Here is a 144179-nt window from a genome sequence, read left to right on the forward strand (position 1 = left end):
TATATTATGTTTACACTAAGTGTTTTCGCTATAACTTTACTCTAAAAATCCCTATTAATTTTTCTCAAAAATAATCTTAAGGGCAAAACTAGCAGTAAAAATTTTTGTTAGAAAATTTATCGAGCAAATTTCTTCACAGCATAATTATAGTAAGAAGAGTTTAAAAAATATTTAGGAAAAAATATATAATTTTATTCGCGTTTTCCCTAACTTCAGGGAAATTCTAGTTAAATCCCTATAGTTTAGGGAAATTAAGGTGGAACGTTGTGATTTATCTCTACTTATTCTCTATAGAAAAAAAACTAAAATATTTAAATTTTTTAAAAATTCTCTGTCTTTCGTGAATATTTTAAATGAACGGTAACATTGAAGTAAAATTCCAATTTTACCCGAGTTTTTCCTAAAAATTCCCTAATGTAAGGGAATTGGGTAAAAATTTCTGAAAAATTCAGGGAAATTCGGTAAAAATCTGTGATTTTCTTTATCCGTTTTTGAAGTAAGAATGAGAATATGCTATAAACCTCTAAAAATGTCTCTCTTTTTTCTGCTTCGGGGAATTTCCACTAATTTTTAGAGTAATTTCTTTAAATTGCCTGTCGAAATGAGAAACGATTTTACGTGAAGACTTAAATCATTTTTAATTATGCTTTTAAATTATAATAATAGAGTTTTACTTATTTCAATTTGTAAAAATACTCGAAACAACTCAGTCTCAACATCATGAATAATAAATTAAAATTTCTTTAACTAATAATGAATTTCGAGTGCCATTAAATGAAATGCGAGCGTTATTTTTACAATAATTTTCTATCGCATATAATTTATAACCTCTGTAATTAATTTCCATTTATAAACACAACAATTAAGATTTTGAAATTAATATTTATAAATTTATCTTCTTTTACAATTTATTATCGTATTTACTTATTTTAAAGAAATTCGCTTGTAAACAAATCTCTTATTAATATTTTTTCAGTTTTTCTTTCATGTGCATTTTATTAATGAAAAAAATAAGAGAGAATTTTCCTAATGCATTAGGGATATTAACTAACATTTGTGTTAATAGGAAAAATTTTAGGGAATAAAATATTGTAAAAAATTTTGTTAATAGGGAAATTCTAGGGAATATTGGAGTAAGAATTTTTGTTAGCAGGGAAATTTTAGGGAATATTCGGGTAAAGATTTGAAATTTTATCGAAATTTTTTAGGTTAAGAATTTCTATAAAGAAGTTTATGGAATTTCTCTCAGGAAAAGATTTCAGGAAAATACAGGCGAATTTTCTTGATAGAACCATATATTAGAAAAATTTTAATGAATATTCAGGTAAAAATTTATATAATTTTTCCAAAATATTTTAAAAATTATTCAAGCAAATCTATCAAAACTTCTTGCTATTTTCCCTACTATTTTCGAATTTTTCTTGAAAACTTAGGGAACTTCTTTCAATGAATTAGGAAATTTCTATTGGAGAATTCGGAGATATCCCGGAAAATACCTGAAACTTGTCAGTTCACAAATAAAATAATATACGAAAATTTATAAAAATTAGATATAACTTTTTGAAGTAAGAAATTTTAGAGGTGCAGATAGAAAATACGATGGTTAGATTTTCAGGTAGAATGAAATTAAAGGTGTTTCATTTGGGAATAAACTGGCAGATTTGAGTGAAAATAACGAATTAAAAGGTCAAATTTTCAGACGCCGTACGTCAGAAAATTTTAATTATGATATTTATCTAGGAAAAAAATAACATCTAGTGCTTGAAACCTTTATTAAAGGTAACTAAAATGAATAAAAAGAACAATTGCTGAATATTCAAATTAAAACCGAAAACTTCATATAATTAAAATCGAATTTAATGATATTAATTTTAATTTTTAACATTATTCAAAACGAATTATAAAACCGGAAATTCGTTCGTAACATAATGGGAAAATTTAAAATATTAAATTAACCAGTGAGTCGCTCATTCGTTCAGATGCAGAGAAATTACTAATTATGTAACTCAGGGTATTCAATCAGTAGGAAATAACATCGATCAGCGGAAAATGTACAAATTAATAAAGGTTACAGTATTTAAAGTAGTAAGAATTTCAGTTCAATTAAATGACATTTTACAGCAAAACTCCATGTCATTAGTCACTTCGTAGGGTGCCAGTTGGTATCATTGTATGAAAAATCAGTAGGAAATGTGCCAATTATCCGTTAGATAAGTATCAGTAGGTAACGACAGTGTGTCGTGTAAGTAGGAAGTTCACGTATAAATCGAGTAGGAAATGGCATAAATTAGCAGGAAATGACATCAAACAGTAGAAATTGGATGCAAATCTATTAAAGCAAATGGCCTCCAGTTTCCTATTAACTGCAAGGTTTTGTATTTATAACCTCAAATATCATCAATATATTCAAAGTATAGAAAGCGATTCGTAAGATGCGACCTTATTAACATCTGTCATTACTTTGTAACATGATATAATTGCATTAAACAGTACAGGAATAGTTTGAGGGAAATTTGCTTTATTAGAAAAATTTCCCTAATGGAGTTATATATTAGGGAAAATTTAAGGAATATGCACGTAAAATTTAAACTATATGTGATTAATGAAATTAAATTAAATAACAAACTATCCTGAAATTATTTCGTTTGTTGGAAATTTATGGAATTTTTAAGGAATATTTGAATTTAAAATTATTAAGGTGTTCAAAAAAAAATTAATCTAATTTATAGGAAAGTTTCTCTAATGAGCTTACCGGGAAATTTATAGGTTTATATGAATTTATAGAGAAATTTTATGGAATATTCAGAATATTCCCTACAATTTTTTCGGATTTCTCTAAAACAATTTTAAATTTCCCTAAAATAAAATTTTAAACTGCCTTAAATTAGTTAAGGTAATTTGTTAACCATTTGTTAACTAAAATACAGTACTTGTAACTGTTTAAGGTAATTTAAAACAAGAGAATTATTTTTCAGCTTCATATTCATTAATTCTAGAAGAAGCTAAAGAAAATTTCAGAAATAATTTTATAGATTTTCTTAGTAAAATATCACAGGGAAATAGAAAATGTAAATTGCAATAATGCAAAAATCAATCGATAATTTTTCAATTCAAGAATAAAACGAATGTTGGGGAGGGATGAAATATAAGTTTTATAAAGAAAATCGCAAAATAGCACCTGAACAGATCTTTTTGTCATCTTTAAAATTCCCTTGGGAACTTAAAGTAATTATTCAAACCTGCATCAATTAACCTTTAAAATTAAGAAGAAGAAGAAGAAGAAGAAGGAAAAAAGGGGGGAAAACAGAAATAACTTCAGTTAATGAAAGACCAAATGGTTAATTGAAATCCTTCAGAATTTTCACGAATTCTTTCTTACTTTAAATGAAGATTTTTAAATAAACTGCTTTTACTCAGTTAGTGAAGCAAGTTTACCTGATAAAATGAGATTTATCTTGGAATTTAATTGTACAGAAATCAAGAACAGCGACGAAGAAAGAAGAAAGAAAAAAAAAAACCTTAAAAAGAATGTTTACTTGGTAATTTTGTATAAATTATTTTGGTAGATCCACTTATATAAAATCGATAAAATTTATATTTTAAAAAAATTCGTTTATTTAATAAACTGCAATTAAGTCAAGTCTATCTAAAAATTTTAATAAAATATTTTGATTAAAAATATTTAGAAAAAAAGTAATATTTAAAGTAAGTGATACCGAAAGGACACATCCGTTAACGCTTTATAAAAACAAAAAAAAACTTAAATATATCAATTGCAACAATTAAAATAAATAATTTTAACAGATAAATTATGATGATTAGGTAATTAACATAATTTATGCTCATGTAATTAGCATATAATTATAATAAATTATGTTTTAATAATAATTTTGGAAAGTTTTCGATAAAATTTTATAAATTTTAAGCTCGAATTTAATAAATAAAGTGAACTTTAAGCTTAAAATTTTAATAACCATTTAGGAATTTAATAATAATTATATGTAACTATTACAAATTAGTTAAATGTTTAATAAATATGAATTTTCGTGTGAAATTTAAGCGAATTCCTTAATATTATAATTGGAAATTTTGTAAATATTTCCAGAAAAATAACAGTTATAATAATAATAATGATAATAATAATAATAATAATATAATAAATAAATTAATTAATTAATAAAATTTATCGTTCTAAACTAAACTCTTAAAAATAAAAATTAAATCTAAATTTAAAATTATTAAAATTTATTATTATTATTCATTTTTAAAACGATTTAACAATTAATTTTAATTATAAAATTAAATACTAAAAATTAATTTACTAGATATTTTATTAAAATTAACGATTTTCAAAAGTTTTACAGCTATTTTTTTTTAAATTAAAAATAAAAAAATTAATAATAATACAGTCGAACCTTCAACAACGGCCACCTGCCAACAACGGCCACCTCTAAATAGCGACCATTTCTCATAAACGTTTCCTTTTGAAATGCATACAAAAATAACCTTCAAATAACGGCCATTTTTTGTTCTCTTCAGTGGCCGTTGTACAGAGATTTGACTGTACTCTAATATTTCAGATAATAAGTTAATATATATTTATATTTAATATTACTAATTTAAATAAATAACGCTCTGTTGGCAGATCGCCCATGAGTTTCAGGGTCTAATATTAAAGCTTAAACCCATTATGGATTTGGCCAGATCCACCACGGAGGTGACTGATGGACTTGATAAAAAGCCCTCATAGTATACCCATGGCAGAAAGAGTATAAAAGGGTAAGCTGACGCCTTCATCACTTACTCTGCATGGCTGTTAAACTTATAATTACAATTAATTAACAATTGAATTCTAACATTATACAGAATTAGAGGGGCCCACCAGTGGCCGAGTGGATAAAACACCGAACACTGGTAGTTGATTCTTGGGTTCGCGCCTAGCCAGCGGGCCGGCCACGTGCAGTGTTCCGGGTTTTCTTTACCTAAATAGGGTCCACTTCTCCCTAAAAGACCTTCCGGGAAACGTTTTCCCTTGGCAAATCGCCCACGTGTCGCGTTGCCTTAATCAAATAAAACTAATTATACACAATTAGAAAAATTGTTAGCAATATGTTAATAATATAAAGTATTTACAATTGTTTATATCCAGTTAGAATACTTAAAATTGTATAATTGCAAATTTAATTGATGTAAAAAATTTAATATTAAAATAATTATGTTATAAATTATGTATAACAATAATACCTTTAATAAATTTGTTTCTATAATTAAAAATAAATTGTTTAAAGCCTTACACATTTAGAATTGATTTGAAAACTTTATTCTATTAAAAATCCATCAGAAGGCAATAAAAAAAAACTGTCGAAGAATGTGAATTAAATTCCAAGAAGTTCCCAATTAAAAATAAAGATAAAAATAAAAATAAAAAATGGTTGAAAACAATTTGCAACCGTCTTCGAATTTTTTTTTTAATTTATTTTATTTTTTATTTTTTTTTTATCAATTGATTTGAAGTAATATTATCAACGTTTAGAAAATTTTATCACTTTAACATATTTTCAAGTGGAGTTTCCAGAAAATTGGAATGGAGCAAATGCAAGAGATTCTCAAACTGTCATCATTGATACTGTAAAGTATAGTTGAGACAAAATAGGTGAACTTTGCCATCCAATATGCTACTTACTCCCGGGATAGACAGTGAAATAGTCATCTTTGTAAAACGTTGAAATGTCTCGTTGTCGCGGTCTTAAGTCTCTTTTGCCTTACCAAGCAAACACATTAGTGGGACAATGTGGCAGGTTGTTCTTTCAGAGATGCTGCGAATAAAGGTTTCGTCTGAAATTGCCAGTTGAAGTGTAAGAGATGCTCCCCCCTGGGACACATTAGGAGGTCTTACTGCCGACTTAACCATTTCAAACGTTTTCTTCCCTGCTTTTGGCTGTAAACCTTTCCCCTGTGACAGGGAGTAACGTGAACATCTTCAATAGAAGAAGATGAAAAAATTGTGACAGTCAGAAAGGGAAAAAAAATTATATACCTCTATGTATATATGAATATATCACTTTGAATCGAATTGTGTCAGGAAAAATGTATAAGTTAAAGAAAATGGTGAATGATAATCAGTTCGGGGGATTTAGTAGAGTTTATCTTCTATTTGTCTTTTTTCCCTGGCACAGCTAGCAATCCTTTACAAGAAAGAAAGAAAAAAAAAACTTCTACAGCACTATCTTATAAAAAATTTTAATATTAAATTGCCATTTTATTGTCGTTTACTGTATGGAAGTGTTGACAAAATTAATTACTTATATTTAAAAAGTTAATTACTTCAATTTAACTTAAACAATAATTTCGACACAATTCGAAATTACATTATAATCTGTTAGATAAATACTAAATTTTAAAAAAATTTTGTTGGCCTTTTATTTGATAAAATCTTGTTTAATTAATTGTGTACTTATAAAAATAAACGTTACAAACGTACAGACGAATATATCTAATGCATTATCGCTTATGTAGGGAGGGGGGAGAAAAGAGGAAAGGTTAATAAATAATGAAATCTCTTCTATGTTTCAAAAATAAATAATGAAGTGACATGTGCCCCACCTAATATAGGTTTTTCGGATCATATGTCATTCATGTCGACTGTAAAGGTCCGTAAGTCAATACTAATGTGAACAGAGCACAATTTGTCTTTCATAATCTGAAAAACCCTTGCTTACATTCCATATCATTGCTATCCATTCATCCGCGAATAAAAGAAAGTAATAAATTTATAATAAAGTTCGGTTAAACTACCTTTTTCTTAATCTCTAGAGATCCGAAAAAGATGATATAGATAAGTTTATAAGTCAAAAAAGGACCCTACGGATTTATTTTTAACGAAATTTTCATATGTCTCTACATATTCGCTACAAAAATTAATTTTTATGTTGAATCACGTTTAAATATCACTAACTATTCATTAGTTAAATAGCAGTTGACAACCGTTTACAGCAATAAAAATCATATTTGTTAAATAAAAATTTCAAAATTTTAAATTTGTTTCATTTATAAAAAAAAATTAAACCATTTAAATAAAAGGACGCGGGATTGATTTAAAAATTCAAAATGAAATATAACCGACAAATTGAAATTAATCAATCACATTACTTCGTATCAAAAAGCGACAACAGCGCCAAAACGATAATTTAAGAAAATATTTTATTTAAAAATTTTAAATAATATGAATAAATATTCTTTGGCAAGAAAACACACCCTAAAAAAGAAAACTAAGAAAATTTATCATAAGAAAATTCAATTATTCCAACATCAATACCTATTCATTAGTTAAATAGCGGTTAACCGCGATTACGACAATAAAAATCATATTTGTTAAATATAAATTTCAAATTGTTACATTTATCTTATTTAAAAAAAGTAAACCGTTTTAAATAAAAAATTTTTAAAAAATTTAAATATTCAAAATAAAATGTAATCAATACATAAAAATTAACCAATCAGATTTCTTCGTCTCAAAACGCGACAACAGCGCAAAAACGGTAATTTAAATACATTTCAATTTAAAAGAATCTAAATAATATGAATAAATATTCTTCGGCACAAACACACACGCACGGGGAAAAAAATAGAAGACTAAAGAAAATTTATTACGAGAAAAGTAAAATATAAATAAAAAGATTAAATTCTTTATAAAAGTAGATTGCTGCAAGCCCGTTACAATTGTGTTTATTTGCTTTCAGATTAATCGTATTAAAATCTAGAAGTAAACGAAAAATTGAAATCGTGAAAAAAAAAGAAAAAAGAAAATCAAAAATATAAATAATTTTCTTGTTTATCTGTTTAGTTGAGATATAAATAAAAGAAGATCGAATTCATTTTGTTCCTATTGACTCTAACTGTTAAAACAGTCAACATCTCTGCGTTTCAATTTTCTTCTTTTTATGGAATTTATTTTTTATTTTTTCCTTTCTTTTTAAACTTGCGAGCCGCATTTATGAATTTGGTAAAGGTTATTTATGACTTTTCTTAAAGGGAATAAGAAGTAAAGTATATATGATTTCATTTGATATATAGTCTTTTGTATCTTTTATTATTCCAGATAAAAGAAAAAGGGAAAAAATAAACACATTTTTTCCGTAGATGAATTAGTTAAAGGATCATTAAGAATTACATTTTCTGGATGAAGAACAACGATGCTAATAAGATACTTAAAATAATTAAGAAAGAAATAGTACTACTGCACCTAAGAATAATGCGATAGTTGTTGCGTTTCTTCCTAATTATCTACAGTTCTAACAGATGCAATGGGTATTATTTTCTTCTTACTGAAAGAGAATGGACAAAAATCAAAAGCAAAAATAAAAATAAAAAACAAAAAACGTATAGCCACAAACTGGAGTAGAAAGAATTTATGGAAGTGTATCGTTAATGCATCATAAAATCGAGAAGCAGACTGAAGTGAGTGTATTTCTGGGACATTGAGAAGTGGAAAGGTTTTTTTTTTCCTTCTATTGCACAATTTATTTATAAAGGTAGAGAAATTGTAATAGAATAAATACGTTTCATGGTTTTATATTTAGTAAATCCAGAAACTTGTTCTGATATTAGTAAGATTGTAGTCATTATGTACTAACGAAAACGTGATATTTTTCCTGATTTTTTAAAATTATATATGATCTAACGGCTCGATAAAATGATTCTATTCATTAAATTTAACTGAAAAATTATATTTTTCTTAATATTTTACAAAGTGTGCGTGATTTTGAGAAATTTAATCCACATACTCCACCAAATAATATAAGGTTTTCAACATATTTTTACGCATATTTTTTAACCAAATATGATTTGAAAGATCAAATATATTGTGATATTACGATAAATCTTCTAGATAATGTGCTAAAATATGAAGAACAAATCAATGCATTGTAATATTGATACATGAGTGATTAGCAGTTGGCACTAAAAGAGTTAAAGAGCTTAAACTAAGAAAAGATATTTGATAAATAAATTTAAAAAATTCATTCTTCTTAAACTAATCGACTTGAAAATAAATTTAAAGCACAAACATAAATCATGCTATCTTTTCAAAATTATAAAACCATTAAAATTAAATACATTCTACTAAAATTATATTTTTCATCATCACTTTATAGTCAAGTTAGTTTTAAAAAACAAGCTGTAAAGATCGCGTAAATGGAATTTTTCTAGAAAAAAAAATTATCAAGACGAAAATATAACCATCATTATTTTAACTACTACTAGCTTCTGAATTTATTACCTTGGTAGCAAGTTTTTCTACTAAAAAAAAAAAAAAAAAAGAAGAAGAAGAAAATCGAGTGAATTGTGGAAAGTAACTAGAAAATGGAAACATTTGTAAGTATACTTTTTATGTTTATATACTTTAATGTTTCACTGCCTCATAAACATGGTTGATATCTCAGCGAAAATAATCGTAATTCGGTAATTTGTCAGCTGGTTGATTTTAAAAGATAAAATAACAAACAATAATAATAATGCTAAAGCTTGCCAATGTTGTGTTTTCGCAGATAATAAAAAGAAAACAAATCAAAATCTTAAAAAAAATTACTTTTATTCTATTTTTATTGTAAAATAATATTCTCGATTTATTTTTGATGCTACTTTTTTAAGAGTTTAAGTAAAATTTAAACTGCTAAAAACATCTAATTATCATATATAATTTATATTGTGATATTCGAAAGAATTTAATTTTTTATTAATTTTATTTTATCGATACAGGTGTTTTTTACTTATTTAAATTTTTTTCTAAAATAATTTTATTAATTTATAAATAAGAAACTTGAATTATTTATCTAATTTTTACTCTAATTTTAATTACATAAACTTTTCCATTATGACGGTGATTTTTTTAGATATAGAAGTAGACATTTTAATTTAATAAATTGCTGTAAAAAATATCTATTTCACAATTGTATATTTCTATATTGTTCTACATTGTATGTATATTTCTACATTGTTAGAATTTCTGTAAATAAAGACATTGAAAACTTTTAAACAATTATTTTAACACGTGTTCTTGTAAATAAAGAAATTTACACTTTAAATAAATAATTGTCAATATCAGAAAAAGGAAATTAGCCCCTGAAATTCAGGCTTAACTGTAAAGTATATGTTTAAAAATTAAAATATGAGTGCAGATTGCTTTACTTGATAATAAAATAAAGATTAGGAAATTAAATAAAACAATTTTACAGGTTTAAAATTACAGTTTTTTAATGTAAATATTTGTCAATTGAGTTATCAATACCACTTTTAGCTTATTAACTTCTGAATCCATTCAATTTTGGTTGTTGAAAGAGTTACAGTACATACTGACATAGTAAAGTTGGATATAAATCGATAAAAAAAATGGACGTAAAGAAGTGGATAAAGCAATGACAAAGGTGGCTGTAAAGTGGATAAAAGTTGACTATAGAGCAACGACAAAATTGATTGTAAACGGGATAAAGCCGACTGCAGAGCATTGTTAAAATTTGGCTGAAAAATCACAACAAAGCTGATTGTATTGTGGATGAGACTATTTTGAAATAGGAAACAATGTCAGTTGCAAACAATAGTCAAGAAGAAAACAAATAAAATTGACTGTAAAATTGTAAATATGTTGTCAAGGAAATAGTTGTAAGAATTTTTGAGTTGTATTTGATAATATACAAAAATTTAGATAAATAAAGAATAACATTTGAACTGCTCCTCTCTAAAAAATAAAATGGAAAGAAAAGTTGAAAGTGCTTTTGTTTGTCTGTCAGTCTGCATGAAACTTACCGAACTTATTGAAGCTAAAAGCCTAAAATTTTTAGTGTATCACGATTTATCGCCCTTCTAAATTATCGTTCTGTTTCTTATTTGAAACGACATTGGACACTAAAACCAAATTTTTGAATGTTTCTTTATGCCATTTTAAAATAAAGTCGTGGATGTTTATCAATATCAATTTGGAACAAAATAATAGCTGTTACCTTTATTATTCTGAAACAAAATGGCAACTGTTTATAAAGCCTACCTGAAACACGATTATGGAAATTCATGCAACTTACGTCAGTATTAGTTTTTATTTTGAAATTAAACATTGTTTTAATACGCGTTGATAAATAAATAAATATATATATATATATATATATATATATATATATATAATGTTTTGAGCATGACAGGCTAAAATTTTACTTTTATACAGGTTTACAGCTTATAAATTTGTACATGCGATAGCCCTAAACTCAGTTAAAACTAAATTACTTAAATACTTAATCATATTTACAATTCATACTTGACACACACACAAAGAAAGTATGGTTGATTGAATTTTGGACCACTCTATTATGCGAATATATATAATAAAACATATAGAAATAATTATTATTTCACAGTTTTACGCTGAAACCAATCAAATTTCGATTAAATATGAATTTAGTCAATACACATTAACTATAAATAATTAGTAATTCTTATTTAAGATTTTCATATTTATCGATTAAAAAATATAAATTTAATTAAAATTTTTAATTTAAAAATATAAATAAATTCTTTTCTTAAAATATTTTTATTACTATTTAAAAAATCAGTTTCATATAATAAACGTTAATACATTGTTAAAATTTCTATAGAGAGAAAACGACAACTTTTCAACAAAATTCTTGTCAATTACTCTAACACGTGGTTTTATTAACAAAGAAATTTACATTTAAAAAAAGATAAATTGTCAATTATTATGTCGATATTACTTCTAGCAGATTGTGCCCCTGAAAAGTCGGCTTAACTGTAAATAAAACGATTTTACACACGGTAATAACGGAAAATATTACAAAAAACACGCATTTTTTAAAAAAAAATATTCGCTTCAATTCGGAAACGTTTAAAATTTTCCATTAAAATATAAATTACAAAATTTCAAAGTCACGAAACGAATTAATAAAATACCATTAAAGTTTTATAAAACGTTTTCATCAAATTTTTGGAGCCGAAGAAAAAGAAGAATATAAAAAAAATTAATTTAATAATATTTCACGAATGTAACTACTGTATTAACAGTTATAGAAATTAAATATAGCAATACGAAAGAGTTTAATTGACTGAAAGCAACAGAATACATAATAGAGATTTGTCTGTTCCGGATAGAATTAGTAGAAAATGTTGGCCTATGGCAATCAATAAACAGAATTTTGCTCAAGGCCTTGCAACTGCCAACAATCATTTTCTGTGAACAATTGTTGCTCTTACATTGTTTCCAAATTCTTAATATATTTTCGTCTGGAAGTAATTAGTTCCATTTTTTAAACGTAACAAAGAAATGTAATATTATTTTTGGTAAAGGTTAATTTTAGGAAGAAGATTTTATTTTTAATTTTTTATTTATCTATAAGATAATAAAATTATTTGAATAAATGATAAGCTAGAAAAGATTACTTTTCGTAGTTTAAAACTATAGATTTATTCTTATTTATGTTGAGAGATGGAGTAAAAATTAATAAAGTGTTGTTGGCTACTGTAGGATGTTGGAGTAAAATTGTCTGTTGTTAACGGTAGAAGGGAATTGGTTGGAAATTAAAAGAAGATGAAGAAAATTTGATAAATTTGATGAACTGTAATATATAATGATGGCTTTGAAGACAACATTATAGCTACTGTTCGTCAAATTGGTATAGTTTCGCCTGGAAAATTAAACAAGGGAGGATTCTAATAGAGTTTGATATATAGGAAGCGATTCTATGATGATCTACTAATGCCAAAATTGCTTGGTCCTTTTAATTTTCTACTCCATTCTCTATATATCTGAACTTTAAAGATATATTAATCTGTAGGATAATGAGTAAAAATGTACATGACGTGATGCAAATTAAATTGGAAGAGGAAGTTTTCTGTTAAGAAAATAAAGAATATTCCTATTAAAAATAAGGTAAATAATGTGTAAAAATATACAAAAAGTAAGGCTTAAGTTTAATTCAATTTAATTAATTAATTACTCGACTTTTCTGCATATTAATTCAGCCTAAAATGGTAAAGTTGAATTATTTGTGTTGTACTTTTAATCTAACGAAAAAATCCAGCAACGAGTTGTATAACTTTCCCGCCCAGAGTTAAAATTGCGTGGACGCCATCTATTTTACTATATTTTACTAAAACCACTATTATATTATTATAATAAACTGGCAAAAAGCTTAATTTTGTCAGTAGAGACGAGTCTGATAGAAAAATTGTAAATGGTAATAACGAGTAAAATTTTCGTTAAGTCTGACACCACTCGAGAGACGACACGTGATTCCTTCTATCTCCACACCCCCTTGATCTTTAACCGCCAAAATTTAACATCATTAATGCCACGAATACACAAAACTTCCTGCCAAATTTCATGATTTTCGGCAAAAGGCACAGGACTTATTTAGCTTTAAAATGGGTGAACAAATTTGTGTCCCCCACACTAAAATTCATATAAAATCCTGTGGGAGTCATTTTTTGACCGATGGCCGTACTTTCCCTCTGTTAACATAACGGATAAAACAAATACTTAAGAAGAACGTAAATTAATGAGAAAAAACTATAATTTTCCTGAATAATTTCTGCTTTTTAAATTGATTTTACTGTTTCACTGTAGAGATTATAAAGTAAATTAATGTAATAAAAATGTTGAGTGATGATATAATAATTAAAAAAATAAAATCGTTTAGAAAGAACGAGTACAAAGTATACAAATTTTATAATATTTAATAAATTTTATGTTATATAATTCGATAAAAATATATATTTTTTTAATCTGTACTTCTATCATACATTATACAGAGAAATTTAAGATATTAGAAGCGTAAATATGCATTAGGATATACGTAAAAATAAAGAAATAACAGGAACATTAAATATTATAGCTAAAATGTTACAATTATGTTTTAGAAAGATGAACAAAATTCTAAAATATAATAATTTTTACGGTAATATTTCTGTGTAAATTAATAAAATGTTTAAGCTTAAGAAAGAAATTAAGCAACTATAATTAAAAACTAAATGTATAGAAAATACAGAGAAAAGTAACGAATATCATTGGACAAAAAAAAAAAAAAAAAAAAAAAAAAACAGTTAATCTGCGTATTACACAGGAAAAAGTCCCGAAAAAGTGAGAAACTCCATTGTAAAACATTAAAAAACAATAATAACAAAAAGAACATGAAAAAGAAATAAATACAAGAACAAAGAAGTAGAAGAAGAACAACGACGACGACAACAACAACAAATAACAAGTAGAACAACAAAGAAGAAGAAGAACAGCAACAACAAACGACAACAATAACAACAACGAAGAATAAGTAGAACAAAAAAGAAGAAGAAGAACAAATAAAAACAAGAACAAAAATATAGGGGATAACAAAGAATAAACACAACAATAATTTTAAAAAAATAACATTAGAAGTATCATAAACTAAAATTTATCAATAAAGAAATAAAGAAAAATTGACAGTAAACTCACAAAATTAACATAAGCTTAGGAATTAGGTAAACGTGTAAAATTTAATTAACAAAACTTATATAAAATTCAGATAAAGAAACTAATTAAGGGATCAACTTTTAATTCAGGAAAATAATTTTTAAAAAATTAAAAAAAAAACTTCATAACTTAAAAGCATCTTGGATAAAGCAAAATTCGAGATAATTAATCCGAAAAATCACTTAAAAATTCGAGTAAATTAAGAGCATTGAAACGAATTAAATTAGTTTGGTAGGGGAGTAATTTTGACACGTGATTAGTTAGTTGCCCCCGTGATTTATTTTTTTATTTTAAGAAAAATGGATAAAGGTAAAAAGGTAATAAATGATTGGATATTGGAGATAATCATCTTTTCCTTATCATCTTACAATTGGTTAATCGAAACTCTTACTTTAATGGGGGGTGGAATATGACTAATGTCTGTATCTTGCCTGTGCTACTAAGGTAATAAATTTTATCTAATCACGGCAACAATAATAATATTTCGATGATAAATATGTGGTTAGTAAATTCGACGAATTATGGATATTGCTTTGTAAGCAATAAAACTTTTACTTTAGTTTTATTCATTTATTATTAAATTATAATTATTTATTCATAGATTTAAATGGGGAAAAATATCTTTAACTCTCCAGTTATAATTATTAATTAAGTAAAAAAGATAATTGTTAAAGATAAATGATTACATGAAGTTGTTAAATTATGTCGTAAATGACCTTCTATTTTATATTGATGATGATACGTTTTAAGCTACGTCACAGTACATTTTCCCTTGTTTAGGCGAGAAATTTGATGTTCTTTTACCGTTTTTAAGGTTTATTTTCGGTTATAATGTTCAAATTTAAGGAATTCAGGAAAAAACAGGAAAAAGTCATAAGAAAACAAGCAATATTTTTTTCCTGTGTAAAAATATATGTTGATTTGATTTATAAAAATTTCCCTTCTTTCTTTTCAAATTTTCACGGATTTCGGGAAAAGTAGGGAAGGAACCTTACAAAAAGCAATGATTAATCTAACCCCAATAATAAAATTAATTGATTTGATTTATAAGAATTTCCCTGTTTTTCCCCAATTTTTTCTGAATTTAGAAAGCAAATTAGGAGAGAAACCCTATCAAAAACAACAAATATCTCCCATTTTCCTATAAGAATGTTCGTTACATTAATATATAAGAATTTTCCTGTTTTTTCTCTCAATTGTTCATGAATTTAGAGAGCAAATTAGGGAAGAAAGCCAAACACAAAAAAATATATCTAATTTCCCTATAAGGATATTCGTTATAAGAATTTCCCTATTTTTCCTTCAAATTTCCTTCGAGTTTCGGGGATAAAATAGGGAAATTCTTATACATCACAGTTAAAGTAAGGGAATAACTTGTAAAAAGAAATAATGCTGCGGGAAAAAGTACAGAAAGAAATGTAGAAAATAATGTAGAAGTTGGAGGAAAATAGAAAAAATTTCTAATTAAGATATACAGGAAATTAAGAATTGCAAGAAAAAACTCTACAAATTTAAGTGAAATAAAGAAATAATTTTAACAGATGTAGAGAAAATTATAATTTAATAATAATAATAATAAAATTGTTTCAGTGAAACAAATAATATAAAGTTGCAAAAGTAGGGAATAAGTTTGAATAAAATGGGAGAAAATACTGAAAAAATATTCTTTGACACAGGAAATTGAAAGAAAAGTAAAGAAATTTATTCGAATTTCTTTAAAATTAAATAAAATTCGGATATTTTTCCGTTTTTACAAAAGTATAAGAGTATTGCAGGGAAAAAGTCATTTGTGGGGAAATTTTATTATCGGAAATTTTTATTTATTAATTAGCTCGCTCTTGTACAGGGATATTATGGCTTCGGAAGCCATATTATCCCTGTAGTTAGGGAAATTTTCAGGGAAATTTTGATAAGCTAATTAAGAATAGTAACATAGTAGATCTATATAATAACGAACGATTTCCCCCTTTGAAAACAGTGATAATTTTAAATAAATTATTTGCATAATTTTCTATAATATCATCTTCAAATGCAATTTACTTAAATATATTCTTTTCCAAATTTAGATTATGAGGATTTATCTATAGAACGCTTTATAGTATAATACACATTATCTATAATACTGTATATAAAATTCCCCACAGATGTACAGTACTGTATTATAATAGAAAATTTCCCTGGATATATATATATATAGTGATTATTTTCCGAAAAAAATAGAGTAGAATAGGGAAATAAAATGACAATTTAGGTGATTTTTATAGGGAAAATAAAAGACAGAATTTGTTGAAATGTACTGTACATCATTAAAAATTTTTTCTTGATTTACTGAAAATCTAGGGATATTTCCTGGAAAAGTAACTTAGCTGTAGGGATATCTGAACTGTTTACTTGATATCACTTACTTTTATAGTGATTTTATATAGGGATATTATGGCTTGGAAATAGAGAAATAATATATTTATTTAAGAAAGTTCTGACAAGCAAGTAGAGAATTTCCCGTTCGCAGATAAAAATTTTCCCTACAAAATTTCATAATTAAGCATAGTTTCTACTTTCTAAATACCATACAAAGTGTCACCATCATTATCTTTACCATCAGTCAGTCTCTCGTTCCCTATAATTAATTCCCTAAGCAGGGATTCCCTACAAAGACTATCATTTTAACGAAAATATAAAAGGGGAGAAGGAAGATATTTATAGAAAATAATATTTAATTAAATGGCATGATGTGAAAGTGAAAAGAACGTCTCTCCCTTAAATTTTCATTTACATAAAGGGGGAGAGATTGCATAGATTAGTAAAATTTTAATTAAATGATTAAAAGTGGCAGGAACAAACGCTATTGTGTATTATAAATCTTCATCTTATAAGATTGAATAGATAAGAGATCTACAACAGACCTATACGACAGACGGAAGCTCATTCATTATGTAACCCCTGGCACCTTGCAAAATTTAACAGAAACTGTTTCCCAGACTAATTTACCAAAGGGAGAAAATGAGAAGCTAGAAGTCTCTTCGACTGCCATATGACCTTTCAAAAATAACTTCCGTAGGGAAATGTCCCTAAATTTATCTTCAATATGCAAAGACTGTTTAAATTGCTTTCAGTAGGGACAACTCTTTAAACCACCTGCGATAGGGGAGAATCTTTTAAAATCGCCATCGATAGGGAAGATTCTTTAAATGCCTTACAATTGAAAATATTTGTAAACTCGCCCGTATTAGGGAGGGTTCTTTTCTTTAAATTATCCTCAATGGAAAATATTCTTTAAATTATTTTCGATAAAGAAAATTCTGTAAATTATCTTCACTAAGAAAAGTTTTTACATATCCTTATTTGAGACACTTATTCAGGTGTATAAGGTTACTTTTAAGGATATGTTTATATAGAATAGGGATTATTTAGGAGAAAATGTAATCCAGAAGAATTAGTGAGGGAAATAGGGAATAAAACATTTGTTAGGATGCCATATGGTCTTTTATAAAATTTCCTAAGATAGGGAAATTTCTAAAAACAATTAAACGATGTTGGCTATTCTGGGATATTAGGGATTATTAAGCAAAATAGCAGCTATACTTCACGTAAAACGTTCCTCAAAAGGGGGCTCAACAGACAACCTCACAAAATTTCACAGAATAAAAAGTATTTCTTAAAGAAATTTATCAGAAAGAAAAAAAAACAAATAAGGTTTTTCAAACACAGAATGTACTGTACAGCACTTTTGAAAAAAAAAAATACTCGAATACAGAAATATCTTTAATGAGTTACATTATAATACGTAAATGTCCCTATTTATTAGGGATTTATTTAAGTGTGGATTGAAGTTATTGTCTTTATAGAAAGACATCGAAGTTTACTTAACAGACAGACACCAGACAAATTAAAAAGTAGTGAGAAAAGCGAGTTAGAAGTCAATCAGACAGACCTACTGTGTTTTTTGTTTTAGGAATTAAAATAATAACAGAAGGAGAAATTCGTTTAAACTTACAAATTTCATCATAAATTTTCCATTTTTCCAAAGCTTATTATTGGAAATTTATCTTTATTATCAAAGAAAAAGAAGTAAAAAAAGAAAAAAAAGGGTCTTTTATCAGTTGAGTCAATCTGTTGTTTTAACGGCCACCATCTCATTTAGCGGATACGCTCCAACTTCCGGTCTTCGCCCACCCTCCCTATTGATCACAATGGAACGTATCCGGCATGGGAACTCTGCCAGCAGCGCCCTCATGCGTCCAGGTACGAGAGTTGGCAGGTGACGTCTACGACCCCAAGTTGTTTGGTGATTGTTACCTTGACTACGATCATTCGAGTTCTTGTAAAGTAGTCACTCGGTGGGGGCCTAAAAGTAATATTGTCGACGGATTTGCGTCCCCCCGATTGTGTTTAGACGTTTGTTACGTTATGTTTCTGCTCTCCCCCCACGAAAAAAACACGTCTTAATTACACTAACAAAAGCTAATTTAACTCTGTTAAAGAATCAAATTAGCATCGTTATAGTTTTAGTTATGTCAATAAAATGTTCAACACCCCTCTATAAAATTTCGGTGATGTTATCTGATAGATTTTAATGATGATTTAAGCAATTCCCCACTACATTTTCGGACTGTATTAATGTTTGTAATGTAATTTTAATGCTGTTCAAATTTAATTAGGTTATACCTGATACGCTGAACGTCACTTAAATTCAATAATTAACGGGATATGATGATCGAAATTGCTTAAGAAATTTGCTTACAAGTCGAAGATAGCGCCCGAATGAACACTATTGAACATGCTAAGTTCATTAATTCTTTCATTTAGATGTTCAAGAACTGTTAAAACATTGCTTTATCCGTTATGGCACACACGTTCGAGGTTGCATTGCCGTTAAACTGTTCAACATCGGTTTTAACAGAAATTTTTTTGTTACTAAAAAGTTTTTGTTTTAGTCAGTACTTTCGAACAGTAAACGATATCAATGTTCAACGAGTGTTTAACAGCCGTTAAACATTGATATTGTTCATAGAACAGTATTGCAGCTTCCCTATCATTCAATGTAGTTCATCATGTAATGCCAATAACACGTAACTCAACTCTAACTCCCATTGAACATCATTAATTTCAATACTATATTTCATCCATTGTTTCATATAAATAATACCGTTCACAAATTGTAACAATGGCTTAAATGTAGCATTAATCATTAACATTAATGAATTTAAACACCGTCTAACCTTTATTGATGCTTTAATTACGTTTAAACCTTCGATAAAACGCACAAAAATAAAATCTCTCTCCGTTAATCATTCACGTTAATTCGTATTTAAACAATTAATAATATATATATATATAATAATAATAATAATAATTAAAATCGAGACAACCCAACAGGTAGATCGCGACCTTCTAACGTATTATAAATCCCATTGTCGAATCGTAAAATGTAAAAGATTGAAGAAGGACGAGGAAAACGGTTATTTTCATTAAAAACTAAGCGTGAACACGTATCTTGATTAAACTAATTGTATATAATGAACTTAAATAGAAGTCATTAACTATAATTCACCCCTTGAGCCATGTGTATACTAAATATGGAACATTTTGCAAACATGATAGTAACCAATGGGTAAACATAAACCACTCGCAAGTCTTTGTATATACAGTATATATATATATATATATATTTACTTCATATATTTACTTCAGCATCATTTATGATTGGTTATCATCGTCTTTACATAACATCATTAATATCAACAACACACATACACATAATCGCATCGCTTTATCATTTTAACGTCGACAATGATTTGCTACTATCATCACTTAAATGCCACGTTATCAATTGTTACTTATTGTAGCATTTAAACCAGTATAAAACACTTAAACTACACAAAAACATTACCTTCCTCACCCTTAACAGGCGTGTGTGTACCTGTATACCTGTATATATATACCAAAACAATTAATTAATGTATATTAATTATTTAGAATTTATATAACAGTTATTAATCGCGGGAGTCATTAAAATTGAATTTTAATATCCTCAAAGATGCTTTCCTTATTATTAATGGAGGTTTATACATAATAATAACAAATCATGTATGAAGTTAAAATTATATAAATGCGCCAGTGAAGTGGTTATTTGATTAGTGTTCAAATACATAATTAATAAACATTCTGTGCTTTCGATAAAATTGATGTTTAAATATTGCTGATTGTTGTCAATATTATGTTAAAATAGAATTAAAACTTTATTATAAATATTCAATTTTAATTAAGTAGAATTTATGCTTTAAACACTTTAAAACCGATTTTAAAAAAGATTTTTTTAAAAACCAATTAGGCGAGCTTATTTCAAATTTTTGAATCTTTAACGTGCCATTGGTTCATTTTAAAAAACGTCACTATGACGTGTACGTTTCGTTTTTTAAAATTAAAAATTGGCAAGTTTAAATTAACCAACAGCATTTCGAAAACAGATGATGACCAATTAGACGACTTTATTTGAAATTTTTGAATTTTTATCGTGTCATTGGTTCATTTTAAAATACGTCACTTTGGTCTATTACGTTTCTTTTATATATATAAAAGAAACGTAATAGACCAAAGTGACGTATTTTAAAATGAACCAATTACACGATAACAATTTCAAATATTTCATATATTATTTTTAAAATTGTGATTAATGTTTAAATTAAACAGTAATAAGTTCGAAAACAGAATTCCAAATTTAATAATTAAAAATTAGTAATTTTAATTATTATAAGTTAATAATAAGTAATTAACTTATTATTGCCTTTTTTAAAATACGTCATACGTCTTTTCTTACGTAATATTTAAAAAAAAACCAATTAGATTTTAATATCCGCATTCGATTAACCAATGAGAGTGAAGAAAAACAAATTTTTGAAATTTTTCCCAATTAACTAATCACAGACGAGATATTTAAAATTTTAATTATTACGTCATCAATTATGACCAATAAGAGAGTAAATAATAGATAAGTTATTTAAAACGCAAACGTAGGCGTTACTAAAAATTTATTACGTCACTAATAATAATAACCGATAAAGATTTAATTATTCAAAACGTCATAACTCACGAGCGAAGACGTATTTTTAAAAATTAACGAATCAAACAAGGAACTTTTCAAATCATTTTTAAATTTGAAAATTCGAAAATAAAATAAGAAACTCCTTTATATATATATGAATATTTTTTTTTCATTTGTAATAAAAATGTTTTTAAAAATCCAATTTGAATTTTAATTAGAAAACATTAAATACAAACATTTTAAGTATAAAAATAACATTATAAAATTAAAATTAAGCACCATTTTTTCCGTTAATAGGCATGAATTAATGAAAAAATGGCGTCTTTTAAGCATTAAATGCTTCAAAAATATGCTATTAATGAGAAAAGATGCTTTAAAGTATGCAAAAAACGCAAAAATATGCTCAAAAATATGAAAATAATGCAAATTCGACGTTTAGAATTACAAAAATATGGATTATAGATACATTTTTTCCAGCAGTTTTAACAGGCATAAATTTGCAAGGGCGTACATATAAAGTAAGAGGTAGCCGGGCTTGTACATAAAGCGACATTTAGTACATAATTTACATAAAATGTACAGCGTAGAGAGGACATTAGAAGCGAAAATCGCGCATTAAAACCCATTTTACACGTCCTAACGTCTCAACTAATCACATCAAAGTATTAGCTAAGCTTTGACTAACATGACTTCTATATGGAGTGAGATAGGGTAAAGCCGGATAAACGTCTTTTCTATAATTTCCTTTTGAGGAAAAAAATATATATTTTAACTTACTTTCTTCTCTATATTTCTCTTTGTGTTTCTTTCAAAGCCAATTTTCTCTTCGGATCTAACTTGAGCCAATTCATTTTGAATTGCCAAATATGAGCAACGCATTTCCCATCCTCGCCTCCTTTCTTTTAGCAGAAAATTAAAAGTAAATAAATAAAATACTATAAAATAATAATGATATAATATGCCTTTGGAAATCGAAAGAGGCCTAGACCTCATGAAAGAGGCATAAGGAAAGCTACATTAAAAAGAGACTGTGAAAGAGGTTCATGAAAGGAGCCTAATGAAAGAGGCCTCACGAAAGAGATCTAATGAAAGCGACCTCGTAAAAAAGGGCTTATGGAAAAGACCTTGTGAAACAGGTTTATGAAAGAGGCCTTACAAAAGAGGTCTAATGAATGCGAGCTCATAAAAAAATGCTTATTAAAGATACCTAATGAAAGAGGCCTATAAAAGCGACCTGTTAAAAACGGCTTGAAGAAAGAGGCCTCGAGGACTTTTATGAGGCCACAGTATATTAAACAAAAAGTGTTTTTAAACGTTTATTATATATCTTAATTTAAATAAAACCTTAAAACTAACGGAGTAGTAGACATTTTTGAAACGGCAATTACGTTGTCGGGCTAATACATATCTAGGCCCTATGATAGTTTATACATACAGAATTGGCCTTAGACTAACTGTGGCTCTAGGCTATAACACATAAAAGGCCCTTCCCCTTCACCAAACAATGATACGTATAAAAAATGTCAGGCCCTAAACTAAAGCTTATGTTGCCTTGTATGTAAAGGGCAGCAGGCGTACTTCATATTTTACAATATAAAGTATTAAAAAAAATCGCTAGTGTAACGAGTCAAACCGTCCAATTTAAAGTTCCATTTTATTTATTTATTTATTATTTTTTAAAGGAAGAAAAGCGTTAATGTAACGAATCGTCTCGTCAGAAACTCAATTTCAATTATTGGATTTCGTTGCTCTCGACGATTTCTATTCAATTTCAATTATTAAAGTTTAAATCGAACAATAAAAATTTCATTAGGTTCTAAGGCTAAATTTCAACTTCAACCATGATTTTTCTTCAGTTTTTTCTTCTTCTTTATGCTGTTAAATTTCAATTTGTAGTAAATTTAATTCCCTTTCAATTGATAAAATTTCAGTTTTAAACGAAAAAACGTATATATTTCATTTAATTCTAAATAATAAAGTTCTATTGAATTTTAAATAATAATTAGATTTCACTGAAATTTCGTTGAATTTGTCGATGATTTTTAGTCTTAAATTTCGAGAATTTCGCTAAAATTTCTCCGATTTACAAATTTATTTATCGAATTTCATTCAATTTTTAATTATTAAATTGTAAAAAATACCAAATTTCACTTAATTTCAAGTGTATACTAGCATAATTTCATGCCAAAATATAGAAATTTCATTCAATTTATTGCCGAATTTTGACTTTTTAACAACGATTTCACCTAATTTTTAATTAATTAAACTTTAATTCTAGCGAAATTTCACGCCTTTCAAATTCATTTGCCAAATTTTAATTATTTCAATTAATTTCATAAATTTAAATATCGTTGAATTTAATCAATGAAATTTAAATTAATTAAATAAATAAATAAAAGAGAAATTTCAATTACTTAATTAATTATTGAAATTTCAATTTGAAAAAAAAACTAAATTAGCTTTTAAATTTAATTATTAAAAATAAAGTTTTAATTGCTAAATGTAATTAATGAAATTTGCAACAAAAAATAATCGAATGAGAAATTCAGTTGTTTATAACTTAATTACTGTAATATCAATTAAATAAATAACCGAATATGAAATTTCAAATGTTCAAATTTAATAAGAGGAAAATCAGTTTAAAAAATAACTAAAGGCGAAATTTTATTTATTAAATTTAATCAGTGAAATTTCAATTGTGAAATTTAATAATTAAAATTTAAATTATGAAATTTAATAATTAAAAATCCAAATAACCAAACCCGATTCACTTCGCGGCGATTTCACACGATTACAATTTTAAAAAAAGAAAGGAAAAAAAAAAAGAAATCGATTAATCGATTATTTCCCGAACACCAAACATCGACAATTAAAAACAACAATAATAATAACAATTGCATTTAATAATTTATAATTTAAGATCTTAAGAAATTTGATAGAAGAAGAAGAAAGAGGCCTTGAGAATAAATTTCCTGTAGCATCTGTTCATGCAAATATTTCTTTACTTTATCTTAATCTAGATGAAGGTAAAGGCAATTTCAGTTGTACGTACTTTAAAACCATTTTTGCCATGTTGCAAGGTAAAATATTCGTTTAAAGCAAAGTGTATCTTGCAAACATCATAAACAATCTTTCAGTCCTTACAGAGATGTCACTCTCGGAGTGGTTGCTTTTCCCGCAAGACATTGGACAGGTGTTTCCTTTCCGATCCAAGTACAGGTATATAACACTGCGCCTGCGTTCTACCTGTATCGTGTGTGTCTGTGTGTGTGTCTGTGTGTGGAGTAGAAACATATTTATCAGCCACATAATAACTAAGGCCGAGTTTTGCTGCTAATGTCTTCGCCTTACCTTTAACTGGAAGGGGTGGGTGGGGGTGTTTTCTTTCGAAACTTTCGTACGTCCCCCCTTTGTTAAATGTGTCCGAATTAATATAGGAAATAAACGGAGGATCTAGTGGTTTCTGTGCCCGTTTTATCGTGGGGGGGTTCGCGTGGTTGAATTGGACAGTCTCCTAGGTGTTGTGCGGGGTGGCTTTACGTAATGGATAGAAGAGGATTAATATGCGAAAAGGATTTGACCCATTTTTGGGGGTCGCGTGGTTGAATTTGCCCATTTTTCTAATCTTCTGAGTGGCTTTACGTCCGGTGTAAACGGTAGAGGGGAGGAAACCATAACTATAGTTAAATTAATATGAAAAGAGCAGAATTTGGTGGTTTCCGTGCCTTTTTTGGGGGGAGTCACGTGATTTAATTTTCCCAATCTTTTAAGCGTTGTGTATGGTGGCTTACGTCCTGTGATGGGTAGAGGGGAAGAAACCGTAAATATGGCTGAATTAATATGCGAATGGAAGAATTTTGTGGTTTCTATGCCCATTTCGGGGAGTCACGTAATTGAATTTGCCCATTTTGCTAATCTAGGTGTTATATAGGAGAGGTTACCTCTCGTGTAATGGGGTAGAGAGGAGGAACCCGTAAATACAGTTGAATTAATATGTGAATGGAAGAATATGGTGGTTTCTGTGCCCATTTTGTTAACTTTCTACGTATTAACTAGGATGATGTTACGTCCGTAGTTTGTAGTATGTTATGGGTATGATGATCCACGATATATGAAAAAAATAAGCAAGTGCAAATCACGTGACAGAACTGCTTATCATACTAACCTCCTACGTGCATTACAGGGTTAATGCTAAGCCCTCTATATTGTATAGACGTTAAGTAACACGAAATATAGCTGAATTAACGTATCAGTGAGATAAAATCGGCTGTATAAGCTCATTTAGCTAAACTTCTTTACCGTGTAGAAATAATCTGACCTCCCCCGTTATAACGCGCGGAAGGTAAACGATCCAAAAATATAATTAAATTAAATAAACGAGTGAGGTAAATCAGTTAATTTACTGGGTTTTTAAGCCATTTAACGCGTTATATAAGGGTTATTTACGGGGATAGCGTTACCTCCTATTGTTTATAGGGTATAAACAATAGGGAATATTGATAATTTTACGGTATCGGCGATAAAGAACGAAGAGCAGACAGCTAAATGAGTTAAGCGAAGGGAGTAACGAAACGTATAAAGCCCACACACACCCCCCGCGCGCTCCGTACTAAACGTTAATTTCGTTTTAAGGCTGTACATGTGTACATATGTATACACATCGCTGCCATTTCTTCACACGGAGATGATGCTGCTGCTGCTGTTGCTACTGCTGCATGTTTATTTATATTATTCCAATTGGATCATTAATAATTATGCGGTAAAGTGATATCTATCAAAGTTTTCTTTCTGTCTCTGATGTAATTGTTTCACTATCATCTCTCTTAATAATTATTTCAGAGCGGCCAACCACACTGACTTCTCACCTGAGCACTCCTCCAGTCGCGGCGATCGATGGCGCGTCACGTGACCACAGGAAGTAACGTCACAGCTAGGTGAACGGCGTGGTGAGCACACCTTGCTCTGTTCCCTCTGGTCTCTGGGCACGGGTCTATGCGCACACGTATCGTACATGTAGCCGATACGAGTTATACGTTTCTATAACCCTCACTCACTCATTCACACTCACGTTCACTCACTTATTCACAATTACAGCACGCCAATCACACTGTTTTTTGTGTACAGATTTTACCCAGCACCCTGATGTCTGTATCAGAGACTGATAGCCCACCTATTCTCAGCCACAGCCTGGACACCACGGGAGAAGATGAGGTAAGTACCCATCTTACTATACTATTGTTAATGTAGTAACATCTGTTGTACCGGTTGACCAGGTGCTATATCGATGCCCCAGGCCATCCGTGACTTCGGTCGTGACGGTTACGTTCGTCTAATTTCGTTATTTTGGGGTATAGTTACGTTTTAAACCGATCGCTGTCTCCGCCAAATTCTTCTATAACGTCACTGTTACGCTTAAATTCTCGTCTAACGTAACACCTAGCGATTATTTTAAAAAAAAAACTGTGCGCGAGTAGCATCGATATCGTTACTACTTAATGCCATTATTAGCCAACTTGGGGGATTTGTGAGCCCCAAAGAAAATAGAACCCCGTTTTGAGTCGTCCCCTCCGTGTTTCTTTATGGTATTTCATTATTTTACCACTAACTTTAAGCCCCTTTTTCACTTAATGGGGGATTACTGGGTAGTGGCATGAGAAAAAAATTAGGTCGAGTTTGTAAGTAATGCTACAAACAATGTGGATTAGGGGGGTAACATGAAGAGGATTGGATAAGAGTCCTAATCAGACAATAGGCTCCGCACGCACTCGTCTGTAATACAGGAAGTTGTGTCTGCTCGAAAGAAAAACTGTTTCCGCTTTTCTCCCCCCTCTATGTATTATTATAATTATCTTTCAACGTAACGTAACAACTTAATGCCATAATAATGCCGTATAAATGTACCATTTACTACTATAATAACAATTTTGTAACGTCTTATTATATTTGTGAAAAGTTTCACTCGTTCCTAGCAAAAGTTACGCTTGAGTTAGTAATGCTAATTGAATATGAATAAGGTTTTGTGTTTGATTTATTACACGTCTGTATGCTTGTCTGTTCATTAAGAAACCAGTTACAAGAGATATGGGGGGAATTAATTCCCACTATCTACGTAAATCCCTACAGACAGGGGGAAAGTTAACAGTGTGGCCCTGTATATAGAGAAATGTAATTGGTGTTACTACTCGATCTTTTTTCTTTTCATTATACTAGTTTATTAGTATATACATCACGTAATTTGTTGAAAAAATAATAATTTTATATAGCTATAATATCGAATTTACTTAAATTTCTGGTGTAACACCAGAAATTTAAGTAAATTCGATATTTAAGTTACGTATTGAAAAATACGATTATTAGGTGACGTTAAAGTCGCTCGAATCTCTGTAAGGTATATAAAATGAATTAATTGTAACGGTACTAATCGAGGAACTAAGTAGGAAACTGTGTACTTATTTACTGATCAGTATCAAGTAGGTAACAGGTGCTGTAGAAATTTGTTACAGGGTCAGGGTGACGAAAAACCGAGTGTATTAATTGATCAATGTCACTATCTCACTTAAGATGAGAGCTAGTTGGCTGGGAAAATAGGTGAAAAAACGATGAAAATCTTGAATAAGGTAGGAAATTTCGTTTCCGGTAATGTTACGCTCGTCACTGTTTACCGTTAGGATTACTATTGTGATAAACTAACGAGTAATAGCTATAGTTACGATAAACACTAAAGTCTTACTTAAGCTATTCGTGAAAAGCGGTTAAATTTAGTTTATGGTTACGCGTTATGCACCTTTATAAACTGGAAAACTAGAATTATAGATGTAGAAAATTTCAATTGATTCCAAATGAATTTTGATATTTGCCAACGTTACGAGCGTAACTCGAGAGATTCAAACGAAACGTTTCGTACACAAAAAGTAAATGTTACCGGTTACGGTCAAGCCGCGGGGTTGAAAAATTCGATTTATTATTGAAACTTTCCTATTGATACCTTACTTAAGTGTGAAGTATGAGGGATGGTGGAAAATTGGGTGGAAGAAACAATGAGAAAAATGATTGTTACTACAACAGTTAAATAGGAAACGAATAGATTAAGTAGAAAATGGCAAAGCGTAACACATATGAAAAGGGCGTTAAGATGAATGGGAAAAATAATATATCTGTGTTTCAATTAAGTGTATAGAAAGAAGTGTTTGCAGTGTTCTTACAGTAGCATGAGTTATAACAGAGGAAGGGAATAAACTTTGTTAAAATTGAATTTTGATTCGATAAAGTAGGAATAAAAAATAGAAATTGGTAAAGAAAATAGGGAATCCTAGTTCAACCGTCACCTCATCAATTATAAGATGTTTTCACGTCAAACGGAAGTTCCGTTGGGGGATGCACCATGTTGAGAATTGCACATCTAGTGCCGATGCAGAGGGGGAAAAATTGATACTTCTACAGGAATAAAAACGTGACTGCACTTTTATAGGCGTAAATAAGGCGATTAAGCTCCTACAGGACTATAAAAAGTAACTCACTGGCATCAGATTTCTGCAGGAATAGAAAATTCCGGCGTACTTCTACAGGAATAAAGATGATATAGGAACTTGAAAGGATCGTACTTCTGTGAGAATAATGTGATTTTATAGGAATTAAGTACGCCTGCCCACCGCTGTAGGAATATAAAAGATGATACTGCGGTAAGAATAATAAAGTAATTATGCTTTTGTAGGAATGAAAGTAGGAATTAACACTCTGCAACCCGTAAAAGAAGTATTTTATCGTACTTCTATAGATGAATACAAATTGATTGTAATTCTGCGGAAATGAAGAAAGTGATTATGCTGTTTAGGGGAATAAAAAATGTGGAGGTTTTTGTGTAGGAATATAAAAGACGACGATACTTCTATAGGAACAAAATGATCGTAATTCTATACAAATAAAGTGGTTACCTTACTCCTGTAGGAATAAAATGATAGTATTTCTACGGGAATAAAAAGATGTCCTTACTTCCATAGGAATAAAAATGATCATACCTCTGTAGGAATAAAAGTGATGACCATACTTCTACAGAAATAAAAAACGGTGATCATACCCTCATATAAAAAAACTGTAATATTTCTATGGAAATAGATAATTAAATTAATACTTCTGTAGGAATAAATCGTTATACATTTATTTGTGACGTTACCGAAATGAAATTTTATATTATTATTATTATTTTTTTAATTTCGAGCTCGCGCTTAAATAGCTAAACGTCTCTTTTATTCTTAAAGTAGCATCAGTAATGTCATTACTTGCGGTAAATTTACGTTTTGTATTTAATTAAGTGACGTAATAACGAAGCTGTCCTGGTTAAGAGATTGGAGATCGAATTTAGATTGTGCCGTGACGTACTGATACAGTAACAAATTGTGGTTATTACTCGGGTTATATATCGGTAAAAGCTTGTGTTTCCTGCAATTGTGTAAGATTTCTTGCCTTTTATTACTTTAATAGCACGCTGTATTGGCCTAGAAAATATCCTGTCCTCTACTTTTCGTGCCTGATAATAACCTTCGACGTTTATTGTTACTTTAATAGCATTTTAATTAATTCAAAAAATATTTTCTTTCCCCTGCTTCCTTGGCATCCTTTCCTTTATTATCATGGCATCCTTTCCCCTGCTACCATGGCATCCTTTATCCTGCTACCATGGCATCCTTTATCCTGCTACCATGGCATCTTTTCCTCTGCTACCATGGCATCTTTAATCCTGATACCATAGCATCCTTTATCCTGCTACCATGGCATCCTTTATCTTGCTACCATGGCATCCTTTATCCTGCTACCATGGCATTCTTTCTCCTTGCTACTACGGAAATAAGATAATGGAATGTGTTAATTTCGTGAGTTTACCTCATTTCTAATATCAAATTAACAATGTAACGCTTGGTATTGTTACTGTAACAGAATGCTAATTATGGAAGCACTGTACAACAGGAATTTTTTATTTATTTCCATTTTTGCATATTTTAGAACCAGAATCTAGAATTTACTACTACAGTAATAAACAGGCCCACCCGTAACGGGACGAAATATATATTGGAGACCCTAGAGCAAAGTACATGAAACAAATGTTGTATAGGGATCCTACAGCAGAGTAAATTAACAGAAAGTAAAGAGAAAAAAAGCCATCGTATAAGGGGGCCCAGTTTCATCGGGGACCAGAGCAGTTTGCTGCTTTGTCTCCCCTTGGGCGTCCCATAATAAAGGGTATTCTCGAATAACTACTAGGATTTTATTATTGATACAGTCACTGTTATTCCTACAATAGTCGCATAACGAGACAGCGTTACGAAAGCCAAATATTACTGCAAATGTAGTAGAGAGCAAGTAACGTATTTACCTAAAACGGCTATTTGCATATCGACCTTATGCTACTTTAATATTAATAAAATGGAGGAAATTCAAGAAACAAACGTCATAAGTGCACGGGTGTGTGTTTTTTTTCGCCTTTTATTCCCTTAGTAGCATATACATTACCCAACGAACAATCTACGGAAATGACACTAAATTATGCCCGTTTAGTACTAATAAAAACCATTTTATTGATGAAATAAAAAATCCTATAGTAGTAGTGATCTTATAAAAGATGCTATTTAGGTTAATTAACTATAGAAGAATTTTATTTCTTTACTCATTTAGAACTGAAAAAATATATAAAATAACTGCAGTGTTTTTTATTGATGCCCGAGGCATAAATCGATTTTTTTTATTCTTAGAGCTGTAGTAGCACGGATTTAAAAGTAAACGCGATCTTTCGATGAAAGAGACGGAATCATTTCATAACTGTAGTAGCATTACGTAACATACATTGTTATAGTAGCATTACGTTACTACGTATTGTTAATGAATAACTGTAGTAGCATTACGTAGCGCATGCAATGCTGCTATAAGTATAAAGTACGTATATTAGCATTGTGAAGTTGAATCTCTATGTTTAAGGATGAGTTTTGTGCATCTTATTACTATATTAGCATTATACAGCTGTACACAGTTCAGAATTATTGTGTTAAATAATAATGCTTTCCGCATTTATTACTGTAATAGCATTATTTAACCGCATAAATTTAGGCAGATTAAATCTCTATGTTATAACATTTTCTGTGTTTTATTACTGTAGTAGCAATAATTAACTGTATATAGTAAGTCAATATGCCTAAATTGTATACAGTTAATTAATTCTACTATAATAATAAAGTACAGAAACTCAATTTGACTAATGTTTACTGTTTTATTATTACAGATTACAGTAGTATTAATTTACCATGTAGGCATTTTGAGTTACGCTTCGTTACGCTATTATCTGTGTATTACTACTGTAGTAACATAATTTAACTGCGCACAAGTAAATTATGTTACTACAGTACTGAATTATTACTACGAATTATGTTACTATGAAAAACTGAATGGTTACGTACCCTTGTGCATTTTATTACTACAGTAGTAAGTACGGTTACGGCAGGACGAATCGCTGTGTTAAATGATGACAACACTTCATTTTGTGTTTCCTGTTACTACACAATTTGGTTGCGTGATCGTTTTGATTCAATGGTGACGTGAATTTGTCACGAACATAATTTGAAGTTGCTGAAACTTTGTAAAATTCTAGTTACGATGCCAAAACGCCTCAATGTCGTGTCACCCTAATTATAAAACTTCTAACGCAACAATACCTCGTGTAATTGATCAAAATAAAACTAAGTGTCGATGCTCGAACCCGGTATCAGCAGCAATAATAAAAGACTGTTATCGCTGCTTTCCATCGATTACGTTAGCCTTGCTGAACTAATAAAATTACATAAAGATGACGATTAAGATTTGTTTTATTAGTGTAGTAGGCTATTTTCTAGTTAATAAGGCACTATTATAAGGCTATATTCTAGTTAATATAGTTAATAAGACATAATTTATTTAGGCTATTTTCTAGTTAATAGGGAACCAATAAAAGGCTATATTCTAGTTAATATAGTTAATAAAATATCATTTATTTAGGCTATTTTCTAGTTAATAGGGAACCATTAAAAGGCTATTTTCTAGTTAATAAAGCACTATTAGAAGGTTATTTTTTAGTTAATATAATTAATAAGGCACCATTTATTAAGGCTATTTTGTAGTTAATAAGGCACCGATTAGCAGGCTATTTTCTAGTTAGTAAGGCACCATTTATTAAGGCTATTACGTAGCCGTTAACATTTCTTTTATTAGCGATGAGACTGTTAAGCAACTTAAGAGGCTACTTTCGAGAAAATTAAAAATATTTTGCACTTAGAGGCATTTTTTTACCCTTTTTTAATCAGCATTTTGTGCTAATTTAGAATTGAAAAGGCTCTTTTGTTTTTTTATAGTTTTGCAATTTCTAATGCTCTTTTTAGTAATAGTGATGCGAGTTTATAATTACATGGCTTATATTTTAAAGTCATTAAGGCTCTAAAGTAATATAAACCTATAATTATTAAAATGTGTAAAATAATAAGGCTAGCATTTTAAGTCTGATATAACTGTAAGCCTATAAGAAAATGACAAGTTTAATAATCCTTATAATTTGAGCCTTAATAAGCCTTCTGTTATTAATACAGTACATTTACCTGGTATTCCCCATCAAGAAGGCTGGCTAATAAGGCTCAGCTGGTGAGAATTTTGGCCTTTGTTCCATCTTTAGGATTGGTTTATTGTAGCCATTATCTGTAACTGTAAGGCTTCATTAAGGCTCCTTTTATCAGAATTGCGAGGTTAAAATTTAATGAGATCATCTAAGATACCATTTCAACTGATCCTAATCTGTTGGCCGCCATAATGAATTTTGGAAACGAAAAATAAACTAAATAAATTCTTAATGAAGCAGGTTAGACGAGGGAACGTTGAGAAACGTTGAAGGGTGAAGTGACTCATCACGATGACTATGTGACTCTCCCTAAATTGGCTATACACAGGACGAACAATAGAAGAAATAAATGAAAGAAATTAATAAAAATTTCAACGGTAGATGGCGGAAGTAGCCAGATTAAATTGAAGTTAACGCAATTTGGGCGGATTCGTTAACAGTAAATAGCGCAAAACTTCAGCACGCTCCACCCCAAAATTATAAATCACCTCTGTATAATGCCCCTTAACTAATTACAGCGCTACTGTATATATATGTATACAGTACATCTTTTGTTAAGAGCTCTGCCCAAATTCAAGAAAGTTCAAGCGTAACATGGCGTCACCCTGATAATTCCTTTTCAAAAACGAAATACACTCAAAACTCTGAAGAGTGGCCGTTGTTCGGAGGTGGTCGTTCTTTGCAGGTTACTTTGTATGCAAAGTTACTGAAATGTAAGACTTGATAATTTCTTTCAATAATCGAAATACAGTCAAACCCCTGAAAACATATTTAAAAAGGGCCGTTGTTTGAAGGTTATTTGTATGCATGTCCTATATGCCCGCTGTCTAGAGGTGATCGTTAATGAAGGTTAGAAAAATGGCTTTTTAATTACTGCCAAATTTGATAAGAATTTAGACGAAGAAGGTGAAATTGAATGTTCTGGCCAATTTTTTGAGCCATATTTTAATCCATTGTGCTCATAAAATTGAGCGGAGGCAAGACAAATTTATAAGGTCTCTCTCTCTCTCTCTCTCTCTCTCTCTCTAAATAATGTTTTGCAATGCATTCTTTCGTACTACCTCCGCCCAAAGTTACTGAAATGTAATATGACTTCAACATGGCGAAATCCTCATAATTCCTGCCGTAATTGAAATACAGTCAAACCTCCGAACAACGGCCAGTAACGGGAACATTAAAAAATGGCGGTTGTTTGGAGGTTTCGGGCATGCATTTATATTCAAAAAATTCCCGAAAATGGCCACTTAACAGAAGTGGCCGTTACTGGAGGTTCGATTATAATTACAAAAATGTTTTCAATTAAGCAAATTTTATAAGAATTGCCCATAAAATTGGGCGGAGGCAAGTTAAATTATAAGCCCCTTCCTTAAATAGCCCAAAATCTCGAAATTATTTTCGGATATCGATTATCAATAATTCAAAAAGATAGAGGGGGAAAAAAAACAAAAAGAAAATGGCGTCATTCATAGAAATGGATATTGGAATTTTTAAATTAGTTTCGAATTAGACCACAAGAGGCGCCTCTCGATTAAAATATTCATAAGAATATAGCCAAAAAATCGTATAAAAATATATATATTTAATGAGAAAATTCGCTATAAAATTTTTATTAATTTTAATGATTTCGAAAATATTCATATTAAAAAGTTAAAATAAACTGATACTTAAATATTTAGCAGAAATGATAAATAATTCAGTCAATTAAACAGTAAGTGCTCTAGTCATATTTTATAATGTAATTATCGTTTCGGTTGGCTCTTAAGAGCCATCTTACACCTTTTTATTCTTATTTTTCTTCTTTGAACATTTTATTAAACTAATCACATACAATTTACTGAATTTTAAACGGATTAAAACCTTTATTTTTCTAAGTAAAATCATTAAATTGAGCGCTATTGGGTGGAACTTAATGAGTTTTATTGGGAAGCGATGTTAAGAGCGGGAATTTCAGTAGAATATTATTATTATTTCTTTTTTCGCTTGTTTCATTAAAATATTGAAAATGTTTTGGTATAATAAAATTATTTATTGAATAAACGGAAATGAAAATGTTATATTTTATTAAAAAATTATATAATTTATCTAACTAAATTTATCTTCCCTCCATTGTAATTTGCGAGGATTTCGCAGAAAACGAATTTATTTATTATTTTTAAGAATTTATTTATTTAATTTTTCGTTCTTTAGCTTAAATTGTGTTTTGATAGTTTAATAATTTAATTCTTTTCTCGTTTCTTCAATATTATTTTAATTTTTTTCTATGGTAGGCGCGCTTTATACAAGTCTCTTGGTAGCTTGATAAAAACAGGAAATTAAACTTATCCACGATAAATTTCCTTTGTAATTTGGTCTTGTACGTGAGATTCTATATCAATTTTAAGCTAATTACGCTTCATATGTATGTATTTTTTTAATTTATAGATATTTATATATTGCTTGTACTAAAGTTTGTAAGCTTCTGTTATGCATTGCATGTTCTTCAATGATTACTTTTTCATCCTTTACGTGTTTGGAGGATCTTAATAGTTGCTCCTACAGCATATTTGTGTTTAACTCCAACTATTGGTTAACTGTTACCAGGCTTCTTGTATATACGAGAGAATTACCGCTTCTTCAACCTAATTTATTCATCTCAAGTCTTAGTAGAAAACTAAGAGTTTTATATACTATAGCTGATATTATTATTCTTTTTAAATTAAGAGGCTTTATAAGTTACTCCTACAACAAATTTATGTACAGGAATACCTCGCCTTACGTCGGTAATTGGTTCCAGGAGAGGCGACGTAAGTCGAATTTACTTGTGTAGTTACGACGTAAGTCGAAACTACGGTGGAAAACGCCAATAATGAGCACTTAAAGACCGCTTAATAAGACAACAGAAATACAGATGTTTTCATGTTTCGTTCTCTAGGATTTATGATGATTATGTTAACATTTACTGTAAATGTACATATTTTAATATGATTTTAGGTGCTTTTAACGCTTTTCTAGTGATATTGCGACTTCAATATTTGTGGCGGACAGATGTAAAGTCGAATAAAATGACTTGAACTTGATTTTTATTTTTCCATATACTTTTTTGACAAACGACGTATAATCGAGAACGACGTAACTCGAAATGACATAACTCGAGGTATACCTCTATTATAATTTGTGTTTTAGCTAGTTTTTACTGAAGCTTCTTTGTATATCGTATTTGTATTTGTATATAGAATGATGGCTCCTTCATCAACTTTTGCCCTTCGTTTCAAGTCTCAGTAAAAAGTTAGGATACATTTTGAAGTTTTATACAAAAACTAAAATTTCAAAATGTATTCAATTATTTTATGAGATTTTTACGTTTTGTAAGCTACAATTTTCATTTGTTTTCCAAATCGAAGGTGAAGTACTCAGCGACAGAGCACCTTCCTCAAGTTCCAAATATAAACTTTCACATTGAAGCATTCATTATTACCTTATAATACGCTAATGGTCCAGACTTTAAGCATAATATAAAGCAACTAAATATCGTTTTAAAGCAGTTTGAGTATATAAAATTGATTTGTCATCGAGGTTCATGTAATATTTCTCTTACTCGACTGAAAATTAATCTCGAAATATCCTCAGAAAAAAAAGGAAACAAAGTTGACAAAACATTGCAGCGGAGCTCCACCCATCCTGAGAGAATTGAGGATATTAAAGAAAACCAAGAAAAAAATAAAAGAAGAATTCAATAATTTTGCCAAAAATTTGGACACGACATCGAAAACACCAATTCCCACCGAAAGAAATTTAATATTTTACTTATTACAAAGCGTAAAACTTAGCAAATTCTTACAAGGGAAGTTCAAGAGTTTCCTTGCAAGAAACTCGTTACGTTATTGAACAAAGCTTTAAAAGTTTAAAGATGGCAACATGTACACACAAGAAAGGGGGGAGTGAAGAAAAAAGATACAACTTTCCATTCATCAAAAGTGTTTTTCTTTTTTCTTCTTCTCCTTTCTTAGTTTTCATCACCCAGTACTCAACTTTGTCCTTTTGCTAACAAAGATATCAGTGATGAGGATGATGGGAAAGTTAGGCATTGCATCTCAGCACGTGCTTCCTAATATCGTCACGTATCGGGTCACGTGATCCGGGTCGACGTCACCACTTTAACGGAGTGGTTCACAATTACGGGCACGGGGTGGCAACAAAGTGGGAAGGCAACATCATTACGGCACAGTTAGGAGAAAATGTAATGAATATTCACCCGTCGTGAAATATCGATTGAAACGAATTTCACGTAGTAAAAGGAGATTCCGCTAATTAAGAATATCTTTGGAAGTGTCAAGTGAGGGTTCACATTCTACAAGTTCAACACCCAAAAAAGTAAAATAAAGAAAAATTAAAAAATAAAAATAAAAAAAAATTACAATCGAAAACAGTAATTATAAGAATGTTGAACGGAGGGGGTAAAAATTCGCAATAATAAAATATCTTCCACCCTTTCGCGCGATAATTAAGATGCGTTTGAAATTCCTTTAAAAATAAAGTTATAATTTGATTAATTTATGAAAATTTTAATCGTTTTAAATGGAATTTTATACATTTTCTCTTTCTCTCTTCTCCCCTTCTCCCGTCTTTCTCTCTCTCTCTCGCCATTTTTTCCATACCCCCCTTCGTTCTTTCCTTTCTATCCCAGTTTAATGAAAATACTTTCGGAAATTGAGAGATTAAAGAAAGTGTTGCCGGATAAAGTTGTATGTTAGGTAATTGCTGACGTCATAAGCCTCCGCCGATATCCTGTAAGTCAGGAAATACGTTCTCTAAGGATGAAGAACGGAAGGTGTTCCTTGCAGCTTTCCTAATTCCTTAATGCATCAGGATAATCCTTTGTTTATTTTAATACTGGATTATCTTGATGATTTCGAAAAGAAGAGGAGGGAAGGTTAATTAAAAACAAAGTTTTAAGTGAAATTTCGATCACATAGGGGAAGAGCATTTCCATGATCTTACCCCTTTCTTTTAGGAATTCATCTTTGTTCCTCCTGAAGCTCACCGTGATCCTTTATGAATTTTACAAGGAACAAAAGCTGTAAAACCTTTGTTCCTTGTAGGAGTTTCTTAAGAGAAGTGGACCTCAAAAAAAGCACTTTAGTGCTATATTTTGTTACTTTATAACGCCATTTTGTTCATTGCTAAACTTTCGACAAAGTGCTTTAAGTAACTGTAAAGTGTATTATATCTTATGATCGGTTCTTGCTGCTTTTGGTCAAAGAATTTAACTTCATCAACCTGAAGCTTTTATTTGCAGTTTATTTTCTTAAAAAAAAACTTTACTAACTTAATTTTTAACTTATTTTTCACACTCTAGAAAGCCTGACTTGTAAAGTTTTACAGTGGACTTTAGTGAATTGTCAACGGCGTTTTGTCACTATAATCTTGCCAGAACGAAGAAGAAATATATTAAAAAATATATCTTTTTTTGTTTATTTTTAAATAATAAAGCAAATATTCTTGTTATATAGTAAATTTCAATATAAAATTCGTAGCAACAACAAGCAAAATTCTTCTTTGTTTTTACCTTACTCCTAAGAGATGAGGATTTGTAAGTTACGTTTTCTACAGGGATTTTAAAGAGAAATTTTAATGCTTTTACATGAATTGTAGAAAAGGTCAAGTTGTTTATAATGTAATCTTTAGCAGAAAAATAAATTAGAATACACAATTCAAATTTTTATTATTATTTTTTTAAATATTATTTTAATTATTGTAATAATTATATCTCTCTAAGCGATTTCCCCCTCATCTTACGTTCAATTTTCTCAGTAAACACTCAGAAAAAGATTATATTTTTTAAGAATCGTGTCTCATTTTATATCAATTTTATCCATTTTCAATTGCTCTTTACATAAATACACATATTTATATTTTTTTAAACGGTTAACTTCAGTGCGCGTTATACACGATCGATGAGGATGCGGTGTTAATGAAACGCTTTAAAATAAATAATATAAATAATTTATTTTCTATTTATTAAAAATGATTAAATAACGTCTTATAGATACTAAAATGATAATTTATTTAATAAAATAAAGCTTTATTTTCTGAATAAAACGAAGTTTTCACTCGATGTTCTATACGAGTTTTTTAAGCGGTTTTTTTTCATAAATAGGCCAGAATTTTTGCTTGTAATAACTAAAATAAACCAAAAATTTAAACTAGACGATGCCTGGAAGATATCTTTTAAGTAAAGATAGCAGTTTCAACAAATTAATCCACGAGAATTAAGGAATTTTCTTGTACAGATTACATCAAAACTTGTTATCCTTCTACGTCAATAAACCGCTATTGTGTTTGCTTTGTCATATGATTTATTCATAAAAATATTAAACAGCAACAAAGACAACATCCTATGGCAATGTCAAACCAATCTGACAAAATATACTTCATTAATATTGATCTCCATTCAACGCAATCTCCCTGGACTTTACACAATCTACTTGCATCTCCATCCCGTCTATCGTGTAGACTAGACTTTATTAATCTATACAATCTTTCTAGCGAAATCCTTCCTTAAAAATTCATTCAAGCTTTTCTTTTTTTAAAATAAAACTCTTCTCTGTTTATCGAATCCTTTATTTGTTTACCTGTAGAAAATAATTGAGCAGTTTGGAAAGTTTTCTCTTCTATACAAACTTAAATCCTTTGTTTAACAGTAACTACGCTTAAAGAGAGTTAATTCAGTTTTTTAAATTTCTAGTTAATTTCACATTTCTCTGTCTTTTTAGTTGTTAAGTTCGGGATTTTTTTTTTTGAAATTTTTATTTATTAATAAGATTATACTCTTACTTTTTTTTACAGTACCGGCATCCCTTTCTTTGTTTTAAATATTTTAGCATCATCTCTGATTCTTAACTACTACAGAATCTTTATAAATTATCCTGAACATTCTGAATCTATTAGAAACATTCTGAACTTATCCTGCTTCTGTTGGAAATATTCTATTCTTATTATTCACAGATAAGAATATAAGTAGATCCTTTACAGAAAAGGGCTCTAGTTGTAAATGAAGAGTAGCAAGGAGTGTTCTTATTACCTAAAATTTTGAAAAGAAAAAGAGAGAATTGTTCCTATTAATATGCGTTTTTTTCATAAATAAATGCTTTTTTTAGAAATTTCTTGTAAATCCTTTCTGATTTTTTAAGCAATTGTCATATCTTCTGACTTTTTATAGAAAAGCAAACAATACCTTTCAGATAACGCAGTTTTTTTGATAAGTTTTTAGATACAAAGAATACCCTTTTATATACATTATTTATAGAATTTCTAGATAATTATATAGCGTTATTTGAAAATTTTCGATTCTACAACCAACAATTCCTTTCGATCTCATAAATTCTAGTGATTATTATCTTGAATTTTCAGATAGGACCAACTTCATTCATGAAAATTTTTCTGATATAAAACTGATTTATTATAATTTCTAGAATAACTTTCCAGAAGAGAATAGAATAATTCTAGAATGACGTTTCAGAAAAGAATAGAATAATTTTCTAAGCGAGATTAGAATAATTTTAGAATTAATTTGCTAAAAGTGGCAATTAATTAGGAATGTCCTTATGGCGAATATCAGAAAATACATTTTTCGTGCAATTAAAATAGTCATTTTTATTAAGAAGAAACGTCAAAAATAATATTTTAACTTAAAAAATATCCAAAAAATTCCAATAGTAGATAATAATTGAGAATATAGCCTGAAGTACTTTCCAAAAATACGCTTTCTTTAGTTATGAAGTCTGGGAGCAGAGTAGAGATCTTCTATCAGAAAATTTTTTAGATCAGCTCTTTTTTGTGCAGTTTTATTATAAAAATACTAAAGAATAGCTGTTTTTTAGCTATATTTTTTGACAATATATATATATATATAATAAATGAATAAATTCTTAAAAGATAAATTCAGTTATTTATTGTAGAAGACGTATAAATTTAAGAAGGATATGTGACATTTTTAAATATGAATAAACTATTTTTAAGCTGTAAATTTTTAGTTTTAACATAAAAATATATTTATTTAAAAATATAATAAGATTTTGATCGAAAGAAAATATATTTTTTGAATTTTTAAAGCGTTTCAATTAAGTCGATAATCTTTAAATTGTATCTACTTTTCTAGCAGTAATCTTTCAAAATAGTTTTAAATTTATAAACAAAGATCAATTGGATTATCTAATAAACTTTTTAAACATTAATTTGCGTTAAAGAAACGAAATTTCTTTTAAATCCCCCACATCATTTGCAATTTTAAACGCCCAGCATCATCTCTATTTTGTAATTTCTCAACATCGTTCCAATTTGTAATTGCCCAGCATCATCTCCGATTTACAGCATTATCTCTCATAAACTACATTTTATGCATTAGTAACAATTGTTTCTGATATCTGGGAAGAAACATAATCTAGATATTTTAATTTTTTTTCTTAAATATTTGACGTATGACCTCTTCTTGACTTGAAGAAGTGGAAACAACTGAAACCACTGAATACAAATTCACTTGTATAATTTAATTTTATGTAAGATTGTTAAGATTTTTGATGTTTTTGAATGGATGTGGAGACTCTCGAGAGCTTGCCAGACATATTTTCTTCCACGAAGCAAAATTTCCATCTTGTTTTCTTACATACCAACACATAAACATAGAAGTAAACACACATATGTATGCATTATTATGTATATTTTCCAGCAAACATTAAAGTTAATTTGATAAGGAGGACGTTATGAATACAAATGTGGCTTTAAGAAAATTACAGTTTTGATATCTGCACTTAAAATATATGGAAAATATTGTAATTTATGTAAAAAATATAGTATATAGACGATTATCAAGAAGATCTTTTACAGAAACATCATTCTTTCTACAGATCAGTCTATCGATAGGGATGATTTACGTCTCATCAATTCTAGAAAAATTCTTGTATTTTTGTAGAGATTTTAAAAGTATTTTTGTGTAGAAATATTCTAAATTTTATAATAAACAAAGCTTATTTTCTGTTTAATAAAAGAAGAAATAAATAAAAAATAAATTTCATTTCTCGTTTACCGCATCTTAAATGAGAAATTCTTGGAAAATTCTTTTATCTTGTTTAAAAAATGCTTTATTCACCGTTTAATATGATAAAATATAGAAAAGTTTTCTCATTTGTTAGAAAATAATTGAAAATATACTGTTGTAAAGTTGATAAGTTAAGAAACTTCTTTTTTAACCTTCTTTCTCTTAATTTCTGTAGTTTAGTAAGTTTATTTTTTACATCATAAAGTAAGTTTAACAAATCGAAATTCTTCTTTTTTATTTTTTATAATGCTTGTAAATTATAGAGAAGGATACAAAAATGGTTTATTTCATTTAATAAACATCATACTTTTCGTAAAATATGGCATATATAACCTAACCGAGATCGTGAAAAGTTTGGTTCTTCTATCCCTAAAAACCCCTGAAATTCCTTGAAACATGGCTTTTTCATAACCCTCAGAAGTACAGTTCTTGTATACTTATTAAAAACCCTATGAGTTCTTCTCATATCATCATAGAAAGCCCTAAAATCCTGGTGTTTCTTATACCTTGAGAGAAAATTATAAAAGAATAGTGCTGATATACCTAACAATAATTCCTTTCCTTATCTCCTAATATAAACCCTAAAACGTAATGTGTATGTTATACATATCAGAAACATGGTGCTTCTTATACTCTAACAGACCTCCTAAAACACGTTGCTTCTTATACCCTAACAGAAACCCTAAAACACGTTGCTTCTTATACCCTAACAGAAACCCTAAAACACGTTGCTTCTTATACCCTAACAGAAACCCTAAAACACGTTGCTTCTTATACCCTAACAGAAACCCTAAAACACGTTGCTTCTTATATCCTAACAGAAACCCTAAAACACGTTGCTTCTTATACCCTAACAGAAACCCCAAAACACGTTGCTTCTTATACCCTGACAGAAACCCTAAAACACGTTGCTTCTTATACCCTAACAGAAACCCTAAAACACGTTGCTTCTTATACCCTAACAGAAACCCTAAAGGTGTACTTCTTACACATACGTGAAACCCTAAACTGGTTTTTTGGTATACTCTGACAGAAACCCTAAGAAGCAAGGTGCTTCTGACTCCAATAGAAACATTCGAAGTACTCGTATTATCACTATCATTTGCCTCTTACTTTATTATATTCTACTTCCTGATAAAATTCTAGAATTCTAGAATAGAAATGACTTGCGTAGATTTTTATCTAAATTTCTAAAATCTGGGATTTAGAAGAAATTCTACACCTAACTAAGTACATTTTCTTATCCATGCAAACATTCTTCTTATATCTATATAAAAAACCTGCTCTATGTTACTTATTTATATTAATAAGGTTTACCACTCATCTATGTTAACAAACGCGTTTCATCTCTTACTTGTATAAATAGGGTTTGTGGACCTAACTAAATAGGGTTATCACTTATTTATGTTAATCAATATGCTTCATTTTTAATCTGTCTTATAAATATGCTACATAATTGAGTAAATGCATGCAAAAACATCGGATTTCCTGCATAAATTATTTTTTTATTACACTTTATAGAGCATAAAAAGCGTAACATTTTTCTAACATTATATACGCTACTTCTAGAATAATAAATCTATAAATTGTATAAATCTCTATTATTAATTAGTAAATAATTCTAGAAATATCTATTAATGTAAATCAATTTGTAGAATATATATTCAAGAATTTATTCTAAAAAAGAAATTTTAAATATTTATCTATAGGCTAATAGAATATCAGGAAATATTATAGAATTTTTTATATTGTAGAAAAATAAGCACGAATAAAAAAAATCTAATATGTAAATATTCTAAAATTCTAGAATTATTTCATATTTATTATATTATTATTATTAATATTTTATATAATTTTATATGTAATGTATACTTATCACTGTGTAAAAATATTAATAAAATTCTAGAATTGTAGTGTTATTAAATCTAGATATTAAATCTAGAGTGTAAGACCTATGCGTGTTTATTTTTCAAAAGTGCAAAGATTCTACAATTTTAATATATTGTAAAATTTATATGATTTAGAATTTCAAAAATTACATAAATTTATACATATAGAATTTTCTAGAATATCTTTACGCCTCTTATCTGCGTTTGGCAATATTCAACAAATCTTTTAATTCTAATTAATTCTAGATAAAATATAGGCTATATATATATATAGCCTATATATATAGCCTATATTTTATCTAGAATTAATTAGAATTAAAAGATTTGGTATAACCTAAAATCTTTAGAAATGGAACAATTTAAAATTTCTAGAATTAAAAAACAATTTTAAAATATTGGTTAGAATTCTCTAGAATTTTTTTTAAAGTGAAGATTTCTAAAACTGATTGTTTACTTCTTAATATGGTTAAAATTCTTGAATATAGCGTAATCTTATAAAATTCTTCTCGAATTTTTTGTTTACTATGAATATACATAATATGAAACTTTTAGAGGTAGGATATTGTAGAATTATTGAATTTAGAATAATGTAGAATTCCTGGATGAGATATTATCTAAAATACCTCGGATTCGGAATTATCTAGAATCGTTGAATCCGGAATTATCTAGAATCGTTGAATCCGGAATTATCTAGAATTCTTGAATCTGGAATTATCTAGAATTCTGAAATTTAAATTACGTAGAATTCTCAAGTTTAGAACAATCTATAAACTTTGAATTTATAATTACGTAAAGTTGTATAAAGTTAAAGTTATCAAAGCTTTATCTAGAATTCTTATGCTATGAAATAAATTAATTTTTGCTTCTTACAAGAGAATAAACTTTTCTTTTTCTTTATGAAAAATCATTTGTCATAGAATTACTTAAAAGAGTTTTATTTAATTTAATAAAATACGACAAACTCCATTTATGCATATAATTTTAAGAAACAAAATTTCGTTTTATTTTTTTTAGAAAATTAACTTATGTATACATCCAGAAAAAGAAAATTAATTATTTTTGTTTCGTATGAAAGCCATTAAAATTTATTTTTAGGAATTTGTCTTTATTAAATAAGAAAAATATTCATGAGTTAATGATTATTAGGACCCTGTTATATCCTCATTTTATACAAATTATCATCATCATAAGAGCCTAAGCAGTAATTTATAAGAGGCCTTTCTTCTTCCATAAAATAATAATAAATTTAAAAGCATGAGTTCCTAAATTGTAGCTTCGTATCGTGTCAACTGTGGCCCTAAGTTTTAACATATAAGAGGCCCGTCTGCTTCTCCAATTAATCATTTAAATGCCCGAGATCCTATATTGTAGCCTCTATTATATCTCTATGAGAGTCTTGTTCAGGTATAGGGTAGTATTAGTTCTATATTTATCTATGGAAATCCCTGTATTGATACTTTTATATCTGGATTTACTCATTGAGCAGTAGCAAATGCTGTTTTACGCTTTGATATGTTAGTGTACTGTAGCAGAAAGATATAATTAACTGACTTTCACAGGGAGTAAGATGGCGAATAAATCACAGATTTCTGCACACTTTTTCCATGACAGAATGATAAGGATCATGTGATAACTAAGAATACTTTGCTCTGATATCTGTTCTTATAACAATTTACATCTTTTAGGATAAGTAATACAATTAAAATTACACCGGCCTCAATACTTAATTCTATTCGCCTCCACTTATTTCCTCGTATGCTGTAATGAAAAAACACTAAATTAGGCACATTTAGTATGGGTCCAAAGCTCTAAAACTCTAAATTAAAGCGGGTTTTTTACGTAAAGAACCATGAAAATGGTAGATTTATACGTATGGAACCACTAAAACTGTGATAGAACTTACATATGTCAGGGCTTATGTATAGAACTAAGAAACTAGTGAATAGTACCAAGCCAAAAAAAAACTCATCACCATTCAAAAGAGTAAGTTTAGAACCGGTACCAAATTCGGTAAACGAGTAAAAATTACTTTAAAAAATAAAAAAAGGGGACAAGACTCGATTTGTGTTTAAGAGTTACCCTTACAGAATTTTAAAAATGTACAAGTGTTTCGAGTAACGAAAGAAGAATAAATAACAAAATGGATAAAGAAGGGGGAGGGGAAGAGACTTTAATTGAATCACAAGTGCTTTTGAATTAGGAATGACCCCCAACATAGAAACTTCAAAAAGTATTCTCTAAATGTTGCACCATAAAGAAAAAAATCAATAGGGGGGTTCTAGCTGACACGTAATAGATGAATCCTTGGATTTGGTGCCACTCCAAAAATATCACGTCCGCTCATATGTCTTAATTAGAAATGTAGACAGAAAATTGAATTGATCCATTAAGGGGCTTTCTGAGGATATTGGGTTTTGTAGCAACCATATGAAATCTTCAACAAAATTGTCTTTCCACTCTTCTATTTAATACAATTTCTCAAGATAAAATAAATATTTTATTGTGTAAATATTCAAGGAGGAGGAAGAAGAAGAGGAAGACAAGAGAGGGGAAGGGGAGAAAATTAAAGAAGTTTCTAACCGAAGCCATACCTTATGGAAACCTCCCTTTTTTTAAGATTGAAAGTAAACCAGGAAAAAAATGGCCTCTAGCTATGTTTCATCTCTATTATTCACGATTTAGATTTCTCCTTTTGATGATGGTAAGCAGGTTCTTACCTCAAACATCTGCTTTTTTTTTTTTTCTTTTTCTTTGTGGTATACACACGAGTGGATATCTGAGGGTTGTGATATCTTTTACTTTAACTATATCAGAGTTTTCGCCTTTTTAAATTTTTACAAGAGACATTCGTGTGAAAATTTGAAGCGAATAATAAGTTTCCGTTGTTGTGGTTAGATGAATAGCGGGGACGGGGAGAAACCACCCATGAACATAACCCTGGCATTGAGAAATGCCAGTGTGCTCAGGGTTTTTTTTTCTTTCTTTCCTTACTTCTGTAAAAACTTCCGGTAGATATAGGAATAAAGATGAGGTAATTATGAGGAGATTTTTCATTTAAATATCCCTCGTGAGGTGAGGTTTTACATTAAATGCGAGGAAAGTTTCAAGTATACTACTCAAATGCTTGTAGCTTTAAAATCACGAATCATTTACATTAATGCTACTATATTAGGGATTTTATATAGAACGGTAGGAATTTTTAATAGATATTTAAGGGAATTGTTTTATTCAAATTTACCTACAAAAATATTAAAATTTCTCCAATAAGGTTAACACAAATATTCTCCTGCAAAGATATTAGTAAAATGTAACTAAAAACTTCCGAAATAACACTCGACGTCTGTGAAATTTAGGGACATTTTAGGAAAGGGAGAAAAATAATTTAAAGATGTTTTCTTATTTTAATTATGTTTTTGTTCTTTTCATTTTTAACTAAAAAACATTTTTAAAGATTATAACTTATAAAACATTGTAAAATAACACATGAAATCCCTGAACACCGGGAAATTTCCCTCAAACATATCTTGTGCAGGGAATTTTTTGTCTTCTTTATTTTTCCATTTCCAGTTTAAAAAGGTACATTTTTGAAAGTTATAACTTACAAAACATCTAAAAACAACACGCGGATATCCCTAAACACCGGGAAATTTTTCTCAAACATATCTCTCGCAGGAAATTTTTGCTAGACTATCGAATTAACTTACAAAAAGTATATCGGCTCTCAAAAAACGGACATGGAACAAGTGTACAAAGCATATAAACATTTATTTCTTTGAAGAAGAAGAAAAAAAAGAAAATCTGAATAACAACTGAATAACAGTTTACGCTTACGAAAAAGTAAAGAGCATTTAACACGTGATATATATATATATATACATGTAATTTTTTTGGAAAGAATTACAAATCAAGCAAATAAACTTTCGTAAAGTTTATACATTCCAAGAAAAGCACAGAGGGGGGAGAACATATAAAATCCTCTAAAGATAAAGTAAAGAAACGGTAATTGCCATACAAATAGGATAAAAGTGGATGGCGAATGAGAAAGAACAGATGTTTTCGGAAGATAAACGATAGATTTTAGAATATAAAATATAAACTTTTGAGATATTTTAATTTAACTGTCACTTAAATGAATATGGTATATTGGCAATTTGTTTCATTGGTTTTCCCTCCCCCTCTTGTTTTTTCCCGTGTTCTACGACACAACGGAACAGGTCGTTTCGGTAATTATGACCTCCCCACGAGCATAATTAATATCTTGTGTGATCTCTTTAATAATTATCTGTAGACTGTGGCCATTATCAATTCGAAATAAAAGGGATATAATTTTTCTAAAGAAAGATTTATGGATTGGTCTTTCGCGTTTTCTCTTTTTCGATTTCTTCTTCTTCTTTTTTTCTGTTTGTTTTATCCGCTTTCTGGTGTATTATATTGTTTCTTCTTCGTATAGTCGAGCTTCTCGTGTTTTTGTTTTCTATACTTGTGTGGTGTTCTCGTGTATTAAAATATGTATTGTTCCGTGGTGCACACGTGTTAAGAGCTCTTGTGCTGTTCTGTGTTCTATTACCATCTCGTTCTGTACAGTTGTGGGATGTCCCTATGTTCGTTTATGTATTGTTTTATAAGTATAAGCAGTTGATACTGATAACAAAGGTGTTATATTGTTTCCTCTTCTGTTTTATATTGTATTAGATAACACATCTCGTTTGATACAGTTGTAGTGTATTCCCGTGTTTGTTTCTCTAACACTTTTTAACACATAAGTACTGTTTATGTATCGTTTAATTGTTTAAGCGTTTGTATGATTAACACTTGCAAGAAATGTGTTTCTATATGACTATTTCATGAGATGTATTCTGCTCTATATGTAGAACATACACTGCCGGTTTGTTTTAATGCTACATATTAAGTTATGAGGCATTTAGAAATTGATCTTTTGTGTTTTCATATCAGTTAAACACATAAACAAGTGATTTTTGTGTGTAATAAACACAAAAAATAATTTTTTCTGTGTGCACAAAGCACGTTTATAATATTCTTGTGTGAATGACAGGTAAAAATTATGCGTTTTATTCACCATAAAGAATACAATAAGCAAAACAGGGAGTAGTAACAAGATAAATTATGTGTTTTAAATCGAGAGAGGTGTTTTATGTGGTTAGCAAACACATCAAAATCTCGTATTTTATATAAATAATAAACATACAAACTTAGTATTATCGCTCGTTCTATCGAATTACCGCGTATTAATGTACATTTTATCACCTAATTTGCATTCACTTATATTTCTATCGTGTAATCTGATCGCATTTTTCAACTCTCGACTCGTGTAACGTGTATGACGGTGTGATTTTATTATCTGCTTTGTATCCCTGTGTCAAAAACACAGCGGGATACCGTTTCTACTGGTATGTCAGAACACACAAAAAAGTTCTCTTCGTACAATAGCTATTCGACCGTGTGTTCTTGATTTGTTTCGACTTTCATATCTTACTTTTATAATACAGATGAACCCATCTGTACAGTAATTTAAGGTGAAGATGAATTTAAAAAATGTACAGTACAGTACGTAGTATTATGAATTAACACAACTGCTCTTGTAATCCGGCTTTCTCTTAATGTATACTTTAGTCCATGACTTATATTAATATTATACTGTAGTTTCAATTTTGAAATTCCTCGCTGTTACAACTCTACTGAACACTATCACAACTTAGTTTTCCGCAACTATACACTTCAGCTAGTATTAAATTATTCCTTTATTGTTATGCTGCAACTTCCCCTTTTTGCTGCTTTCCATCATTATTATTGTCCCCAATTTTGAATCATTCTCATCTTCGCTCTTGTACTGTGAAATTCCATTGTCATCTTTGCTTTAATCACTGTAATCTTTATAACTGTAGGTAGAAGCAACGTTGCTTACTTGTTTTCGACAGGACTTTACTGCTAAATCATATAGTTTTTCTCTCTTCCTCAGCATTCGACTGTTATAGTCAAATGTTATTCTTGTTTCCTCACAATGCTTCTATTACATTTCAATCAATATTCCCTCATCTCTCTTACATTTCAATCTCTCATTTGTTTCCTCGGTACTCTAATATTTTCTACTGCTATTCCTTGTTTCCTTAGAATCCTGCTCTAGCATTAGAATGCAATAGCAAGATTCTGAGGAAACAATACCCTTGTTTACTTAGCACTACTACAGTCCAATGCTTTCCTTGTTTCCTCAGAACTTTGATATTGTTTTCTAATGCTACCTTTATTCCCTTAGCAACTCATGTTCCAATTATACCTTGTTTTCTTAATTTAGTTTCTCACGTCTCTTCCCTTTGTTCTAAATTACAAATTGAAAATTCCTCACTTCATCACTCAACTTCCGCACAGAAATTTATGATCAGACTTTCCTTAACACAATTTTTTCCCTATAAAATTCTATCTGTCAGCAAATCCTAACAACACAGAAACGTATCTTCTCAACTTTAGAAAAAAGACAGAGAATTTTTAATTAAATTTATTAAGTAACTAATGGAAAATATAACAAGCTTTTTCATCTCTAATTATCTTGAATTGATTCTAAAAAAAGGGAAAGAAAATCACTTTCTCTGCTTTTATCATAATTATTTTTAAAGGGAAAATAAAAATATTTTTATAATATTTAAGTGTAATTTTATACTTAGTTTGTCATTCAAAATAGTTTTAAAGGGAAATAATATAAATTTTTAACAGGGAATACTATTTGTTTTAGAGATTACACACTATATATATATATATATATATAAAGGGTGAAAAACTATAACTTTTAGGGAAAAATATATGTAATTTTAGAGGTAAACCACAAATTTTAGGGAGAAATTTATGTATTTTAGGAAAAATATATTTCTTAAGGAGAAATATGTATAGTTTCAGAGGAAAAACAACAGTTTAGGAGGAAATACATATATTTTTTTTTTACAGGAAAACTACATTTTTAGGGGAATATATGTATTTTTAGAGACAGAACTATATTTTACGGGTGATTTATATATATATTTTAAAGAGGAATAATATTTTAAAGGGAGAAATATGTATAGTTTTAGAGGGAAACTACACTTTTAGGGAAAAATTTGTATTTTAGAGCAAAAACGTTATTTTTTAGAGAAACATATGTGCTTTATTATAGGGAATACTATTACTTTTAGGCTAAAATATACCTATATATATATATTTCTAGAGGAAAGCACACCTTTTAAGGGAAATACACATTTTTGAGGAGGAAATATACATCTTTAAAGAGGGAAAAATCTTTTTTTAAGAAGGGGAGAAATATATTTTGAGATGGGAAAAATATATTTTTTAAAGATAAATTTTGCGGGGGAATAATTTATTTACTTAAAAATATATTTTTAACGTGATTAAAATTAAAAGAGGACAAATTTTAATGATATTCAAAATTGCTAAGAAACAATTTCATTAAGAAACAATTTCTTTTTTAGAATTTTTATTGCGTTTTTTCCCATTAGAATTTTAATGTTTTTCTTCAATTATTAAGATCGTAATAAAGGAAATTTCATATATAAAAAAGAAAATTAAAGAAATTTAACTTAAAAAATTTATTTATTTATATATTTTCTTTATATTACGTGTTCTGAATAATTACAGTAAAACCTGTGTAAAGCAGAAATACGCGAATAACTAATATTTTCCGTTTTAGCAGGTTATTTTTGTTTAACAGAAAAAGTGTTCCGTTTCGAAGGGGTTTTTCTGTTTTTAGCAGTTTATACTGTTTATTTAATCTACTTAAATTAAGAATAAAATTTATGTAAATAATTAGTGAATAAATAAAGTGAAATAATGTTTATTTTATGTTTAAAAGTTTTTAAATGTAATTATTTTTTACGTGTTTAAGTTATGTACTTCGTATGTTTAATGTATGTTAAGTTATGTTTAAGAATCATCAATTAAAAATCACGTTTTCGTTGGAATCATCAGTTAAAAACTACGTTTTAAGTTAGAATAATCATCTAAACACCATGTTTTGAGCTAAAATTACTACTAAAAATCATGTTCTTACAATTATCATCTAGAAAATAATTCTAGATTATGGTAAAAGAAAAAAATTAAAGTTTTTTAAATTAATATTCTTTAAAAATAAAGTAAAACTTCGTCGGAAGCCTTTACGAATCAAGTTATTCTTATCCTTATTTATATAGAAACGTCAGCATTGCCCATAAAATTTCTACTTTATTTATTGTTTAAGGAAAATAAGGATAATTCTAAGGTTTTTTAAGGTTAGAGGATCCTTTATTAAAAGAAAAAAAAAACAAAGCGCAATCGTTGATATTGTAGCCTATCCCTACACTTTTAATTAAATCGAAGAGGCAATTATTAAGGACTATCCTCATTTTCTTTTAAAAGTGAAAAAATTAAAGCGATTTATCATCCTCGATTCTTACTTTTTTAAAAAATAAATAGTTTAATAAGAATTATTACTGTAATTTCGTTTTAGGATTATGGATTATCCTTATTCCTTTATACAAATGAAACAAATAAAAATAACGTTCTGATCAAATAAGAATCGCAGAATTGGATATAATTTAGAAATTTAGAAAGAATTTACTTGAATTGGAGATTAGAAATTTATAAGAAAAACGCATTACACGTTAGAAGAAATAAATATAATATTAGAGAAAACGAATTAGAAGAAATGAATTAGAGAAAGAGATTTAGAAGTGAATAATAATAGACGATTTAGATGAAAGCAATTAGAAGATGAGGCTTAGAAGTGGCCATTTAGAAGAAGCCAATTAAACGAAGCGTCTTAGAAGAGACGATTTAAAAGCCAATTAGAAGAGGAGATTTAGAAGATGCGACTTAGAACAGGCGATTTAGAAGAAGACAATTAGAAGATGTGACTTAAATGAAGAGATTTAGAAAAACTCGAACAAATGAGTTAACGTGTTTTAAAGGGCAAATTCTAAATTTAGAATTGAGAGAGTAAAGAAAAGCAATAACTAAAGACCCTACAGATCAGTTTAAAAGCAACAAGTTTAATTAACAAGAACAGAATCAAAGAGAAAGAAAGATAAATTCACCCTTTAAGGTAAAGAGAGACCAACGAATCGAACCTTTTCAATAATCTTAACGACTTTGACGTACTTTAATAAAACAGGGGGAAAATACGAATAAAAATGTAAATAATTGCAATTAAAACGAGCAGAATTAAATTATATTTATATAAAATTAATTTGTTCAGGTTATCCACTAACTACAAATTATTTGTTGGGCCCTGCAGATGGTGGATCGTTAGTGGTTTTGCTATCGGTAAATTGAAGTGTATTGATCGATGTCATTGATGTAGCTGTCAGATGCAACATGTTGCTCTCTCCTGAATGATAGCCTGGGAAGTGCACGTGCTTTTATTGCATCCCTCCATGAATTATGGAATCGCATCAACTCCATACGTGTTCATTGCTCCAAAACTTTAACCTCTTTAAACATTCATAAAATCCAATTGCAATCCCATTCATGAGCCGGTTTAGCTGGTCTTTTTTTCCTCTCACCCCTTTGCTGATTTATCTTTATATCAAACACTTAAATGATGAATTCGATAATTACGTGTTCTCACGTTGAAGATAATGCAATAAACTCATTGGAGGATCCATTTAAACTTGGAACATACATAAATTGCCTTACATAATATAAATATTCCTTAATATTTCGAATATTTTAAAATTTTATGAGGGTTTAACGGTTCTTATTTTGTTATAATCCTTCCCGTGGAATAACATAATTTGCTTAAGGTTTATTAATTTAGGGGTTTAATTGCCATTAGTGTAACAGGTTAGTTCGTATGGTGATTATTCTGTAAAATTTGCCAATTTTGTAAGCAGTTTCTCAAATTGTTTGAAGGATTAACATATATTTTTTAATCTTTGATCTATGGATGAATTCTTGCGAATGTTTGATTCTTCTACAGAAGAATCAAAGATTTCTAAAGATTATTATTACAAGCTCTTCTCTTACAAAAATTCTTCAATTTTTTAAACATTCTTAATATTCTTCGCTTAAATTAATAAACGTTTTTTCCCTTGTTAAAGATTTTTCCGTTACTAGTGATTTTTTCTTTACTAAACGTCATTCTCTTACTAAAAATCCTTCCCTTACCAAAGGTCCTTCACTTACCATAGATTCTTCCCTTACTAGAGATGTTTCCCTTATTAAAACCCTTCCTTATCAAAGATCCTTGCCTTATTTTAGTAAGAAATTCCTTTAGAAAAGATCCTCCCCATACCAAAGACTAAAGACAATCCTTAATAAGAGAATCTTCGATTCCCTTACCGAAGCTTGATTTCCAGATCCAAATTAAACTTTCTTTCTAAATTATCTCCTAAATTCTTCACTAAAATCTACAATTTGGAGAATAATTAAGAATTCTAAGAACACTACAAAGACGAATACACCTCAATTATATTTAAAAATATATTATTTTATACTGTTCATTATACAGTATAAGTAGCCTAATTATTGTATCATGTATCTTTAAATACATAATGTACAACTTTATAAGAATTATTACTCCTTACTGCTCTGTCTTTAGTGTGTATTATGGCACAGTAACCCTTATTATGTACTACCTGATTTGATAATGTATATACCCTTATCTTTACTTACTGATAGAAATGGCACACGTATGTACAGTACAGTACAGTTATGGTACAGTAGTAGATGATAATAAAGGTAATTTGGACATGTAACACAGAACAATGTTACACAATAGGGCAGTAAGGTAATCTATAATCTAAACGATCAGTTATATAGAAGTAAAGATCAATTTTCCCTGTTCTAATTTAGTTTTATAGCACTAGAAGGAATAGTCTTGCTGCAGTTTGCGATATTCTTGAGATGATATTCTATAATATTTTCTGTATCTAATTGACTTTTTACATTATGTACATTATATTTTCACCCTCCAACAAATTCTTCCTTCTATCTTAAACCTATATGTAAAGAAATGGTTACGATAAAATAGCGTAGTCATGCATTCTAATGCGTACATAGATTCATGCTCGATAGAATGCTGTATGTACTGTACTTATCACATGCAGCATTCTGTACTCGCTACAAGCAGCATTTTGTACTTAGGTTATCACACGTAGCATTCTGTGCTTATCACATGCAGCATTTTGTACTTATCTGTACTCGCTTCTGTACTTAGCTTATCACACGTAGCATTCTGTACTTACTACCTACAGTACTTGTCCTGTATATTTATATACTTGTACTTAAAAATATGCAGGTAATTATATACAATATTAACTACAACTTGCAAGATTTTTTACATTAGTAATGTCATTAGTCGGTATTTATGTACAGTATTAATACACTTACGTATATTTTATCTACAAGATACTGTACTGTACGTACGAAATATAAATGTTTTAGGTGCTTCTACAGGAAATAATATACTTGCAGGTGTTTGCATATAACACTAGAACTTAGAACACCATAATTAGAACAGTGTCAGTTACAACGTGAATTTTAGCAACAGTTTAACGAAATAAACGTATTTTTGGATGGAATATATGGAAAAATATAGAATAAATAAAATAATTAAAGTTATATTCACGAATTATTAAAATTTATATAAGAATAATTGAATTCGAGGAATAATTGCACGAGTAATTGAAGATATAATTGAAAGTTACAATTATTCCTGAACTGTAATTATAACTCCATATAATTAGTTAGAATTGAAAGTAATACATAGATTTTGAAGGAATAATAGGGAAATAAACACAAGAATTCCCTTAAAAACAATAAAAAATGAGCAATATTTTATTGTCTATAGAAATTTATGCATAATTATTAAAATAATCATCTTTAATTACAAAATTTCAATAATAAAAATTTAATTTGCAGCATCAACACGTGAACGAAGTAAAATATTGATTCCCTATTTCCCTCTTTCTTTTATTTTTTTAACTTATCCTCAGATTTAAAATTTTCTGCACTTCTTAAAATATATGCAAGTTTACTTTAGGAAATTCTCTAGGGATTGTTAAGCATCATCTAATGTTGAATAAATGGAAATGTTGTAAATAGAGAATCACTTAATTCACAACTGAACATAAAATTAGAATGTATGATAAGGAATCGCATTTCTCCACAATCTTTCACTTTCGCCTAAAGAAATATTGAAAATGCTATTGAATATATTGGAATATCTATTGTAATAAAATCTTTGTACTCTGCTTGAAGACAGGAGTATAAAATGTACTTACCCCAATCTACCTTTGTCTTCTATTCCTTATCCTCTGTGTTGTAATTCAAGTGTTTCCAAGTTTTTTCCCTAAATTTTAATATACAATACTGAAATTTTCGCATTGAATATTCGTTTTACTTTTATTTATATTGTTTATTTATTTATATTGTTTATAATACTGGAATTCTTTCGGGTGCTTCTGTGGGGATTTGACGCATTTACAGTAGCACCTTTTAGAGAAATATACGTATAGTAGTATACGTTTATACAGAAATGATTGCATAAGAGGTTGTATAGAATAATCGATAGTAGTATACTTGAAAGAAGTACGTACAGTACGTGGGCGTTCGGAGGAAATTTTCCAGGGGGGGAGCGTTGTAGACAATTACATAATACATTTTTATTTAATTTTGGGGGTTTAAGACTGGCAAAATGTCCCCTGGTTGAGGGTATAAGGTTACGTATCTCAATAACTTTTATGATTATAATTTATGGAATTTTTTACTCCATTCCAGGGAGGAGAAAGTATCTCGTTTGCACCCTTTTCTGATCGCTCATTGTACAGTACATACATAGAAACAACTGATAGTTGTACAGTACGATAGAGTACGTGTATAGGAACATCAGAAGTACATATGTACAGTACATAGCAAGAATAAAATAATACATACAACCTATTTATAATATATTCTGTGTAAAAATAATAAATTTATAATATATTCTTTACAAAAAATAATCAATTTTTGGAGCTATTTATTCACTTTTTTCTAGCATTTTATCAATTTTACGATTTCATTTCAATTTATTTCAGCAGATTTTTATATAAATATATACAGTTCCTTTTATATTTTCTTTAAATATTTGCGATTTTTTTTATTCACCTTCTTCACGTGTTTACATTTCTTCCAGATTTTCTTTAAATATAACAGTATTTCTTCTTACATTCCTTACAAATGTATGCATATCGCTTTACATTACCTGAAAAAAACTGCAGGAAAGAAGGAAGGATATACAGGGAAAGCAACGAATTTTATATTTTATATGAGATTTTATATAGATATTGATATAAATCTATCTATTTTATTCATATATTTTCGAGCAGTTCCTTCGGGTCTTTCTCCAATTGTTAATATTATATCTCCTCTCCTGCTAAAGGCTAATCAATGAAGCTACTTGAAACTTCCTATACTATACCCTGTATATGAGCTACAAGAAGCATTTAATTAAAGTTGGGAGGTATTGGTGAGGATAAACAGCTAAGGACGTAACTGGCTATCGTTCCATATGTATAAATCAAGGGCATGCCTGATCAATTCACGATTTCTGCTCCCTCCGAATCAAAATTTGATGCATTCCTCCATGATTAAAGCTGTATTTGTCACCCCACTGTGTAACATTTTTGACATTGCCAAGTTTTATGTCTGCGTGACAAACTTGTATATGCACGTCTACAGCGTTTGAGATAGAGAGTAAAGGAGAAACAACCCTTCAGAGAAGTTAAATTCATCCACTCTTGGTATCCATATGTAAAAGTTGTGTGTTTATTGCTAAATTTTTAAATTATTGGGCTGAAATTTTTAAATTGCAGACGTATAATTCGTCCGTTTGTCTGTTCTTTGTTAATCGGACGGAGTTAGATGATCGTCATGACTCTATTGCTATCAGGAGAAGTATGATGTACAGGGGCACGACATCACTAAAATCCAGAAAACATAGAGCCAAAGATCCCAATTAAGTACATACGAACTTCTGGTCTGGACAGTAAGTCACGTGGATTTTTTAAAAAATTACAGAACGGCATTGTGACGACGTCACAATAAATAATTGCCGATTCCATTACTTTTTAATCATCTAAACAACCGCATCACTGCTGCTACACCTGTAGATACGTAGTAAAAGTCTACGCATCCACAGCAATCTGATCAATTGGCAAGAATTCGAAAGTTCTGTTAGGAAAAACCACATCTTATCTTGTATCACCGATCACTAGCAAGAACATAAAAGCAGTTAAGTTGCAAGAAACGTGTAAATTGGATTGCTAGACGTAACTTACAAAGGCAGAGTAGCTGCAGTCGTAACCAGATCATACTCTACATTATAAATCAGAGGAATCTCTGATCAATCTCATTCTTACTTGTCATTACTTTCTATATAAATCAATATTATTACCACACGTAACATTCAGTATCAATTTCTATTGATACTTTGTCAAAGATGTGAAATTTTAATATCCGTAACGTAGTAATTGTAACGTATGGAAGGCGTAAAATCAGAAAAAGTCGTGACGTTAAAACCAATTTCATCGTTTTATTCCTTATCTAACATTATAATTTACACGAATTCCCTTACGAAATTCAAATACCGACATTGATTTTAGGGTGAAACTACCAAAATATAATGATAATTTTATAAACTTCTTATCCTTCTTCCCATTTTGATTTTTTATCCCTAAAATTAATGCCAGCATTTGTATTTTATAAGCGAGCTCTTGTAAATTATAGTGTTACATAAATAACGGCGCTTAATATTAACAATATAAAACAATTCTAATATTTAAGAGATTAAACTGGCAACACTAAACAGCACATTTCAATATGCAAATCAGAAGAGGCAGCCATTTTTTGTCTATTTGTGTTATTAAAATGATAATGTGGTATTATTTATTACATTTATATCAAGGAATAATGTATATATATAAACGTAAATAATATTTAATTTTATTAATATTTTTTCCTTATAAATTCATATCACTGTAGATCATCTTTGATGTTGTGTACAGCGATGTTTAATGTAAACAGATTTGGTCGTTCGAATTAGATACTACACTCAGAAATGTAGTAGTATACTACTTATCTGCTTTATTCTTTGTGAGTGTTTCTTTTAAAAATTCATCTTTCAACACAGAATGCTATTAAGGTCTTTGTCAAACGATATCCGTCCTAGTCACTCGTAAAAGTCAATATACCTCTTCAAGATTGTGTACTCTATCCGTGTTTATGCGAACCGGTTACGTTTACTCAATACACTACTTCAACTTCATCCAGTTTTCTTAAAAATGATCCTAGTTGGATGCATTGAAATATTAACTAGTTTCCTTTCTTGTTAGCTTGAAAGCTCGTATAAAAATTCCGATTCTGTTTGGTTTACATGCTATTTGATTATGCTATCAGGTTGGAAAGTAGAAGAAGAAAGAGGGGGAGGAGAGGAAAAAAAACCGTACAAAGATATGATACTTGTACTAGAGTCAGTAGGAAGGCTTTAACTCCTTCATTATCCCGACAAATTTCCTCATTTTGCAGGCTTTAAAACAAAAGTCCAATTGAGATTTTCGGATGGTATTATTTTAATTACAGATTCGCGTGATCTGTATAAAGCGAAGTACCTATAATTAATCACAAGACGGGGGTTGAAAAATATCATTTCCCCCTTTGACGCACAATATTGTGCCATATGAGAAAATACAGATGTCTTAGTTGATGTCCTCTGATTTCAAACAGTTGCTGAATGAAAGAGTAATTAGAAGGAAACGATTTCCTCTGTACCAAATCACCATTGTACAGCACAAAAATCACATCTTTGTTAAGAGGGGGGAACGTAATCTTAATTGTCAACCATTAATTAGAAGTTTTAGCTGATGCGTGTATCTCGTAGAATGAAATAAATGTTTTCAACGTGAAAAGCAAAGGTTAATAACCCCCGTTCTCTAAGTAAAATTCGGCCATCGTGAGCTTGTACATAACGATTTGTACACATCTTTCAAAAGTTTCCAATCCCCGATGGAGTAAAATGGTACGAGGGTTTACTTGCGGTCTCAATTTAAAAAATTGGTGCCGGGTGAAGTTGGGGGGGGGACGTTTATAGAAGTTAAATTAACAAAAGATGCTTTTTCAGGGTCACCACGTTCTTTGCCTTCCTTTCTGGTAACGTCGATGCATCAAGCTGGCATAATCGCAGTAACTACATGTTGGCACCAACTTTTAACTTTATTAAATATTCACCAAGAAGGAATTTCAGAGCACATAAAGGGTTATCGATACACGAAGAAATCAATTAAATAAGCTAGAAATTCTTTGTTGTAGAATGGATCCCTGAATTGAAAAAAAAACAGTAAACATTACCTCAGAAAAGGAAAAAAAATCTATATCTTTTATTTCCAACGATTTATATCTCGACAAAAATTTCTTATATATATTTATTTTTTTATTTTCTCATATCGAAGACGTATATCAAGGTGATTTCATTTTAACGCGACGACATTTGTAGACAGGTTTGGAGCATTTCAACATTTTGCTGCGGGAGATTTCCCGAAGGGTTATGCATACATCCACAAATGTTGGAGTGGTGTTTAACCTAAGGGAGCATATCTATCCCCTAACTGGTTGTACAAGGTTTCCCTTAGGGAAAACTAAGCCCACATCTACATTTGATGGAATTCTTGCACCTGTACTGTACTATCTGAACAAGTTTACAAGTACTGTCAGAAAATGATATTTGTCTAGCAATTTCACAGCCAGTTCTTACACTTTTCTAAGAATCAATGAGGAACGAAACCTTCTTTTTTTATTATTCTACTTCTCCTGAAACGGATGCAAATATTTCTTATTCCTCTGGGCTTCTTATTTATTTTCAACCTTCCTTCTTGTAAATATAGGCTCTCTCTCTCTCTCTCTCTCTCTCTCTCTCCACACACACACACACACACACATATATATATATATACAGATATACAAAGGAAACAGTATAAAAAAAGGGAGTAGGGTGGAAAGAAGCCTGCATGTAAATAGAATATCTCATCCAATGTGTAAAGAAAATCAGAAATACCAGGTTAGAATCCATGCGGTTTGGAAATAGAAATTTGTATTCACTCGCTGAATGTCTACGTGCCACTTACCTGTTCGAAATTTTTTGATCGAATTTAAAGTAATTTATAATGGTATAAATTTCCCTTGTAACATGATACATTGTTGTATTTTTTCTCTTGGATTATTTGTAAAAAAATCTTATCGTGTTTGCCCTCAAGGATTTAAATTCCTTTCTTTCAAACGACGTAAGTAAAGTTTAGACAGTTTTAAGGATTTTTATACGCTTTAAAATCCTATTTTTTGCATACTTAAAATATATTACAATGCCTGCTACAATCTAATTTTACTTAAGATTAAAACGGAAAATAAATAAATAAATAAATGTTTATTCTTAAATCCAATTTTACGCTGTGGAATGTAAGATTTTATAGGATTTAAATACGTTTTTTTAAGTATTTAGAATTACGTTTTAAGATGGTAAGGACGTGTACAATATGAGATTTTAAGGATTTGATTGTAAATCCAATTTTTAACACGACTTTTAAAGGGTGTAAGTTGATTTTCAGTTCAATTTTACACGCTATTTACACGTATTGTCTTAAGGGCATTTATATATATTTAAACAAGATTTCGAAAAAAGACTTTTCTGTTTATTTTTAGATTATATTTTTAATATTTTAAGAGATAATTTTAAGTATTTAATAACGTAAGACCGATTTTAAACACCCAGTGAATAAAACCACCGTACACCCGTCGCGGGTTCGAGCCTGGCCAACGGGAATTCGCGTGGAGTTTGCCAAGTTTTCTTCACGTTCCTACACCTAAATAGAAGTTAGTTTCCTATAGCCACCACACTAAAGGAGGCCAATCATATACAAGCGATCTGCAAGAGGGACCCGTGGCACATCAGATCGCCCATGTGTTGTGTTGCCCTTATGACATCAATTCAATCAAATTCGATATTATAGAGGTTCAATATACGTTTTATTGGGGGATATTTGCTAGTTACTTATAGAATTGGGGTGATTTTTTTACGATTTTTAACACAACGCTTTAAAGATAGGAAAATTACTTGTGATTTCGACTTCAGTGTGGTGTCCCAAACCCTTTAAATATTGCAAAAAGTATATATATTTTTTATATTCTAATTTTCTACTCTTCATCTCAGACGAATAGTGTGCGTGTATACAGCTTTCTAGCTCATCCTTTTACTCTCATTTCCTGACTTGCATCTAGTACCCATCAAGGAATACGTTTTATCAGTTCGCATTGAATGCAGGTAACGCTCAGAGCTTCACAGTGATTGACAAACCTTGTCTTTTTCTAACAGCTCTAGGAAAATGCCCCGCTTACTACTCCCCAAATGTCACTTTGCAGACTTTGTCACAAATTATCTGCATCCTACTGAATGATATTGACTACAACATCACTTTTCAATCTGCGAATTATACATATTACTTACCTTGCTTTTAAATTTTTAAGGCATTTTTTTATTTTATTTTTGAAGTTTCTGCCGTGAAATTTTGATTTTTTAAAATTATTTTGATGTTGAAATTTCACTTTTTACTTCTTTAATTTATTTTTATAAGAAATTTTAAACATGTTTCGTTTAAACATCAGCATTTACCACGATCTCTTAGTACACGTTTTTGCTTCTTGCTCTTAAGTTTTTAGGATTTTTTAAGAATCTTTAACGTGAAATTTTGATTCTTTCATTCTCTACTTTCATTATTTTAATAATTAAATATTAATTTCTTGATTAATTTTGTTGTAAGAGATTTTCAAAGTTCTCTTCCTGTATATTCCATCCTCTTGCTACACGTTCTTAAAATCTTTAAATTAATGTTTTGGTGCATTTAAAATGCTTAAATATATTAAAATTTCACGCTTAATTTTCCATATTTTTATTTTTTCCCATACTTTAAATATAGTATACTCAGATAGACCCATAAGAAATTATTAAACACACCTCTCCTCTACCGGAAAATCTTCAGATAAATGCTCTTAAAAACCAAAATTCGGTAATAAATATCTCAAATTAAACGAAAAAAAATATTATTTTTACATTAAATTTCTTAAAAAAATCAAAAATAGTGAAATTCTTTAAAAATTTCATGTCAAATCCCAAATATTATAGACGAGAACACGTGACGGTGGGCATGTCACGTGTACAGAAAAGAAAAAGGATGAAGTGTTGCCAGACGAAAAAAGTAAGTAAAATAAAAAAAATAGTAATAATAATAAAGAAAAAAAAAAGAGAAAGTAATATTTTTGAAACGTGTTTATCAAGTTCTAAAACGGAATATTCGATTGGTAGACTACCACCAAAGGGAGTAAGTTGCAAGGAAAATCACATTACAACGTTAAATTGATGAAATTTTAATTTGTCTGGCAATGCGTACAAGTAATATTCGGTAGTTAGAATTAAATGTTACATGATATCGAATGTTTAGGGAACTGAATAACTTATAAATCTTACAGATATTATTGTATCCCGTTCCGTATCACAATTTTCTCTTCTGTGACGTTCCCGTGGGAACATTGTGTTCCGTATTCCAACGCCATCTAGTGATGATAATGTTAGGAAATTGTTCGACCCCCTTTTGTATACACCCCGCGTATCGCTAGCAACCAACAAAAGATTCAATTTCGAAGATTATAAACTCATTCTTTCTTACTCTATACTTCATTTATTTAAATTTTTACTGTACAAAAGGGGGTGTGTACATATTCTTATAGGATTTATTTTTATTTTTTATGTATTATTAAATTTTTTAAAAATATTTTAATATAATTAAAATTTCTTTTTGATTTATCTCAAGTACCGTACTTATATTTTTAGGCGCTTAGTTTTATGTGTTAAATTTTTTAAAAATTATAAGTTTATCTCATTTATTATATGTAAAGAGTAAAGAAAAATATATATATGGAGAGAAATGAAGACATAGAATGGGAAGAGGAGAGAAGGGAGAGAGAAGAGAGAGAGAGAGGAGAGGAAATTAACCAATTCTGCATGAAACCTGAAGAAGAATTAAATACTGCCATAAATAAATACACACCCTTCTTTTCCCTTTTCCTCTTCCCTTTTCTTTCTCACTCATTCTATGTATATACAGTACGTATATATATTATCCCTCTCTTGCTTTCTCTCTTTCTAACCACACATACACTCACGCATACACACCCTTACACTTAAACACACACAGAGAAAGCTGTGTTTATTATAGTATTTGATTCTTTATGTTCCAGACGTGTTTTTACGTTAAGAGAGAGACTTTTTTAAAAATTCTAGTGTGAGTGTGGAAAGCGAGAAAGCAAGAGAGAGCGATAATATATACACTATATACACATATATACATATATAGTATGAGTGAGAAAGGAGAGGAAAGAGGAAAAAGAAAAAGAAGAATGTGTATATATTATATATTTATATTTCTACCTTTGGTTTCATACATATTTGTTTAATTCTCCCCCCCTCTCTCTCTCTCTCTATATATATATATATATATATATATATATATATATATATATATATATGAAATTTAATATAAATTTAAAAAATACAATACTTCATATATATACAATACTCTGGAATTATACAAAATTCAGTCTTAAATTTTTTTTTATTCTTTTTACTCTCGCATAAAACTTTGAACTTTGACCCATTCTTACTATCGAAATTTCATGTTTCTAATCATCAAAGTGTTTTGATATTTCAAAAAATGTGATTTATTTAAACTTTTCATTTAAAAACATTTCATAAAAAATTTCTAATTGAAAAATAATAGACTTGAACGTCTAAAAATTGTAATATATATTCTGTTTTTACATCTTTTTTTATTGTTCTTAGACCCTTAAATATTTCATGTTTATTCAAGAAATTTCAAATATTTTATAAGTTTATTTTTCCAAGTCTAGATATTTCCTCAATATTATATATTTCAACACACGAGAATTTCGAATTTTAAATAAATTTTCACTATTATTTTCCTCCACCTCTAAGCAATTTCCTACGAATTTCTTTATTTTTTTTAAATTTCGTTCGAAACTTTAATGTTTAATCAGCTTATAATTAACAAATTCAAAACGTTATTTATAATTTAATTAAGTTTAAATATAAATTTAACGAATATTTAAATAACGAAATTAGTTTTAACAGCGTTAATTATAAATATATATGACCCGCCATTCAGACGAATATTTTAAATTTAATTATTTAAGGGTTCCGTTTGAATAATTTCTATTGTTTTCTTACATTTTTCTGCGTGGAATTCCCTATTTTTTTTTTTCCTTAGTGTTTTCGTAGCCTCTTCTAAAGCAAATCCTCTCCAGGTATATTCAAAAATGTTCTTACATACAAACAATTTCAGGTTAAGAAACTCCATTTATGACAGATATATCATAAAATATAGATATGCCTGCACTTATCTGTAACCTTTAGATAAAAGATAGGCATAAGGATATCGATTATTGATATCTTATACAATATGGAACAAGGAGTGATCGCTGGGTATAAGATCTACACAAGTTGAAAAAGTATTTCGCGACTGTATAGTAGCTCTATCTGATGATATGTAGAGAGAAATAAAATGCTATACAGGCATACATCTATCTACCAAGGAGATTTTAAAGAAATTGAAGTATATATAAAGTAAAAAAATAAATAAAAAATATATACTCCCTCCACTGACGGTGTATTAGCAATATTACATCTCTACTGACAATACTACAATTTTTTTAATGTCCTTTCAAGTATAATACTTTAAGTCTTACTTAACAATCTTCGTTAAATAAAGGTCGATTTGACAGTTTAATACTTTTTTAAAATAAATTTAATTTAATTTCTTCCTTTATAAAGCTTCTAAATTGTCAAATAATCGATAAATTTGCTTAAATATTTTTAAAAATGTAGTTAAAAAGTCGAATTAAACAGCCTAAACCGTTTAAATTTTAATTAGGTAATTTGATTGGTTAATCGCTGGCTATTTTCCTTACTACGTCATCACGTTAGCCAATCGAATTCGCGGAAGGCTTCACGGTCTTTTACACTCATAATTTTCGAGTATTGAGTAGACCGAAAATGTTTGCATGAGCATTTAATACGTAGAAAATTCAATGTTTTTTGTTATTTATTGCATTTTTAACGATTTACTCAACATAATATGAGTTTCAAGTTTCTTAGAATATAAAATATAGAAGAAAATAAGAACCATTGAAGTGGGTATATCGTTAACAAGGGTAGAAGAAAGGAAAAAATTGCAGAAAAATAATGAGAAACAATCAAAAATTATAAATGATTTTTGAAAATAGTAAGTGATCTTCAACTGAATTTGTAACGTAAGCATCATCTTCTTCCTCCGATTCGATATTTTATTATTATTGTTTTTTTCCCTCTGATGTGATTCTACTCCGTCTTATATTTTGATTATTATTATTTTTTGAGCAAAAAAAAAATCAGTAAAGCAATAAAATTTATTTTTTCCTACTTTAAACATGACAGATAAATTACTAAAATTATCTTTAGAATATCTAAATTATTATTATTTTCGTAAATAACCGATAGATTCGGTCCATCTTTATGAATAAGATTACGTTAAAATATGATTATTTAGCATCTGTTATAGATTAGATAAGTATATTTATATTTAAAATTGCCATTTTTAGAATTATAAAAGCTTCAAAATTGTAATTTTTCAGAGATTTTGGATTATAATTATTTATTTATTTTATAATCAATGATAAATGAAATCATCTTCATACGTGAGATACATTAAAATGAGATTATTTAAGTGAATTTTATGTTAATTATGTAGTAACTAGATAAGAATTATTGTGTTTTAGAAGTCTAGAAACTTCAAAATTTTAATAATTTTAATTTTAGACTTTATAAAATTGTAATTTTTTAAATTATATCTTAATAACTGATACGTTAACACCATCTTTATTAATCAGATACATTAAGATGAGAGTATGTAGCAGTTTTCTAGATTAAATTAATGTATTATGTATAGATCTATGTAGATTATGATAAATAAATTAAAAATTGTAGTATTTTAAGTTCTAAAACTGTAAAATTCTAACTATTTAGAGATTTTTTAAACATAAAATTTCACCAATTGTTAGGTTGACTGATTGATGCTAAGATGAGCTTACCCAATATATTTCTTTATATTTTTCACAAATTATGAGTATCTATTCAAAAATTTACTATTTTTAGAAATTAATATGTATAAAATTAAGAAAAAGTAAACTTTTTAATCATTTTAAACCTTAGAAGTTATGAAATTCGATTTTTAAATCTTTTCTTTAGTGGCTCTCTCTTATAAATGATCTAACTAGCTCTATTTCCATGCTTTATATTGCGAATAAATATCGCTTATATGAATTAAATAAGTATATTATTTATAAATGTATCTAGAATATAATAAAATAGTTTAAAATTATTTCAGAAATTTTAGATTTTTAAACGTTTTTGTGCTCTAAGTGATCACTCACCGTATATAACCCCGAATGAACATCTCACCTTTAATAGTTAAGAAAATAATAATAAATTATTAATTTACTACTTCAGAAATAAATTTTAATAGATTTTAATTATATTATTTTGAGAAATTTCCGAGATAATGTCCCTTTATTAACTTATATTCATGCAAATCTCTCAGATATCAATCGATACACCTCACCTATTAATGAGATTATCTTATTGATTAAGAAATTTTCTTACTCGACAATGCTTAGCCTATATTAAGAAATTCAGTAAAGGAAGATCGTTATTTTTTTATTTTTTGATCGAGTATTTGTTAATCAGATTATCTTAACAGATGAAATAATCATCTCAAAAGATAAATTATTGATTAGAGCTCGAGCGGGATTAATTATTACACCTCTTTGGAGTGCTGTAAATTGTAACTTTTTCCAATTATCTGATTACATAATTAATAATTTAACAACTGAATTAAGTTACCATTAATGTATTTAGATAAGTGAAATAAATTATATTTAATTTATCTTGATCTGTTTATTAGATATGCAGCAACGAAGAGGGTATTTTAAGAATTGCATATTCCAATAAATTTCTGCATTTCCTCGGATAATCGATGAGTTTTCTATATATTTTTTAAATGTAGAAGCCGAATCGTATAAAACAATGAGGTTTGCACACAAGTTTTGAGGTTTGAGAGCTTGGAAATTACGTGATTTGGTGATTAAAATCGTACATTCAGTAATACACAGAGGCCGAAGCATTCTGTGTTTTATATTTAAGAGGAAGACCTGTTTGTGGGTGTTCGTTGGCGCTATATGAGAGTGGCGCAATATCGAGGTTTGACTGTATATAATTGCTTTAAATTTAATTTAAAAACCTCGTGTTTATCTATTTGTGTGGCTCAGAAAAATAGATAATCTAGGGGACAATTCCTTATTTAGATAATATCAAGCTATTTAGGATCTGAATCTTATATTTAATAAAAATCCTATACGTGCATTTTAGAGAAATTAAAGATAATTTAGAGAATTTAGGAATAATCCCTTATGTTTTTTATTTAGGTAATATTTACATTTCTATCCAGTAAAAATATAAATATTCCCTTATTTTCTGAGTAAATAACTACAGAATTTGACCTTATTCAGATGCCGACATTTCTTAATTCGAAACACAGACAGATATCTAGAACTTATTTGTTTATTAATTTCAAAATTTTTGCAGGAAATCATTACAGGATTTACAAAATTTCAATTTATTTTAGTAGCAAAATAACAGGAAAAAATAAGCAATTTACTTATCATTCAGTTGATTTTTTTACACATTTCATAATTCTATCAATCGTTATAAAGAAGTTATTGCATTCGTTTTAGCTCTTAAAAGCACTTATCGACGAGAAAAATTACAATATCAAAAGTTATAAAATTTATGAAAATAAAAATGTCTATGTCATTATTTTATGTCTTTATAAAAAAGGAAAAAAAAACAAAATTGAACTCGCAAAATCGAACACATCCTGTTTTCCCATGATAGCAATACCCAAGTAAATAATTTATTTTTTCCTTTTAATAAATAGTGTAATATTATTAAAAATTGCATTTTTATAAATTATTACTTAACGAAATTTTAGTTATTTAAAAAATATATAAATAAAAATTCCTAGTCAAACTGAAGAAAATTATCAATTTTGATATTTATAAATATAAGATTTTTTAAAAAATAAAAGTATTGAGATTTTAAAAATCAGCTGATAAAATTTACATTTAAAAAATGCAATTTATAGCTCAGCTGATGAAATTTACAGCATTGAAATTTACTAAAATATGAATATTTGGAAATTTATTAATAAGCAGGCAAAATTTACAAAATTAAAATTTGCAACAAAAAACAAAATGCAAATACTTTGAAATGTATAATACAATTGATAATGTTTAAATTATGAATTTACGAATTCAAAATTTGCAAAAAAAAGAAGAATTATAAATACATTGAAATTCATCACTTTAAAATCAAATTTACGAAATGAAAAAATACAAAATATATTGAAATGTATGACTCAATCGATAAATTTTACGAATAAAAAAGTATAAGTATTGAAATGTACAGTATACATATTATCTGATGAAATTTACAAACTTTAAGAAGAAAAAACACATTGAAAAGTACAAAACTCAACTGAAAAAACATACAAATTTGAAATCTACAAATAAGAAAACAAATGTACTCATCAGCTGATGAAATTTGCAAGTTAAAAAAAAAATATATATATATATAAATATATATATAAAGATGGTGAAATGTACAAATCATCTGGTGAAAGTGACAAATTTTGAAAGGATTACGTAAACAATAATGAAATTTACAAGTTATTGAAATTTACAAATAAAAAAGTAAATTACAAATTAAATTTCAAGTAAATTAATAGGCGCGAAAGAATGGATAAATTCTTTTTAAATATACAAAATGATAATAAAATAAACATTTCTTTTGTTTTATTTTCTTCCTTTTTTAAAAATTTTAATAAAAATTCTCTTATTGAAAACTTGAAAATAAAAATAAAAATATTCGCTTCACTTAATGTATATTTTTAAAACTGTAAAACTCCACTTATTTTTTTTTATAAATATATTTTTTTCTACGTGCAACTTAATTTACTTTTAAGATTAAATTGAAAACTAATCCGTCTTTTTGTATTTTAAATAAAAAAGCAAATTTTTTCCTTTTTTTTTGGCTTAACATTCCGTTTCTAAAACGATGCGTAACCAATATTACTTGGCCTTCTTTACAGTTTAAATTGGATCAAGTGATACTTTACTCGTAAATTTCTTATTTAACGATTAAATTTGCAGCCATTTTCAATATAGAAACTGCAAAAAAAAAAAATGTATTTTTCGGATAATAATTTTTGTTTCGTACAAAAATTTAATTGTTTACATTCGAAATTATATGTATATAATGTTATTAAATGGTTTAATTCTTGCTTACTTATGCTGTGTATGCAATGGCGGATCCGGAAATCTTTAGAGGGAGTGCAACTTGCACACCCCTTGTGTGTATATGATCAAAGATGTGTAAATTCCTTTTAGTTTGATAAATTAATTTGCTAGATCTTTACGTTTTGATAATGTTCCAAGAGATTCTCATTCAAAGTAAATGTATGCTCTACAGACATTCACTTAACACGTGAACTACGGAATATATTATAAATGCCCTTTGAACTCTTAAACTTAAACCCTCGCCACCCCAATTGAACAATATTTTTATTGAATTTTTTACAAATTAAAATATCAATCACACGTTTTTTGATACCTTTAATACAGAATTTGACTTTAGTAAATTAAATTATGACGCTTCACCTACACTAATATTTGTATGAGGGATGAATTGCTGAAGATACTACTCAAAGGCATATGTTGAGTGTCAACATATGTCTTTGAGGAAAAGCATTCTAGTGGCTGTTAGAAAGAAGTGTCTGTAAGAAGCTTCACTTAATGAGAACGATTCTCCTTGAGAAGATTAGATTAGAAAGGCTACTGGATGAGTTTCATTATATTAGTGGAGAGCCTTATAAGAGGTTATTACGATGATCTCTACTATACAAATTTAGTTCTTATATTAAAGAGGCTATTGACAATTACGTCAATACACTACAATATAATAATATATTCTAGTATATTTATGATTTGTGATTAAAGATACGGGCTCTTGAAGGTAATGCTTACATCTGTGCAATAAAGGAGAGCCAAAAAGTATAGAACAGACCAGTTGAAGGGGTGTATTTGTGATGCGTTCGTGGGATGGGTGGGTGGGTACACGTGCCTATAACACGCGCCTATCCATCCACCACATATTCATTCAGGTAAATGTTACCTGAATGCATATCTACAGAGACTTTTGAAATCCCTGAATTCTTTTATTTCAGGGATGTGTTATTGTAGATTTCTTAACGAACTTTATTAAAATCTATAGAAATCCTTTGAATTTTTGTGTATGAAGCAAAGTAAACTTGGTAAAGAGTTTCTTAAAATGATAAATGTTTACTTTTACAGCTTGTGAAACTAACACACTTTTAATGGTCTTTATGACGTGTACTAACTTCCTAAAAGTTTCTCTAATTTTAAAGAAGTGTATGCTTAAAATATTTTTGAGAATTCTATAAAATAACGAGCAAAAATTATTGTGACTTCGTCGCAATTTTTAATTAATTTAATTTAAAATATATGCTCTTCGTTTCAAATGAGTATTGTCTTGCCCCGTACATCATACTTTTCCTGATAACAAAAGAATCATGTCGGTCATCTATGTAACTCCTTTCAGGGGGAAATTTTTGAATTTAAATCAGGTGACTTCTGGTCTAGACCGGACGTTCGTACATAGTTAACCGGCGCCTCCTCCCCTAAGGTTTCCATATCTGGTTTCGAATTTCATATATCTAGCACTGTTCTCGAGATTAAGAAAGAACAGACCGATAGACATACGGACAGACGACAGTAGGAGTTTATAGGTCTACAATTTTTTCAAATTGCTGCCCAATAAAGACAAATACCACCCAATCATTAATTAAGAATAATTCCACGCATGGCGTAATAGTAATTAAAAAATAAGTAATATCTAGCAATGCTTTTCAATTATATACACACCTTTTAACTTTAAAAATTAAAAAAAAAAATTGAGTCTTTCATTTCTAAATCGGCTACTTTCATATGTTACGTTACACGCAATTGGTTAAAAAATTTGGTTCCCCTTCTTGTAAGGAGAAAGATTGAAGAAGAGATATTTTCTATCTTTGATATATATTTTTCTTCACAGAATATATATATATATATATATATATATATTTTTTTTTTTTCTAGAGTGAAATTTATTCCGAAATAAACTTGAGCTGTCAAAACTTATCGATTAAGTAATATATCCAAATCGTTGACAGATATTCGCGGTGTCACGTGATCAGAAGGGGGCCTTCAATATTGCTACACGAACCCTTTACAAGCTTCGTCAAACGCTTTCATTTGTAATAAATTTCTCCTTTTTTTATTTTTTTGCAAATATACTTAGAATAAAATAACATCTGTTGTCATAAAATAATATGCCTGCAATGCTACTACAATAGTACTAAGAGCTGTTATTTCCTAGAAAATTTAGCGAACGGCAAAACAGTTTACCAGATGTTTATTGCTATGAGCTTCTATAAAAACGCTTAACCTTATGACTCGTTAGTTGTTCTTTTCCCCCCTCTTCCTTTTCTCTTCTCCCTCTTTTACTGTTACCATAATAAACTTCCTGTTTGATATTCAATTAATAATCAATTTTGTTTGTGTTACTCCAGTACTATAGATGTTTCGACCGTTACTTATGACATTCCTTCATTATTGTATGTAGCAGTATCAACTTATTACTGTAGTAGTATCGATATTTGTAGCTTCAATTCATCATATTCCACTTTTACTATTACAGTAATAAATTCTATCGTTTTCTCTGTGGCTTATAGATAAAAATAATGATGTATTACTACAGTAGTATCGATGTTTCCAGCTTTAATTTCTTATTCCCTTCCACTATTACAGTAGTAAATTTTTTTTAATATTATTATTCAGTATAATACACATTTAATATTATCAACATATTACTGCAGTAGTATCGATATTTCGAGTTTTAACTTTTTTACTCTCACTGTTACCACTGTAAAGATTTTGACCTTCACTATTTGAGTATTATTTAATTTTATATTAGTGTAATAATGTCGACGTACTGAGGCTATAGATTCTACTGCAATATTATTTATACTAATATATTGTCTAATACTGTAGTATCTATATCCTCTTTTCTCCTTATTTTACTCATATAAAAATAAACCTTGTTAACCTTGTTTTTATAAATTTAAAAGTCATTTAATTTGTTTTATATTACTATACATTATAATATAAACTCTCTACTTCGAGCTCCTTTCTCTCTCCTGCTGTTCTTTTTCTTCTCTTTTTCCTCACTTTTCCTCCTGCATTTCTTTTCAGTCTTCTATTCTTTTTCTTTTCCTTTTCTCGTTTTCTTCCTTTTTTTCTATCCTTTTCCTTTTCTTCTCCTTCTCCCCCCTGTTCCTTTTTTCTCCCTCTCCTTTCCTTTTTCTTTTCCCTTTCGTTTCCTTTCCTTCTCCTTTCCTTTCCTTTCTTTTCCTTTTCTCGTTTTCTTTCTTTTTTTTCTATCCTTTTCCTACTCTTCTCCTTTCCTCTTCTCTTTTTTTCCTTCTTTTCCTTTCATCTTCCTTTCCTTCTCTCTTTTTTGCTATTGCTTACTCATAATATGTTACTGCCACAATATTATTATACAGTTTTTATCATTAGCCTTAGTAACTACCTAAGGAAAATATTTATAGGGGAGAAACCTATACATAAGCACTACTACAGTAACAAAAACATCAAAAATGAAATAAAATAAAATCTAGTAACCATTAAAATTCTTTTGTTATTACTATTTTTTCCATATTAAATAAATTTTCCAAACAATACTTCACTATTACAGTAACAAAGATAGAAATGTAAAATTTAATCTTTTTTCTGAAATTCGAATAAAATGATGAGATCTACTAGAAGATTTTTTTTTCTTTTACTTTTTATTTATTGGAGATTTTTGTCCATTGATTTCTTTTCCTTCTCAGAACCACTATGAGGATTGTATTTACTGGCTTAATAATAAAGTAGTGTATGTTTCGGATGTGAGTACTTTCTACATTAGCGATCATATTCTTTGCCTTTATCTGCTACAGCAACAAAAAAAGGAAGGCGGAGAGGGAGGAAAATACAATTTTTATCATTCCATTTCGGTTTTCTGCCGATTCAAGCTTTCAGGACCATCTTCGAGAACTTGAGTTTAGGGAGTTGAGACGATGGTTTCTTACCCTGTCAGACCTTTAATTTTTTTTTTTTTTTTTTTTTTTTTTTTTGCCAAAAATCGCTCGTAACGACGTGTCTCCATCTGGTGTTAGAAAGAAACATTGAGAAAAGAAGTAAATTTGTTGTTTAGAAACTGTATTTTTATTTTATTTATTATTATTTTTTCTTTCCTGTAGCATAAAAATCCATTAAACTTATTGAAAAATGAGTTTTTGAAAAGTTAATATCTACAAAAGAAGAAGAAAAATGTATCAGATGATTCACGAAATGTTCAAAAATTGTTCTTTATTATTTTTCCTCCTTCAATCCCGTGTGTATTCCAATATTTTGTTCTTTCATGGAAAGGATTGATTCGTTCAGACTTACATTTAGACGAGTGCTGAGCTACTAAATATCGACATTTAAAAAACTGAATAAAATTTTTTAAAAATGAAAAATATATATATTGATCGAAATTATAAAATTTTAAATTGAAAATCATGAATATGCCATTTTAAAGACATTTTTACGAGGAATTTTTCTGAATATTATACTTCACACCCCCCTATCGTGTGGACGTTACAAGAAATAATAACTGAATTTTTAAAAAAATTTATTAGACTTCAATTTGAAAAAATTGTAGACCTATAAATTCCCGCTGTCATCGGTCTGTTCGTGTGTCTTTCCTTAATCTCGAGAACAATGTTAGGTGAATGAAATTCAAGACCAGATATGGAAAGCTCAGGGTCAGGAGGCCCTGAGTAACTGTATACGAACTTCTGGTTTTTATCGTAGGTTGCGTTATTTCAATTCAAAAATTTTTTCCTCAAAGGAGTTAGATCGATGACCCGCACGACTCTATTACTAACGGAAAAGTATGATGTACAGGAACAAAACACTATTCTACAATTGCTCCTGTACATCATACTTTTCCTGTTAGCAATAGAGTCGTGCCGTCGCCTATCTAACTCCTTACAGGGGAAAATTTTTGAATCGAAATAACGTTACTTCCGGTCTAAACCGGGAGTTTGTTATACTCAAGTTATAAAAAGAGTGGAGATTTCCATATCTGGTCTCGGATTTCGTCTATCTAACACCGTTCTCGAGATTAAATAAAGACAGACGGACAGTCGGACGACAGTGGGAATTTATGTCTACAGTTTTTTAGATTGCAGCTCAAAATGGCCAAAAAACGTTATATTTTGCTGCCTTTCATTTTTAAGACCATATTTTCAGCTCCATACCTTACATCTACACATAATTTTCGTTTTATTTAGCTAAAAATATAAATCTTAAAGCAAAAAATTAAAAAAGTGACACTTTTTATTGATATTTTGTAGATTTAATGGAGGATTTTTATAATGGAAAGGATAGCTTCATTCATAATTTGTGTGTTTCTGTATATATATATAAGAAATGGTATGAATAAGAAAGTTGTATGTGATCTATAAATGATTAGCAAAGAATATTCAATTCAGCTTGATAGATAAATTTATTATATAAATAAAAAAGACGTAGTCGTTTCCAAAACTTGGTCAATCACCGTTTATTTCGTTAAAATGTTCTAGAATAAAGATTCGGACGATCCGACCTTCCTTTTTAGGCTACATGATCGCCCAGAAAACAATTCCTTTAAAACATAGAAATAATCCAATTAAAAATATAAAAATTTGTAAAAATTGGAATCGGTGACCTTACGACGCCTTTGAATTCATCCTTGACTTCCAGTCGGGAGTTCTGGGTCCTTATATCCACGTGAAAAGTTGCGCTGTTTAATGTAGATTATCCTGATCCCTCTGGCGGCGATTTCTTTTAAAAATATTAATTTTAGTTTCTTCGCTGGATGAGAAATTTTTTATATAAATAAAAAAGACGTAGTCGTTTCCAAAACTTGGTCAATCACGTTTATTTCGTTAAAATGTTCTAGAATAAAGATTCGGACGATCTGACCTTCCTTTTTAGGCTACATGATCGCCCAGAAAACAATTCCTTAAACAGTGCAATTCACTATATAAGATCCAGAACTCCCGACTGGAAGTCAAGGATGAATTCAAAGGCGTCGTAAGGTCACCGATTCCAATTTTTACAAATTTTTATATTTTTAATTGGATTATTTCTATGTTTTAAAGGAATTGTTTTCTGGGCGATCATGTAGCCTAAAAAGGAAGGTCGGATCGTCCGAATCTTTATTCTAGAACATTTTAACGAAATAAACGGTGATTGACCAAGTTTTGGAAACGACTACGTCTTTTTTATTTATATAAAAAATTTCTCATCCAGCGAAGAAACTAAAATTAGATAAATTAATATTAAAGTGGTTACTATATAGCTAAGATTGCCTTAATATATCAGAAATTATTACAAAAATATCAAATTTATATGCCAATTTATATTTATATTTTGTGTTTTTTAATGTTAATTATTGAAGCTCGTCACAGATAAATTATTTCCTTTATTCCAATTTTATGTAATTTATTACATGCAAAGGGGAATTTTCGATAAAATTGACGTCTAGACACGAATATTTGTAATATAACTAATATATTTTTCCGGATAAAAACTTAAATTATGTCTAAAATAAATAATTTGTTACAATAATCAGATCAAGAATAAGTTCGTTACATTATTCTAGAAAAAATTTATTTAATTTCAGGATAAATAATCAATTTTGTTAAAGGAAAAAAAAGTGTTTGTTACGTTTAATTTTAAATTCTAAACAAAATACCCAATTTCAAAATAAATTCTAGACAAAATGATTCTATTTTTAGAATAAATGATCAGTTTCAACAGTAGAAAAGAAAATTTGTTACGTCACATTTTAAATTTTAAAAAAATTTAATTCATTTCAACAAACGGATAAACTCGTGTTTATTACGTAACGATACCGGAAAAAGTCTTTTTTTCTAGAATATAAGAAGTACTGACGATAAAATTGTTGAAAATTCTTGAATATTTTATAACTTTTATTTTTAAAAAAATTATAAAAAATTTTAATTTTTATAACGAATTACCGAAATTTCTCAAAGTTTCTGAATAATTTAGTTAAAACGGAGGCGTATCGACAAATTATTAATAAGCCTTCGTTCTATCAAACTAAAATATTCTACAATTATAATCAAATTTATATTGTCTGATGGATTTAGGATAATATATAACATAATTTGATAATGATACTCGCTTCACGTGTACAAGTATATATATATATATATATATATTTTTTTTTTTAATCTGTACATTGCCTTATTTCTCACTGTACAGTACAAATAAATATCTAATGGGTTTAAAGGTCCATTAACTAGATTATGAGGTAATACTACACCTAATCACTACGTAATGATCCTATTGGGATATCAGGACTTACGTATAACAGAAACATTATTAGTTTATGATCAAGGATATATAGATGTACAGTACTGCTGTGCTGGTCTGTGCTGTGTTATGCAGTGCAGTACAATACAGTACAATACAGTACAGTACATTATCGCAGAAGTGACACAATTATTTTAATTTTTATAACAAATTCTAGCATGTTTCTAGTTAGAAAATGAATAAATTCACTTAAAAAACATTCGTAATTTCACTTACTAATGATATAATTTTCGTAGAAGTCAAAAATAAATGTTAAAAAAAGTATGTTTAATTAAGTTAATTATTTAGTTTAGCTAAGAAAATTTCCTCTTTCGTTGAATGTAAATTTTTCTAACTGTATAATTACTGATGCAAAATGAACTTTTTTTTAAAAATATGTAACAAGCAATTTACTAAGAAAATGTTAAATATACGATAAATCAAGAATTCAAACAAAGGTAAAGATTTATTTATTAATTATTGAAACTAGCCATACATAAAATTCTTTTGTTTGTATAATTTTATTTAATTTATTAAAGAAGAAGCTATTTATCATAGAATTAACATCCGGATACAAATATATCTAATTTAATTAACAAGTAAAAACAATCCAGCAACGAGATGCTCAACTTTCCCCGGCAACATTTGAAATTCTGGTTGCGTCATCTGCTGTGATATTTTATTTAAAAAACATTTAATATTTAGAATTATCATAAAATAACAAAAAACTTAATTTTAAGGGTAGGAATGGGTTTTATAAAAAAAAAAATTGTAACCGGTAAAATCGTCATTAAGTCTGACTGTACTCGAGATACGACACACGACCCCCTCTTGCTCTCCACCCTCTCGACCTTTAACCACTAAAATTTAATAGAGTCAATCACCCTAATACACAAACCTCCTAATAAAATGTCAGAAATTTTCGGCTAATAGCACAGGAGTTATTAAGTTTCAAAGAGGGTGAACAAAATCGTGTCCCCCACACACTAGTACATACAGAAGAAAGCCCTGAATTTATTTGAATTTCTCTACGTTTCAACGTGTTCTGAGTCCAAAAATGTAGAAATCTTGGGAGTCATTTTTGACCGATCGCCATACTTTTCTTCTGTTGTAATAACAGAGCCGGGAAAGTAAATATTAATTGATATCTAGAATAAATAATATATTTTTCGATGTTCAGAAATGCGTTACTTCTTTCTAGAAAAATTTATTTAGTTTTTAAAATCGACAATTTTATTTTCTTAAAGAAAAAAGGTGTTCTTTACGTTTATAACTTTAGATTTTAAAGAAAATGTTCAATTTCAAAAGAAAAATTCTAGATAAAATGATTCTATTTTTAGAATAAATGATCGGTTTCAACAATGAAAAACAAAATTTGTTTGTTACGTCTTATTTTAAATTCTGGATAAATTTAATCCATTTCAATAAGCGGATGAATCTGTGTTTGTTACGTAACAATTTAAGGAAAATAAAGCATTTTTTTTCTAGAATTTTATCTAGAATTGTTGCTATTACAACTTCTTATTAATCCCATAAGAAGTAATAACAATAAAATCGTTTAATATTCCTAAATACTGTTTTAATTAATTTGTTTTGATCAGAAATGTTTGTTAATTTTTCCCTCAAAAATTCTTTTAATTTCAGAAGTAATTCTAAACAAAACGGTTCTATTTTTAGAATAAATGATCAGTTTCAACAGAGGAGGAAATATGTTTAATACGTCATTTTTAAAATTGTAAATAAATTTAATCCATTTCAACGATCGGAAATAAAGTGTTTGTTCCGTAACAATTCTAGAAAACTTATTTTTTCTAGAACTTGTAAGTTGTAATAACAATAAAAATTATTAAAAATTATTGAATAATAAACATGTGTTGTTAATAAGATCAAAAATATCTCTGTTAATTCTTTTCTTTTTCCTTCTAGAAAAATTTATTCGATTTCAAAATAAATTCTAGACAAAATTACTCTGTTTCTAGAATAAATGCTCAGTTTCAACAGAGGATGAAATATGTTTATTACGTCACTTTTTAAAGTTTAGATAACTTTAATCCATTTCAACAAGCGTAAAGACGAGTTTCTTACGTAACAGTTCTAGAAAAGTTGTTTTTTTAGTACTTGTAAGTCATAAATTCATTTTTTCTAGACAAATTTATTCAATTTCAAGATAAATTCTTGATAAAATGACTCTATTTTTAGAGTAAATGATTAGTATCATCGTGGTATAACTCAAGGGACTTATTATTAATTCATAAATTTGGTTAGTAATTATAGTAAAGAATTAAAAGAATCAAAAATTTCTAGGATATTTAAATAAACTTAATATGAATTTTTGAATATCTGACGTTGCTTATTATCGAGAATTTAGTATAAAATTCTTTAAAGAGCTAAAGGGATTTAGATATTCTGATAATTAGAGGTATTAACAGTTAATCTGCTTATGATAGAGTAAGAGACAAAGAGACTGAGATGTATTCTTTGTTTTCGTTGAATTGATTTAATTATAATTATAAATTTCTCAATTTTAGTTAATTCTATCAAAGGCTATATATATACAAAAATAACTTTAATTCCTCCAAAAAAGGGGGAATCTTCTTCTTCTTATTCTTCTATGAATTTTTATACTTCGATAAATATTTTCTTAGATAATTAATTTTTTTTTGAAGATTCTTTCCTTTAAACGGATCAAGATTAAACAAAATAACTTCGACTTTTTTTCCGAAATTGTTGTTGTTGTTAACGAAAGTAAGCTTTTTGTTGTTGCTTTTAATTATTTTTAGATTGTGATGAAAATATTTCCAAGTTTTTACGTGTGTACAGCTTGTAATGCTGCCACACGAAAGCATTTATACGTATATACATGAGAATATCTGGTAAATAACTCATTGGAAAGGCTGCTAGTTTGTTTATAAAACTGTAAAATTGTTAAAAAATTATTGAATATTAAACATATTTTGATAATAAGATAAAAAATAACTTCGTTAATTCTTTTATTTTCCTTTGGAAAAAATTTTATTCAATTTCAAAATAAATTCTAGACAAAATTACTCTATTTTTAGAATAAATGCTCAATTTCAACAGAGGAGGAAATATGTTTATTACGTCATTTTTTAAAATTTAGATAAATGTAATCCATTCCAACAATCGAAAAAACAAGTGTTTGTTACGTAACAGTTATAGGAAAGTTATTTTTTTCTAGAACTTGCAAGTTGTAAATTCTTATTTTTTAGATAAATTTATTCAATTTAAAATAAATTTTTAGCGTAAATGATTACTATTAGCTTGGTATAACTTTAACTTTGTGTCTGGAACTGGGTTGGTTATATAAATTTAATAATTGAAAAACAATGGGATCGGTATACTTAATAAAATACTAAAAACAAAGATTATTCCTAGTTCTAAAACAAGCAAAAACTACTTTGACTTAGTCCGACTTCGAGAAACAAATACAAGTTAAATAGACAAACCGATAACGAAAACAAAAAACTCTTAAACTTTCATTATTACCAGCTTTTTAATTCTGTTTTTTTTTTCTTTAGTAGTTTTTACTCGTTTTAGAAGTAAGAATAATCTTTGTTTTTAGTATTGTATTGGATTGGTTATATTCTATAGGTTTTAGAGATGTTTGATGCTGCTGTAAGAACACTTACTCGTGTGGTAAAATATAAAATTAGTGCTCTAATTTACCAAATTACCGGTTGACGTGTTACTTGTGAACTAAATTTATTACTATAATGGCATCTCTTATTAATATTTAAGGTTTTAGAATAGTTATGGTGCTGCTATAGGAACATTTATTGGTGTACAGATGAGACTATATGATAATTAACGCAATAGAAACGATGTAAGTGTTTATAAACTATAAAATTATCATAAAATCAACGTTCAAATATAAATGTTAAGGTGATTTCATTACTATAATAGTATAATTTTTTATAAATATTTAAAGTTTTAAAAGTATTGTGGTGCTGCTACAGGAGTATTTACTCATTAAAAGTTGAGAATATGTAACGTTTTAACGATATAGATGCACGTAATTTATAAAGTTACTGGAAAAACTTCCTTATAAGTATTATTTTACCGTTATAATAGCGTGTGCTTATTTAATATGGTGTAATAATATATTTATTATCGATTAGGTAGACGTGAATGATAAAATGATTACATTAAGTGATAAAGAAAAGTTATAGAATAACAGATCCCATTCGGTTCTAACACACAGACATGCAGACAGACAAAAAATTTGTATGCTATATTTTTGACAGATGTTTGTTTAATTATTAATAAAAATAATTATGTCATATCTGAAAGTAATTGACAGGAGTAAAAGCAAAATGATGTTCTTCATGCAGACTCTTATACATTTTTCACGTGTATCATATCCTATTATAAACCAAGCTACTCGTTAATTTAACATCCATAATTAATTTCGTTACTTCCCTAATAAAATTAAATGTAACGAACTCAATTAAAATGCTTTACCCCTTTTTTCTTCTGGAATAACAAGTTTGTTTGTTTAAATATTTTAAGGAATTTTTTTATAATTTTCTAATTAAAATAAATGTATTTATGACCCATCTAAATCTTTCTATAAACTCTCGTTGCTACAGGGTTGGAGATACGGGATATTAATATAGTTAGATGGGTGAAGATGGGGACAATGTTCTTTCGATTTAAGGAGGAATAGAAGGATATAATGATATACTTAAAAAGGAATAGGGAATATTAATATACTTACTGCAGGATATGGTGATAAATTAATATAAGTTATTTAGAGGTGTAAAGATGGGGGATAATTCGAGAGACTGTTAAAAGTGGGTAAAAAATAAAAAATAAGTGCTTTTGAGTAAAAAAAATTTTTTTAATTAAATTAAAAAGGAAACGATGAATAGTCAAAGAGAATTTTTTATCACTCTGGGACTCGAGTTTAATTAAAATTAAAAGAACAGAGAGAGAAAGATAAAAGGACAGGTGTGGCAGGTAGATGAAGTTAAGTGCAAGAATAGAAGTTGACAGGTAAATGAGATATAGTCCACGTGCTGAGATATCGATGCTACTATGTTTAACAGGGGAGGGAAAAAATAATCTAAAAATAGCAACAGAAATATCGAATCCTTTAAAATTCTAACGTTGCACCCTTAACAATACTACAAAAGTTATATTGTAATCAAAGTAAAATATGCGAAGAATGTAACAATAAAAACAAAAATTCGTTGAGGAAATGAAGTTTATTTATTTCTTCACAAGACAAGTAGATATCATTTCCCGTGTAGCCCAAAGGAATATCCATACAAACTCGGCTGTTTGTTGACATCAGTTAGGTAGATGTGTGCCTTAAGGCTCTCTTTTGTTACCAGCTACACAGTAATATGTAGGCAGCAGCAATACTTTTCTACTATAGCAGCAATAGGAAGTTTGCGGTTTACAAAGTGAAGCTATAAATTGGTTCTGGGTGTCATATTCTTGTATGAAGAATTGCCTTGGTCTACGCCTGGCTTCCCCCTTTCCCCCTGTGATCATAATAACTTTTGCCCTTGGCTTTTAACAATTTAGGAAATGATCCAAGCTCATCTTAATATATTAATCGGTTTAAAAAAATAATGTAAAAAATTTCTTTTATTATAGGTTATAAAATAAATAAATGTTTTGTGGAATTTGGCTATAAAAATAGGTAAAGCTCGTGATGAGAATTTGTTCAATTGAAGGATAGTATTTCAGGATGAAGAGTAGAATCTAGATGATAGAATCTAGAAGGGTGAAGATGGTGCTATATATTTGAAGTTGAAGAGGGAATTGGGATACTTATATAATTAAAGGGGTGTAGGAGATAGTTAGCCATGATTTTTGCAAAAATAGTGGATAACATCGAAAGAAAATGGTAGATAAGACGATAAGATGTCGAATTAACATAGAAATAAGCTTACAGAGCGTAATAGAGATAGTTGCAAATAATTCCAAAAAGCGCGAAAGGCATGAAAAATGCATTAAAAACTCTCAATATGTAGCCGAAAATTAATTCATAAGTTACATTTTGCTTAGAATAAAGGCAGAAAATCATCGTATATGGGAATAAAAATCCGATTTGTGTAGCATTTTCTTATCAGAAAACGATCAGATTTTAGTGTATATACGTGTAAATCGGATTTAGAAAGCGATATTCTGTTATAAAATGAATTTACGCAACATAAAACTTTGAAATTAATGCAGCAAAAGAGCTTACGTTCAATAAATCAGTAAAGCCATGTGGTCCAAAAGTCAGTTAACTGGTATAGCTTAGTTTAATATATCTCGGTCAACCGACTTTTGGGCCATCGTGTATCGAATACTAGTTCTGTACATTTTTCTCCTGTAGAAATTTATAGTTCAAAAGTGTACAGTGAAAGAATTTACTCAACTTTTTAAATATAAAACAACATGCAAGAATATTTACATTAATAAATAATTTATAAAAAAAACAATTTTCCAGCAACGAGTTGCTTAACATTCCCTGCAAAAAAAGTTAAAATTGTGTGTGGTGTCATCTGTTAGGCGATTTTACTTTAAAAGCTTTTTATATTAATAACTGTTAAAAAATGGCAAAAAGCTTAAATTTGAGAGTAGAGACGAATGAAATCGTCATTAAGTTTAATCCCACTCGAGATACACGTGACCGTTCTCCATCTCATCAGCCCCTTGACCTTCAACCACCAAAATTTAAAAGCATTGATACTCCTAATACGCAAACCTCCCTGCCAAAATTCAATAATTTTTGACGAAAGGCACAGGAGTTATTAAGCTTTAAAGTGGGTGTACAAAAGCGTGCTCTCCCCTCCCCAAAAATTCCTTACATACAGGAAAAAAAAATCCCAAATTCCTTTGCATTTCTCGACGTTTCAAGAATCCCCCGAGCCCAAAAATGTAAAAATCTTCGGGTAGGGGATTATTTTTTGACCCATAGCCATACTTTCTTTGTGTTATACTGTACATAACAGATGGGAAAGTAGAAAGGTGTTAAAAACAAAAAATTCTCAGGGGAAAAAAAATCAAACTTTTTATCTATTTTCTTTATTTAAAAAAATGTATTAAAATTACTAAAATATAAATCAAACATACAAACAAGTTTAATGCGTGTAAAGAAGGAGAAGATAGGAAAAAAGGGGTATAAAAATAATTTATGTAGATTTGCCTTTTGTCAGTTTGATTCATTACATAATTTATTAACTTTGAAGTTTATCTTTTTATCTATCTCTATCCAATGAAACGTAATTTCTAAATTAAAATGTCATTTCACAAACATGTTATAACGTCAATTAAAAGTGCAAATTAACGAGGAAAGCTACTTTCACTTTAGAAGGGGGAAAAATTAGACAAAAAAAAATTAGCTTTTGTTATCATAAAAGCTGAATTTCTCAATATTATGAGGAAGATGAAAGTGAGAAATTAAAAAGAAAGTAAGAAGAAAGAATGAGGAGGAGGAAAAGAAGAAGAAGAAGAAAGATGAGGATAGAGAAGAGGAGATGGAGAGGAAGAAGAAGAAGAAAATAGAAGAAGAGGGGGAGGAGGAAAAAAAAAAACTACACTTTCTGTCTTTCATGTAAAATTATTTTCGATAGATATAAAATTTTATTAAAAATACAAAGATGAATGTTGAATGCTTCTCTTCTATTTCTTCTCTTCTCTATGACACTGAAGTGATGGAAAAATTTTTTCATATTTTTTTATATTTATTTCTGTATAAATATCGAATCAAATATTCATCACGCTGGTGTTTTCGAAATATATTTATATAAAATATTAATGACACCTTCTTTTTTCATAAATTATAAAGTCAAAAATTAGTTATTTTTTTTATTTTTTTGTATATATATCGATCCAGAGGAAGCAAAATTATCCTCGAAACTTACTTAAAATCATTTAAATTTTAATTAAAATTTATTTATGTAACAGGACCCGTTGTTTAGAAGCTGTCATCAAAAATGGCAGGAATTAATCGAAGATCTTACATTTTATTGACATTTTAAAATATTGTCTTCTATGTATATATTATGTGGATTTTTTCAAGAGAGTAACTGTTGTTTAAATTAATAATTTCGTGAGGAAAACCTATTTCAAAACTCGCTTGTAGTTGTAGAAAATAGGATTAAATACGACTACTTAATATTCCGCATTAATATTAATAATTTCGTTTCTTTAAACTTATATTTTTGTACATTTCTCTTTATTAAAAACATTAAATGTAAAGTAAAGTAGTCGGAAATAAAATAAATTATTCGCAGTACAAATTTATTCGTGTTAAAGTTTTCAAAATTTCAAATAAATAAAGAAAGGAGGTGTAAAAAAGACTTTAAGTTTCATTCTTTCCCAGTCGATTTTAATTACAATTAAATTTAATTGAAATTAAATAGTATACAAAAATAATCAATTTCGGATGAATTCGATTCATTTTTGAAAACGATTTAATTTAAAAAGAAATATATTAATTGTCAATTTCGTAACAATACAAAATAAAGACTTGAAATTGAAAAAAATAAATGTTTCTAGAAACAGTTTTGTATTATAAAATTGATTACAATTAAATTTAATTGTAATTAATTTTATAATACAAATTTTTATAATACAAAATTTCGAAAAAATTGATTATATTTATATAATTAATTTCGAAAGAACCCAATTAATTTTTAAAAAGTTATATTAATTGTTGACTTTATAGCAATGTAAAATAAAATGTAAAAATTGAAAAAAATGAATGTTTCTGGAATTCGTCTTAAATTAAAATTAATTATAATTAGAGATCGTATAAATGTAATTCTAGAAGGACTCAATTAATTTTGAAATTGATACGATTTAAAAAGATAAAAAAATATATATATAAATATCAATTGCGAATGTGATTGTCCAATTTCGTAACAATACAACGAAATTAACGAATAAAAAAGTTTCTAACACTCGTTTTAAATTACGTAATCGATTAATTTCGTTTTTTATTCGTCAATTTCAAGATTTTTTTTACCTTATCACGAATTTGACAATTTTAATGCTTAAATTGACAATTTAAAAAGAATAAATTACAATTAAAAATAAGTTACGTAATTTATTAATAATTTAATGTTTTTTATTCGTCAAATTCAAGATTTTGTTTTACTTTATCAGGAAATTGACGATTAATCTTTAAATTGACAATTTTAAAAAATAAATTACAATTAAAAATAATAAAAAGGTTTTCCAGTGGGGAAAAAAAATAACAGATTTTCATTTTAAGCCATTTTCAAATCAGAGAAAGGAAAGAAAGAAGGGAAAAAATTCAATCAATCAAAGAAAAAACACAAGAATCCTTTTCTTACGTGAAAAAATCAATTTTTAATATATATATATATATATTCTTAGCAAATTATAAAATATAGATTATTTTAAAATTAAAGTTAAAAAATAATAATATTCCCGTAAAAATATTGTTTAAAATCTACTTATTAAAATTGTAAGAGAACTCAATGGACACTCTTATTATTGAAGAATATAAAGCGTAATAGCATTTCTCCTATCCGGTGGTTGCTGTTTACCATAAATCTTTACGTGCTCCATTTAACCATTAGTGGCTTCCATGATATCCATGTCAGGTTGGAAGGGTCTTAATTGAGTGTAATGAGGCGCCATAATGTTCAATTTTGATCATAAAAAGCGTCTAATCACTAACTTACTATCTTAATGAGTTAGAGAATTTAAATGACTAATTTCAGTGACAGCTGCGAAGTGGATCGAGATATATGATTGGATATTTTATGTATATACACATATCGACGATTTTTTTTTTATTAATTAAATATATTGATATTAATAAGTTTTAACAATATTTAAATGGTAAAAATAATTGTTATTTAATTAGGTTTATAAGCATTTTTACATCTCCGGCTGTTATATGTAGGGAATTTTTGACCTCCCCAAGATTTTTTACATTTTTGGATTCGGGAGTCTTTCAAACGTTGAGAAATGCAAAAAATTTGGGTTTTTTTTTCTCTGTATGTAGGGGGGAGCATGATTTTGAACATCCACTTTGAAGCTTAATAGATCCTGTACCTTACGTCGAAATTTTCTGAAATTTGGCGGGTAGATTGGTGTATCAGATTTGATGATTAAAGATCGAGGGGTTGAGAAGTTACAGGAAGTCACGTGTAATATCTAGAATGGGGTCGGATTTAAAGAAGATTTTACTCGTCTCTACCCTCAAAATTTAGCTTTTTGCCATTTTATAATAATTAATGTAATGTAAAGTTTTAAAATAAAATCGGGTAACAGATGGCGCTACACGCAATTTTAACTTATTTGCTGGGAATATTAGGCAACTCGTTACTGTATTTTTTACTTCATAGACTGATTCATTTTCTGAAATTTATCTGATATATCTGCACTTTGTCAGGCTCATCAAATTGTTAGAAAGATTTTTAGATCCATTAAGGGGGGAGGAAGGTTTCCAGAGTTAACACATGGACCGGTACATTTCTATTTTTATCAAGCTCCTAGTAACATTTCTTCGATTCTGTTGACCAGTGACTTCACTAAACTACTATACTAAATGACTAGCACATTTTCTAGGTTATACCACAGTTGTATACTTTAAAAGAAAGAAAGAAAAATGGCAGCAGTGGTAGGTAGATAGACATCTATAACATTCACCTGGAAATATATCCTTTTTTGTTAGGACAATTTATAATTTATTGCAATTTTTAGATACACCAGAACGTTGATTTCGAACAAAAATGTCTTTAAGTGTGGACATTTTTATCTAAATTTATCAATAAAAGTAAGAAAGGGGTTATATATCTTTCCTTTTTTTTCCAATTTCTTAAACGTTAGTCAAGGGACAGGCCCTAACTCTCCTATGGCTAACGTTTAAAAAATCGAATTTTCTCAGAAATTTTTTTTTCATTATAATTTTTTCTTCCTATAAAAATATACATTCTACTGAATTTTTTAAATCATAATTATATCACTTTTTGCCTAATAATATTTAAGAAAATTAATTACAATAAAAATTTATCCGTTAAGAAGATCTTATTGGTATTCACATTAAGGATTTAAGTTAAAAAAAAAGAAAATTAAATAAAAAATTAATATCCAATTATGTTGAAAAGAGAAAATTTCAAATTAAGTTTTTTTTTCATTTAATAGGTAATTAATTTTAATAGCGTTTTAATTGCATTCATAAAATAAATCAATATGAAGATGTGATGAAATTTGGCTTTGGTGTTATGAAGTTTAACATAGAATTTTTATAAACACCAATAATTTTCATTAAATAATAATTAATTTTAGGTTTTGAAATTCTTTAAAAAAAATTTTAATAATTTAGATTTAAATAATCGACAATTTGAAATTAATTTAATACGTTGAAAATGAAATGATTGATCATAATTAGTCACATTATTCACGAATGGTGTATAATGTCAGGTTGGGTTAGATTTTCGGTTAGGTTATGTCATTAGGTTGTTTCAGGTTATGTAAGGTTATGCCAGGTTATTTCAAATTGTGCCAGGCTTTACCAAGTTAGTTCAGCTGTATTAGGTTAAACCAGGCTATTCTAGTTTAAATTTAAGGCTATTTTCTATGAGTTATGCCATTCTGTTTTGGATTTTTACAGCTGGATTAGGTTAAATTAGGTTGTGCCAGTTTTAGATAATTCTCTGTTAGACTCTGTTAAGTTAGTTTCGATTGTCAAACTATGTTTGGTTAAATTAGGTTGTGCCAGGTTAATTTCAGGTTATGTTAAATTAGATTGCTACAGATATATGACGCTTGTCACGTTAGATTAAGTTGATAGATCGTGTTACGTTAAATTACATTGGTCAAGTTTTTTTAGGTTAGATCAGGCTTGATCAGGTTGTCAGGCTTTGCCAAGTTGACATAAATTAAATCAGGCTTTACCAGTTTGTGTCAGGCTTCGTCAGGTTATCTTAGGCAAGATTACTCTACGACTGTATCAAATATGTTAAATAAATTAAAATTATGTTCAGTTGTATTGTGTGTCATTATATTACGTTCGATTGTTTTTAGTCAAAATTTTGTATTTACGTATCCCTTTTCACTTAAGGCGATTAAGGCTTTATTCTATAGCTGTGTGTATTCGAGATCGCATCAGGGCCAGCAATCACATATATTTTTATGGGTGGTCCACTCAGATACATCCCTATCCCTCAACGTCTGATATAATCTATATCTAACTTTTTCATACTCCATTACGTGACGAGTACGGAAAAGATAAATATAGATTATATATTGATAAAAACGAATACAATGCGAATTAATGTGTTTAAATGTATGATGTAAACAGTTAAAATACTGTTTTAACGTTACAGAAATGGCAATAAATTGCATAAAGTTACGTTAAGTTAAACTGTATATATTTTCTAAAGATAAGATTCCATTATATTATATTGAATAAAGGCAGATTGCTATATAATATATTGTCTATACTAGTCTAGTTTTATGTTGTAGTTCATTATTAAAGTAACTTGGTGCTCAGATTTGTACTTGAGTGGTAGTTAAATTGCTTTGCTCTCTCTCTCTCTCTCTCTCTATATATATATATATATATATACAAAGAAATAACGTCACGCAAGAAATAAGAAATGATTGGTCATCTTTATAAAATAGTATGATTGGTCATCGTTTACAAATCGCTAGCCAATCATACCTTTTAGAAAAATAACCAATCGTATTGCTTTATCGCGTGTGGAATCACTCTTTTATTTTACGTAAAAAACGCAAGAAAAACACGAAAAAATAATAATTTTTTGCTACGTAAATTTACAATTTCTCACAGGAAAAAAAAGCTAGTTTGCTGGTATAGAATTTTTGAAAAATAGTTTTTTCATAAGTTGCATGTCACATGTTAAATTAAAATAAATAAATAAAATGCGGTCTAAATGAATGATGATAAAACGTAAACTTTTGAGCCGCAATATGAAAAAAATTGTATACCTATAAATTTCCACTGTCCGTCCTTCCTTAATCTCGAGAACGGAGTTAGATAGATGAAAGCTGAGACCAGATGTAGAAAGATAGAGGCAAGAAACTCCCGATAACCTATATAATAACTACCGGTTTGGACCGGAAGTCACGTGAATTCGATTCAAATATTTTCCACCTAAAAAGTTAGATTTTAATGATCGGCACGATTCAATTGCTAACAGGGGAAGTATGATGTAAAGGCGTAAGAAACTAATAATTCGAGATGAAGAGCATATATTTTAAATTAAATAAATTAAAAACAATGATTAAAAATTGCAGCCCGGCATTGTGACGATGTCACAATAAATAATTGCTCGGTGTTTTCTTTTTACTTTTTATTCGCTTAAACAATAAAAGTAAATGAAAGAATTTAAATTATAAACGATGAAAATTCCCCAAATGTTCGATAAAAATGATGTTTTCGGTGTTTCCAACAATAAACAAGTTGCTGGAAAGTAAAAAGCCTTAAACGTAATGCTTTCAACCATTCCCTTCTATAAGAACAGACCTTATCTAATCAATATTGTCCATTAAGCTTCCAATACCTGAGTAGAAGAAAAGATCTATTCTTTCAGTAATTGTGGTTTTTACTTCTCTTTCTATCTCTGTCAGTGGATGGAAAGTGCTCATCTTGCACGTAAACAGGAGGGGAGGAAATAATAGTAAAAAAATTTATTCTGTACTAAATTATACCTCAATTTATCAGATATTTATTTTTAATTAAATATATATATATTCGGAATAATAATTATTTTTGGATTAATATTTAATTATTCTTGTCTTGGAGAGAGTAAACAACTTTATATAAAAGATGAATGTACTTCATTTAAATTTAATAATTAAAATTTATAATTATCCCATATTTTTAAACTGCTGAAGTTTCCATAATTACCCTTATAAATTTATTAAAATTAAACTTTATATTTTTAAATTTTTACTTCATTTTTTAAAAAATCTTTCTACTTTTTAAAAATTTATTTATTGAATTTACATACGAAGGGCTTCTTCAAGTATTCTTTGTCACTCTTTAAATGCCTGGATGTAATGTAAATTTTATAGTATTTACGTTTTAAAATATATTATTAATGTCTTTATTTTCTAATTTAAATGTTTTAAATTCTAATTATCATCCAATTTTCCTAAGAAAATTCCTCTTTAAAACTGGGGATACTTCTTAAATTCGTGGTATTTTTTTGCCACTCTTCGAGTGTATATTTATGTCGATTTATGTTATATTTTAAATATATTTTTAAAGTTTTATTGCCTAAAAATTACTTTAAATCATATTTAATTATAATTGTCATCCAACGTGTCTTCCTGAAGATCCCTGTTTAAAATTGGTGGTGCTCCTTAATTTAAGAAGCAATACCCAATTTTAAACGAGGATTTTCAGGGAGCATTGCCCTAATTTACTAAATATTTATTTATTTATTACTTTATTTTAAATATAATTCTTCGTGGTGATGCATGAAAGGGTTTTATTAAGAAAATTTCGAAACTGTTAGCTGATATATTTAAGCGCTTAATTTATGTGAAGTTTTCAAATTTACTTTATTTAATATGCTTTGAAACATAAATTTAATAAAGTGAAGATCGTATAATTTTGTAAGATTTTTAACATTTTTAAAGCATAAATTTTATGGATTCTTACCTCAATTCGTTGACTAGAAAATTTATTGTCTCCATAGAAGTCTTCAACAAGAAAGTAATATTTTGAAGTAGAATGGAGTGGCTTTGGTTTGTAATACTTTTTTGACGAATGTCAAATGCAGATAATTCTCCTCGGAGGCATTCAAAACAATTCAATTAACTAAAATTGATTTCAACTTGAGCATTTTGTCTTGAGAGTTCGGTGAATCAAAAGCGCAGTTGTGGTTATAACATTGGCTGCTTCACTTACTCCTAATTAAATCTTATTCATTTCTATCATGCATCTCTATTAGACGAAGCAAATCAAAATGAAATTAATTTTAACTTTATCAAACTCTAGGAATAAATTTTTCCTTTTCTTTCATCCCGCGTCAATCAAATATTCTATTTTCTTTCATTAATTACAATCAATCTAATTTTTTTTTAAGCAATGGCTTAATGAGGTTTGAATCTTCTTGCAGATGCAACGAGTCTGCTTTAAATTCATTCGATTAAACTCGTGCGTAATTAATACGGATTAAAACTAGTTACGTGCCATGTAGCGTAAGACGGTGCCATGTTGGATGGTCGCGCTCGTCGCGTCGCTTGGCGCGAATGGCGCGTCATACTTTTAATCGCTTTTTTTACACACGTGTAATAACATCTATAAACATATTATTATTTAAAGGACGATAAGGACTTTTTGCTTCATTTTTGTTTAAAAAATTTCTATTTTGATTGAAATGAAATTAAGTTTCCATTTTTTTAATAGAGGAAACTACAATTTGACATTTTAAAATTATTCTTTGCCATTTTTTTCTTTTTTTAACAAATATAAAACGATTTAGCACTCAAAACCTCTCGAGGAAGTTAACTTCATTGATAAATTAAGAAAAATCCAAGTGGGATTTACTTAGAAATTTGCCAACTTTAACTTTCTGCTGACTTATCTGATGATGGAGCAATCTATCTGGATAAATCGATTTTTATCAGAAAAATAATCGGAAAAAAACAGTATTTTACCGACATTTTCCCTAAAATTTCTCATATTTTACTACAATATTCTCACATTTCCTTGCATAAAAATTTACATTTTTCATCATTTTTAATTATAAAAATTCGAATGTAATTTCTCACTTTAAAAAAAATTTTACAAAAAAAATCATTATTTATTTTATTTTTTTCCTTCTTTATTTATCGAATTACTCATCTCTAAAGTAATGAATGTTCTTTAATTAAAATGAATTTTTATTTTTTAATTCTTTATAGAAAAAAAATAATAAACTGATTATTCTTTAAGATATCCTCTTACATAAACATCTCTTGGAATTTCCTTCGATTTTACTTTGTTTACAGCATAAAAAGCAGTCATTTTTTTTTCCTTAAATTTTATAAAGAAACTGAAAAGGGGTCGTAAATTTTTCAACTGCAATAAACGGGGGGGGTTTAAAAAGAAAATTTAATTTTCTAGAATATTCCAAAAGTCTATAACTCAATTTACAAATTCATAATTGAAATCGAAAATTCAAGATTGGTTACAGAACGTTGAATTCCATAAAGTAACGAAAGTTAATGATTTAATTTAATAGGTAATTTTATAGTTAAATTATGTTTAACAAATAATATTAAGCATTTATCTATTAAACAGTAATTAATAACCATTCAAAAGTTCATAATATTCATTTGATACAACTGCCTACTTCATAGATACACACCGTAATAATTTTAATGATTTAAAACAAAATTAAGAATTTAAATATATTTACTTTAAATTGTTATTATTATTATCTAAAAAACAAATTATAATTAAAATCATCGTAAGGTATATATATTAATTATATTAAAAATTTTAATTATAATTCATTTGTTTTTTTTTGTTTTGAATTTTACATTAAAATTTCAAATATAAAATAAAATTTTAATAAGGTTTAACGTTATTAAGAGGTTATACATTGTTAAAAATTTATATTTTAATTATATTAATTTTGTTTCAATTTTGAGGTAAGTTTTAAAATCAAATTTTAATTAATTTTTTTTAAATTTAAAACAAAATTTAAATGAAACTGATATAATTGAAGTTTTTCATGTTAATTATGTTTAGTTTTTAAAAATATTTTAATCATTTACAAGAAATGAAGGTTTGAAATTGATTATAATTAATATTTAATTTTAATTTTAATCAATTTCTCCTTATTTCTATAAAGAAATTAATTTCATTCGAATTAATGAAATTGATTAAAATTATTGTAAAATTAACATTTTTTTGTTTGTTGACTTTTAAAAATTTTACAGTTTAATTAGTTTCTTTTATTTAATTTTATACAATTTTAAATATAATAAACAGATTTATAATATCTTAAATAGATTTATATTGAAAAAAATTTGCATTTTAATTATCCTAATTTAATTTTATTTAGTTTTGTTATATACATATATTTTATTTAGTTGAAAGCGATTAAAATTAAATTTAAACAAAGAAATTTAATAAATAACAAATCAGTTTATTGTATTAAGGGGACCTTGTTACAGGCGGTTAGAAAGATCAATAATAATACACTTGTATTTAAAATCATATATAATACAATCTCATAACCTTCAAAAAAGTTTACATAATAATAAATTAAACCATTGTATTAATAGTGTGATTATTGATTAATTCTTCGGTAACATAGATGAAAAAATTATTAATTTTATACATAAATTTTAATGTTAAGTTATCAAATTTAGATCTAAAGTTAGATTCTTGAATTTTTCGGCGAAATTTCTCTAACGCCGGACATTCATTGAGGATATGGAATAAAGAGTTGTTAGATTTACACCAGTAGCAATCTTTTGTAAAGTCAATATAAGTATTATTAACAATGATAGAATATTTTAAACAAACAAGTTTAATTATAATTAGTTATTTTATTTTTAAAATAAAAATTCATTCGTTCTGATTAACGAAATTGGTAAATTATTGTAAAATAGAAATTTTTTATATCATTAAAAATTTTTTAAAATAATTCTTTCTTTTTTAACACAGTATTGTTAAAATTTGTTAATTAAAATATTAAATTAAACTAATGCTATTTTAAAAAAAAAATTATATTTTATAAGTTATATAAAAGTTAAATATAAATTGATAACAATTTAAAATTTTCAAATTAAAAACAAATGTTAATTACACGATAATTTCAATCAATTTTATTGATTTGAATGCAATTGATTTATTAATAAAAAAACAAGAAGAAATTGATTACAATTAAATTTATTTTTTTAATTTTGATTATTTTCAAAATGAAATTAATTAAGAATTAAGAAATCTTTATAATTAAATGACATTTTTATAATTAAAATGTCAAGTTTTAACACGAATTTTAAAATTTATATATATATATATATTATATAAATTCAGAAATTAGAATTTTAATTTTTAATTATATTAATAATTTTTTATAATAATTTGAATTATTGTAATTAATTTATTTGACTTTGGTAAATATAAAAATATATAAAATAATAAAATTAAACATGTTATAAAACTGAAATGAAATTATTTTCGAGATGTTATTTTTAATTTTTAATGTAAAATTATATATTTAAAATTAAGAAATTGATATAATCAAAATGTTAAATATTAATTAAAAAGTATATAATTTTAATTCATGCTACCATCGTTATTGAAATTAATACACAGAAATTTAATTAAAATTAAATACTTCGAAAATACAAATTACTTACTTCATAAATGATTTTAATTATTTTTATTTGGTTGAATGCAATTTAATGTATACAAAAATATGGAAATAATTAAATTAATACATAAGAAATTGATTATTAATTAAAGAGATATTTGATTATTTTCAAAACATTTTTAGTGAAATTAATATAATTAAATTTAAATAATTTATTAATTTTAATTAATATTGAGATTTCTGTTGTTTTTTTTGAAAGCCACGTATAAAAGTTAGAAAAAATTAATTAAAATTAAATATTTAAAGAGAGAAATTATGTTTATGTAATAATATTTTTAACCATTTTCATCAGCTTGAAGACAATTGATTTGTATAAAAATAAGAAAATGATTAAAATTAAATGTATTTAATTTTAAATTTAATCAATTTCAAAACAAGGCTTGATGAAATTGATTCATAAGAGGAAGAAATTGATATAATTAATATGTCAAACAATAACAATTGAGTAATTTTAATTAATTTCTAAAATTGTGTTTTCATTGTTGAAATTTACATAATAAAATTAAGTTAAAATTAATTAAAATTGTATAGTTTAAATTATAATTAATTATGTTTATTTCATACTAATTTTAATCATTTTCCTTATATAATGTAAATTTTTTGTAAGTGATATATTAAGAAATAAATATAATTAAAATATAATAACAATGTAAACTTTTATAATTAATTTGAATCGTTTACAAGAGAATTTTTTTTAATTTAATGAAAGTATTATATAAAATTAAATTATTAAATATTAATTGAGGTTTATTTCGTGAATTCAAATTATTAAATTAATGCAAAATAAACTGCATACAATTAAAATATTATTAAGTATTTAAAAAATAGAGTTCAGGAAGGGGGGGAGAGAGAGAGAGAGAAAAAAAATCTGAAACATCAACAGAACTTTAATAATTCAATTAAGAATTTTATAAATGATAAATTTCTATAAATCCTTTTGAAACTAATGGAAATAAACGATTAAGAAGTAATTCAGTAAATGCTGAAATACAATTACTTCTTTAATACGGGCTTGATTGTATGAATTAGAATTGTCTTCTCTTGATGTAACTATCTTGTAACAGTACAAATCGTTCGCTTAGATAGTCCTTAGAGGCTACACTCGGAACAGAAGTGCATTATTTTGACTTACTTCGATTCTCTAGTGTACACCTACATTCACAACAAAAAAAAAAAAAAAAAAAAAAAAGAGAGAGAGAAAGAAGAAAGGAAAAAAAGAAAATACTTTTCAGTTTTTTAACACTCAGAAACCTGTTGTTAAAAGTTTTTTTTGTAGTTATAATTCTTGCCTTTGTATTAATTTTTTTTAAAGAGAAAATTGATAGAGTTTGAAGATTTGATGAAATATTTATCTTAAAAATCTTTCAAAAGTAATGAAATGTAAAAAAAAAAAAAAAACACATGTTAGATTCGACTTAAAGTTTAATACTTTCACAGTCTCTTGGGTTATATATTAATAATGTGATCTATATGTACCATTTTTTTTATTTTGCTTTCATCTTATGGGATTTGTCTGCATTATAGTCTAGACACTTTAAGATAAAAAAAAGTTCTTTGTTCTTGATGTTTATACATATGTACAGCATATATAAGATTACATTTTCTTATTTGTAATGTCTCAAAAACACAGGTTTAAGTCGTAAGTTTGAAACTTTATCCACATAGGAAATTGAATGAAAGTGATCAATAAAACGCTACCTTTATAGCTTAATTTATAATGAGATGGAGATAAAAATCAAATAATGAGCCGTTTAAAATGATCAGATAAAATTTAATGGGTACATTTATTAGTTATCACAAACAATTCAATCTGATTGTTTGCTTCAACATAAAGCAAAATGCTGGAGTAATAATGATGATTTTAATCATAAATAAGTATTGATAATAGTGACAATTCTGGTTATAGTCATTTTATTTACAATGTATCAGTGTTGTTGATTGTCGTTCAGTGTGAACCGATTTGAAAATCATCTTCAAGTTTAATTAAAAGGCTCACGAAATTAGATACTATCTCTATGGTTGTAGTGACCTTACAATGAGCAGTATCTCAGTAAAAAATTCCAAATAATAAAGGTATAATATAACAAAAACTAAGGGGAAGAGGGTATATATAAAAGGTGATAGAACAAGAAACATAAGTACAAACAAAAGCATTTTCTAGTTTCATTTATACTGGATTTTAGTACTGAATCTTACATCCTTACAGCCTACAGTGAAAGGATCATCAACCATCTACTGTATTAAGCTTACGTCGAATGGATCATTTGCTACCGCTATATCAGGGCTTACGTTGAATGAATCATCAGAGTATGAAGCAGTAGTTGCAAAGTCCGTATAATTATTTAACTAATCAACAAGAACTTGAAGTATTTCGAGTTTTAATAAATTGCAATGAACTCCATATTCTATAGAGGATCTTGATTATGCTGTAGAATCTTCCATTTCTTTCTCCCAATTTCTGAGGATAAGCTACTGAGTTCTTTGACATTTGTTAAGAAGATAAAGCAGAAGGACGTAGATGCAAATGGTGACAATTAGAAATCTGGTAATACCTTTGGATAATAATTGTTGATGATAGAAAATTGTAGAAAATTTTGCAATCTTTCTCCGAACGGAAGAATACCACAAAAATCGGATTGGGAGAATAGCAAAGGCGAATCTTAATCGCTGGTTGCTGACAGCCGCCTGAAGGGAAGCAAGGCACAAGAACGCTATGAAAAGAGAGGGAGGATTTAAACATACCCCTAGGGGACCAAAGAGAATGATGTCGAGATTGAATGGTAGCTTCTCTTCTGCCTCTTCTCTTTCTATTTAGGTACAAACTGTCCGTTTCTATGACGACCAGAACTGCACACAAAACATCGAGTCAGATGCTGGAAGTTCATCATGTGGGAGTTGTAGGATTTCTCTCTTTGAAGCATTGACTTCTTAAGGTTGTTGATTGAACGTAGAAGTATTTTCTGATTTATAAAAGGGAGAAAGGATTAAGCTGCGACTCTTCATCAACTAATAACTTCTGGATAAGTTTCTCTCTGTCCTTTCATTATTTGCACTAGCGCTTTTCGGTTTGGTTTCATAAGATGTTATTACCAATTCCCTCTATCATCTTTCATTTTCCTGTATCAATGCTGAGAGATTAATTACGAATTTTAAAATTGGTTTCCGGAAACTACTTTACTCCTCTGTATTAAAGATTTTAATTATATATTAGAAACTTTTGCATTTGAAAATTTTATGTTCCATTCCAGTTACCATTTAGATTTCTTCTAATTTTTGCCTCTAGTGACATCATCTCCTGGTACAATCACATCTTCTAGTTCCTATTTCACATTAATCTATTCGAACTGCTTTACAGCTTTCTCCCTTGGGACCTTTTCCCCCGCAGTTACCCTTCTTAGCACTACCTTTCCACAGCAATCTATCCTAGTAGTGCAGCTACTTCCACTAGTCCCTCTCTTTGCAACAACCTTTCTTATCACTCTTTACGTCTCTTGGGGATTTCCCCCTCCCATACAGAAACCATTCCTAGATTTCTTTCCTCTATAATAATCCTTTAACATCCCTATTATCTATCCCTCAACAGTAAAAGCTCTTCTACACCATCTGCATCATAATCTTCCACTCCAATCGCCAAAATGTAAAAAAATGGCAAATTGCTATTCAAAATACCTTTCGTTACTTGTAAGCCATCACCGAAATCTTAAGAAAAATCTTAATTAACGAAACTTTAAAGGGATCACTTAATATTTAAGCTAGAAAGGGGTATAAACTGTCTTTCTATCATTAATTCAACAGGGAAAAAATTGATTATATTTGCTGTTTGCGGAGAGCCATACCATACGATAGACTTATCTTTAACAGTATCTGATGTAAAAGGAAGTAGAAATAAAGCTTATTCCAATAAGAAGAGCTGTTTTCGTGTTGTTGGCTGCGTGTATATCCTCTAAGTGTACCAACCATCTGCTTGCGAGACGAAAGAGGAGATACGTGCTTATGAAGTATCGATTTTGGTCGTCATAGTAACCTCCTCCATATCCAAACATCGAATTGTGTGGCCAACTTTCCTAATATAAAAGAGATGCAATATCGAAGAGGCATAAGCAACAATCAAAGCAGCAGTTCTTCTCTTTTATGCAAATATTTAATCACTTTACCTTTTATCAGTAATTCTGTTATAGAGTCAAAACCTTGTATGTTTCATAATTTATCTTCCTGGTTTTATATTTAAATGAATATAAATTGCAAACAGAAATAAATATTTTTATAGCCAAAGAAAGGAAAAAAAAATTTAATATATGCAAAAGGTTAAAGGAATTGATTTTTTCCCTCTCTTTCTCTCTTTCTTTCTTTTTTCTACGTAAAAATATTTATTATTATTTATTATGAAATTTATTCATTTTAAAAATTAATTCTTAAATTTCTCATTTTAATACTAAAATTTACTAATTAAAAAGTTATGAAATTTATTAATTTTCATAACAATGCTGAAATGTATTAATTAACACAATGCTGTTATTTATTAATTAAAAGCAATATTGAAATAAACTAATTTAAAAAAAAGTAATATTAAAATAGACTAATTAAAAAATCAACTCTGACATTTACTAATTTAATAAACAAAGCTGAAATATATTTTAAAAAATTTATTACTTTTTAAATTATTATAAATTTATTATTTAAAAAAATTTAATTTGACTGACGTAAAGAAAAACAATTCTGAACTTTATTAATACAAAAAATAATATAAAACTAATAAATAAAGATAAAAATTCGAAAAGAAAATTTGATAATTTTAAAAATTCTCGAATTTAAAAGTTTATAAATTAATTTCGAATTTAACCAAAGAAAAAAAAATTAAAATAAAGGTACAAAATATATAAAAATTATATACTTATACTGATTTATAGAAGACTTATAAATCAATTTATATTTTAAAAAAATCCACGAACTTCATGAATAAAAATATATAAATATTTCCTAAATTTGCATATATTTTATATATAATAAAAAAACAGTATATTAACGAAATATATTCAAACTATTTTTATCGTTTTATATTTTTCTAAAACCACTTTAAAGTGTTTTAAACATGACTACAGAATCAAACATCACGAAACGTGACTTCAGTACAGCACTTTATTTAATAAATTTTACTGTTTTAATGGCCAAGTATCATATTACTTTTACATTCCAGAGATGAAAATAGTATTTTTCTTCGATTATATACATAAATATATATATAAATTTGAAGCTCCCATGTGATAAATTTTACAATAAAATGATTGCTCACGTGCATTTAAAGTATATAAGAGAAAAAAAAATATATATTTACAATGGAAATAAAGTAAAAAATAGGGTAATAACTAAAATTTCATAAAGATTTAATGATATTAAAAAATATATTCAATGGGAAGAATGTCAAAAAATTATTTAAAAAAAGTCGAATTTTCAACAAATGCAGATGTGCGACATTAGCCAAAGTTACAGTTCTAAACATCAGATTTGTTGCCTCGAGGGACATTTGGTCCTGCCAAATCTGTATAAACAGTGTCAATGCTGCGTAAAATTTCAAACATCATCAAGTAGAGAGATAGATTCTCTCAAGCATGAAAAGCGAATAACATCCCAGCTTACGGAGCAGAGAGAGAAGAGAGAAGAGAGAAGAGAGGAGAGAGAGAGAGAGAAGAGAAAGAGGAAAGATAAATCTGAAGAAGACATCTTTCTCTTCCTTATTCTACTGAAATAATGTTTCGTGTGTGGTCTCTCACGTAGCAAAGTAAATCTTGCGAATTATTTTCCTGCTGCGGTAAATGTTTTCGAGTTATTTCTCCTTTTTTTCTCTTCTATCTTCATCTATCTGAAGGATTACGATCGGCTGGATGCGTCACTCTCTCATATATTCCATCAAAATTTTATGGTAGAAAAATATAAAACTTTCTCTTCCTACCATAGAATCAGTTAAAGCGGAAAATGGGATATGCATGCAAGAAATAAGGGAGGATGTACTTCATGTATAAGTACTTAGTGTTCGATTTAGGAATTATCAAAAGTTTTAAATGCTTTTCTAAGTTGCAGATTCATTTTTTATAATTCTAAATTTATGATAGCTTTCGTTTTATCCATAATTTTTACTGTGTAATACTTAAGATTCTTACTATAAGTGATGTTTTTATAGTTGAAGGGGACTTTAATTTCCTGCACTGTAGAAGAGTGATTGACATAGATTAGTGCTTAATGAAATTATTTTCATGCTTCACTATATTTCTGTAGTAAATTATATTCATAAAAATTCTAGTTTTCTTTATCAGAGGGATATTTAGTATGCAAATCATGAAATTCTACCGTTAGAATCTTAACTAGAGTACTGTTTAGCATTATCAGTAGTACAAAAAACTCAAAAGTAATACTTTTAACCTGTATATAATTTAATCTGTGACAATTTTTAAGTTAATTGAAACGTGTGTGAGATAATGTAAAGAATCACCCCTATAAAAGGGGGTGATTCTTTATTGGATGATAATGTACAGAATTATCCCCTACGAAAAGGGGTGATTCTTTACATTATCATGCAATAAGGCTATATAACTGTCTTATTTTCTGATTTATTTCCTATAAAATCTTACTATTTTAAGATAGAAAACACTTTACTAAATTAAATCAAAAGTTACGAAAAACCTTTTTAGTGTGTAGTTCTAACTTCAAATAGGTAGAACGAGAGTTTTGGGCGAGTTAAACACTAACTTTGGCACTAGGATACTGGCTATAGTTCGCCAGAGGCCTGTAGAATCTTTAATATTTTTCGTAATAGTCGCAACTAGGTAGAATTAAGAGATAATCCATCCAAAAAAAACTAGGATCCTACTATTGTAAGGGGGGAACTGGTGCCTGGTTAATGAATCCCTATCGTGCATTAAAGAAGCAAACATCCAGATAAAAGTTAGTTTTCGATCCTTTATAGTTAGGCTATCCTCTTAGGATGAATCAACACTATTATTAGAATATACAACAAACACGCTTTTCAGACTATACATTCTTATAGCATCTAATTTGCTGCACATTTAATGATTATCTCACATTAATTAAAACGGGAGTAACTGCTTGACTGACATTTGCACAAGTTACACAGCTGGAATTCCATTGTTAATAGTTTAAAGGACACATCTCGAATATATATCTGAACATTGTTCCCACAGGACATTCTCTCATCTTGAACTTTCGTCTTGATAATTACTTGCCAGAAGCATCTGCTAGATAAAGACTGCTGAAGGGTTGAAGTGGTGTCGGAGGTGGGATACCTAAACCGAAAATCTTTGTAGGGAATTTTTAGGTAGAGGGGTTTTTAAACGAGACGTTTAATAAACAAGACCTTTTGACAGAGTCAGCAACAAATAGATCTTGTTGGCGTAACCGGTTAACAAGCATTTGTCCGCATAACAAATAAGTGGAAAGTTAATTAGCAAACTGTTTATCGCCGTGTAAGCCAAGCATTGAGACGTGTAATGCAAAACAGACGACGTCATTTTACGGATATAAGGAACCACCCAAGCACAAATTCTGCCTTTGGCCGGACTCAAGTGGATCCTAGATAAAAGATAATTGAAACTAACACACGATAGTTTGAAAAATAATATATTTTGATGTGTAATTTTTTTTCGTGTTTAAAACAAAGACATTTCTATTCATTCATATAATTGGAATTGAATTCTTGTATACGTATGTAGTTAAGTGAATATTTTTGCCTGGGGATGATGAAACCCGAAGCTATTTTTCACAGCAAATGAAATGTCAGCTGAACACCTGATATATCTCAGCATCTCTAAAGTATCATCTCTCATTGGTGGTGAAAAGAGGGTGGAAGAGAGATTGATCTTTCTCTGACCTGCACTTTACCAAGTTTTGAATATTTTTAACGTAAACCCATAACATTCTGCTTGAGGAATATATTAAATATGTCGAAATTTGTGATTTATATGTGTTAAAGTATAAAGAAGAACTCTATCAATATTATCGTAACATAGAAAATAGATATTTAAAATAAAAATCTACATCTGAAGCGTGTAATATTCATTTATCATGTTTGATGTCTTCGCATATTGCATTAAATATTAAATATTTAATGATAATTGAAATTATCGGATACTTTATAAGTTTATTTATAAGAAATTCTCCGTGTGATGATGCTAGAAGGATGCTTGCAGCATCCTCCTAGCATCATCACACGCTTGAAGGATGCTTGAGGAGGGATATCGTCTCTCCTCAAGCATTCTTTTAAAATTACCAAGTGAAAACATCCTTATTTTTCATTAAAGATAAATTAACTGCGATCATAAACGAAATATTTTTAAAATAATACTGGAAAGAATCAGCTGGTGATGTTTTAGTAGTGTCAATTCAATACTTTAAACGTCCGGGGATAGCATCAACCATTATCTATGCTAAATAGTTGTAAAAAATTAATTAAGTTTAAAGTTTATATAATCATAAATGTTAGCAATTAATGGAAAATGTTTCATAGTTTTTCAACATTTCGCAGATTTTTTAAACTCTTCCTTAATGTAAAAATTTCCAAGGAGTTTCTTTCAAGCAGAATTTAGGGCATAATTTTAATTTATTTCTTAAATTCTGCTTGAAAAAAATTCTTAAGGCACCACGATTCAAATACTTCAATTTACACATAAATTTTTGCCAATATCACTTATAAATTTAAAGAAATTGCCGTAATTCCCTACATCCTCACTGCTCTAAATATACATTTTCCTTAAATTCTCAGGGAAGTAGCAAGAGTAGAATGATGAAGATCTGTATATCTGTTACTTCATGAAAATACACACAATTTGAGTAGAATATAAATTAAATTTTCTATAAAAACAACTCAATTAAATTATAACGTAAAATTACAAATACAGTAAGGATAAATTGTGTGAGAAGGTTGCATATTAAACCTACTGTGCATAGAAGATTTACATCACCTCACGCGAAACAAAATAATGATTATTCTGAAATTTATTTTCTCATAATCATCAAAATAATAGACCAGATAAAAGTAGTTATAATTAATTTTTTTTAGGTGAGAACCTTATTCGTTAGTGGATTACCCATGGATGCAAAACCAAGAGAACTCTATCTTCTATTTAGAGCATATAAGGTAAGGGAAATTTTTAATAATTAGAAAAAGATATTATCTTTGACTGCATATATTTTCAGGGATACGAAGGATCATTACTGAAAGTTACGAGTAAAAATGGAAAAACGTCCTCAGTAAGTTCATTATTAATTTCGTTTTATGTAAAAATATCTAAAGTAATAAATAAGCTGTAAAAGTATAAAAATTTCTCTGGACGATACTGCGAAAAAAAATCATTCATAACTTGGGGAAATTGCTTCTTTATTATACGAAATTTCCCTAAATTCACTTAAGGAATGTTGTGGAGAAATTTGTCATTTTGGGGAAATTTGTTTGCTATCATGTACGAATATTCCCTAAATTCATTAATTGAATGTTGAGAAAGGAAAATCATTCGTCAGTTAGGGAATTTCCTTAATATCATTTTACGAAATTTCGCTAAATTCACTTAGAGAATTTTATTAAATGCATTATAAAATTCCCTCAAAATTCCTCCCTAAATGATTTTTATTTTATTTTAAATATTTGATATATTTTTATATCAAAAATTTAAAATATATTTACAAAATTAAACAGGTAACATATTCGAAATTTTATTACATCCATTTACAATAAAAATAATTTAGAATTTTCTACATTTTATAGCCAGTTGGTTTCGTTACGTTCTCAACTAGAGCTGGAGCCGAAGCGGCTAAGCAAGATTTACAAGTAAGAAAGATAAATCTAGACTTTACTTTCGTAAATATTAATTAATAAATAATTAATTACAGTATTTACTTTCACTTTTGGATGTGTTTGAAGACAGTTAAATCCTGCAATACTTCGCTAATGACTTTTAACAGGTTAATTGTTGGATGATTGTTAATTTCTAATTTATTTTCACTTTCAGCAGGGTGTGAGATTTGATCCTGATTTACCTCAGACAATCAGACTCGAATTTGCCAAAAGTAACACTAAAGTTAGTCGACCCAAACAGTCTAGTCCACCAGCAGGAGGAACTCATCCAACTCTTGTACCAGCTTTGACTGGTCGTAAGTGTTATTTTGTTATATATTTTTTTAATGTTTAGAATAAAATTTAATACATATCACCATTACTTATCATTTTATTTTGAGAAAAATTATGGTTTTAGCATAAATTTTGGCATGTATAATTAAGCTACAGCTTGTCTTAGTTCAGTTTAAATTGTAGTTTTGAATTAAATTTAATTATATTATTAATTAAAATAAAATTAGATCTTTTTTAATTCCTTCAGTTCCGACGTGTTTTGCGGGGAAGTTTCCTTCATTTTTATTTTATCATTCGCTTTCTTAAGAATGAATTTAATCGGTCGATTTCAGTATTATTTCAATTCCGATTTTTAAATTGTTTATTTCAATCACGTGATAAGTATTTTAATTTAATTGTTGTAAACGATTATTTTTAACTAAATTAATCTGTTAGGAAACTGATGAATTAAAAAAATCATCAGTTTTCTAATAGAATGATTTAGTTATCATTTATGCTTACTAAGCTAATTTAATCAAAGTTTCGTTTCAAATATGACTATATTTAACTCTTAATTAAAAGTAAAATTTAACACTCGCTCACCTGTAAACGTAAGAAACATTTTTTCCTTCTTTTTGGGTAGAAAGTATAAAATTTCGTACATTAACTTATAGGATTTTTATAAAACAAAAAGTAGTACATGGCACTCGTCATCAGGAAGTTACACTTGTCGCTGGCAACACAGTGAATTGCAACTAATCCAATTCAAGATTAGAGAAGAGTGATGACAAGAATGATTTTATTAAGTTCTCTTTAAATTAACGACAGTATCCATAATTGGATTGTACATCAAAACGAAGTATACATTCGACAGGGTTTTATAATAAAAGTTAAATTATAATAAACCATTAATTACATAGTGTTAATTAATCAAAATGTAAATACCGAGACTATTATTATTATTATTACTATTAAGGGGATCGTGTTATACAAATATTATAAAATAGATAAAGTGTAGAAAGTTAGTTTTATCCACGTCGATATGTTAATGGAAAAGTTTAAAAAATATAAAAAAAAAACTGGTTCTAGTTTCTATCTGGAGATTAGGAAAACAAAAACGTAGACATTTGGAAAACTTAAAGCGGAAATTTTTCCTACTAACAGGTAAACGGGAATATTTTAGATAGTGAATTGACGCGATCGCATCTACGTTGCTACATTCACATACCGTTTCTTGCTTTTTTAATATGCTAATGGATGTCGTAGCGAGGGAAAGAAAGTTGGATACGCTTCCATTGCTTGATGATGCGTTGAAGCAAAAGGAATCTCTCTTTCTAACGATCAAGCACGTGGTTTGAGTATCAGTTTTCCAACATGGCGTATCCACCTATCGATACATAAACGTATGAACCCGTAAAGATTTTTATGAAAATTGTCTCTACTACACGCTACTTTCGACTTTTTTACTTATATATAAGTAAACTACATACATTCCGTATGTATATATATATACATTTTTAATTTATTTAAGTATGTTATTAAATTTATGTGTAATGCTATAAAATGTAGCACGTTCCTAAAATGTTTTTACATATTGAAAGTTATGGCCAATGTTTTGTAGAAATTATGGATGAAGTGGAATACAAGTTGACTTTTTTTGGAAAAATATTTTTAACGTTTCTATTCTAATGATTTCTTAAATAAGTTGAATTTATAATTACTTAAAGTATTTATTAACTTTTAAAAAACTTTTTTTTTTAAAGTTAAAAAGTTAGTTTTATGTATTAAATAATAACATTTTTAACGATTAAAATTACATATTATATTGTTTTTTCTTTCTAATTTCGAGAATTAAATATAACCTTTATATTTGAAAATAATTATTTTGAGGATGTTTATTTTTATTTTTTTATTTTTCTGTTTCTTATGTTGAAGCTGTTTTTTATTTTAACGTTTCTCGTATAATTCTTCATAAACTTTTTACTATTTATTGTTTTTTTGGTCGAAGTTCATTATGTCGTTCTGTCTATCCCTGTTCATTATACCGATGATGTTTCCTTATGTTATTTCAGTCCCTGTCCATTATGCTGATGTTCCTTATGTTCTGCCTGTTCCTGTCTATTATCCTGACGTTTCTTATGTTGTTGTTTATCTGTACTGTTGATTACGCTGATGTTTCTTATGTTGTTGTTTCTTATATTGTTGTTTCTGTTTATATCTTTATGTTGCTCTTTATGTTGATGTACTTTATACTCATTATATAAAAAATATGCAAATTTACTATTATCACTTCGAGATTTTTCAAAATGTAAAATAATAAAATAACATGTAACAAAAAATAAAATATTAAATATTTAGAGCTAGAAAGTTGTTTCATTAAGCGAAAAACATTAATAATTTAAATCCGCATAAACACAGAAAATATTGAATTGTTTTTTTCTACTATTTTACTAAATTTTTACACAAATTTCTCACTTATTGATTATCTCATCTACACAATATTTTTTTGAAAAAAATGTATATATATATATATATAAGAAGTATTAAAATATTTATAAACGAGTAAAACAAGAGAGAAACGGTACAAACAAACAGTTTACAAAAATAAGAAAGTAATAAAATAATTATAAAGTTTAACAATTAATAAGATTCCAAACGATTTAATCTTAATTTTAATCGTGTAAGAAAGAATCAAGAAGTGTAAATTTCGAGCAGTAGAAAAGGAGAAGGGAGAAGGAGGGAAAAAATAAAATCCCTAAAAGTTTCATAAAAATTCCAAAACGCAAATAGGCCAACATACTTAAGTAGAATATATAAATTAAACTTTATAATTCCTACTTTTTCTCCCCCATTTTCTTCTTCGGTAAAACCTTAATTTGGTAATTTTCCAACAAAATACTCCGCATGCTTTACCTCATCTAAAACTGGGCAATTCTTATCAAAAAGTTTGTTTAAAGGAGCACATTTTTTCCCCTTTTTTCCAAGTAAAAATTCTCATCTCACGAGGCAAAAGACAACATCTTCAACAGAAAATTTTTCCTATTCCTGATAATGCGATTAAAATTTAATCCCCGTAACTTATAATCTCATTATATCCTACAAATTTTGAATAATTTAAATCATTAAATGAAGCATTCAGCAACGTCTCAAGAAGAATGTTTTCGAACGTGTATTTAATGATTTCTAACGTAATTTCAGTAGACTTTAACCCGAAATTACACTTATAAATTCCCTTATTTTTATATGAAAAATAATGAAATTTCTTCGTTCAAAAGTCATTTACGAATAAATAAAGTAGTGTAATGCGACACTTCATTTAGGAATGGTAAATGAAGAGTGTAAAGTTTCATCTTTATCTTATATCACTCCGTATAATTCAATTTAATTTTGGACAATTACTTTTCTAGCTCTCTTACTCTTTCTCTCTCTCTCTCTCTTCTCTAGTAATCAAATTTTCATGAAGTTTAAATTGCTAAGTTTTAGTTGGAATAAATTAATTAGTGAAGATAACTTTTTTTAACTTTTTGCTTGTAATTGAAGTTAATTTATTCTGAAATTTCTCCTTTTGTTTTATTGTTTTTCAGCGTTGAAAACCGCGAATTGCTAAGATATTGTTACTTGTATGTAGAGTCGTTGAATTTGTTGCTATAGTATTAATAATTTGGTTGCGATAATATACGTTCGTGTATTATTTCTTCCTTATAAACTTCTTCCTTTTAGGCTGCTACATTGTAAATTCCTTTTTCTTAAACTCCTTTTAAACTGATTCCTTGTGAATATTTGCCTTTCAAATCCTCTTTAAACTCCTACATTGTAATTCTCTTTCTTTTATACTCCTTTAAAACTATCCGTGTAAATACATTCTTTTTAAGTTTGTATATTGTAAATTCTTTTCTTTTACACTACTTTATAACCGTATCCTTCCTTCTGAACACTGCTTAAACTCCTATATTCTAAATACCTATCTTTTAAACTTCTTTCCTTTAAATTCCTTCCTGTTTAAACCCTATTTAAGGCATAGAATCTTACGATTGAAAATGCAACAGAAAGGCATCTAGAAAGAAGTAAAATCAAAATTTTACTTCTTTCTTTCTTATTTCACTTTCTTCCTTCAGTTTACTTCTTTCTACTTGAAAGGCCTTTTACTCTTTATAGTTACTATAATTTCTTCGTTTCTTCCAATATCAAGGAAATTAAAGATTAAAAATGTAGTGTAAAGAATGATAAATAATCCTTTCTAAGATGAAGAGAGACTATTTCTATATAAAACTGGAAAAATATTAAGAAAGATACTTTATAAAGGACTAAGAGCACAAGAAAAATAAATGCATAGGACTAGGAAGAATTAAATGAATGATTATGGCTTTACATATAATTAATTTATGAGAAAATTTATAGAAATTAAAAAGAATAAGATGATTACTTAGCATATTTTAAATCTAAGTTATCCTAAAGATGATTTAAGATGCTAAAACGGGTTCTATAACCAAGAATCATCTGTACAACTGAGAATTTCCTGTGAATACTTATAACTAATGAAAACGTTTCCTAGGAATACTTTTATTCATACTTTTGTGAATATAAGTATTTGTAGAAAGTATTTTCGTTTTTAGAAGTAAATGGAGAGTTTTTAGTTCATTTAGAAAGCTTTAAATCTTATAATTCTGTTTATAAACCTTTTCAGATGGTATAAAATATTATTTTAAACACATTTAGTCAATAATTTAAATTACAAACATGCATAAGATACATTAAGAGTATTTTTTAATAAATTAGATAAAAATTTTATAGGTATTTAAAACTTTTCTTTTGAATATTTCCATAGAGAATACATTCGAACAAGTAATAATTTAATTATTAAAATAATTATTAATATTCTTAGATATTATAAAAATAAATATCTGCACAATTTATTTTTCTAAAATTCTAATTAAAATTCATCAATAAATAAAAAATAATTTTATAATAATAAGGCAACAAATACAAATTAAAGTTAGAAAATTGCACGATAATTAATTTAAGAAAAATTCTATAAAGAAACAAAGGTAAAAAAAATACAAAAAAAGCAGTTTTAAGATCGAGAAAAGAAGAAAATTTTCTACTAAAATTTAACGTAAAATAAAAAAGTAAATATATATTTAAAAAAAGAAGACAAACATGCAATTTGTTTTAAAACGATTGAAAAAATGTTTAGAAAATGAATATAAAAAAATACAATAAAATAGAAAAAAATTACATGAAAGAGGAGTAGAAAAATTGTGAAATGCAATATCTTCCATTCTGCAAATTAACGAGGTGAACAACTACTGTTATAGTAACAATACACGCTGTGTTTTCCTCCCCTTCTTTACTTTTGTATCAAGCTTACACACACACATACACACTGGATAAACAGGTTGTTTTTTCCTTAAAAATAAATAAATAAATATATATATATATATATATATTTGGTTATTTCAAACAGATATATTATTGGAAGCGTCATTTGGTTGGCAAACAAGTCCGTCTAGAGATATATTTCTGTCAATCGAGTGAAAACACGTCATTTTCAGGGCGAGAAAGAAAACTCTTGATTCATCAAATATTTAAGAAAATAGTGATTAAAGCAACATTGCTGGAAACATTATAAATATTTTATGTTATTGGTTACATTTTGAGATAAAACTGTTTAAAGTTTACTTGCTTTCAATTTTTTAAAAGAATTTTTCTTAAAGTTACCAACGATATATCTTTTTACATTTTTATTTTATTTATTTTTATTTTATTTTTTATTTTCTCCCTTCCTTTCTTCTTCCTCTTCCTTCCCCTCCTCCTCCTTTTTCTTCTTCTTCTCCTTCATCTTCTCTCTCTCTCTCCTGTTACTCTTCTTTACTTATGGGGATTTAGCAAGTGGTAACAGCTAATAAATTTGTTTACATTTTCAACAAATGCAAAATAGAAAATCTTAGTTATATAATTTTTTTTATTTTTTTTATCTTTATTTTTATTTAACGTTTGAAAAAATAAGTTAATAAAGATATTTTTCTAAATTAAAAAATATTAAATTTAATCTCCTTCAGTTTGCTTTTTTTCCTCTTATTTTTTTTTATTTGTTGTTTTTTATCTTCTCGCTTGATTGAATAAAATGCCATTTTTTATTTTTATTTTATTTTATTTCAGACCATCACTTTTTTTTATTAATATAAAATGTATTTTTGTGCGAAAATATTTAATTTTTTTAAATATGAATTTTTAAATAAATTTTATATATTTTAATTAAAATTGGCAGATGTTATCGAATGCCTCCCCTCGTTATAAACATGGAAGAGTTTTAAATAATTTATTTTTCATTAAAATATATAAAATTTAGCGAGAAATTTGAAGATTTTAAGCGATCAAATTTTTCTCTCTTTTATCTTATAATTCTTTGTTATTTTGCTTAATTCTAGAATCTTTATATAGAATAAAAGCAGATATTCGTTCTTGAGCTATAAAACTGATATAAATCGTTTAAATTCTCTCAAAGTGATCAAAATGGTTTTATTTTTGTTACAGATGAAAATGAAGATTTACGATCGTAAGAGATTTCTCTTCAGGATAAAAATGATCAAAGTTTATTTTTTATTTTATTTTATTTTTATTTTTATTGCAAAGAAATTGATCAAAAATCTTTCTATAAATTGAAAATTAGTTAAATTATTCATTTTCTGTTTTGAAATTGACCAAGATTTTCTTATCCAATTAGAAATTGATCAAATTGTTTTCTCAGCTGTGAAATTGTGAAATTGATCGAATTAATTTCATGTATGAAACTGACCAAATTATTCTCAGCTGTAAAAATCGATTATTTTTTCATCTATTAAACTGATTGTTTATCAGCCGATCAAATTATGTTTTATTTAATTGTGTACTTGATCAAAAGTGTACTATATTTTAAAATTTATATTCGTAAAAGATATTAAAGTTTTATAATTAATTAATTTAATATTAATAATGTTATAAACTTTAACAAAATAATTTCGTTCATTGAAAATTGTATTTTTAATTTCTTGAAGTGTAAAAATTGAGCTAAAAACTTCGGTTTATTAAATGTGAAATTGTTCAAATTTATTTATAAATTAAATATATTAATTTCCATATTTGTTAAACTGATGAAAATATCTTCGTAAATTATTTTTACTGCTTTCGGTCTGTCGAATATAGAAAAATAATAATAAAAAATTGATTTTTGATTAATTTTTAAGGAATAAGAAATTAGAAGAAATTACAAAAATAACAAATTAAAGAAAACTATTTAGAAATATTTCACTATACGAATAAAATTTGATAAAGAAGAAGAAAAGAAAAAGAATTACAAATAACTCTTATAATTTATATAAAGTGAAAGACTATGCTGCAGAAAGTGGATTTGAAGATCAAGTAAATTCTAGAAAATCTCGTCCTGAATTTAAAAGTAACATTGAAAAAAAGTTCTGGAATAAAGCATTGTCCTGTACCATAATCCCATAATTCTTTTCACAGTAAAAATTTCCATTTAGAATCTCATAGGAACTTGTAAACAATCTTATCAATATTTTGTTTTTATGTGGAAGACAAAGATCAAAAGAATTCAATATGAAGTCTCTTTCTTCATGCATTTTTACATCGAATTCTTGCTTAAAAGATCAAAAATATAGTAAAATTTATGTTTTACATGTAAAAGTCAATAAAATATCGATGTAATATTAGTTTTAAGTGCATTTAACTGACTGTAATCAACATTTTGATGCGTTTATAATTCGTTAATTAATGTATAAGATTGAAATCATTACAATGGTATTTATTTTAAGTAAGACAATCGAAAAAACAAATGAGGTAAAAAATGTATTTTAAAGCGAATTTATTGCTGTAGTAGCATATATAAAGCAACGTAGCAAGCCTGAGGATTTACAGGTAACTTTATCTGAAGCAGGACATGTAGAAATTGTCGAAAAAATAGCATTGGTTAGCCATAACTATTTTTATTGCTTTGATAGTACCGGTAATGTAACATTAAACCTGGTAGCAACAGAGTAGCAGAGTTGAATTTATTACTTCTACAATAAGAAACCATCTAGTTTAGGAAATAAGTAAATTTATTATTATAATAACACTTGAAAGGTTATATATATATATTTCTTTGTTTTATTTTTAGCTAAGGGAGCCACAAAGATTTAATTGCTGTTACATTATTTTTCAGATGAGATTGGAGCTGCTCTATTACCTGCTGTACACGACGGTTGGCCTCATCATCCTCTCTCTTATGCAGAAGTTCCTGTGTCTTCGGCTATCCCCACAGCAGCATTAGTACATCCAGCACTTCACGCCCAACTCCCAGTGAGTAACGCTTTGCTTCTACGTCATTAATGCTCCATCACTGCAATCTTTTCTCTAACTGTAGAGCAAACTATAAAAAAAAAGGAATGAAGAAAAAGATTTTTCATTAATGAAACTTGAGCTTTGTTTTACTAAATGATTCCCTACACTTCTTATACATTATTTTATTTTATTTTATTTTTTTGTTTCCTCCCCTTCTTCTATTCGTCTGAATGAATTTTTTCACCCTCTTCGATTGATTTTAATAAAGGTGATTCCACCTGGCAGTGTAAATTATTCTGAAAGGTTTTAAAACTTGTGCACAGTTTAATTAGAATTTGTTGCGTTTAATATACCATTTTTCCACTTATTTCTAATGTTTAGACGTTAAATAGAGGTTGCGTGGCATTATGTCATTGTTAGTGAAACTTCTGAAAGCACGCAATTCTGCAAAATGATAACTTCCTCCTTCACCATAAAATGTTCGAGTAACTTCTCCTCTGTCATTGTAACCATAACTGTCTGTCAGGTATCATTTATAAAATTTGCATTTTACGCAATCTATTTGTGAATTTATCAAGAAATTTATTTAAATAAATCATTATATAAGTCTAAAATACAGTATTTTTTCCTCTATAATTTGTAAACATTTATATATATATATATATATATAGAGAGAGGGAAAGAGAGAGATAAAGATAAGAATTTTATGAAGTAAAACAAAGAAATTATTAATATTAAAACTGGGAAAATGAAAAGATTTCTTGTTAATTTTTAGAATTTAATATATAATTTTATAAGAATTTATTATTTATATAAATCAAGGGAATGTTCCTGTGTCTAATTAATTAAAAACATGTTTTCTTTATTTTAACTTGTTGGGACGTCGAAAAGAAAATATTAAATAAATTAATAAATGATAATTACTAGTTAATAATGATTAAAAATTAAAATTCTAAACTATTTTTATTTAATTTTAAAGTTAAAAATGCGAAGATTTTATTTTTATTTATTTTATATGGACGTAGTTTTTGTGTACAGTTAACACCTCTCTTGTACATTTTTAAACCTCTTTTGAGTAGAAAGAAAATGTTAAATTAATATAAGAATAATGAAAAATAGAAGTTAAAACTCAAATATTTTAAAGAAAATTGCAAATTTTGAACCTATAAAGTGCTAAAGAATAGAACTTTTTACAATAAGAAACGAAAAACAGTATATATTTCACCTATTTTTAACTAATTGTTTTACCTGTTTAACAGTTAAAATATAACATCAAGGAGCACCTAAGATCAATTTTACATTATTTTTCTTCACAAAATGATGGACAACATAATGCAAGATCGATTAAGATGTACTACAAAACCCGAAAATTACTTTCAAAACAATTAATCTTTATAAATAACCTATTATTAACATCATCATATATTATAGGAGTGATTAACTCGTTGATGAAGGACATTTATATATATATATATATATATATATATATATATATATATGTATATATTTATATTTATCTTAGAAGAAGAAAAAGCTCAATCACTATGTATCCAGAGAGAATTGAAGTTGCGAAAAGCTTGACTATGCTTAATTATCCATGAAGGCCCAAGTGCTTATATTTATTTCCACTCCCAAGAGGGGCATACGTCTTGTACAAAGTATCTTACTAAAACGAATAAAAATCGAGTAAGGCATACGCTCAAAAAATACTTCAAACTGTACGGTTCTTCGTGAAAATAGCACAGGAAGAGGAGGGGGGAAGTTGTATACATTTGTACACGCACACGCATGCGCTTGCTCTTAAACATCTTTCTTTCCTCGAAAGAAAAGCATCAGACGGAGGTGCCTTTAAAAGTACGTATCACTGAAGTATCCTTGTGTAAATGTGTAATAACTCAACACGTTTTAACGTCGAAGAATGTGTATAATAATTTACTGAAGCCATTTTGTGTTGGCTGTAATTTGTCAGATAATTACAACCATTCCTTTGATAAATTTGTTCATTTCCTGCCTCTAAATGATGCTAATATGACTTATAAAGGGTTCTAGGCTCGAATTACAAATTAAATCCTTAATTTTGTAACCAAGTCGAAAGATTTTAAAGCAGTTTTCTTAATTTTATTTACTATTTTGGTGAATTATTCACTTTTAATAATTTTTTTAAAGATGTTTTTCTTGATTGATGTTGCAAATTTGGGCGGATTCTGCTGATGCACAATTAAATGAATATCCTAATTTTTCTTTTAAAGAATGGTGGAATTAATTATAATTTATAAATATAAAATAATTGAAATGAGCTCCGCCCAAATTCAGGACTTGAAAGTGGGGGAGGGAGAATGATTGCCAACGACTAGAGCTGCTGAGTGTTGTTGCTCCGCCCAAATTTTTAAAATTAAAGCAAATTTGGGCGGCCTCGACTCCGCCCAAACTGCAGTATCACCACGAGAATTATCTAACGACATTGGTGGTTTTTTTCTTAGCCGCCACTCACAGTACCTCATCCTCTCTCTCATGCTGCACTGGCAGTAGTGCCACTATTCATGCAACAATACCACCGCCCCATCTGGTCACCAGTCCCACAATGCCCAGTCCGGTTGGCTCCACGTCTTCTTCGTCGAACACCGTACCCTGCTCGACCCTCTTCGTCGCAAATTTGGGTCAGTTTGTCTCCGAACAAGAACTAAAGGATCTCTTTGGAAGGTAAGTGCCATGTGCCTGTATAAGGTATTGCAAATTACTTATTTTCATGCAATATACTGCACTTTTTAAGTCTATAAGTAGAGGTTAGTTGGTGGAAGAAGGTAACACAATACATAAGCAATTACCAACGGGGTGCCACCTGGAAAGGCTTTTTATAGGAAGCTGACCCCTATTTAGGTATTTGACATGTGAAGAAATCCACGTAGTCGGTCAAAAACCCGCGACTAATTGCCAGTGTTCAGTGGTTTTATCCACTCCGCCAGTAGTGGGCCTGAATAGTACTTAGACATAGCGTAACCTTTATATATTACCTTTATCTGTTTAGGTCCAATTTAATGATTTTGCAAGTTCTCTCGGGCTAGGATCTTGGAAACAAAATAACAATCCTGTCTTAAAACAATTCATTTCACAAATCATTTATGTAAAAAAAGTGAGAAGGGTTGCAAGCGGCCCTTAGTAACAGGCCCATTACAGGTTTAATCACGCCCTTAATATGTTGTTGTATAGTAAAGATGGATCCCAATATATCAAGGCCACAATACCCATGAGATTTTTTAAAATTCGGTTTGGATTCGAACTCGGATCCCTCAGAATGGTATTCTTAAGCGAAAGAGCTGGTGTTCACACAATTTCAGTCACCTGGCCAATTAGTTTATATAAAAACTATATTAATATAGATCATATATTCATAGAAATACATTGTGCTTCGAATATATAGAGAAATTCTGTGTATACACAAGTATAGGCTTGTAGGATAGATAACATAAAGCGACTCAACACATGAGCAATCTGCCAAGGGGTTATTCCTGCCAGGACTTTTTGTGGGAAATTGGCCCTATTGAGGTATTAGACACGTGAATAAAACTAGAAAACTCCCATGGCTAGCCTTTGATGAGGAGCGAACCCGCAACCAACTATTAGTGTTCAGTGGTGTCCATTGGTGGGCTTGTGGAAAAGTGGAATACAATATATAAGCAATATACAGAGACTTCATATTAATAATTTCTAGAGAGACTGACAGATTAATATATATATATAATAAATTTGTAACTGATTAGATACCATTTAAATATAATGCACTCTGTTATAAATTTTATATAATCTCATATGCAAAATTTTCAACAATTTGCATGCAAAATACTTCTAATTTTGTGCCAAATTTTGATTTATGTATAACTGTATCGTTACAGCTTTCCAGGCTTCTGTCGTTTAAGAATGCACAACAAGGGTGGTGCACCGGTTGCATTTGTAGAGTATCAGGTAAGTTAAACACATAGTACTTCAATGTGTGTGTTCAATGTAATGTGTGTATCATGTAGTCAGCGAGTCATTTGCCATGCTCTTTGTTGTCAGGACATCCGATTAGCGATGCATGCTTTAAACGCACTTCAAGGCTATGTACTCTTCTCTTCGGATAGGGGAGGCGTACGAATTGAATACGCAAAGAACAAAATGGGTGAGGTAAGTGCACGGAAAAAATTTGATTTCAATAATTAAATAAAAATAGAATAAATATGAACAATTTTCTCGCAACTAAATCGTTTAATCAATCATGTGATGGGAGGGAGTCGAGATGATCACGTGGAGGTGATTTCAAAAAAAACATGCAATTAAGTAAGCAAACCAATGGCATAATCCGTTTCATATGAAACGAATGATTTGGTTTGGTTAGTTAGCTGCTTGTTTCTCGTACTCACCTCCTGATGATTAAACGATTGAAAGTTGTCAGAAAATAGTGTGAACGGGGCTTAAATTAACACCAGTTATAAAGTTTCCCTTGTGTGAACGGAGGTTAACCCACACCACGAGTTAATTTAACTATCGTTTAATTAGTAGATGAAATACATAATTTAGTCCCAAGAGAACAGTTCATAGTCCATGGGCGTTATATTATTTAATATTGCATGACATATAACGCAGGTAGTACGTAAAATACGTGTAATAATTTACTTACTAACCGCTTGTTTTTTACAAAATCTTTAAAAATTAAATTCTTATATATATATATATATATATATGTATAATTATCAAATTTTTTCCTTATTTTATGCTTATCAATATTATTAAATTAACGAAATAAAAATATCTACTTTGGATCGAATTTTTTATAATTTTAATAAAACATTATTTTGAGGGGTAGGATAGAAATATATATATATATATATATTATTTTTAGAATCTTGAAACTGGAAACCTTTAATAAAAAATTTAACCTGTAACAATGTTATATATAGCACAAGATTTATTGATTCAAGATGGGTAATCAAAATTTATTTATTCCCATTCGACAAAAACATTTCGAACTTGGAAAAGAAATTTTAGAGGGGGTTTTCTTTTTCAATAAATTCAAACCAAAGTTTCAAATTTCGCTACTTGATGGCATAATTTGATTGTGGTATAATTTATTTTTATATATAACTTATTTTTCTTTTTTTTTCTCTTCTTTTTCCTTTACAGATGTCAAGGGAATGATTCATCATAGTTTAGTCATCTTTTTGGAAATTTTCGAACATTGTAAGCATCGTTATTTATGTACAGTCCAAAAAATTATCATCCAGAAAATATGTGCGTTTTGTTTTTGATCTTCATATTTTCAATTATCATCCTTTTTATTTGTTTTTTTTTTCTTTAAGAAAATATTCTAAGTAAGGATTATTAGAGTTTAGAAGAATTTGGAAGAGCATTCCTTGTTTTTTACTCCCTTCTTTTTTCTTTTGGTTGATGTCGAACACTTTTACTGAAGTGACCTTCCTTGCAATGGATGCCTGGATGGTATGCCTCCCAAATAAAAAAACAACATATCACATCCCTCTTCGTGGACCAGAATGAGCAATTTAAAATTATACTTTTGAGAAAAAAAAATACAAGCGGCTTTTATTCCCTTTGTAATCTTTTTGTGACTGTGATGTGTGCCATGTCTATGCAAATTTACCCTACGATGTTAAGCTGTTCTCGCGAGTTTTTTGTACATAGTATGGGAAAATATATATATATATATAAAATATAGACCAAATATAGTAAGATATAAATGCATCTCTTTGAAAGAAAAGGGAATAAAACAAGACATTAACAGCAAGATAAATTTTGAAGTAGCCTCGTATAATTTGAAGAGAGGCCTCAATTTTTTCTTTTGGAAATGTTTACTGATTGATCGATCTCTTGTAGCTAGGTGGCCCCCCTTTTGCAACGCAATGTGGGCCTCAACCTTTTACGCATGTAAGCTTATATAAAATCCATTATTAGTCATTATCCTACGCGAATTACGAACATACCAGGGAATTTCTAGTTGCTGTAAAATTACTCCGCCCCGTTGGGCCTGGTTATGTCTCAGTTATAAGTATCAAAGAGAAGACAATCAACACTTCTTAAGGACAAACAAAAAAGATATCTATATATATATATACAAATTTAGAACCACTGGATAAATTGGAATAAACCAAAGAAGTATGTATCTATGCATTAGTGTTTGTCTAATGCAAATGCCTTGTTAGAAACCTCATCTAATTTCTTTCTTTTAAAAATATATCTTGTCAATTGGTAAGAACAATTGTTCGAGAGCAAAAAAACATTAAAAAAGTTCAAGAAATGTTCATAAATTTATTCAAACTTTTCTGTTTTCTTTCCCAAAGTCTACCTCTTGTGATTAGCATGTTATTGGTGTTTATAAAGAATAAAAAAAAAACAAAACAAAGGGAAAAATAATAGCTCATAAATCATTGAATGATAAAGAATCATGTTGACAATCCTTGATAAACATTTCTTTCGATGTGAGATAAACACTTCTGCTAACAAAGGCAGTTTCATATTCCGTCCATTAGCTCTCACATTGATAGAAACAGCAATAGGACAATTAGGAGTGTGTATGGAATTTAAAAAAAAGAAAAAAAAATACATAAAAAATTAGAATATGAAGTCCTCGGAATTAATTTACTTCCTGGTTTACTTCCGCAATAATTAATAGACCCTACATTATAATTCTTTTTTTTTTTGTTCTATTAAGTCTAGTTGTGTTATTTACATGATATTGTATATATCGATATAAATATAAATATATATATATAAATATATAAAAGAGTAAAATTTGAAATAATGCTTAATAAAGTTGTCGAAAAAATTGTGTTTCTTTTTTTTTTAATATTTCATTTTTACCTTCCTCGCTCTTATATTTAACGGAGGGAAAGTATGGCGATCTGTGAAAAAAATGACCCCCCAAAAAATTTTTACATTTTTCGACTCAGTCGACCTTAAAACGTCGAGAAATGAAAAATAGTTGGGTTTTATTTTTTCTGTAATTTATGTATGGATGTTAGTGTGGGGGCACGATTCTTTCCACCCACTTTGAAGCTTAATAATTCTTGTCTTTTCTTCAAAATTTCTGAAATTTCGCAGAGTGCATTTCGCATTCGCATGTTAGGGGGAAATTTTTCTAGAAATTCTCACAATAATCGGACTATTGGTTCGGGAGATATGTCCCGAACCAATCTGAAGACTTAAAGGTAATGGTAGCAATTATTAGGAATGAAACGAAGAAAGAATGCCTGGAAATTTCAACAACAACGTTGTCATCTTTCTCATTTTTCTACTAGTTCTAGCTTTTTTCTAGAAGATATTAAATATTTTTATTTATTAATTTTTTTATAATTTTTCTGTTAAATTAACATAATGCAATAAAAATATACCCCCTTTAACTACTTACACGAGTAATTGATAACATTCTTACTTTCTATAAAGAGACTTACATCTTCATATTAATGGAGTTTCCAGTGCCAACTTCACCAAGTTTTTCTTAGTTTAGTAGCAAACTTTACTCTAAAATTTATTTATTCACTAATTTTATCAAAGAAACTTCACTTTAAACCTTTCAAAGTATACAAAAATCCTTCCACATTATCTGAGTTAGTTACTAATATTTTTATTAGGCAAATTTTATTGAAAAAAAAAACATTAGAAACTTAAATACGTTAACTGTATACTGTACTTTGACAAATACGGTTTGTAACTGTAGTAAAACTGTATGCACACTGTAGGCACTGTACTGTACATACTGTAAGGGTATATAAATCCTAATATATACAGTAACACCGTACAGTATACTTACGCTGTTTATGTGCAGTAAAACTATTGCAAGTGCAGTAAAAGTAACTAAAATTAAAATTAGGAAAATTGAAAGTAAAGAAAGCTGAAGACAGTGAAAGTAAAAGTTACTAGTAAAAGTAGCAACAAAACTTCAACCTATAAAACTAGTAAAAGTAACTTCTACGAAGTTACTTTTACTAGTTTTATAGGTACAGTACCTTTAGTAACTTTAGTAACTTTACTTTTGCTTTTGCTACTTTCACTTTTAGTTACTTTTACTTTTACAAGTTGCAGTACAGTTTTACAGTACTGTACATGTAAAACCGTTGACTGATAGTACTGTAAAGTTTTACTGTATACAAAGTAAAAGTAAAATAACCAAACCAGTTAAGGCATTAACCCATGGCTATGGGATACTCTGGACCGAGTTAGGGCGAGTCACCCCAGGAAATTTTTCATGTCCTTCTGCCTTCATCACCCACCCTCCCCATTGTGGGCCCGGCCGAACCTACAATGAGCATGATTATATAAAAAAGCCTTCCGAGTACTCATAGGGAAAGAAAATACAGCTGTGTTTATTCATTAAAGAGTAAAATATTCTAGAAAAGAAATTTAATCACGCTAATTTTTTTAATTTTTACATTTAATTTGTTTCAGATTTAAATTGCATGATTAAAAGTTATTTAAATAATCGAAATAATTATTTAAAAAAAAAAAAAATATTCAAGTTAAACAAATTTACCACAAAAGTTTATTGGAATGTCAATTCTTGTTTCCTTTTATAGATTTAAACAATGCTCCAGAATAGGCGAAAAAATGTGGGAAATGTGAATTCCTTCGAATTCCTAAAAGACAATTAAGGAAAATTTAGAAAGTAAAAAGGAAAGAGGAATTTGAGTAATTATATCGTAAAATATTCCAGAAATATAAGGAAAATTATCTTTAATTTAATGCCGACACATTAGCGAAATGCAACGTTTCCCCAGTTGAAACCCATCGTAAAAAACTGAAATATTTTCGACTAAATGACCATATCTTTTACGAATGTTGAATTAAATAATTAAGATCTTAGAAACTAGATGGCGACATCATTGCTTAGTTTACATTTATTAAAATACGTTATTAATTAATTAATTCACAATATTTTTCAGATTTTTTACATTATTTTTTTTAATTATTAAAAAGGTAAATTAATTTCACTTTTTTTTCTTTTTTTTGTAAGCGCGCAAACTAACACTGTGTTCAGTGGTGTAACTGTTATTAAGCGACACTTAAGGCTCGACGACGTAAGAATCCCTGGACAATGTTTTTTTAAAAATTTTGTTTAAATTTCTAAACGTTATGAATGTGGAGAGGTTAGGCCCTAAGTATTAGGGGCTCTTTACAACTTTTTGCTCGTGAATGTAAAATTGCTAGTTACCCATTGACAGTTTGTATGCAATACTTTGCATACAGTGTTGGAAAAGATTTTTTCCGGAAAAGTATATATAAATTATACAAAAATTATATATAATTTCTGTAAATATATACACAATAAATATACACATTTTCCTAGAAATACAGTGTATATATATATATATATATATATATTACTACTGTAAAAATATACAATGTAACTATAAAATCATATAAAGTCTCTGTAGATATATACAAAGTACTATAAATTACACATGTAGTTTACATCTTTCTCTTTTTCTGCGAAGTACAGACATGGGGAAACAACTGTATATACGGACAGAGAGAAAGAACGAGAGAGAGCCACAAACTACACAGACAGGGAGAGAGAGAAAGAGCTTTATATACTGTATAGAGAAAAAGTGATGTAAACTACATAGAGAGAGGAAGAGCTGTAAATTACAAACAAAGGGGAGAGGTATACACACAGAAAAAGCTGTAAAGAACATAGAAAGGAAGATCTGTACATACAGATAGACAAACAGTGAATGAGAGAGAGAGAGAGAGAGAGAGAGCTGTAAACTACATACAAAAAGGGGAGAGAGAGATTGTAAACTATATATAGAGAGGAAGAGCTGTGAAAAAATGACCCCCGAAAAACAGAAGACAAATCTGTTTTTCTTCTACCCAAAAATATAATTTTTCTTTTAATAACTCTATTTTAGATAATATGCTACATCAGAAAAATGAGTGGGTTATCATAACCAAAAATAAAACACAAAACGCTATTATAGATACTTCAATCATAAAAATTTTTAATTTCTTTTCCTAAAAATAAACTTTTATGAGATTCTATAAATAATTTTAAAAATTTCAGTAAATTAAAAAGTGTTTTAATACGTTCATACGAGATTTACAATTAAAAAAATTCATTAATTGGTATAAATACATATAAATTTCGTCCCCTTCGCTATTAAATTATGCAAATTATTATATATTTTAAATTTTTGCGTAATTTTTTTATTAATTAATATACCATTAAATCGCTTATTATTTTAATTGCACATTAAAAGAATAATTTATTCTATTATAGAAATAAACATTACAAATATTTTAAGCTGTATAATTACAAAAAAATAGTACTTTACGGTTGCCGAATAATATACATTATTACATCAATTTGACGCCATTCTTGCTCATTTCTTATGAGAAAGTGTGATAATTACGTCAAGTTGACATAAAAGTGTACGCTACTCAGACAAAACGAATGCACTTGAAAACTACCAAAATTCACGTGTACAAGAGTTTTACTAAAATAAAATTGTATGTAAAGAAGTGATAATTAATAAATACCTTACACTTTCTTACTCCTCACTTGTATACAAGGGAAATTACCAATTTGTAATTTAAGACACTCCTAGATTACAAGTAAGAATATTGGTTTTTTAACAAATAGAATTGTTAACTATACAAATGAAGCAGTTAAAGTATAAAATTCTATTCTAAAATAAAATATACTCTAGAATAAAAAATAAACTAGAATAAACGGAACCTTATATGAACTATTTCTTGTGTAATGTTTAATGCTCAACACCAAAATTTCATTGAAGAATATCTGAAATTTCAATGTATTTATGTATAAGTGGAGACGATGGCTTTTAATTCTTCATATTACAGTTATAAAATTCATTTTCCCTCAATAAATTTTCTGAAATTTGTAGTTTTAGAAACCAGTAAAGCTAGAAATCCCTATTTTTTTATCCTTTTAATTTTACTGTAATTTTCGAGTGAAATAAAATTTATTTTTATTAGAGCGATTACATAACATATAACACGTATTTCTGCATTTTAAAGTAAAAAAAGAAAAAAAAACACTATTCTTCCGGTTTAGTTTAATGGGATGCGGCATCTCAACACGTGGGCGATCTGCAAAGGGGACGAGCCTCCCGGAGGACCTATTTAAGTGAAAAAACCCAGGAAACTCCACGTGGCCTGCCTGCTGGTGATGGGTGAACCCCTTGACCAACTACTAATGCTAAGTGATTTTATTCACTCAACCATTGGTAGGTAGGCCTACTCTTCCTACAATTCGAGTAAAGATCTCCTTAATTATCGGATTTTCACATGAATCTATAATCATAATCACATGTATCAGTTGTAATGTCAGCCTATGTATGGGCTCGGGTCCTCGGGACCAAATCTTGCTGATAGAAACAAACCTAGGAACTTTTAATGAGAAGTCTGTCTCGAATATGTAGGACTTCATCTTTCAAAATCATCTCCCCCATTGTGGGCCTTGCCGAACCCGCTACGGGTATGGAAAGAAGTGCCTTCCAGTGCCCAAAAATACTACAATTCTATTGCAACAAGAAGCATTAAAATATACGTAACACATTACTGTACAGTAATACAGTATTATACAGTATATATACTGTATAGTCTTACAGTACTGGAAGAGGGTTTTACAGAATAAATTAATTGTAAACAAGAAGACTTCATTAACTCCGTGTACAGTGTAATGAGGATCATAGAAAGTGCTGTACAACATTGATGGGGAGGGAGAGGATCGGGGCATACTTACTAATTGCGTAAACTGTTGTATACGTAATTGGAGGGGGAGGTAGTTTGCCAAAAGTGCGTTATTGTACGCAACAGAGAAGGGGTCACGACTGGCTCAAAAACTGAACACGAAATTAATCGATGGCCTTTCAGATAATTATATTTTTAATTAACAGGTAAAAAGTTATTAACACTGTAATATTGGGAATTAATATGTATTTTATACCCAGATGTTCGAAAAAGTTCGCTAAGGTATTCATATTAACGGTTACAATATAGTAGAGTACTGTACCTAGATCTAGGTACTATACAATATAGTACAATGTAGCGCCATCTGTGGGAAAGTAAACTAACTACTTAATAATTACCATTCACAAAGTACAGTTAAATAATAGAAAATAGAAATTATTATGTACTTTAAGTGAAGGAAAATATATTTTTTACGAATTTTATATCAATATTTGTAAATAAACAAAAAGTTATAATTTAACTAATGAAACACGAAAACGTTAATGAATTCAGTAATTTGATATTAATAATAAATTAAACTATATGTTATTATAAAAAGGGTGCTGAAATTTTTGCTGTCATTAGCACATCTTGCTGATGTCATATCAATTTTTTTAAAAATTACTATAATATTTAATGTATGAGATACGCCTTCCTACAGCAAAACATTAGTTTAGTCTTTATGTTTATATTATACATGCTATCAGTTGTAAAAGCTATTTATAAAGTTAGGAAACTGTAAAAATCTTAGATGCCAAACAATTTTGTAGAAATGGAAAGCAAAAGAAAAAAAAATATGTTTTTGTTGGTACATCATTGATAAACTTTTCAACATTATTGTTTTCAAATGTATTTTTCTAAAAAATCATATTTTTATGATTTTATAGAAAATTATTAGTTGAAATACTTTATATTAATAATTAATATTGTCTGAGTGTCTAAAAATATATATCTAATTACTATCTAGCAGCAGCGAACGTCAATCATATGCATTGTCTGTTCGCTTTGGAAATATACTAGTGACGTTCGATCACGTGACCAGTTATAACTTATTTCTTATTTTATTACAGAATTACACTAAAATTTTCAACTCAAGTAGTGTTATTTTTAAAATAGTCAGAGGTAAATATGCGACTTATATATATATATATATATAGTATATCAGCTATAGTTTAATATACTTTTAATCTCTCCAATGAGCTTTTTAGAGTTGCTTTTTGTTTTTAACATTTCCAGCTTTCAAACTTAGACTCTTTAATGTCAGACTTTTACTTCCTATTATAAATCAATTATGTCTTTGTGTGCTACATCCTGCGGTGCTCCCTGAGATTCTGGAAAGTTGCACCGTATGGGGTGTAGCATCCTGTTGAGAACTGTAGACTCAGTGTCTCTTATAGTTAGATACAATAATATCTTGAACAGAGATATAAGACATTTTATATTATACAACAGGGGTGGGCAAGCAAGAGTTCAGTGGGAACCGAAATGTAGGTTTTGCAAAAGGCATGGGATTCGCAGTTCTGTACTGTCGTGGCAGATAGTATGGTAAGGCGCGCGATTTTATTATATAATATAAAACAAATATTGAATTTTTTAAATAAACATATTTTCACAAAATTATAAAAATAAAATTGTAAAATAATAATAAAAAACAGAAATTAACACTTTCAGCAAGAGCCGCATTTGCCCATGTCTGTTATACAATTTTCTAGTTTTTATTCATGTATAGACGATATTTAAGATGCTATCAGTTTGTATGATACAAAACGAAGAGGAAGGATTAGATTGATGGTATAAGTCAACACAACACAGGCAATTTGCCAAGGGGAAGATGCCTTCCTGAAGGACTTTAGACTGGAGAAGAAAACTCGAAATTTCACGGTCAAGGAGAAACTAGTTGGTTGTGGGTACGTCCCTCATCAATATTCTCATACAGCTTGGGCATACCCAGACTGATTCCCCAAGTTGTGTGATTCTGCGAGTTTAGTTACTCTGCTGCTTGACCAGGAATTGCGTTTATAAAATATTAGGAAAATCAATCTATTTTTCCCGATTGTATAGGGAATTTTGAATTTTACTCGAATCCTGTAATATATTATAGGATTCGAGTCCAGCAGGATTGCTTTTCGTACCTTTCTTTCTCCTATACTTATTTTTCTCAGAAACATAAGAAAATCTTGTGCCTTCAGAAAACTTCAATCTTTTGTATCAATAAAAGAAATCTCATACTATTAAAAAAAAAATTAGTCTGTAAAATTATTATTTTACTAATATAATAATAAATATGGCATTCGTCATCAAAATTATAACTACAATTCAAAATCTTAAAGATAATAAAGTAATACATATTCATAAAATCCTTGTTCGAACAGCAAAATCCTTCCCTAACTTGTATAACCCGGACTTACTTTTATACCACCAGTGGCCGAGTGAATGACACAACTGACACTGGTGAATTCGTGCCTCACTAGTGTCAGTAAAGTTTTTCGGGTTTTCTTCACGTGTCTAACAGTGATAATCTGGAGATAATATAAAATTAAACGCCCACAAAAATCAATATAATAATATAATTGGTAACTAATCAAAACTGATTTTAGAATCTTTCATTTTATTCATAAATTAAACATAGAAAGTTTTTAAAACACTAAAAATGAATCACTTTCCATTTATCTGGATTGGATTGATGGATGAAGCAAAGCAACACTTAGAAGATCTGCCAATGGAATGCCTGCCAGGAGGACTTTTATAGGAAACTGGCCCCTATCTAGGTGTCAAACAGATGAAGAAAATCCAAAAATCCCACGTGGGCACCCCGTTGACGAGGTGCGAACCCTCGACCAACTATCAGTGTTCAATGGTTTAATCCACTCGGCCAGCGGAAAGCCAGTTTATCTGGCTCAGATTTTCATTCTATGGATGAATATTTAATTTAAACGCCAAAATTTATAATTTACGCATTGCTTTATTCATTTTTATTCATTTTTGTAAAAAGTCAATACTGTATTAATTGATATACAGATACTTTCTTTTTTATTTTACGTAATTTTGCCAGTCTCACAAAAATAGTATTTACTATCAAACGGTTTCATAACAAACAATGTATATTATGAATCATCAATAAACGCTTTAAAATTATGTTTTATAATTGTTTCTAGAAATTGAGGTTGTACTGTATAAGCTTTTTCTCAATTGTGTTACATATATTTTCAATGAAACAATTCTTATTATCTGTATAAATAAGGTATATGAATAACTCAGTATAAGCTCTCAGGAGGATCAACTGCTCTCAAGTTTAAGGTAATTCATGGTTCAATACATCTTTTTGTAAAATATGATAATATTTTCGTATATAGTAACAAAATCTGATGTTATTCAGTTTATAAACCCTGCATTGAACAGCAAAACTTGACGACCTACTCGAAATTCTCAAGAGTAAGGCCATAATTTAATGATCCTCTTGAAGCACGCAGGCTGAACATACGCGCAAATGATTGTTTACAAGAAAATAAATAAATAAATTTTAGTGTTACTCATTAAAATTTGTTATGGCAACAAGTTAAATGGCACAATTTTATATAAGTCTTTAGTAAATCATTAAAAAAATTGAAGAGAAAGGAATAGATTGATAGACGTCACTGCGTGATTGTTTTGGCACTGGAAACAAGAAAATACTTCAATTGTAAAATTTCGAACCTAGGAACTTTGACATATCTCGAGTAGATTTCGAGATAACAAAATTATTTAACACTAAACTTGACATGGGATTGAAAGGAACGTTTAAAATTTTCAAAATAACAAGAATTTTGAATTGAAAAATTGAAAAGCCTCATTGTAAACCTGAATTTTTTATATTTCCACATCTATATGTGTCAAATATAGTATCTTCTAGCTTGTATAAAACATTAAATGATATAAAATATTCATTTTCAACCAAACACAAAATAAATTTAACAGTTATTTCTCTTTATTTCTCACAAGTTAATTACATATTAAACGATAAACAAAATTTTTAAAATAATATCTCTAAATACACTGGTGATATTGATGTTGTATATTGATTTTGGAGAACAAATATCCCTCCAAATAAAATAATAATTTATTTGATTTATCAGTAGAATCTTCACATAACTAATCTCCATAGACCTTGGCATCACTTAAGAGGAATAGCATATACGAATTCAAGTTTCTATCCCACTTATTTCAATAAAGATTATTATTGCTTCGTATATTTATTCCATTGAAAATTGCTATAAAAATATATTGTATAAGAAACCAAACAAAGGAACCATCAATTGAAACTAACAGAATGGCTTCTCGTTACTATCAATGATGAGGAGCCATTTTGTAAAGGAGTAAACAACCCTTACTTTCACTAAATTACTTTTATATAAATATTGGTTAAATTTTTGAAATGTATTAACAAATTTTGGCAATATTGAAATTAATCCTTCCTTGATTTTCTTTTAAATTCATATAGTGGATGAAGACTCCACTAATCACAAGCCAACTGAAGAAACGTGTCTGTAATGTGTGTGTTGAAACATCACAGGTTTTAGCATGCACTTTGTATGTACATTTTAGCCAAATGTTATTCATACAGATAATGTTGTGAACCAAAACCATGAAGTAAACTCTGTCCACGTATGGAAGCTTTTGAATCATTCTGAACGTCTCTAAATTCTTCGATTTATAACAGAATTATCTAACGGTTAACACGTATTTACGTGTGCAATTTTACTCACATAAAGCCGAAATCCCGAATCTGTAATCCCGAAAAAGTAAAAACATACTGGAAAAAAGTAAAAGAAAATCCTTAAAAAGTAAGAAATCTTGAATAAAGTAACAGAAAATTCTGTAAAAGCAAAACAAATCCTGAAAATAGTATAATAAAAAAAAAAAAAAAAAAATACTGAAAAAATAAAAAAGAATTAATCTTCAAAATAACAACAATTTTTAATGATTTCATCGCAATTTTTATATAATTTTACACTTTACTTTCGATTTAACTGCAATTTTTAATTCTAGATTTTAGATTATATATGTGTCATTTATTTCTAACAGGGTAAACATACATACAGTATACTGTACATATATACACTTATATATATATATATATTACTTTACTCATCACATATAAATTTTAGAACACATAATTCAGCAATCAAGTATAAAAATGACTCAAGAATTTTGTAATTATTACTTAAAAAATAACATTTTATTGAGAACTCGAAAATTAAATTTGATTTAATGATATTTTTGTACCTTTCTCAATAAAAATTTTCATTATAAATGTATTTTTATTTTAAAAAAATTTTGGATTAAAAAATAATAATATTCATTTCAAGAATTTTATTAATAAATTTGTTCATAAATCAAAAATTTTAATTCATTTAATCTTATTAATCTGAAGTTTGTTTGTTTAATTTCTTTTATAATTTTTGTTTTAATTAATAATTCGTAATTTGAAATATTCTGCAAATGAAAATATAAATTTTTATATCAAATTTGCTTAATAAAATCAATCCAAAGCAATTGTCCCAGAAATCTTTAGAGGGTGGTGCAGGAACAAAAAAAATTTATGCCTTACAGATTTGTTACTACCCGGCTTTACTAGGAAGAAACTCTCAGAAGAGGTTGCAACTGCCCCTTAAATCCATCCCTGTCCCTAAATAATCGTCATAAAATCCTCAAAAAGTTTAATATTTCACCCAAAAAAACCCCTTAAAATTGGAAAAAATCATTAGAAAATTTCTCAAAAGTTGGATAGGGATGAAATATTCAACTTTTTGAGGATTTTCTGGCAATTATTTAGAGGCAGGGATGGATTTAGGAGGTAGTTGCAACCCCTTCTGAGAGTTTCTCCCTGGCAAAGCTGGGTAGTAAAAAAACCAAAAACTGGAAAAAATCATTAGAAAATCTCTCAAAAACGTGAATATTTCACCCTAAAACACCGTAAAAAATTGTAAAAAAAAAAAGAAATTCCAAAAATTCAAATATTGAAATAATTTTTGGAATTTATATTTTTTTAAATTATCAAAAAGTTTTGAATTTCCAGTTCTCGAATTTTTATAATCGAATCCCATTTGAAAATATTTTTCTATTCTTTTTTCTTCCTCTTTTCACTTTCCAGTTTTTTCTTGAAAATTCCATTTGTGCATGAATTCGTTTACTTTCTTCATCCATCTACTTCATGGTTTGCTTACCAATCTTTTACCTGATGTAAATAAGATATTCATTCATGCCTTATATAGAAACACACACGATTTTACTTTCCCGATTGTTATATATAACAAAGGGAAAGTATGGCGACCGGTCAAAAAATAACCCCCAACATTTTTACATTTATGGACTCGGGGGGGGGAAACCTTGAAACGTCAAGAAATGCAAAAATACTTGAGGGGTTTCTGTATGTATGAAGATTAGTTTGTGGGGACACTAGTTTGTTCTGCCAATTTGAAGCTTAATAACTCCTGTTGCTTTCGTCAAAAATTTCTGAAATTTGGCACGGATGTTTGTTAATCAGAGGCATTGATGCGATTAAATTTTGGTGGTTAAAAGTCGAGGGGATGGGAAGATAGAAGGGGATTACGTTCGTATGTCGAGTGGAGTCAACGAAGATTTTACTCGTTATTAGCATTTACAATTTTTTTTATAAAATCGTCTTTACTCCTCAAATTAAGCTTTTTGCCATTTTATAAGAATTAATAATATAAAAAGTATTTTAAAATAAAGTCTTATAAAAGTTTTAACACACAATATTAACTTTTTCCCGAGAAAGTTAGGCAACTCGTTGCTTGAATTTTTCCTTCAAATTAGAATACATGGAACTTCAACTACTAAAACGTTAGAATATTCCAACTCTAATCTTCATGAATATTTTTTTTATCACGGAATATTCTTTGATGATAATTAATATTCGTCTTAAAATACATAAGTTTTCTCTTTCTTAACTCAGTTCTTTCATCTTTCCTCCAGAAGTTGCTCTTCAACTTACAAAAGAAATTGAAGTTAACCTTGATTAAAAATACATGTTAAGTGTTTTTCTGTTGTGATTTATATATTTATATGTATTTTTTATTTTGTTGATTTTAAAAATTAAATCGTTAACTTTAATGTGAATCAACAAATGCCCTGTTACTGTTTACCTCTTGTTAAATATATATTTTCGACTTTCTATTTATTTGTTGAGTGTCTAGACAATTGAAAGAAGAGTTTGATACTAAAGAACAATAAAAATTATTTCTCAACATTTAAAATTTACAGAGTAAAGTTTGTGTTAGACAATTTTAACAATTAAACTTCGACATCGGAAAAGATTGAAAATAAAGAGAAATAATTTAAAGTACTTAAATTTTAAAATTGTATCAATTGTCCCCCCTACTTTTCCTCCTAAATTTGACAGGTCCACCAGTGGTTGAGTGGATGAAACAGTCAAAATTCAGAAAATAATTGAGAGCACTTAAATTAAATTTAGTATTGAATGAGCAATTATTTATTGTGACGTCCATACCTTATATTTTAAGTTTAAAAAATCACGTAATTCTTATCCAGACCGGAAGTCCGTATACATTTAATTCGGGTCTGCGACCTCGTAAACTTTATATATTGGATCTCGAGTTTTATCTAACTCGGTCTCGAGATTAACGGACAGACATCGAACGACAGTAAAAATGTATAAGTCTCCAATTTGAAAATTTCAATCCAATAAACAATCTAGACATCCATTACTTAAGGAATTCCAGAAGAAATTTTTAATAAATTAAAATACTGTATATCTATGCTTCCACAAGCTACATATGACCATACAAGCTCTCAGGACAATGATCACTGGACGTCTGGGTGGTCAAATCCATCACTTCACAAGTCACTAAAGATGTTACACGGCTATTGTTAAAAAGACAATGAATAACTTTGTAGGATTATGCGCGCAGTGTGTGATATTCAGGTGTATCTTATGGCACAGCGTGGAAGATACTAAGAAAGTTGGTGTATTATCATTTATATAAGATCAATTACAAACAGCAATCGCTTGCTGCTAACAGGAAAATTCGACTGATTTTTGCCTTAACTTTTCTTTCCAGAATGGAAGTGGATGTGTCATAGACATTGAAGACCTGAGGAGCATACCAGCTGTCGCATTTGGACCCCAGAAAAAATCTCATGTTTTTCAGCAGTTTCCAGTGTGCACTCGCCTAAATTAGTCTTGATGTAATTCACAGTCGCATCTAATCTTGTGCCATTCTTCTTGAAACTTGTCCCAATGTTCTCGTGACACGAAAACCCGAGAATGCTGAATACTTTGTCATACTCCAACTGCAAAAATGACAACGCCTTGACTCAACTACTTTCGTCACACTCCATGTGAGAAACATCACAAAACAAAGTCGGGCATCGAATACACTGTACCTGTACATTGCCTTCAGAGTGTAAATTGAGTAGTACTCCATACACCACTACAAAGCCTTGTACAAAAAAATGCTTGAGTGCCAACTGACGATTTCTCAAAGTTTTTGTATGATAAACTTACAAATTAATCATTTGTGTTCATTTTCATTAGTTTATCATTATGATCTTCAAATTCTTTTTACGTTTTCCTATTATATTAAGCTTATTTTTTTTCTAAATTGTTTGAATTTGTACATGATCATTGATGCAGCAGCACCAAGAACATTTTCCCTGTATTCCAATTATAAATTTAAAAATTAGACCATATTTATGCCTCAACTTATAGATTTCATTGATGAAAGCCCGTTAACGTGATGAATACTTTACATATTTAAGAAAGGAAATCACATTTTATGAAACTAAAATTAATTATTTTCAGTAGAACTATAGATTTTATATAAGATAAAACTTACTTTTCCAGCAATTGAAATCTATTATTCTTCTACAACTTTTAATTATTTTTTTACTTAAAATTTAATCTTTGACATTTAAATATAAATAGAACAGCTCAAGCCACAAGAAGAAAAGTAAAATAAACTGTTTAGAACACTTCAAAAAAGTAATTTCCAACAAGAATTTCTTGTCCAATCATCAAAAATATTTAAATATATTTAATATAATATATTTCTAAAGATCCTAAGCGCGTAGAGGTGTTCCTAGAAGACAATTTATACCATTAAATAATTATATTTTAATAAGAAAACTTTATAATAATTAACATTAACTATGTGCACTACACTCCGGTAAATTAATGCGAAATTAAAAGTAGAATAAAATTAAAATCCATTGTACCTTAAAGAAAAACACTCGATAAACATTGAATTGTGAGCTGTAAAGACAGATATCCCCAGGGTTCAACTCGTAAATTGGTTCTGTATTCAAGGAAGAGAAAAGCCCTATATAAGGAACGTCGTCATGTGTAAGGCACTTTCTGTTCAACAACTGGTTTGGAAGTTCCATCTTATCAACGGTGAGCATAGAAAATAATGGGTTTTTGGTGAGTATACACCGATATTGATATGTTAAATATGTCCTTTCTGTGATACATACTGTACAGTGTGGTGCAGTTCCTTTATAACGATTTACTTATTGTATATTTATCAATTAGCTCCATAGATTTACCACAGGTTTTTCTTTCACTATCATAGATTTTGGTGTCATCGTTATGCAGTTTTAAGCGTTTATAATAATTAAACGCCATTAAATATGTATAATGTTAAACGTGGATACGATTCTTTTTCTAGTCAGCAATTATCATTAGTTTTATGGATAATTTATCCAATTCCATATTACTTTTTTGCAGTGTCAACATGTGCAAAATCCAATTTTGCTTTTCTTTGCTGGTTTTCCTCTTAGTTTTACTGCTTATCGATACGGTAGTAAGCAGAAGACCGCCATTTAATGGTAGCATTTTTGGAAAACGTTCTGCAACAACCGGTAAGTTGATGTTGAAAATATTCTATAATAAAAATAATTTAACATTTCCAATATTTTATTCATTCTAGATAATCAGGACAACGTTCGTTTAGCAATATGTCAAGCCTTTATCCATTTCTTCAAGGACAAGTGCGCATTCTGAAGATTAAGCCATGGTATTTTCATTTTCTCTTCATTTTATTTAATTATCTTAATATAAGTATAGGCTTTATATAAAATTAATAGATTTTAAAATTTTACCAATTATTAATTCTAATTTTAAATTTCTTAAAACTACGTAAAGAAATTGAAAGAATAGTTTAGTTTTCTTGCATCTAATTCAGAAAACTTTAAGAATTGTTGATATAAATACTTGCAAACGTGAAATTTAAAGATAAAATGTAATTAAAGCCATAAATTTATAAAATCCTTAATAAATTAGAAAATAAAACCGAAAAAATAAGCTTAAATCTGTAATAATCAATAAAGATCTCGATGAATTTCGTATGTTTTCAAGAAGCGAAATCTAAAAATTTTCTCACACCTATATAACCTTTAACCCGAGCCACCTGTTAATGATTTTGTAGCAATGTCATATACAATATATCACAATATTATTGTGATATTTTATTCAATGCACGATATATTAAGTTAGGGGTGATGTAGGAGCGATGTTTAAATCATTGCAATGTGAGGAATTCATACTTTAAGTATGAAACATTCATGAAACTTTGAGAAACTTTACAATATAAATTTAGCTTCATAAGTGTTTCATATAAGAAGAAATTCTTCTTCTCTCTAAACACTTTTCGAGTTTGAAAATATATTACAAATCTATATATATATATATCACCTGATACGTACGAGAAAACAATAATTGATCCTTCTTTAAAAATTTATAAAATTCTTTACATTGATTTTAAGACATTTATCTTACTCTATCCTAAAAAATAAATATGATAATCATTGCAAGGTGTTGTATATCTTATATAAATTTGCAATTTATTGCTATAATATTGAATTTTTATGTAAAATTGTTTTTTTCTTCATTTTAAATGTTGAAGAATTAAATTATTATCTTGAAAAGATTCAAAATAATAACTTACAATACTTTTTTAAAATTATAAATATAATTTACGTGTAACGAGCTGTATACGTAGGTTCACGTTAGCTTCAACTATTGTTAAGTAACACTAGATTTTGACGTTCACCCAACTATACAGTTCTACCTTACAGAAATCCTGTATTTTAGGTTATGCTTAATTTTCCTTAAGCTTAAAATCGGTACTGACTGGATGAGAACTTACACCTGAGGCGAAACCGATTTCTAAAGCTCCTGTTTCCGAAGCAGTTAGCAATAGAAAGCTCTTCTAGAGGGTTTTTTTAAAACTCTTTCTGCCCTGTGGGCACTAAGAGGGCCTCTTTAAGAAGGCCCATTATGGGTTCGGCCAGGCCCACAATGAAGCAACCGGGTGGTGAGGGATTTTGCCCGACATATCCGAACGGACCACCCCTCGAAAAATTCCTGGGGATTATTCGACCCGTTCGGATTCGATCCCGGGTCTCCCAGAGCGGTAGGCTGCCACCTTGACCGCTTGGCCATCCGGCCATAGAGCACTTCTAGAAGTGGCACTCTTGTATGAACTATTTAAAATACATTTTATAGAGTTTCCACCAGTTGGTCGCGGTTCGCACCTCACCATAGTACTGGCCACGTAAAGATTTTTGAGTTTGCTTCAGGTTTATAACACTTAAATAGTCCAGTTTCCTATAGAAAGTCCTCCGAGGAAGAATACTGAGAGATCTTTTTTTTTGTTGTTCTGCCTTATTTATTAATCATACAATAAGGCTATTTATTAATTACGTATACAGTTGTTATTTTTGATTCTCTCCCTGGTCTCCACAATGATAAATTTTCTGAAACCTCTTCCCTTTTAATTATGAAAATTTATAGGCCATCTGGCATTAAAGAAATGAATTAAACAAGTCCTGCAAACATTTCCTAGTAAGTAGCCTTTTAAGAACAAATTCGTAAGCCATTAACACTACAGAAAAGTCCTCGTAGACAATACTTGATCCCCTCTCTCATAATAGTGTACAGAGATGTATTAATACTTCTAGGCAGTACACAGTACACGTAATTAATAGATGACCCATTCTTATACCTACGGGATTTCACTGTATTCAGGTTTATTATTTTTACTTTTCTTTATATATTGTTTTTTTTCTGGGCGTTTTAGAACGGTTATTTTTTTGCTACATTCTCCTCATCAAACGCTAAACTAATAAAAAAAAGCACCACATGTTCTTTCATTGTACAGTTGTAGTACAATTGTACAATGAGAGTTGTCGTTTAAAATGTCAAAATCTGAAATATTAAGTATGTAGAAGTAATAAGGATCAATAAAGTGGCAGCAAGATCGACAAGTAAGAGAAGTTCCTACTTCAAAAGATGCACTTATTGTTGTTGCTGTCTTCATCGATTTATTCAAACTCAAGAAAATTTTGAAAGTGCATTTAGTTATATGAAAAATTAAATGAGTACAAGACAAAACTTCACTTAAAATTTATTTAAAATGATCCCTTTTATGTTGAGTCTTGTTACATGAATTTGATGATTATTTTTGGCATATTTCCACGATTCTTCGAATGAAAACATTCATTTGGAAGCATTAATTGCAGTTTTGCAATAAAATGAACAGTTAAATATTACCACATCGCATCTTTAAATCCAAAATAGCATAATATTTTAGCATTTTTCCTAGCTCTTTCCGCTCCGTGGGCACTCAAATTGCCTTTTTTTAGGCCTGTAGAAACGCCTGCAATTGGGCAACCGGGTAATGAAGAACAGAGCTCGACATATCCCCGAAAAATTCTCGAGATTTGTCGACCCGTCCGGATTCGAACCCGAGTCCTCCGCCTCGTCCAAGATAGGAGTTGACGCTAACGAAAATCGACTAAATTCGCTTAAAAAATTTTTAAAATTTATGAATTTAATTACTTTTTTATTTAAAATAATTGTATATAAGAAGGTAATTATTAAAGATTTTCATTTTTTTTTCTTTTTTTCGCCAAAGCAGTTATTAATTGGGATAATCTTAATTTAATTCGCTGGATAAAGTATAATTATTTAAGAATCAATTATATTTAAATTTATAACGAAAAATAAGAATTTATTTTTTAATTTTTATTTTTAACTTCGTCCTCTTTTCGTTGAATCTTGTTAGCATAATTTTGAACTAGTTCAAAACCCGTTTAAACTAATCAATTTCAAATGACACGTGGTTCGTTTCCGTTAAAACACGTGGTATTACATAATGAAGAAAAACGTTTATTTTTAGCAAATTTTACATTATAAAATCTTTTATATTAATGCCATTATCATATTTAAAGATGAAATTAAAGAATTATAATAATATTTATAACATTTGGTAATATATTCCAATGTAGAAGAGCAATTAAGATGTCGAGACATTCGGAAAAGTTGAAAAATCTGTTATTAAAAGTAGTTTTATTTATAAATTTTTAAAGAAAATCGCTAAACCTAATATTCGTTTAACATTATTTAAGCGCGGAACTTTTTAATTTTAATTTATTTTTACTAGAAAAAATATACATTTTTAATGTATTTTACATGGAAACTTTCAGGTTCATCATCGGCGTAAGTGATTCAATAAGAAGAAAGAAAATAATATTTGTGTAATATTAAATAAATATTAAAGATTTTTTTCTGTTTATTTTGTTGTGAAATTATTTTTCAATCGTTTATAGAATAAATTTTAACATTTATCAAGCAATAAAATAATCTTAAATAGAAAATTTCGTGCTGTTTACTTAATGATAAACCATCGATACATTTTTTTCCAAAGCAGAAAATTAGTTAATAAACATAAATATTAATAAAAATTACATTTTAAATACAATTATTTAAGTAATTTTTGAATTTTTGTACATTAAATGTTTATTTTTTTGACGTAAATGATTAAAATTATAATTTTTTAATAAGGCGATCTTAATTGCTATATACCGTAATTCAAATTAATTAGTTAATTTAAATTATACAAATGATATTATTTAATTATCTTTATCGTTTTATAACTAATTTATCTAGTTAATAGAATTATATTTACTATGCATAATACATTTTATACACAGTTATGCAATTTCGTAAATTCACTTGATCCCAAACATATAATTTGTATTAAAAAACAGTAAAAAGTGCACTAAATTATAATCTGAAAATAATAATTTTAAGCTGTAAACAATCAAATAAACTTAATTTTAATTAAATAAACCTTTTACATTATTAAATATTTAAGATATAACATTAATTCCTATGGATGAAATACAGGATTAATTTAAAGTTTCGATAATTTTTCACCTGTAAATTTGACATTATAACACGAAAAATACATTAAATATGAGGTTTTATTTTAATAAAACGTCTTTAAAATATAATTTTTTGAACATTTAAGAGTGTATAACCAGTATAAAGTATAACAATAAACTTAAAATTTATGATAATTGCTTACAAATCAATTAATTATATCTATCAGTCCGTTAACCTTTTATCCTCTTTTTTATGTATGGTATTTATTGATGTAGGTACCAGTATTTTGAAAAGGTTAACGGCCAAAAAAGGGAGGAAAAATAAATAAAAATAAAAGTTAAATAATTAACTAAACTGTATACTTAAAATAATAATAATAAAATGCCACAATATCTAGAGAAATCCATGTACTAATAACCCAGAAAAAATTTTAAAAATTAAATTAAATAATTAATAAATTTTATAATTTTTTTATTATTATTATGTTATTAATTAAATAATTAATAAATTTTATAAATTTTTTAAAAATAAAAATGCAACAACTATTTAATTGTAATACATATATTAAACAATAAGAAATAAATCGGAATAGTGTAAAATTTAAAATGAAATTGAACGGAGTATAAGATAACTCAAGCAAAATGGTAGTGCATAAATTGGCAGAATGTAAAATAATAGAAAAATTGAGGGTGTGGAATGTGAAAAATAACAAAAGAAAATTGAAATGAGATGTAAAATAACAAAGAAATGTAGAAGAATGTAAAACGACAAAATGTTTGAGAAATGTAAAATAAGAAAAAATTTGGACGAATAAATTGCGAAATAAATAAGTCGACGAATTACAGAATAAGAAAGAAAACAACGGCAATAAAATATAAAAATAACAAAAATTTTATAGAATAAATTGGGAAATATATGAACCGAGAGAATATAAAATAAAGAAATTGGAGACAGTTCGGAAAGATGTAAAAATAGAAATAAATAAATTGGAGGAATGTAAAATAACAAATAAATTGTGAAGATGCAAGAAAAAAAATCAGTAAATTACTTATTTTTTTCCAAATAATAATTTTTAATGATATATATAAAAAGAACAATTTGAATTTATAAACAAGTTTAAAACTCAAATTTATATATATATATCATTAAAATACACGCATATATATATATTATTTTTTATATAAAAAAAATTCGAAATACCATTAAAAATTCATAGAAAAATAATACATTTTTTATAAGTCAATATTCAAATGATACACGTTCTCAAATTTTTATTTTCTTAGGATAGAAAATGAGCCTCATTAGAAAAACTCTCGTGATATTGATTTTCATTAATGAAAAAAATAAGAAAAAAATAATAATATGTGTATATATTTTAGAGTGGAATATTTTCTGCAGGAAAAAAAAATCAATAGTTACTTATACAGAAATCATTATAAACGCAAGAGATGAGGGTGAATATGGGGGTTGGTTAAACCCATCACCAAATTTTAATTAAAGATATCGATAGGTTAAGTGACGAATAAGTTTTGATTGGTAAGATCAACGTCACTCACACCTGTTCAATGGAGCAATTGGCTTCCTTTCTTTAAACTCCTACACTGTTATATACTTATAATTATAGTACGGTTTAAACGGATATTTAATTTTTCTTAGAGTTTTACGGCTATATTTATACCACGAATTATTTTAAAAACTGAAAAAAAAGTATTCCTCCCTATCCGTGTGATAGTTTTATACAGATTTATTTCTATTTTAAATATTACAAAATGGCTGGTAAGTTAGCAAATGTTTTTTTTTTTCTTTCTTTCTTTTCTCCTCTTTTACTTGTATTTTGTATTGTGTAAAAATGTATTAAGTTTTAGTTACGAATTTTTGGTGTTAAGGTTAAAAACCGTGACGAATTATCTCTATATCGGAAGGAAAACATTGCGTTTTGTTTTTATTTTTAAATTGATTTATTGTGGTTTATAATTTAATGTATTTTTTGAGTTTTAGATAAGACTTTTAGTTGATTTTATTTGTGTTTTTTAATTTTTATTATACGTTTCTTTTCTGATTTTAATATTTTTTTTATTGATCTTAGTGCTAAGTCGCTCTTAGTGTTTCTTTTAGTGCTCTTTCTAGCTCGATCTTAGTGCACTTTTTGAGTCTCGCTTAGTGCTCTTTCTAGTTTGATTTTAATTCTTAATGTTAATGTGCTTTCCATATCGATTCTACTGCCTTCTCTGTCTTGATTTTAATGTTCTTTTTACTTTAACGTTAATGCTCCTTCTCACTTAATCTTACGTCTCTCTCTCTCTCTCTCTTTCTCAATGCTCACACTGCTCATTAAGAGCAAGTAAACATTATTAAACTACATTACCAGAACGTTATTATATTTAATTATATTTTAGTTTACTTAATATTTTTACTTGAATTCACTTTGTGTAAGACACCAATCCTAGGAATTTTAGCAAAATTTTTAAAATATTAGTCAAACTGAAGCTATATATTTTAGATTTATTAAGTAAAATAATCTTATAATAATAAAAAGAATCAATTATTATAATCATTTAAAATTTATTCAAACAGGAACTTACTCCATTCTTCAACAGAAAATTGTATTACAAACCTCTTTAATTATGCAACAGATTGAGTCTATATCAAGTGCATAATAATTATCATTAATTATATAATAAATCAAGTTTATATGGATTGTTCTCGTGCTTCCGGCATTGTTACGTATAATTTGTGACGTGATTTAACAATACTTGCTGTAATGTTTACTTTTTTCAAGAAAGTTTTGTTGAATGAATATTTTTATAGATTTTTTATACATTTATACAATGAGAATTGACTTATGATCATATCATATGATCATTGATTTATATTATTGATCAATTGATCACATATGATCAATTGATTTATATTAAGTAACATGGAGACGATGATAAAATTTTTCTTTCATTTTAATTTAGCATTATTATAATCGACTTAAATTTCTAATTATCTTTAACTGTAAATATCTTTAATTTTAATGCTTCCGTTGTTTGTCTTTCTTATTGCTCCATTAATGGATAGTATTTTTGTTTGTAAGAAACAACTTTAGTATTTAATTATTAAGGACGGTTGACATACATTTCAAACATAAAAATTTCATTTTATTAAATGGGTTTTCTCGTGTTTAATCAGGCCCGTCAGTAGCCGAATGGATAAAACCACCGAACATTGTCAGTTGGTGATGGGTTCACTCCTAAGCAACAGGATGGCCACGTGGACTTTTCTGGGTTTTTTCACGTGCCTAACATATCAATAGGGGCCCCTTTCCTGTAGAATTACCTCTTGGTTGATCGCCCTTGTGTTACCTTGCCTTATCAGTCCATTCCAATCAATATTACATTATTTAATGTATTTATAATAGCTTAAAATAGGCCCTCTTAGAACCCACAAAGCCACGAAAGACAATAAATGAAAACTAGTAAAAAATTAAATTGCTGTTTTTTTAATGTAAAATCTAACAATGTTTTAACATAATTTTGTTTAACTCTAATAAATCTTAGTTATTTTAGAAAATTATTATTTTTCTTAACGAATTTATATCATTTTAAAACCGGACTTATCT

At 28.3% G+C, this 144179-nt stretch overlaps 1 protein-coding gene and 1 pseudogene across 1 annotated transcript in view; both read left to right on the forward strand.

Annotated features, from left to right (window-relative positions):
- Nucleotides 1-24685: 24685 nt before the first annotated feature.
- LOC136984954 (protein couch potato-like) lies at nucleotides 24686-120945 on the forward strand (annotated as a pseudogene).
- Nucleotides 120946-142240: 21295 nt separating this feature from the next.
- LOC136984124 (uncharacterized) overlaps nucleotides 142241-144179 on the forward strand; it is a 3887-nt gene continuing 1948 nt past the window's right edge. The window contains exon 1 of the mRNA XM_067281058.1: nucleotides 142241-142351. Within this exon, the coding sequence (XP_067137159.1) occupies nucleotides 142345-142351 (7 nt within the window). The 5' untranslated portion in view covers nucleotides 142241-142344. The remainder of the gene's footprint in view (nucleotides 142352-144179) is intronic.

This window comes from Centruroides vittatus, unplaced genomic scaffold, assembly GCF_030686945.1.
Source record: "Centruroides vittatus isolate TY-2023 unplaced genomic scaffold, ASM3068694v2 contig_120, whole genome shotgun sequence".
Lineage (NCBI taxonomy): Eukaryota > Metazoa > Arthropoda > Arachnida > Scorpiones > Buthidae > Centruroides > Centruroides vittatus.